The following is a 129,317-nucleotide window of genomic DNA, read 5'->3' as shown; positions in this document are numbered from 1 at the left end:
TTTGCTGGCAGTCTTTTGATTTTTTTTTTTTCTGCAGCTTGTAAAGACGATTGTTTGAAAAAAAAAACCCCAACCTTCATCTAAAAATAAATCTGTAGTCCTTGCAGTTAAAAAAAAAATCCAAACCAAAAAGACCCTAATAAAACAGCTGACATTAAAACAAGACCTGGATGCATTACAATAGTTCAGAAATCAGATAAGAATGTCCAAAATGTAACTAACTTAAAATTGCTTTGTAGGCAGGTTCACCTCATATTTTTGCCTGAGGCATAGAGATAGCAGCTGACATGACTTCTCAGCATTTTGGATTGACCACGCTGCTTTTCCCTGCTGCTGCTCCAATTTATCAGCTTTGTTAAAAGATCAAAGCATTTAGTACAAACAAGTTGAAGCTGGAAACAGCCTCAACTTCTTGCATGTTTATTTTCTCTGTTAATGAGAAGAATGACCTAATCCAAAATTATTATCACTTCTTTAAAAAAATTCACAATGGAGAAATCATTAAGTTGCTTTGCAAGTAGAAAAGCAGTTCAAAAATGGATGCAGAGGCTGCAGAGTCAAGGTTTGCCAAACAGAATCCAATCGGCAAAATCAACAGTCCAGAGAGCTAAGAAAAGAAGGGGAGAGGAAAAAAAAAAAAAAAGAAAAGAAAGAAAGAAAAGAGCCATTCCAGCACAGAAGATGCAAAAATGCCTAGAAGCTTCATGATCTCAACTCAGCCCAGAAAAGGAACCAGCAAAGAGCAGCTGTTTGACAGCTCTGAACCATGAGGGAAGTGAGCATGAGTAACTGGCCAGCTCAGAATATACTGGTAGACATGATGAGTGACAGGGATTAGGGACCTGGGAAAACTTCCAGGAGAAGAAATTCCAAGGTCCCATCTTGGCAGTCACCTGTTTGGGCGAGAAATAAAAAGAGCCAGAATTTACAGATCACAGTTTATCTGGTCCTGCGAAAAGTTTCATGAGTTTTAAGAGAGAAAGAAGCAGCACATTGCCATGCCCAGGCTACTGCAGGTGCTCAAGGGATTGCCTGGGAGCAGACCTGGATTACTGCACCGTTTTTGCTTGTGCTAAAGGTGCTGCTGCCCTGCACTGCTGCAGGGCTATCGTCAGCAAAGAGGAATGGCAAAAATCCATGGCAATTTGCAGTAATTTAGATAAAGCAGAATTAAGGAAAGATCACATTCCTACTCGAGTTCGGGTTGTGTTAAGCAAACACTGCCCCTTCCTTTCCTCTCTTCATCTGTAATAAGAGCTTTGTATTGCCTTTTGGGCACTGAAGGGATCTTTATTTTTCATTTACTCAAGAAAAGGAATCAGATGACCTTGGTGACAGCTATCAAGTCATGTTTTTGAGACCACATGCTGAGTGGCAATGCTAGGATCTCCACCAGCACTATCAATTTTCACTGCTTATTGCTGAGGAAGTAAGCACACAAGCTGCTCTGTGCTGGCCACAGCAGGACTCTCAATCCCTGTAGCACACCAGAAAAATTGCGTTTTAAAGAAAAATGCCACAGATGCTTCAACTGGTAGGCCTGAGAGCCAGCTGTCCCATGCTGGGGGTAAAGAATAACTGGTCAATGTAACCAGAACAGGCAGCAGGGTGGTACCAGGTACCCTCTTTAAAGCATCTGAAACACTTCAAGCTCCCCATGGGTCCCCAAAGAAAGCCAGGGGAAGGAGGCAGGCAATGGAATGAGCGAGCAGCCCCCATTTAGGTCGGCTAGCACCTGCACTGTCCTTTCCTGGTTAGATCTTCATTTAGAACAGGTCAAAGTGTGCCTGGGCCTTATATGATGGCACTTACCTTCTGGGGTGTGAGAACTTAGTGTTCTGACCACAGGAGAAAATACCAAGGCTGCAGTTGCCTGCTTGCACTATAAAATGGATTTGCCAAGGGCATGGGGGGGGGGGGGGGGGGGGGGGGGTAACACAAAAGAGCTGCAAGTAAACAATTGTGTAGTAAATAAGAAATGTGTAACTACTTTTAAATTCATGACTTCTTGCTGATACCTGGTTATTCTAGCTGAATGCTTACTTGGCACCATGGATGGTGTGAGCCCCAAATCCCTCCCTTGTAGCCAAGAGGAGATTCTCAGTCTTCTCTCTGCCATATTGCCTTCCTATGAGGGCAGCACAGATTCCAATCCCAAAATCAGTGTCCAGCCATGCTGGAGAAGTTACTACTGCTAGTTTCACATAAGCAAGTCATGCAACACCCTGGGAAGGGATCCTGCAGAGGAAAACAGCCAGTGCAGAGACCCATGCAGCCACACATCTCTGAGGTTTTATCACAGACCAGCTGTAACTCCGTCCTGTGGCTCACATATGTGTTGATGATTGGAATGATCTAAGTTTCCCCTGGCAGGAAGCTAGAATGCATGCTCCAGGGACTGTGCTGCACTGGGAGCTACAGTAAGGGGGGAAAACCACAAAATTATTTTAAAAATGTGTTTGTGATCCAAATTAAACTACCAGCCTGGAGATACTAGAGATAACAGGTGCCTTGCCCAGTGCCTTAATTCAGTGCCTTATGGGTGACTGAACCCCACTCAGCTCAGCATCCTGACACTTTTTAGCTGGGAGAACTGGAGTGCCAACTGCATCTTAAAAAAAAAAAAAAAAAAAAACAAACACCACAATATCACTGCTAGCTATCTGTCCTTTTCCATATTTCTATGTATGTCTGTCTCTATGGGCAGCAACTGAACACTTCCGTTTTGCATATCAATATAATTTCACTTTTCTTTCACTTAAAATTTGTTTCAGTTTGAGGTGGCTGATGTCAGGCTGGCTGGCAAGCTACCAGTATCTCATTCTCCAGGGAACAGCAACCCCAGATGGGACTGTGCAAGCAGGGGCCACCAGCTGCAGCAAGGTCCATGTGGATGCAGGACATCCTGCTCCAAGCTGTGAGGGCTGGTTTGAAACAGAAAAAAGCAACTGGAAACTGGAGTAATGCTGGCAAAGCCCAGGACAGGGAGCACCCAAATCCTGACTGCCTCCAAAATTATAATCCTTCCCTTCCCTTCCCTTCCCTTCCCTTCCCTTCCCTTCCCTTCCCTTCCCTTCCCTTCCCTTCCCTTCCCTTCCCTTCCCTTCCCTTCCCTTCCCTTCCCTTCCCTTCCCTTCCCTTCCCTTCCCTTCCCTTCCCTTCCCTTCCCTTCCCTTCCTTTCCCTTCCCTTCCCTTCCCTTCCCTTTTCTATGGGCTGAATCTGTGTGTCACCTCATGTGAGAGCTTCAGATATCCTTACAGGTGTTGGCACAGCAATTAATTTGCTAATTAATATTATTCTGTTAATTATATACCTACAATGGGTTTTCCTAAAATACCAGATGCTGCTATGTAAACACCACAGTTATCTAGATAGGTTATCTCACACCCTTCCTCCCCCTCTTTCCCATTTGTCTCCATCTTGTGATGCCCCAAATGCTGGTGGATGCTGGGCATCCTTACACCCATGGATGCTTGGGATAACACAGTTCTGGAGCTGTGAGGTAGAAGGGAAGCTACTGGGTGTAACTCAGAAAAGAAATGTTGCAACTCTTAGAAATTAATGATGTAGTACCAAGTAGGGCAAGATTGTTTTGAAATAGGAAATAATTGTTATTGCATACTAAGCTGGTTATGCATCCAGGTTGAGATGTACAGAGTGGGTGGGCTGCACTCAGCTGGGAGGAGCAGGGCACACAGCCAGCCCCGGACAATGTATGTGTTTGTGTGCCTGGTGGCAAGCAAATCCGTCACCCTCTTCGGAGAGTGCTGCAAATGGGAGTGGGCTCTGCCAGATGGCAGACATCCGGAAAGGCACAAGGAGACAGCACAGTATGAGCACAGTGTGTGTGGCAGTGAGCACACTGGGGCTGTCCACTGATAGAAACGTGCAAATCACAGCCCTGGACAGAGCTTGGGGAACACTGACAAAGGCAGACCCCAAATCCCCAGACTCCTCTGAGAAACTGAAAATTCAGGATGACAGTCCAGATCAATCTCATCTTCTGAGGTTGCCCAAATCTGGAGGAAATGCAAGCCTAGATGTGGCTGAGCTAGTCTCGGTGCAGAGCACAGAGAAGGGCTGAAGGAAGGGGAAGGGGAAGGGGAAGGGGAAGGGGAAGGGGAAGGGGAAGGGGAAGGGGAAGGGGAAGGGAAGGGAAGGGAAGGGAAGGGAAGGGAAGGGAAGGGAAGGGAAGGGAAGGGAAGGGAAGGGAAGGGAAGGGAAGGGAAGGGAAGGGAAGGGAAGGGAAGGGAAGGGAAGGGAAGGGAAGGGAAGGGAAGGGAAGGGAAGGGAAGGGAATTAGCTCTGGAGCTAATTAGAGTCTGGATTATAATCTGCAGCATTTTTCTCTCTATAAACCTGTCTATGCACAAGACAGAATAAAATTTGAAAATGAGAAAGCACAAGGAGTGCAAGTATGCTTCCTTTTCCACCCCCAGCCTCCTTTGCTTGTCACTCTCCCTTGGCAGCCACAGGATAAGGTATCCTAGAGCAGCTGAATGCCAATGTGGAATAGGGAGGGGGAATTTTTATGTAGCTGTTTTCTCAGTTGCATCATGCTACTACTCCCAAAAATGGAATTCCATGAAATGAAGACAAGAATGACTGGAAGAAAAGAAAGCGCTTTTTTTTTTTTTTTTTTTGGGTTTGTTTTGGTTTCTTGTGGGATTTTTGGTTTTTTTCTCTGCAGCATCCAGTCGGTATTTGACTAATTTTCTTGCTTTTTTACAAAACTTTTTGGGTTTTTTTTTTCTCTCTCAAGGCAGGCTGAGGAAATATCAACATGGGACTTGTGCCTCCTCCCCTGCCTGGCCTGCCTCAGCTCAGCACACGGGTGGGCACGGATGAGCTGCAGCTCCTTGGGGAGAGGGTACTTACCTGAGACTTCCAGCTAAGGCAACAAGCCTCTGTGCAACACACTGTATCACACCTCTGTGTGATAAATTGGGCTAGTCATTTAGCTTCACATATCCTTTCGTTTTATTCTTATCTCATATGAGCCCAAATAAGAGAAGGCTGAGACATCTGTCTTGATCCAACCAAAAACTGATAGCTCAGAAGAGCTGATTTAGTTTACACCAAGAAACTAACCTGTTAGTCAAACCAGTAAATGTTTTTGAAGCCAGCCAGTTTCTCTGAGTTCCACTTTATTCCAAAAACAAAAAGACCTTGCAAAAACACCAGAATTTGGGTGTTGGTCTGTGACATATTTTAACATCATCTGTGCAGCAGCTCTTGAGACAATGTTGGGTGTGTGTTTGTGTCAGAGATCGACAGAAAAGTGCTTTGTAAAGGCACAAGGTGCTTCCACACTGCCATGATATAATGGGTTGTTAGTGACTTGTCAGTTCATGTTTTCAATTACTGTTATTACTATTATTTCTAAACTGTGGAAATTTCTAAAATTGCTTTATATCAGATAATAAGTACACTCATTCTTCAGTTACACTAATTAGAGTTCTGAGTTTGATTCTGCCACCTCCAAGAGCTGGGACTGGTTACCATACACACAAAGCTCTTAGCTCTTTTCCATAAATAAATTACAACCTTAAAGTTTTAACTCTCAATGTCCCAAAGACTATCTTTCCTACCTCTGGCTTTTCCATAGCTCATTCCTGTTATTTCTTTAGAGTTTCTCTCCCATCCAATGATGTATCCTGCAAAAAAAAATTAATCTTTTTGTCCGAAATAAAAATAATCCCTTAGCAATAGCTGTCCCATGGCGTGTTGCTGTACAGCACATTTCTTTCAAACTTCCTGAATGAACAGCTCCCATATTATCTTCTCCTGGGCTGCTCTTGCGTTTCCTGCCAGTTGTGCACGCATTTCCCAGCCCTGGGAGGGGACACGGCTGACCATCACCAGGCTACGGTCTGGAGCAGCCTAAAAATGCTGTGCATGTCCATCCAGCTCAAAGCAGAGCTGGTGAGCAGTGGGTAGAGCTGAGAAAAACCTTGCTTTTAAAAACAGCCTTAGAAAATATATCTGAGTCTGGCCTAAAAAGAAACAAAGTAGCAGAGCAAGTCAGTCAGAGCAAAGAGATGGGGGGATTCTACAGTGCCGTACTACTGCATGCAATAAAGCTTAAATGTAGGTTATTATACCAGAAAAAATGTTTTCCTGAAAATGTTTTGGTATTCTACAGGACAGGGCTCTAGAGGGGCATTACAAAGGAAGAACAAACCAAAGAAAGAAAAAAAAATCCAGACCATATGAAAGATGGTCCACAAGGACTTGCATTAAAGCGGGGAAAAGGGGCTAGTTATCTAATAAAAGTGGCTGAAAGTTTTTAAAGCCTTATTTAGGACACTGTGTATGCATTTTATGGTCCACTTCCTGTCTGCTGGATATCTTTTTCTCAGAGAAAATCTGATTCTGCCTTTTTAATGATTGGAAGTTAAGTGGAGCCCAGAAACTGTGGCATAACCAGCTCTGTCTAATCAGGTAAACTGTTTTGCTCCTCACTAGACTATACTTACATATCATTCACTTCCCTGATTACCTTCTCACCCAGAAATTTGCTGCTTTCCTATTGCCAGATGAAGCATCACAGCTCATTTTCTCACAGTATGCTGTGAGCTGCTGGTGGATATCCATTATGATGCTCACTTCACACCTTACGTTTGCCGTCAACCAAGTGCCTTCACCTTCCAGGCCAACTACAAAGCCTCTCTTATTCTCAGCACTGATAGAGGGTTTCCTATCTGTGCAATGGCTTAAATTGCTCACATGGCAAACACATCTTCCATGGAACTGGCAGCATGGGGAGAGATGAAATGGCCCTCTGGGAGCTCAGGACAGAACCAGGCCTGTTGATGGCTGCCTGTGTGTGTTGGTGAGAGGACACACACAGAGGACACCTCGCTCCAGCTGGCGTCCCACTGCTGTGAACTGGTATGTGGCTTTACTAAAGAAGCAGGAAGAGTCAAAAGGACTCTTCCTTTAAACATGCCAAGGTTAGAACATTGTGGGTTTATTTCAAGGGAAAAAAATATACAAATTCTACTTTTTCTAGGACATATCTTGGACAGCCAGCGGGTCTGTTTGTAGCAAGTGTTTCCATCAACACTATGAGACAGCTCCCCAACCTAATCTGTCAATGGTCCACTTACTGCATGCAATCAATACATCCTCCTTTCTGAGGTAATTGGATGTATTAATAAAGCAAACAACAACCAAATCATAAAAGTGAGCTCAAAACACTGCTCCTGGCTTGGTTTCTGCTTGGGGCCACATTGGAGATGTGATGAACTCAGACCCTTTCCCTTGTTTTTTTATGTGCTGAGAACGTCTCTTGGGGTGCCAGAAATGCCAAAGAAGCTGTTTAAGTCTTCCTTAAAGGCTGCACCCCAAAATAAACCCCCTGTCTTCAGGAGAACAGCACCAACCCATTAAACTGCTGTTGAGGGATAATTTAGGTCATTAAGACTCAAGGAGTAATATGTTTGAAAATGCAATTTATAAGTATTTCAATCATTCATGAAAACTCTTTTGATACAGAATAAAGCTTGATAATGTCTGTGATTGTACCTTGACCTGATGAAAGATCTGAATGGAAACTTATACAGTAAGTAATATTTATTCTGGCAGTGTGACAGTAGGCAATGTCTACTGCTTTTATTGCTTTGTGGAATAAAGTTTTGAATTTTGCTCAGCGCTGAACTATTTATTGTCTTGAAACTGGCAGCAGTAACAGCCAGCTGGATGCCAGTATGTTTTGTGTTTGCAAACAGACTGATTCATGGGAAACAATCTAGCAGACAAATCAACTTCATTATGAATTAAACAAAATCTTTACTTGAGTATGAGACATATGAGCCTGAGGGAGCTATTATTTTGGAAAAGGCCCATAGAAGGACTTTTTAAGACAGGGACTTTGTGAGTCTTTATGAAATGCTTGGACTGCCTTTAGTTATGCCTTGCTTTGCATAACACAGTGGATTTTTATAAAACAGTAACTTCTTTGTAAATGGTACTGGGGTCCAAAACTCTGAGATGAAAGTCAGAACAGTGCTCAGTGCCTGGCCAAACCAGTGAGATGCTTAAATTGTTCTTCTTTTACCTGTCCCCAGGACAGGAACTGGCATTTCCTATCTGTATCTCTATTGCATAGCACTGAGAAAATCTTTCTTATAAGCAAAGAGAGAGGTAGAAAATTTCCCCAGAAATAACTGAGTGCTCAGTACCCAAACTAAGCATACTATGAAGAGATAGTTCCATGTGCTTAGAGCCAGTCCTATCAACTCTCACAGCCTTGTGAATGTCATGGGATCTGATGTTTTCTTAGTTCCCCAGCTGAGGGTAATCAAGGAACCACATGATAACCTTGACTTCATTAACACAATGAAAAAAAATCAATAACTCACTTTGTGATTGCTGAGTAAATATGAAGCCAGTCTTAAATTCTGAAAGTAAATAAAATCACCTGATGGTAAACCTGACCCTTTATTCACTCTTCATGAGTTATCATTCCCAATATTTCTTAGCTGCCTCTTAGACATGACCACACAAAAAAATTGGTTCTTCATGAAATGTCCTGTAACTGTCTTTGCATTCACCCTCAGTCAGCAAGCATTATGATTATTTTTTTTTTCTCCTTTACTGGTCCAAATTGTGTGCTGACAATCAGCCTGCAGCAATGTGCGTTGGATATTCTCGCAATTTACACATTGTTTGTTCTCTGTAGCTTTAATGAATGACTTGTGCGCTCTTCTTTGAAAATGTTGTATGCCCCTGCTATTACGCACATGCTCTTTGGAAGTAGTTTCCATTCTCACAGACTTCCCATGTGATTTTTGGGGAAGTAGCCCTAACAGTTCCTCCACTCTTTCTGTATAAAATGCAGATAATAGTGTTTCCCTTCCTGATCTGTTTTGGACAGGTTGTTTCTTAGTACAGGTATGTTATATAAAGCCAGGCTTTATAACCAATCACTGTTTACTTTATATATCCCTTGGAGCAGAGACAGGGATTCAGCCTCCCCTGCTGCCAGGTTGGGCCACAGATGTGACAAAGGGAGGAAGCAGACACTGTTTGTCCCCACAGCCGTGCACAGGCTGAGTGCCAGAGATTACAGCCTGGACACTCACAGGTGAGCAACCTTGCACTGAGTTACATAAAACACCAGCTGAGAACAGCTTAAGGCTGTTAATGCTGCTCTGAGTTGGGACTGGCACAATAACCGTTCAGGGGCATTTTTAAATTACAAAAAACTCCAAAAGGATCAGGTTCAGTCTATAACCTGTGTCAAAGAATATGCTCTGGACAGGACTTTTGTCAACAAGTGGGATGATACCATTTTCTCTCTTGTAGCACAGCTTTCAGAGATGGGCAAGCAGATTCTTGTCACATGACTTTCACTGGACTACAACAAGCTTCAAAGACAAAGTTTCTTTATCCTTGCCTTGAATTCATATAGCTTTCAGATGTCACTTAACCACAGCTTTAACCATGTTTCAGAGTTTGAATCCTTAATATTTTCAGGAAGAAAAGTGGAAAAGAGAGAAAAACATTATAATTTCCGATCATCAAATATTTTGGGTGAGTCATTCGCCTGCATTGCCAGATAAATGCAACAGGACATCCTGTGGCTGTTGGGCAGTTTCTTTAACTTCTCCATTTTTTTCCCTACAACATGAATAGTGAAGTAGGAAAGAAAGTGGCAGTAGAGTCCTGTCTAGGTGCTCCTCTTTGCTTGGATTCTCTCCCACATCAGGAGAAGGAAGTCAGCTACCTCTGGGGTTCCTACCTACACTGGTGCTGGGATATACATATGGATTGTTCTCTGCTCCTGGCCAGAAGTAGGTAATTCAAAAGCAAAACCTCCTGAGTGAGTGTAAAGAACCTGATGTTGTTTTCCTAAGCCTTTTGCCTTGTGGAGGAGTTTCTTCAATAGAGCTCTTCTGGGAAAGACCTGGAAGGGGCATTTCTGTGCCACCAGTCCTTTCTCTCACCCAAACTCAGGACAAATCATCCCCAGCTAAATTTTTAGGTCTTGCATGCCCAGTAGAAGAATTTCTAAGAGATTTCACTCATTTCTTTCGGATGCAAGTAAAGGGATACAGATGGCCAGAATACCAGTAAGAGTGATGTAACTGAAGTCAAACAAATGCTGCTCCCTACAAAACAAAGCAATAAATCAGAACATCCTAATTCTGGTCATAGAGTTGGCATATTTAAAGGGACAGAAGGAAAAGCTGAATAACTGGCAAAATAAAATACTTCTTTTTTCTACTCTATATGCAAGTACAAACAGAGCTTTGAACCTTAGATCTATAAAGAGCCAATCTGATTTACACAAAGGCCTTGGGAAAAAAAACAATCTGATCCAAGGAAGATAAACATCTAGTCAGAAATCTTAGAGTAAGCCTGAGAGCCAGTTTGCGTATGTGTGAGTATAGATATATAATCACTAAAAATTAAACAGACAGCTTTGTGTTGACAGTTCAAATGAGAGGAAATTAGTGGACAGAGAACAAGTCAATAAAGCACAACTTTCAGTAATAGTTCTTGGCAGAATTTTGGAGGCACGACTTCATATGAATTTCAGGTACCTCCTGAAATTTATCTCCCTCCTCAAAATCCCTTTTCTAAACTTGTTGCTACTATAACACTTGAAAGCTGATGAAACTGGAATAATAATAAATGTATTAAAAGGGGGTTATTTAATTTTTAATTGTCTTTTATTATATATTCCCTTTACATCATGTCAGGAAATGCTCTACTTTGTTTATACAGTACCTAGCACTGTGGTCTGCTGTTGTGGCCATGGTTTCTCTTAACCCCACTAATAATTATGAGGAACCAAATCTATCAATAAATAAGTCTCATAACTTCATAATCTGACGGTGAAATTAAGAAATATCAATGTCTAACTGCTATCACATGTGTTTAATTGTGGCACTGTTCTTCTCCTCTCCCCATACACACAGAGCTTCAGCAGGCAGAACAATAAAGATAAGACTTCTTGATTTAATTTGATCTTTACATCACTGTTATCTTCAGGGTGAGAAGCTTCCCATAGTTCTTTTACACACCTCTCATCTGGACTTCTCCCACTCCCTCATTTTTTGAGTGTTTTCGTTATCTGGTCACACGTATGCTGGCAGCAGGCATTCTGTTTTTTGTATTGGCAAACTTTATTTCCCCCCCATTTTTCAATCACTGATTCTTTTCTTCTCCCAGTTCCATCTATTTCACAACAGTTTTTGTCAACAAAGCACCTTCTACTCCCTATCAGCTTTCCACATCAGATTCATGCCTTAAGTCTAGACTGAAAGTCTTTAGGGCAGGGCCTGTCTCTAGGTAAACATTTATATAAGTGTGCTTATCCTCAAAAAGATGCAGTTTCAAACCTCAAAGTCCAATTACAGCAACTAATATTGGTGTGGGTGAAAGGATTTTAGCCTATTAATTCCAGGAACCACTCTAAACACTACTTTCTAGCCTTAACCAAAAGTTGAAGGTTACTATCCATTTCTTCCTGGCCCTCCTAACCCCTGAGCTCTTCTTTCATCCAGCTTCAGGCTCTGCAGCTTCTCTTGAGACTGTTCAATACTTGTAGTATAGAGCCTTTTCTTTTTGTCTCTTTTATTTGCAATAGCCTTCCTGAATAATTTGGGCTTCCCCAACTTTTCTTCACATATTACCCGAACCATATTGTGCTTTTCTAATTGTTCTCACACTATTGTTTTCTAAAGCATTTGATTTAGCTGGCTTAGTAAAATATGTGATGAAAAAACGCCAGAGGAAAAAAAAGTGTTCCTTTGTCCCAGATGTTATTTGTATTTCTGTAATAGCTGGGAACTCTATATATAGTTCACCCATTAACCTGCTTTCAGTGTTTGTTGTTGGTGATTGTGCTATCACTTTTCTATTACGTTCTTATCACCTAGTCTGGTGTAATCACTGTAATCCTTTACTGCTCTTTGTACTTCAGAGCACACCTAATACTCCCGTTTAAAGTTGTACTTACCTTTGATGACTGACACAGTTGAACCAGTTGACAAAAATAGTCTTTTCTGAGTGGTTAGTTGAAAAATTTTTGTTTAAATCATCCCGGGAAATAAAAAATGGAACTAGGAAGGTTATGTTTTTACATTTACATTTATAATTTTGCTTATTTATTTTTGTAAAGCCTGCTTCTACATAACCCACTACTGGATAATGTCAAAAAGCATAACACAAAGTATGTGCAGCAGCACATTCAAAGGTAACATACTTGTTTTTGTATGAGGAGTGGGTAATTCTCTGCCTACTGTCTCTATCTAACCTGCTTTGTCTGGCCAAAATGCATCTCTGTCAGAGAACAGGTGGATGGCTTACATGGAGGTCACACCGCCCCTTTCCTTTAGCATGGCACAAACCTTCCTCAATGTTCACGGTTTTGTTTGCAGGCAATGCAAGAGAATAATAAAGGAACAAAGGAAGCTGCCCTTTCATGGCTTGGCTTTGCCCCAGTCTCCTGGGTGATGGAGCCTGTAGCTGCAGAGCAGGGATGTCCCAGGAGGTGACATGGTGTGGCTTCCCAGAAGCTTGTGGCCTGTGCCTGGGGCTGCCTGAGGCTCTGGCAAATGCTGCAGGAGCACTCTGCACGGGAGTTTGATCCCAGATGATGCACTCAGCCTGAGAGTGCTGCAGATAGCTGCTGTCAGAGGCAGGTGCACAGTGTGGTGGTCCTGGGCAGGTGCTTCCTGACCACCCTGGAGCTGAGCTGAGGCATAGCCTTGCCTTCAACCACCCAGTCAGCTGAACAAGAACCATCAGACTCTCCCACTGACATCTTTGTATCTCACAAACATCTGCCTCTGCCTCTGCCTCTGCCTCTTTTTGCCTTCACATCCTGCCACAGTCCAGTGAGGCAGATACACTCCCTCTCTCTGTGAATTCACATGTACAGGGAGCACAAGCAGCCGAAATGCAGAGTGGATTTATTTCATGATGTCATTAACAAAGCCTGGCCACAGAGACACAAGGACACAGGTTCCTAAGTTTGGCTAAGTTCATTCTAGCTGGCAGCAGGTACGGTGGCTTGCTGCCTGCCTCACTACGACAAAAGATGTCTGCATGTCCGTGACAGGAATTCTCCTTCTCAAAATAGGCAGAGGATGAACAACAGTAGCCATAAAAAATAGTGTTTTCCCACACCAACATTTTTAGTGTTCCCAGCTTCAAGGTCACTTTGAGCAAAACTATTTCCTCCTTGTCAATCTTCCTGTTTCAACCCTTTCCTCCCAAGAGCCTCACAACTGCAACACCCAGGAAAGCAGTCCTGGAATACTGAGGGAAGCTCGCCCCCGTTGTCTGGGGGCTGTCGTTCCCCCCAGGCCTCCTCACATTCACACACTCCCTATGTGAAGGTCCAGAAAGTTTTGGGATCTTCTTGTCAGCTCGCTCTTGGCACATGCCAGTGAAGTGCAGCTGTTGGGTGAAGTCCTCTACACTACTGAGTTCCTCTTTCCTCTGTCAGTCTCATGCAACCTGGCAGTTTCTTTGAGCAGTGGGAATCCCATGGGACTCCTTCACAGAGATTTTTGCTGTTTCTCCTTTTTAAAGAAGCCCATGCTGGTTCCTGTTTATCTTCATTTGCAGTCTCCACTGTGCAGATAAGGGGGAAGCCACGAGATCAAAAGTAAATGGGCTGCTTAGTCCTTGAAGACTTTATCTGCCATGCCTGAAGGATCTGTCATATCAATGACATTTCTAAGTGCCAAAATTTAATATTTTTATCACAGAGTCAACTAGGTTGGAAAAGACCTCTGAGATCATCATGTACAATCTTCTCATTCTAAGCAGCTTGTATTCTGGGCCAATTCTTTCAGGAATCACAGAATCACAGAATCACAGAATCACAGAATCACAGAATGTGTAGGTTGGAAGAGACTTTCAAGATCATCGAGTCCAACCCAGCCCTAACACCTCAACTAGGTCATGGTATCAAGTGCCACATCCAGTTTCTTTTTAAACACATCCAGGGATGGTGACTCCACCACCTTCCCGGGCAGACTATTCCAGTATTTTATCACTCTTTCAGTGAAGAACTTCTTCCTAATATCTAACCTATATTTCCCTTGACGCAGCTTAAGACTGTGTCTTCTTGCTCTGCCAGTTGCTGCCTGGAGAAAGAGACCAGCCCCCAGCTGTCTACAACCACCCTTCAGGAAGTTATAGAGAGTGATCAGGTCACCTCTGAGTCTCCTTTTCTTCAGGCTAAACAACCCCAGCTCCCTCAGACATTCTTTGTATGGCTTGTTTTCCAAGCCCTTCACCAGCTTTGTTGCCCTCCTCCGAACATGTTCAAGCATCTCAATGTCCTTCCTAAACTTCTGAAACAGTTTCTAACTTCCTAAACTGCTGAAACAGCATGCAAAGTTTCTTTATGTGTTTACAGTTAGTGAGCAGCCTTAACTTTACTCTGCATGCCATAAAAGCATGCTGTTGATAGTCAAAACCACTCTTGCCAAAACAGCTATTCATAACTCTCCTTTCAAGAAACAGTATATTAATGACTGCAGCCACCATGCAGTTCTCAGATATTTGCTACTTGGATTTTTGTTCATATACAATTACAATATTTATTATAATTTATTATTGCAATTATTGTAATTTTGTCCTTTTTTCATACATTTTGCCTCATACTCGGGACAAATGTATCTTAATATCTCTCTTGTTTTTGTGTTTTTTCGTCAGGATTTTGCTGTTCTTGTAATTACATCATATTGGATATTAAGGGCTGTATTTCCAAATCTGGCATTTAAATACTGAGCAGGGAAATAGCTGCACACAGTGGAAGTGCTGTCCTATGCCGACATTGGATACAGCATCAGCATACAATTTTGATGGGTGGGCTCAGCCTCATGGGCACCAAGTTGGGTGTGACTCTTCCAGCAGATTTCTTGTTCAATAGATTTCTTCTAGCCACTATCTGCAGAACAGCAAAGAGCTAAAGCAACTCCTTCCCATTCAAATACAACCAGGCATGGGAGAGCATGACAACAAATGGTGGAGTGGAAGGTGTGCACATGAATTAATAGAGGAATTAATCACTTTGGGGCCAGAGTTGTTGATGGCTGACCAGGTAGGGAAAAAGGCTTGACTGGGGTGGATTGAAGATACACTTATTGAGAAGAAAGCCTTAAGGAAACAGAGATTAGCAGATCAAAGACATTTAATGTTCATCTTCCCACTCAAATCAGGGCTAACTTCAAAGCTGGATCAGATTGCTGAGGGTCCTGTCTGGGATTTCTGAGTATCTCCATGGATGGAGATCCCACAGGTTCTCTGGGCACTGGTTGGTTTAACTACCCTCATGAAGAAAATACTTTTCCTCTATATCTGTCTGTAATTCTTACAGCTGTAACTTTGGCCATTGCATCTTATCATTTCATTCTACACATCCAAAAAATCTGGCACCTTCTTCTCTATAACACATTTTCAAGTAGCTGAAGACTAAAATTAGACCTTAATCCAGCCATTTCTTCTCCATGATAACACAGTTGTCAGCTTTTCCTCATGCATCATTGTGGTGCAGTTCTCTAACCATCTTTGTGGCCCTCTGCAGAACCAGCTCCAGTCTGCAAATTGATCACTGATGAGGAAGGGGTGAAAGATAATAGGGTAGTAGAAAAAGTAGGAGAATAAAGAGAACAAGGAGGGAAACCTTCAAAAAGCAAAGCCCAGAGCAATGAGGATACCACGTGCAAAAGAAAATAGAAGGTAGGAAGACAAAAAAATAGCATGAGAAAAGTGCCCACTTCGTTCCAGCTGTGCTCTGTAGTAGCTTTTTTACTAGATTACTAGAGCATCTCAAGAATTTTTTCAACAAGCTTTCATCTGTGAGAGCTGTTGTCCCACTGATTTATTTTAAAGGTTAGTGTTGATGTGGTTTTCTCTCAAAAATGTCTTACTAAAGGTCTAATTAATTTTGCAGTATGTGCATAAATTATGGAGAGTGTGAAGTAGGAGGTTATTCACATAAGATAGTTGCCCAGAAAAGTGAGTGATGCTGGTTTTTGCATCAGACTTGTTCTCTCACAAACACTCATGTCTAAGACAAACAACCCTTAGACAGAGAGTAGGAGTGGCAGATAGTGATTCCCAGGTTTGGATTCTTTTTTTTTTTCTTTATCACAGAAGGCATGTCCATGAACTTGCTGTGCAGCCACAATTCCCATTTGTCTTGAAGAATCCTCATCTTCTGGAAGCCACTCGCTAAAGGGTCACGTGGCACTTTTTGCTCAAAATGGTTATCAGGGCTGTAGCTGTCACTAACAGAAATGTCTTCTAGTGCTTTGGGACTACTGTGAACCTTCCCTCTCATCATGAGCTTAACAGATCAACTGACTGTTGCCCAATGATCCTGTTACTGTAGCTGGAAGACATTGATTTAACATATCAGGGGAGGCAGGTTCTTTGAAGGCTGGGTAATGTCAGTCCCTGGTAATGCACTACATTCATGCAGAGGTGATGGCAAGCAGAGCAACATTTGAGTAATGTCACCACGTGATGGGAAAAGAGCCCCCATGATTTAAAATGTGTGCACATTTGCCTTTTCAGAGGAAATATTTAGTGTATCACTCAGTCAATTAGATATCTTACATTTTCAGCAATATCTGCAAATTATGAATCATCTACCTCTGCTGTGAGTATTTTTTCCATTTTAAAAAATCTTCCTGACTAATCTTTTTGATTAGTCATCTAAGTAGATGTCAATAGTTTTCCAAAACTGTGACCTTTATTGAAATAATAATGTTATAAATAAGGGATGGAATTTCACCAAGGGCAAGTCCTGCCTGACCAACCTTGTGACCTTCTGAGATGGAGCGACTGCACCAGTGGACAAGGGAAGAATTACAGATGTCATTTATCTAGACTGCTGTAAAGCCATTAGCATGGTCCCCCACAACATCCTTCTCTCTGAATTGGAGAGAGATGGATTTGATTAGCTGGACAAAAAATCAAAGGGACAGTTGCATCCAGAGGGTAGTGGTCAATGGCTCAGAGTGTCAATGGACATCAGTGACAAGTGAGGTCTGTACTGGGACCAGTGTTATTTAACATCTTCATTTGTGATGCAGACAAAGGGATTGAGTGCACCCTCAGCAAATTTGCAGATGACACCAAGATGAGTGGAGCAGTTGCCACACCTAAGGATGGGATGCCATCCAGAGGGACCTGGACAATCTCAAGAAGTATGGGAACCTCAGTTTAATGAGGTTTAATAAGATCAAATGCTGGTGCTACACCTGGGTCAGGGAAACTTCCTGTCTCAACACAGGCTGGGGGATGAACAGATCCAGAGCAGCCCTGCGAGAAGGACTTGGGGGTGTTGATGAATGAGAGGCTGGACGTGACCCAGCAATGTGCACTCAGCCCAGAAAGCCAAAATGTCCTGGGCTGCATCCAAAGCAGAGTGCCCAGAAGGGTGGGGGAGGGAATTCTGCCCCTCTGCTTCACTCTGGTGAGACCCCACATGGAACACTCCATCCAGCTCTGGGGTATCCAGCACAGGAAAGGCATGGACCTGTTGGAGTGAGTCCAGAGGAGGGCCACCAAGATGATTAGAGGGATGGAGCACCTCTCCTATGAGGAAAGACTAAGAGAATTGAGTTTGCTTGGCCTGGAAAAGGTTTGGGGATGAACTAATTGTGAACTTTCAGTACATGAAGGGAGTCTGCAAGAATGATGGAGAGGAGATGAAGGATCTTTTTGCAAGAGCAAAAAGTGGCAAGACAAGAGGGAATGACCAAACTGAAAGAGAGCATGTTTAGCTTAGACATTACAAAGAAATCCTTCTTTGTGGGGGTGGAGAGGCACTGGAACAGGTTGCACATAGAAGTTGTGGAAGCCCCATCCCAGGAAGTCCTGCCTCAGGCTGAATGGAGCTCTGAGCAACCTTTTCTAGTGAAAAGCATCCCTGTCCATGCCAGGGAGTTGAAACTATAATGATCTTTAAGGTCTTTTTCAACCCAAATAATTCTGTGATTCTATGATTCTCAGAATCCAACTGAACTCTTTTGGTGACAATATCCAAGGTGCTGTGAGTTCCTTAGTAGCGGCACATCTTCTGGATGGTTCTGATACCCTCCATTCTCTTTGTAGCTCCCTATTTAGTAGCCTTCCTGGGAGGTAAAAGACTTGGAAAACATATATTATCTTTTTTATTTTTCAAGCCCAAAATAATGCAGCTTTTTCCTGTTTAGGTTCACCAGCTTTATTTAGCACAAATGTAAAAATGGAAAAACTCTTTTCATGATAATTTATGTAGAAATTAAAATTAAATTAGAATCTACTGTGTATCCTATTTTAGTTAAGAACATTAAAGATCGGGCTCATTCAGTTTTTCTCTGGGCCTGCATATTTCATAAGACCGCTCATAGCTGCACCTGAAGAAATTCTGTTATAGACAAGCAAATAGCAAATTAACCATAATCATCATTAAGCAATTTGCATTCCTAAAGCACTGTATGCTTCTCTGTTGGTTTGGGGAGTACACAGTGCTCGTCTGTGTTTCTTTTTGTGAGTGAGCTTGACTCACTTCTGAGTTCCAGGAAGCTAGAATTATTTAATTCAATCATTGTAGGCAAGAGGGCTGCCTCAGCAGCAGCAGTGTGTGTATATGCATGGAACCTAATTTCAGGTTGCACTAATGACCTCATGTTAGTAGCATGAATGGTTCAACTTTAAATTTTATTAAACAACAATGGAAGTTGTTTAATAAAATTTAATGTTACAGCATGGACCACGGAAAAAAACATTGCCAATATGCCAATTTACTTCATATGGATGAAAATTAATTTAAATAATCTGACATCTCTTAACAGGCATGCCATCTACAACAACAGGCTTATCACTCCGGAGCTCAGTCTAAAGTTGCTTTTGACATTTGATTTGTGCTCATAGTGCCACCCTTGCCTTCAAGGCTGTGGTCCAACACAACAGTAAACCTCATTTTAAATACTACTGGACCAACAATGCAGTAGCTGTCTAATACAAAACACTGCCCTGATACATACAGTATAATGTTTTTATGGTTGAAATTTGTATCAATGAACTTTAGGCTGGCTTTAAATTAAGATGGTTGTAAGTATAAATTCAGTGGCTCTTGCACAGCTAGCACTGTTCCAAGAGTCTGCCCAAATGCCCTGTTGCCTCTGCCCCATTCAAGGATAACCATCCTTGGTTGCCAGCTGCAAGCTTTCAGTCTTAGATGTGTTGGTCATCTCTGATGGACACTCGCCAGTCAGATTTCTTTGTCATGAATCTTACCCAAGATTTCTGCCTTGCCTCACATCTTTTCACCAAATCTTTTCCTTAACCCTTTCCTTTGCCTCAGCATTCTCACAGTCTGCTCACACAGCACTGTCATTGACTCACAGTCAAGCCATAAACCTGTACGAGCCTTAAATACAGCAGGTGTTTCTCAGAAACCACCCCTTAGGCTGCACCACAGGGAAGCTGCCAACAGCTGAGCTGATCCAGTCAGGGCAGAAGCTGCTGGTCTAGACTTACAAATAACCTTTGTAAAGTTTCATGACTTGTTTAGATAAGGAAAGAACAAGGATTACTTGTATTCAGCTGCTAAACCAATTCAGATGACTGTGGCCAAAAACAGAACAGCAAGAGGAGGGTGTGCACAATAGCCAGTAAGCTCAACAGTCCTGGGGCAGCAAATGGGTGGATGCAATAAAGAGGTGGTTGTGATACTACACAGAGTATCCTAGGACATCCAAAGAGCAGATCCAGGTGACAAATCTCATGTACAGTCAGACTCAGAATAGGTTGACAGCAACCACAGAGAATATCAGCAATTCCTACTTCCTCAGAATTTCCTGCTACCTCAGACTTAGCCTTCCTGACTGCTTCATATCTTGCCCTGAACACTTCCACACCAGACAACTTATCAAAGGCCCAGCAGTTGCTAAGGAACAACTCCTGCTGGAGCAGGCACTGCCAGCAGGAGACACTGTATGAGCTGCTTGCTACAACATATCCAGGACAAGAACTCTGGTAGTGCCCATTCTCCACACTCCCTGTGTATGTGTGGAAATTGAGCCTGAGTCCACTTTTGTTCAAGATATGATTTTCTTTTTGTCTTTGCTTTTCAATTACTTTCTATTTTTGTTTCCAGCTGAGACCATTCTTTGGGAGCTCTCACAGAAGGGCTGGATGACATAAGAGATGTCCAGGGTTGAAATTTCCAATATTCCAAAGTCTCGGGCAAAGAGCTGCAGAGCTGAAATGGATGGGATGGCACAGCTGGGATTCCAAAGCTGCTAGGGCCTGTCTCCAAGAACAGGATACAAAGAGCTTCATGGGGAAACAAGAACCGGGAACAGGAAAATCAGAGAAAAGATGATTTACTGCTCATATCCGACATATGCGTGATTTCAAGTTACAGCAAACAGCTGCCAGCCACTCAACACAAAACAATTAGTCAGGTTGTCCCTGACAACGTGACCCTCACAAATTTCACAGGAAATGATCAAACTGCAGCTGGTGGAGGGACAGGCTGTAGTTCCACTTGTTACACTCCTACCCTGCCACCATCTGCTTTTTTGGCTGAGTCTTTGTGGAGGACACAGCCTGCAGACGGGAACCTGGTTCAGAAGGCCAGTTCAGAAGCCCTCCAGCAGCCTTTTAGACATGCTGCACAGCCACATGGAAACTCCACCCTGAGGTGGTAAAGCCAGAGGTCCTAGCAACAGCTAAGTTGCTGCTAAGTGCAAGAACAGGTAAGCAGGCTCATTCAAGATGAGGGCTATTCAGCAGCTCCACGACTCCAAATGGGCTCAGCTGCAGCTTTGTACATGGCATGGCTGCACAGCATCTGACAGGCAAGATATATGAAATGAGTGAGTGCTGTATGTCCTGCTAGACCAGCCAGCCTCAGCTGACAACAGTAAAGTACCTGTAAAATGATGAATGCTAGCTCCCCTTGACATTCCTGATGGTGGAAAATTATGCCAGGTCAGGAGATAGGGAATAAAGAGATCATCCGTATGAGGTTGCCCTTACAGGTAGCATAGCCTTCCAACACATTCTCCATGTCCACACAGAGTGCAGGTTGAGAACTTTGTGGATTGCAGGTGTCACCTCCTAACTTACATATGTAGCTGTCACCTTCCCAAGCCCAAGCTAATGGGTAATGCACCAGAAAAAATTTAGGTGTTTCTAGGTTTCATGTAACCAAGACAACCTTCTTCTTGATGCTCAGAGTTGCTCCAGTGATAACTACTTTCGGTCCCAGATAAGAGCTGCTTCTCACAAACCCTGTGCAACAAGAGGAAGGGTTTGATAACTTCAGTTGGTGCCCATTTTTTACTCAGTGGTACCAGCTATGACTTCATTAATTCAACATCCACATGTTACCCAAAGCTGTGTGCTGTCCCAGAGGAAAATGAAAGCTGCATGTGGTCCATGTATGTTTCATTCAGCTGTGTGGCTGTGATCAGCAATGGGATTACCTGCCCACTGCTATGCAGCTGCTCAAGGGCAACCTGAGCACTGCACTGCCCTTGCACAGCAGCAATGCTGACAATGGCCTTTCCACAGGCAAATTTTCTGTAGCAAGTGGCTGATCCTGGAAAAGGAAAGCTGCTCTTCAACAGCAGCCCACTGCGGAAACTGCCTCCAGACACATCATGTTGCTTCTGAACTAGCAATCTCTGTAGTGCAGGACCTGAAAGAGGCAGGCTGAATGCCCATCCAGGCTGGTAATAGGAGGTGCAATGCCCTGAATACAAGGCAGAAAACAAACAAGCAAACAAAATATCACCACTGTGTGATCTTGCTAATTTGAAGTCATCACACACACCTGCTTCTCAATTAGCTTAAATCTGTTCTTTCAGGTAATTCAATATTAGTGATCACAGAACTGTATACTAAATTAAGCATAAATTCAACACATTCTTTATTAGTGTGGGCAGTCTCTTCAGACCAATAAGGATATCTGCAAATGGCCACAAATCTTTAAAAGAGGAAGATTCCTGGAATCACTCGTTGTCAGCTCAACGTTCTCATTGCCTACCTGTATGAACTGTGAAGAATCCATCAGTCCAGCTGCTTTTCTTGGCTCTGTGAGATGATATTCATGAGAACCACAACAACCCTTTATTTGAGCTGAAATTTCCACAGAAAGGCAGTTGGGATATTCTGTAAAGTGCACATAGGCCATTTTCAATCTCCATCAGGATACTCAGGATGCTGTCCCACCAGCACAATCTAGTTCATTGCAGATGGTTCTCAAATTGACTTCCAGTATTGGACCAGCTTTGATTCACTAAATAGCAATTTTTCTGCTCACAGCCATGAAACAAGTGGAAACAAAATGGGGAAGATTTCTATGTATAAAAACAGGTAACGGTAGGTAAATAAAATATTTAAGATCAGCAAAGATGCAGAAGAAGCAGCTTTTACTAACTTTCAGAATTAGAGAATCTCAAGGCGAATACTTTTTCTATCTGCTGTATTATTATGAGTTGTTCATGGAAACTGGAAGTCACAAGATGAAATAAAAAGTGCTGAATTGAGGATTTATGGCCAGAAAACATCAGTGTAATAAAATGCAAGTGGCTGTGCTTTTGGCAGACCTTTGCCTACAGGAAAGATGCCAGCTTTCCCAGCTTTAGCCTAGTTAGTATGTGTATTGTTAGTCTGAACAACAGGTCAAATGCATGTTGAGTCAATATACAAAGTTTACAAGGATCTGCATTATTCCCCAAAGTATTTTTAAATATTTTCCAAAATTTTAATCACGAAATTAGTCAGGATTGTAAATTATTGTGTGATACATTTCAAATAATCATAATGCAACTACCTTTAAAAATCTAAGATTTTGTTTGTTTGTTTGTTTTAATTTCTCTTTAGTGTCATGAAACTTAATTTTCCCAGGCTCCAAACTAGAAATGAGAACAGGAACTGATGAATATCCATATATAAGGTGCATTAACTTGTTGTCTCATACTTGAAAGTAAAATTTATTTTCTATATTATTTTTCTTTGATCAAACAAAAGCAACCTATCTTTAGCACATGAAGAGCATATTTACAATAAAATTTATAAATATTTTGCTTATAGGTCAACATGACTTTCTTTAAAACAGTAAGTTACAATAAAAAAGGAAATGATGAAAAAATTAATGCTAAAGAATAGGCTGCTTTTATTTTCTCCAGAAACACTGAGTGAAGAATGACTGCATAACTTATTTCTCATTTTTTATGACCCACTCTTTACTACTTGTTTAAAAATTGCTACCTTATTATAAAGCATGGTGACAATATGCAATTTACTTAATGATACTGTCTTGAGATAAAATTATGAGAAAAACAATACAAGTAGTGACTGTGTAAGTGCTGGAATTTTTAAAGAAAAGGCTGTGTCTACTGTGATTCCGAAACGTTGGCTCATACAAAATGGCCAGATGTCTACATGTTTTAGCTTTACATGTGTCTGTGCTCTATCTTTCCCTGTTCTTTCATAAGGAATTTAAATCCTTGAAAATCTATTTTGGAACAAAGTGACTTTTCCCCTGCTTTTTCTTTAATTGAATGAAACCAGGTATTCCTTGAGATCTCCCTCAAATTATTTCCCTGGTTATGCCACTTACGCTTTACTGATTATTTTTCAGTCTACTATTAATGCTCTGCTTTTGTATTCAAACACACTGAAGAAAGAGTTCAGCAACAATGAGATTAAGGAATACATAAAATGTAGACAGAAGTTTGTTGCCTGTTTTCACTGTCCATGGCTAAGTTTGATTTACTGCCCAGAGTCACAGCTCCCTGCAGTTTGTGCCTCTTCATGCCCCCAGACACAATCCAAACAGGGACCAGCAGCAGCCACCTACACAGGTATGGAGAGGGATTGGTGTGGACCCTACAAAGCTCATTAGGTCAGTAATTAACAGTGGCCAACCAAACATCATTGGACATTCCTCTGAGTCTACTGACAAATTTCTCCACTCATCCCTGGCCGAGGCCACTTACCACTCTCAAAAAATATTCCAGACCTGATCTGAAAGTCAACATGGTGTTGTGGTTTAACCCTAGCTGGTAACTAATACCAGGCAGCTGTTCACTCACTGCCCCCTTCCCATTGGGATAGGGAGGAGACCTGGAAAAAAGTGAAAACTCAGGGATTGAAATAAAAACAGTCTAATAACTGAAACAAAGAAAAAAAAGAATAATTATAGTAGTAGTACTTGTAGTAATAGTACTACTACTACTAATAATAATAGTAGTAATGAAAAGGGGGGAGAGAGAGAGAGAGAGAGAGAGGAATAAAACCCAAGAAAAAACACGTGCTGTCCTATGGAGTTGCTCACCACCCACTAATGAGTGCCCAGCCCATCCGCAAGATATGATCAGTCCCCTCCTGGCCAACTTCTCCAGTATATAATAACATATATATATAATATATTTAAATACTGGGTATGACAGGTATGGAACATCCCTTTGGCCAGTTCAGGTCAGCTCCCTCCTGGCTTCTTGTGCACCTGCTCACTGTCAGACCATGGAAAACTGAAAAGGTTTTGAGTTAGGGTAAGCATAAACAACTAAACTACAGCGTGTTACCAACATTATTCTCATACTAAATCCAAAACACTGCACTGCACCAGCTAATAAGAAGAAAATGAGCTCTAACCCAGCAGAAACCAGGACACATGGGCCAGTCTGGGGTAGTCCCCACTTTCTGGATGCCAAGAGCATGGTCGTGGACTCCTACATTGCCAGCTGGCCTCCATATTGGAGCACTGCCTTGCAGCCACGCTTAACTCAGCAGTAAAGACATTGTCTGGGAGTCCAATCTTCCCAAAGCGGGAAATCAATTGCTGGGCATGAACGCTGGCTGGCTAATGTGACTCACAGTCCTTCCTGCAAGGACTTCCCCTTTAGTGACAGGCTTGAAGTTTCATTCTTGCCCCATTTTACACCATCCCCCATCTCTCTTGATCTATGCACAAAGATATTTAGAATGTGATGAGCAGCCGATCTACAGATGTAGTGAGGCTGGAATCAGCTTTTTTTTTTTTCCCCTTTTGATGAATATATAATGAGAGAGAGAGTTCCTTTCCTGCTTATGCTTTCTAAAGTAGATTTTGTACATATTCTTCTTAACAGTGGGAACAAGGATACATAAACCCATGACATTTCAAATGATAATAGCAACCTGTCTTTTAAAAATTTTTTGTAAAGCACAGTGTATTTATTCTACTCTAACCCTTCCTCATATTAGTTCTTTTAGGGCAAACCTGATGAGTTTGTTCTATGTCTCCTTAATTTACTATTGCACAGCAAACTATTAAGGGTGTCAGCACCTCTTTTATTTTTCCAGAGTATTCACATTATAGATAAGATTGTATTCTACTAGACTGCTGGAGTCTGTTATGCATTTATGAAACTAAATTTTGTTTTCACCTGTGCATTGTTAGAAGAAGGTGAATTTGAAACTCAGTGGAATACTTGATAATGAAATGAAGAAATAAAGAGGAAAAGGGGAGAACTAGACAGATGTGGGATCTGTGCAAGAAGATTCGTGCAAGAAGATCTGTGCACTTCTCCAAGAAGAAAAGTACATGATCAAGGTGCTTGCCTTACAGAAGAAAATGGAAAAATGAGGTACTAACAGTGCACTTCCAAACAGAAATAGCTCATTTTACATAAACTTTTGGAATCCAAATTTTCTATTGAAAGAAATCCCCAAACCCAAGACAATGTATATTTAGTTAGATCTTTCCATTTTTGTCTAAACTTTTCCTTGGGAAAAAGGTTGTTGTCTGATTTGTTTTATTGTTATTTTTTATTATTGTTGTTAGGAAATAGCTTTACCTAAGTTGGGGGATGGGAGAAAATATTTACCAACTTTTTATTAAGAGAGGAATTGAGGAACTCCTTATTGTTTCACCCTACAATACTTTTAGAGGCTGGTCTAACACTGAGTATTTGCACAATATTATTTTAATAATTGATTATACAATTCAAAGAAGACAAAAACTCTTGCCCACTACTTTCCAGAATTACACAGGTGCCCAGAGACATCTAGGACTGATTAAGAAATGTGACAGATTATGGTATCACTGTTTCTATGGATTGAGTCTTCTAGAGGATCAAGGCAGTGACCTGTGTGCGGGAGCCAGGGCATTGAGACCGGCCACAGCAGCACACACCAACCAGAGTGAAGTGACTGTGCCAGCTGCACATCACCATGAATGGCAGTCCTTTACACCAGCACCAAAGATCTGTAAGCCCTATTGGCATTAATCAGGTTCTCCTCATAAACCCAACAGGGCATGAGCTGCACCGAGCTGTTTTCAGCTATTTGGGTGTCCTGTTGGAAGTCCTCACCAGCTCCCAAGTCCGCTCCAACCCACAGTTAGGCTGTACTGGTGGACTTTGGGAAAGTGTACAGAGATGCCTTTGAGTGTCTTGCATCTTGTAACACTTAGACTGTTTCTCAAACTTGATCCGTTATCCAAACACTTTTATAAAGTTTGAATGCTTTTCATTTGAAATTCTGCCTTAGAAATCTCCATGACCTGAACTCGCCTACATGGTCTGGCAGTGCACACATGACACCTGCACTCTAGTTCTTGCAAAGCTTTTCACCTGCATCCTCTGGCTGTTATGTCCATGCATTCATATTTCCTGTTTTGCTGACCTGTGAGATTTTTATTTCACTTTTCACCAGGCTAGTAAATCATTCTTGAAAGAAAAGAAACTGAAAGATAAGCTCACTCGTTCTTTGTTTCTCTCAACCAAGTCTCCAATGGACCTTAGAAGCTGCTTAGAGATTTTTGAAGTTTAAGGGTTGTTTTTTTTTGGCTGTCGGTGGAACAAGACAGCCTTTTTTACCTCTCAGACTAACAGGGTTTTATTTAGCTGTAACTTTCAGAGGAGGCTCGCTCCCGTCACGATGTTGGCTCTGAGGCAGCCCGGCGGGCCTGACCCCCGACACCCCACCGCAGCCCCGGCCCCACCTCGCCCCCGGCACAGCCTTGCAGCCGCCGGCCCGGGGCCGCCCCCCGCTCGCTCGCTCTCTCTCCCCGCTGTCCACCACATGCAAACGCTCCCTGCGGCAGGAAGTAACTACGCTGCGAACCAACCGCGGGCCGCGCCCCGCCCGCGCAGCGAGAGCAGCGCTCCGGCCCCGCCGCTCGGCGCCCGGGACACCGCGCTCCGCGCCCCGGCGCGCACCCTTGCAGTCCGCTCGCCGCCGCTCTACCTGCGCGCCCGGGAAAGTAAGTGCCTTCCCCCGGGAGCGGCGGGGGGGCGGCGGTGGTCCCGACTCGCCCCGCTTCTCCCGCGGGGTGCCGCGGAGGCTGCCCGGCCGCGCTGCCGCCGCGCCCCCGCCCCGGCGCGGTGCGGCGGGACCAGGAGCTTCCCGGGCGGCTCTCCCTCGCTTCTGCCCCCGCGGGGAGGTGCCGCTGCCGCCCGACCTGCCCGGTAGGACTGGATGGGGTCTTAAGGGAAATAACCGCGTTTGGGATAGAACGATCCTTCTCAAAAGCATGGTTTATCTCATTCTCCTTTGCCTGGCTTCTGCTGTGATCCGGAGGGCTCGGGTGCCTTCTGGCTGTTTCGTGCCGGGGAGCGTGTGAAATTAGCTGGTTAAAGTCTGCAGTCGGCGTTTCAAGCCAAAACGATAGCCTTGACTAAGGTGAGGTGATGTGATCCCTGGGTATCCCTTCTTACACTGCTTTTTTCTAGGAGCGCAATTTCTGGTGCGTCCTGCAAGTGGAAGCTTCTTCCTCTTAACTGCATGTTCAAATGTGCTTGGAGTTAAAAGAAAGATGAGAAAATGGTATTGTGATGTTTGGTGCACGGTGTTTCTTGCAGACTACTCTTATAGGTACTGTATTCCTGAGGAACGTTCTTGAAGGGTTTTCTCCTTAAAATTGCAGTTTAGGAGCCGATGCTGTACCTTCAGTAAAGCAGTTAAGAGTTTCTGTTGAAGTTGCTTCTTTCAAGGGTTTGCAGTGAATGGGTTGGCACAAACTCATCTTGCTGCCTTACTCGCCTCTGTTGGCACTAAAGACCAAAGGGATTAACACTTAAAACTAGGTTATATTCCCGCGGATATCGATAGGGAGCACTGAGCTGGTTTCATCTGAAACCCTAATCAATATCCCATCTCCCGCCTTTCGTTCCCACCTATGAAGAAAGAGAAGCACTCGGACCAATCTTAATGTGTGTCTTAATGGGCATCGTAATAGAAATTGAAAATTAAAAATTTTAAGCTTGATTCCATCAAGTGCCTGTAAGACTTTTGCAATTTAGGAATAGTAATGTTAATTGAAAGTATCTGTAAAGTACAAGTGCCACATAGATAAGTCTGCACTCAACATAGTATCACTATAGAGTTAAAACAAAAAGCAGAAGATACGTGTTGAGAAATTGCAAAGCTATGTTGGGAAAACATACCTCAGTTTTACCAAAAGGAGAGTCAAATTGTGTTTGTGTGGATTGTTTCCATCCCAACACTGAGGACAGGATAAGCGTTATCTTTTTAATATGTACTATCAACAGCACTGAAAGTATGTATGAGAAAAAAAAATCAAATAGTTTTGTCTGAAAAAGTAGCAACAGGCTAGAGATGAGTTAGATACTGTTAATAGGATGTTATGAAACCTTGGAGAAAGATTGAAATTAATGAACTGTGAGATCAAAAGATGTATCATTTTATGGATCTCTTCTGAGATTTAAAGCTTTTTTTCTTTCTCTATTTCAACTTTATGAGCTACAGACTAGTTAGGAAAGAAATCTTTATTTAATAACATAAAAATCTATTTTAATTGTGTGCCTCTGGAATAAATTTTGTTTTAACCATGGTAACATAGTACGATCATCTTTGTACAGTAGCTGGCTGACTTCAAGTTATTCTGCTTTTCTCTGTTTTTGAGTAAATAAGAGGTTTTTCCTACAGAAATATACAGAAGACGTGGTAAGGTTTAGGCCTTTCTTTTTAAGCCCCTTGACTGGTGGAGTTGTGCAATGACTTTCTGACAAAGCAATCAATTGTGAAACTTTACAATGCAATGTTAAACCCTGTTGCCTTCAAGTTGTTTAATATTATGGGGTTTAATGTTACCCTCTTCAAGGGCGTTTCCATAAACATGGAACCATTCCTTGCAGGTATTTATGAATAGATAACTATTTATGGATGCATAAGTAACTATTTCATAGTACTTTCCCTCCCTAGTTTATCTATGCAATTGAAGTGACTTCTCTTCCTATGGCCTTTTCGACTCCTGTAAGCTAAAAGGCATCACAGAACACCAAGTGCTGTGGGGAGCAATTCCTGTGACAGGCAATGAAAACAAGTCCAAGGTCTTCCTGGCTCAGTTTAGTACCTATTCTTCAGTGGGGTGTCTCACCAAACCAGAGATGCTACACCTGGCTCTTCTTGTGGGGCACATCAGGGAACATCATTGACCTCTCTGTAGTTATTTGGGAGCGTTTAAGTGTTGCCGTATTTAATCTCAGATGTGATTCCATTGATGTCACAAAAAGGAGATTTTTGCCTTCATCTACTCTGTATGTTATTTTGAATCTTAATAGGAATCTTTGAGGTTTTGGGATGAGCGCATGTTGATCGTGAGACAATTTTTGTTTTTGTCAAAGGGCTAGGTGATCTGGGAAGGGGATGAGATCTTTCCTCTTTTCCATACGTGCATATCCTGAGTAACTGAGTGACTTTTTTTCTTCTGTCCAGGGAGCTGTAAAGCCATTTTTACTCTTGGGGGTTCAGGGAGCCCTTTTCAAAACTGAGTGAACACAGAAGACAAGCACTTGGGAAATAACTAACTAACTAACTAATTAATGGGGTGGGCGTTAGGTATAACCTGGGATTCCTAGCAATCTGCTGTGGTAGCATGGCTGTGCACAGAGGTGGATGTCTGCTGCTACAGAGATCCCAGAAGGATATGAGCTGTCATGTGCTAATGCAAGGGATGGGAGGAGAATCTGTGGGCTGGGGATCCTGAGGGTTATGGAGCTGTGGAGCTTTATATGCAGGGAATGATACTTCCTTTTGAAGCTATGGAGCCAAGTGTGTAAATAATTACATCAAACCATGTGACTCTGTTAAGCAGCATTTATTATAATACTACCTCTGTAAGATTTCTGTCTCTAAGCAAAAGGCTTCATTCTGTAGGAAAACCAGTTGTCCAGCTGGGATTTAGGATTTTTGTCCTATTGATCATATTCCTACTTCCTATTTCTCCAATTTATTTCTGTCCCCTTTTTAATGAGAGTGTAGGAATGCAAGAGATGGTATAATAGGAAAGGCTTCCAGACTTGCTAAGCCATACCACAGGAAACTGGAGATAAAAATGTAAAATTGCATTTGTATGAAAACAGTCTTTAATGACGCATACAGGGCGAAGGAGTCTGCCACCCTGTAAACAGCAATGGTGCCTTCTCAAAGAAATCAGCCTGTACTAATAAAAGACAATGTAACTGTCCTTAGTGTGACTGTTGCTAGTTTAAACTTCATTGTCCTTCAGGGAAGGATGGAAAGGTCTGTGCTTTCATATTTATTTTTGCCTGATTCAGATACATTTCCTGTTGACATTGTCATTAAATGCTGTAATTTCCGAGACTGAATAATTCACGTTTGAGTTCAGCATCTTTCCTGAAAAATGTGGCTTCATGGAACAAAACTCGAAGGCAGAACTCATCACGTGCTGGAAGTATTTCCTCCAAATATTTATGAGTTACTTGCATTTGTTTTGTGCCCTAAAGAACTACTGATAGAAGTAAATAGATTGGTTACTTTTGTCAGGCAAGCGTCAGAAGAAAAAAGGTATTTTGACACAATGTATCACTTTACTGGAAAGAAAAGGACACTAGGGAAGGGTGGAGGGAGTAATGGGTAGATCTCCTTTCTCTGGTGGGTTAAAAGGGTGGATTAGTACTGTCCAGGCCAGCCTTTGCTCTCCCTTAGGTCAGCATTGCCTATCTTTTTCAAACTGCTGGCATCTTAAGTATCTACAATTGGTTCCTGTGTTTGCACAGCACACTTGTCTTACATCTTCGGTTCAAAGGACTGCAATGATAAACAGTCTGAACAAAGTGTACTTCTTCCTCTATGGTCTCTGCTGCATGTGGCAGAAGGCTACTTCTTCCTGTGGTTGACAAATTGTAGAATTTCTTATTTTAATTTGCAAAGGCCAGCTGTGATAGGCAATAGTGCAATCTTAAACTGGAACACGTGATAGTTCACCACAGACGTTGAAGTATGGGATGCAGCTACTCTTCTGCAATGGCACTTTCTGTAGTTTTCTCTATTTTAGAGGGTTCCAAGTATGGAAATGATAAAATTTTGAAGGGAAAGGACTCCCTCTGGGATATGCTTTTAACTTTTCCTTTGTTGGTTTAAAAAAAAAAAAAGCTGTTTCAGGAAGTTCGTCAAAAAAAGCATAATCTGTTAAGTGGGCTTTCTGATGTGGTATCTACAATCTATTGCACTTTTTTCATGTTTCCTTCATTAGTTTGTACAGATATGTGAATACAAATGTGGCTTGGTTTGTTTTTTTAAAATGAAATCTTATTCAGGTTTTATCTTAGGTTTAAACTGAAGCAACATGGTGTCACAGGAATTAGTACAGAAATATATTTGTCTGCTATGCAGGTTTTCTCTTTCCATGTACTAGGGGCTCAGAACAAAATTAATAGTTAAAAGTTAAAGACTATGTATGGGTGAATTCCTACGTAGAGGTAACACATTTACAAATCAGTAGGTCTGACCTATGGCTAAGTTTTACTGTACTTACACAAAAAGAATATTTCCTGGTAGTATCAACTGAGTAGGGAAAGATCTAAATAGTAGCATATCTTTGCATATATTGAAATTGCCTGCACCGAGTGTCTCTTGCCAGAATCATGAAGTTTATATGCATTAGATCCAGTGGACAGAAAATGGTTTTCTCCAGGGCAGCCCCAGCCTTACCATGTGTTTTGACGGATTTTTAAAACCATTCAGTAAGCAGTAAATGCCCCGGGGAGCTGTCATTCAGGTGTGCGTGGACAAGGACTGGAGAAGCAGGGTTAAGTGTTCACCAGAGCTGGTATCAATGTCACTGAGGAAGTGAAAGTTTTTGGTAAACAAACAGGAAGGGGATGGGCAGGAGAAAGAGGAAATCCTATATTGGATGTTCTGTGTTCGACTTGTTCAAAACATATTGCAAGAGTCATTTGAATGTGGCGTTGTGATGTAGCAGAATGTGCAAATGGGATTCAAAGTACATTTTTGTGACTCCAGGCTTACCATTGCAAAAGATGTGCTGAACTGTGCAAAGTCTGGAGGGAAGCATTGCAGCCTGTGAGGGGTGTTGGAAAACCTGCCTTTTAAGCAACTCTTCTGCTGGATTGCTGGTGTGGCAATTTGTCCTCCTTTTTCTGTCCAGCTGTATTTGCACTGGCTTCAAGGGAGATTGCAGCAGCTCTCCTGGTACCAGTGGTGAAGCACCAAGTCATGCTGAGGTGAATTCTAAGCCTATTTCTCTTGGGATGTAGATGGCCTGATTGATGGCAGGCAGTAGATAGCAGTGCTCCCACTGTCCCTGACCAGGAGAGCTTGCCTCTTCTCAAAATTTCCTGCTTAATTTCCTTGGGAGCAATTCCCCTCCCTCTGCCATAATGCTTACCAGTGTTTCAAAAAAGGTTCTTGACACACACTGCTTCAAATGTCTTCATTAGTAATAATGTGCTGTTCGTTTGAGGTTTTTTCTTCCCAGTTTCCTGAAAAAATCCTTGTTTCAGTCTTTACTGTGCTATAGGAGTACTCCCTACCATGATTTCCTTTTTTTCTTCTCCCATCATTGTTGTTTCGGGTTTTTTTGCCAACATCATTTTGCTGTTTCTTTCTCTCCAGCTTTGTCTTCAGGACAGTCAGTGTTATAAGCTGCTTATTTAATCTCTTGATTCAGATGTCTGCAGCAAATTTTCTCCTTCTGGGAAAGCACCTTTCATAATCCAATTATCATTTGTACACTACTTATCAGGGTATACTCATCCAGAAATACTTACCCTCAGCCTCTTGAAGAGATGTGAAGTCCAGTGGAGTAACATCCTGACTACTGACATGGTCTTTCAAGTATTTTAAGGCTGTGCCTTGTTTAAGGGCAACTTTGTGTTTCTGTAGGTGGTCAGCAAGACTCTTCTGTCTAGAGTACAGTTTATGTGTAGGTGTTATTGATTTTTAGAGACTGCTAACTGCTGTTTGATGCATCTGATTTAAAATTGTGACCTCAAACTGACTTTGAAACCGGTTTCTGTCTTGAAAGTGGTCAATGTGGATTGTCCCCTGCCACTTTGTCTGCCCTTCTTGTGATGCTGCTTTGACCTTCTCGGTTCAAGTTTCTTTTCTGTTGCATGCAGGGTTTTGTGTGCTGTGTAGTGGTGCATGTAAAAAGTTTTTGGGCCAGCATTGACCCTCTTTGTAAACACTTCTGGCTCAAGGAAGCAAAGCATGGATTTATTAGCATGTGTGCTGGCCTGTGGAGAAGAAATCAAGTCTTGGTATTGTGGGGATGTGGTGCTGAGACAACAGCTTTTGCTCCAGAATTGATGTTCTGTGCTCATTGGTGTTGGTGAGGTCCACACAGTGACCCCACAGAAAGTGAAACTTAAGGAATTTAGCTTTGAGGAGGCGGTGCAAGTTTAGAAGAACCTAATTCAATGGAGCTGGCACCAGCAGAAAAGTTTTGATTGAGTGAACAAGTGGGAGAAGGGTGCTTCAGGTAGGATATTTCTGCTCCTAATGGAACATTTAAGCAAGGCTACAAGTGTCAAAAATGCATTTGACTAGCTAAATCAAATCATATGTATTGGACTAGGTTTGTATGAGTGAAAGGTCCTTTTCCCTACTCCAGCAATAAAAGCAGGTGGTTTGTATGGTATGACACAGGAAAGTAATTTCTCCTTGGAGGACAGAATACATATGTTTATCACATGTTCTGTATCTTGTCATACTGATTGAGAATACATGCTTTCCTAGGGATTGTATTTGTCTCTACCCAATTATTTTTTACCTTTTGCATTCTTATTTGTTTTTCCTTTTTGTCTCTTTGCTTCTGCGGTCTTCTTGCTTAATTTGTTTCTCAGTATCAACCCCAATTCTGATTTCTTAGGGGTTTTGGCCTCCTCTCCTATGCCTTTTTTCATATGGTTTGTGTTGTCCTGAAAACTTCCCATGCATGGCCAAACAACGAAGAAGTCTTAAACCAATTTTTGAAGTATCTTTTTTGCACAACACTTAATATTGTGGAATTAAAATGCAAGTTGTGGGCTCATTATTGTTCTCCTGAAACAAATTTGGATAACCATTGTGAACACCGATTTGGTTTTAGTTCTTGCTTTGAAAGTTAGCTGCATGGGCCATGAGTGCTGAAGTCACATTTAAACACTGGGGCTTGTGGACAATCTAAGGCAGTTTTTCAGGGTAAAGCATAATCACATGTCCTGCCTGTGAGCTGTATACTTGAGTTATGTGGAGTTACAAAGGTTATAAACTTTAATGAGCAGCCAGCATGGTTGTAATAATAGCGCTGTGAAATTCTTGCAATATGAATATGAAAATAGTTATTGTCATGGTCCTCCAGTGTACAGTGAGTCTAAATCTGCTAGAATTATTGTGAGTGCTGGCCCATTTTTTAAGGTCTGTGTGCTGCCCTTTGTGCAGAAAGTCATGGTGTGAATCTCCTGGAGTCTGTCAAGCTCCTGCAAACTGTGTGCTGTCACTTGCAGGATCAGAACTTGGTTCAGTAAAACTTTCTGTGGTTGTAACTAGTAGGTCTTCATCTGCTATCTACTGACTAAGAAGGACGAGAAACAACAGAAGCAGGACTAGGAACAACAGAAAATACTAAGTGCTGCACAATCATAGTGGTAAATTGTGAATACAAAAATGTTGGTTGTTTTCAAAGTGAGAAAACAAGAAATTTCAAGGCAAAGTTAAAATAGTAGCAGAGGTCAAATTATTAATCAGTTTTTGAAAATGAAATAAATTAGCATATTGAGCAAATGCAACATGCATCTTTAAATCTGTCCCCTAGTCAGATCTTCTGTTTAGTATAGAATAATTTCTCTCAAATATAAAAGAACATTAATCAAGTTAATATACTTTCATAGTTGCTGTCCTGGTAATATGGGAAACTGTTCATTCTCGCCCTTGAGAAAGATCATCTGCAGACATACTGTGTTTCAAATTGGAGCACTCCAATTCTTCCTTAGAATCTTTGAAGCAGGAACAGTCAAGTGAACTGTCACACCAGATATTTACAATCTTTCCTTCAAAGAGAGCTTCCAGACTGTCATTCTCACTCCTTTATGAAAATAGAAAGCATGTAAAATATTTCCAATTTTGGTTAACTATAGAGAAACTTCTTATTTACACTCATGTGTGCAATAAATGTGAAAAAATATGCTTAGAAACTTGGATGTGAATTCTTATTCATGTTCATTCAGTGATATATTTCCTTCAGTGACGTATTTCCTCAAGCCACCCCAGCTTGAGAATGTAGTTTCGCAAGACTTCAGTTGGAGCGTGTTTCCCTCTTTACATGACAGCCTTTCAGACCCAAATTGCTGAAATTTTGCAGCCCCTTAGGACATGTTTGGTAGACTTAAGAGAAGTGTACTCGTATCTATTAAAAAAAACCCTCTGATCTCAAGGACTTACTCTAAAAACCTCCCAAAATAGCTAATAATAGAGTTCTTTTAATTCTATTTATCATGTTTGCAGCAAACTGTTGGCTCAGATGATACCTTTTGGTGCTACTCCATGTGTCACAAATTGCAGCAGTTGTTTGAAACAGTTTACTAAGCTGAGCGAGAAACCAACTGGTACATTGCTGGTTTAGATGCATGCCCTTGAAGGAATATAATTAACACAGATTTTAAAATTAAGTAAAATTAATGAGCTATAAATAGGCTTTTGTAAAGTGCCAGAACCTGAAGGGTGTTCTTACACCCTTGGAGTCAAGGGAGGTTCTGCTACTTAACATCAGTGAGAACAAGACAAGGTGGTTCCTCCTGTGGATACTTTAACAGTTAGTGCTGAATGCTGGTCTAGTATCCCTGCAAGGATTGAACAGCAAAAAATTTCATTTCTGCCACGTAATTTAATGGCACTGGATTTGACACTGATTTTCTTTTTTTTTTTTTTGAGAACTCTTTCAGTTTCCTCTTGCAACTTGAACAAATTTGTCCAATGTTAGCAAACTTTCAGGAGGAACTGTACACTGAGTGTTAGCTCACATCACCATGAATGATTTAACCCCAAATTTTTATCTGAGCATAGAATTCATTCTTGAATCCACATTACACATCCCAGTACAATGTCCTCTGTTTCAGGAGAGTTCTGTGTATATCTACTGCTGTACTAATGAAACACAATACAATCTACTGGAGGAGTAACTTTTTTTTTACAATTTAAATGTATGCTGGTGTTTGAAGATAGTTTAAAAAATCTTCTTCTCTTTTGGGAAATTCAGTGTTTTAGACGTGCTCAAGACACAGTATGCTGCTATTATAACAAGAATGCTATGCTTTAGTTCCAAGTTTAGTCGTGAGTACATATCAGCATTCAAACATGGAGTTGACAGCAGGTAAAGAAGCCTTCTGACCAATGAAACAGAATGGCAAATGTAGCATGGGGCAAAGTAATATGAGTTACACAATGGAGAGGCTATTACAGATTACAGTTAGGATCCATTGACTCAGAAGTCATTCTGCCCTGATTTAGCCTAACTATCACAATCCATGTTGAAAGTGGGTTGTAGAATGCATGAAACCAGGTAAGGTTTATAAAAATTGATTTATTCCCTGGGGATATAGTTACCTGAATTTGAAAGAACAAAAGCTAATATGCACTTATGTTCTGTTCCCCATTTCTCTCTTTTATTAAACACACTGAAAACAGAAGATAAACCCAAAGGAGAAGTGGCATACTTTCTATGAGACCACCCTCAAAACCTTCATCAGGACTTGCTGGCTGTGAATTCGCTGTCCTGCATCATGTTTTTATTGACATGATTAGGGACTTAAACAGGCTGGATTGATGGCTTGAGGTCAGTTACATGAGGTTCAACAAGACCAAATAGTGGGTGCTGCCCTTGGGTTGCAACAACCCCAAACAGTGCAACAGGCTGGGGGCAGAGAGGCTGGAAAACGGCTTGGCAGAAAAGGACCTGGGGGTGATGGTCAGCAGCCAGCTGAACATGAGCCAGCCAGGGGGCCAAGAAGGCCAGTGGCATCCTGGTATGTATCAGCAATAGTGTGGCCAGCAGGACCAGGTCAGGGATTGTCCCCCTGTACTCATCACTGCTGAGGCCATATCTCAAATCCCGTGTTCAGTTTTTGCAATGCAAGAAGGACACTGACGTTCTGGAGCAAGTCCAGAGAAGGGCAGCAGAGCTGGTGAAGGGTCTGGAGCACAAGTCCTGTGAGGAGCAGCTGAGGGAGCTGGGGGTGTTTAGCCTGGAGAAAAGGAGTCTCAGAGGAGACCTTATCACTCTCTGCAATGCCCTGAGAGGAGGTTTGTGTGTGGATAAGATCTCTTCTTCCAAGCAGCAAGCAACAAGACAAGAGGAAATTGCTTCAAGTTGTGCCAGGGGAGATTTAGATTGGATATTAGAAAAAAATTCTTCACTGACAGTGTGGTCGGGTGTTAGAACAGGCTGCCCAGGGCAGTGGTAGGATCTCCATCCCTGAAAGCATTCAAAATACCTCTCTAAATGTGGCCGCTGGGGTCGTAGTTTGGACTTGTTGATCTTAGAGGTCTTTTCCTGCCTTAAAAATTCTATGATTTTATGTTGTGATAATTTCATGATGTTCATGATCTTTGCATTCTGTTTACAGTATAACAATGGGTTTGAATTGCAGGCACACTTCAAAGAAGGAGATCACATCTACAAAATAGTCTTTATTGCCAACATATTAACTAGTTGAAGGCCACCTTCGTAAATAACTATCCTCTCCCCTTAGTCACAGTAGCTATTAATAGTTTGCTTCAACAAGAGTCCCATCAATCCATTTGTCTGGGCATGTGGAGGTTGAGCATTAGGCTGCCTTACTTGAAGGAGACAAAGGTTTCAAGTATCAGCTCCTACCTGTAAATATACCTTCCTTTGCACCTTCTGGAGAAGGCAGAGTAACAAATTTCAGCTGAAGAGCTCATTAGGGTGCAGCCTGGTGATGATTCCCCAAACTCAGAATGAGTTAGTAAGTAGCTCACTTTTTCCCTTGTTGTCTTCTGAGGCTCAGTGAAAACAGGGAGAAGGTCTCGTTTCTCTTTCGTGTGTCACATTGTAAATGCAGGCGTGGGGCACTGTACAGTAATACTGAGATGATTTGTGTGGTTGTGCCTTTGCTTTCCGATATGTCAAACAGTACATTGAAATCAAGACCTGGGTAAAGCCACTGTGGGCATGAACCAGGCCTTTTGGACTCACATAGAAGCTCTGCTTGCACATCTCTCAACTACACCTTGTTTTGGGAGGCAAAGTATTTGTGAAGGAGAAGGGGAGAATGAATAGCTTGGTAAGTACTGTTGGGAGTGAAGAAGGATAGTTCCCAGATCTGTGTTCTTCAAAGAAACTGTGTGAAGCTGTCCTATCCTTCCATCATGTCACTTGCTATGAGGATGAAGACCTTTGGACTTCTTCTGGACCTCACTCCTTTGGTTTTTTAATGGGTGGTTTCTCATTTTCCTATACCACAGTTATTGCTCTAATCAGTAAAAAGGAATGGAGAAGAGTCCTTATCCTAGTGTCAGGCATAGACATGCATAGCAACACACATACATAAATATGTATATTGCATATTATGCCCATACATTAGCAGGGCAAATATAGGCCACTGAAAATTTAGCACACTGCCTTATTGGCCAAAATTACCCATTTACAGCTGAAAAACCAGTATGTGAATCATAGATACACTCAACTTGGAAAGTAGATGTCGTCCTTGGAGCTTGCTAGCTGGATTGGGACACTTCCTAATAGTTAGGAAGAATGTTGATCCTTTACAGTGTAGTGGTTTGGCCAAATTTTCATTTGGAAATGGAGATTTGGTTATATGAAGCTGCTGTTTGTCATTAGTGAGAGTTTTTACCAGTCAAGAAAATGACATTTTTACTTATAGTTTGCATTACACTTTAAAATCTTGAAAGTATTTTCGGAACCTTTGCTTTAAGTTGGTTAACGTGTTGGCACAGCTTTTCTGTTCCATGTCATATGATCCTTTTGAAGAATTTGATAGAAGTATTTATTCTGTTATGTCAAATTAAGATGTTATTTGACCTTTTCCCCTATCTTCAAAAGATATCGTACAGTGGTAAAAAGTTGAGGAAATGGAAGATGTGGTTGCCTGAGGGCTGGCAAAGTGAATTAATTCATTGTTGATATTGATTCAAAATTCTGGAGGATGCAGTTGAGGCAAATGATTGTAATAAAATGAAGCAAGTATTATAAGGTCAGAAAACAGATGTTATTTTAAAGTAAGACTTGGTTTAAAATTAGTGCCAAAAATACTGACTAAATGAATCTGGAACATTTTCATAATATGTAAAGTCTATTATGCAAGGCTAGCAAAATTACAGTCTTCTGTGGATTAACTTTTTTGTGTTTTGGTATTTTTTTTCTTCAATTAAATAAACAAGGATCAGTAGTTTGTACAAATCTGCTTCATTTCAGTGTGATGTTTTGTTTCAGGGTTTTATTTTCATCCTTCTGAAAGCATTATAACATCATTATACCACCACAGTGACATTATTTTCAGTGTTTCCTCCTAATTTTCATTCACTTTAATGTGTTTTTTTTAACCACTGCCAAAATTCCTGCATGAAACCAAGATTTTAACTAATATAGACAAAACTGTAGTGAATTTACAGAAAAATAGAAAATTCTAGTTTTTCTTGGCCAAAGCTTCCCACCCCTGTTAGAGCTACCTTTTATGTCATCAGCTATGATGGTATTTATTGTATGTGTTATGCTATAGTTTATGAGCTCCAGCAAACACTGTGTATTTTAGCCAAGCACTAAATAAAATTATCTTCTCCCTGGGCACTTAAAGGCAAGACAGGCAAAGGTTGGAAAGTGCCATTTGAATATAGAAAAATCTTTACTTTGATAGAATTAGTTTTACCAAAGCACTCCTTCCTACTGGAAGTTTGAGAAGTGATAACTTAAGTCACTTATTTGCCATTTAGTATAGCAATGTGTTAGTTCATCTTGGCTAATGCATCCCTAAAAAGCCTCATCTAGTGAGAAAAAAAATAATTTAAATGGGGAGTATAGGGAAAAAAGATGATATGATATGATATGATATGATATGATATGATATGATATGATATGATATGATATATGATATGATATGATATTGCTACTCAGAACGGATCTGCCTTTTCCAGAAACACCTCAATACAGCATCAGTACAGCAACTCCAGATACTTTATCTCGCCGAAAATTTTCAGTTCTTATGTCAGCTGTTGGGGAATTTTTGCTGTATGACTCCTCCTGTCCTGTGAAAACGGGCTGAGAGAGGTGGGATTGTTCAGCCTGGACAAGAGAAGGCTCCAGGGAGTAGCTTTCCAGTACCTACAGGGGGCCTACAAGAGAGCTGGAGTGGGACTTTTTATAGGGGCATGGAGTGATTGGGCATGGGGCATTGGCTTTAAACTGAGAGCAGGTTTAGATTATATATTAGGAGGAAGTTCTGTACTGCGAGGGTGGTGAGGCACTGGCACAGGCTGCCCCGAGAAACTGTGGCTGCCCCATCCCTAGAAATGTTCAAGGCCGGGTTGGATGGAGCTCTGAGTAACTCAGTCTAGCGGAGGGTGTCCTAGTTTACATCAGGGGGCTTGGAACTAGAGGATCTTGCAGGTCCCTTCCAACCCAGATGTCAGAGTCTGTCCAAGGATGTGATATGCCTCACAACTGTCTCCAATGATTGAGGACTGAGACCCCAGTCTTTGAAAGGAGCCCCTGGCCTGGTTGAGGTTGAACACCTGCCAAGCCTTGGAAGACTGGTATGTATCTCCATGGGAACAGAGTGCCAGAACAATGGAACTGGTCAAGCCTGCTTGTTCAAACTGGCCTGCTTGTACCAGGTCTATGTTGCAGCATGTTTCTGGGCATCCAACCTCAGCAGGAGGCTCCCGCCTTGGCTCTGTGCCCCTCGCCTCGGTTCCCGCCTTGACTGACCTATAAAAAACTCTGGAGACCCCCCCCACTCATTTCGTGTACACCCCACTGGAGAAACTCTCATCTATAGGCATCTTCAAAAGCTTCGAGGACTCGACCCTCGATGTTGGTAGCTATAATCCTCGTTCCCTCTTTCTCGGTCTTTCTTACTATTCTCTTTTCTCTCCCCACTATCGCATTTGTTGGCACTAAATAAAGGTGCATTTGTGATTGAATAAACTGAGTTTTTTCCCCGCTGTGTCTTTTGCACTCTGAGATCCCTAAAACAAACCATCACGAACCCCACTTGTGTGAGGGGATCGTGTCACCAAACCATTCTATTGATTCTAATCCACAGTCCACTTCCAATATATGGCAGAACACCTTTTGGCCCTGTTGTAACTTGAAATTTTATTTTAAGGAAGTGGACTTGAGGTATGAATTGCAGAGTCCTAACCCCTCATTTCAATACGAAGGCAAATGTGGGGAAGAAAAACAGGACACCAAACAACAAAGGAATGGGTGATGACAATTTCATTGAGAACAGTAGTCAGCTTGGTAAAGGATTCCAGGAAGGTGTCTGCCCACCCAGACTAAACAGTTGTTTAGTTGGACTAAACTTGTTTCGTTGGACTGAGACAGTTGTGCATTTATGTTGGAATCAGGGCTCTAAAGAGGAGAAGCAGAAATACTGGTGCAGGGCTCAAAACAGCATTGCAGAGGAAGTAGAAATATGATAGATATGTGAGTGTAGTAGGCATGCAGGTGTTTGGGAGCATGAAGGTGGTATGGTGATACTTTCTGTAACTGATATAGGAAAGCATAAAAATAATCTGAGATAACATGGACAAAGTGGAATTTGTCTTGGTCTCAATTGCTAAGGAAGGAATTGTGAAAGAAGCAGAACAGCGGGAAGTGCAGCAGACAGGAACCACTACCAGTCTCTTAGCAGGACCACTTTCTGTTTCCTGGTGTTGCATTAGCATTACACTGAGACTTTTAAAAAGTACTTTCATTTGCAATGAAAAAATATGAGGCCCCTTGTGATATTAAGGGGCATTAGAAACACACAGGTGGCTGAGAATATCGTGCACAACAAATAGCCTGGGAAAACAATGGGGAGGAATTTAATATCAGGGTGTAAGATAATGCCACGGGAGATAGGAAAGTCTGCTTCACAATAGTTTGTCGTAATGAAAAATGATACAAACCTGGATGTTTATTGGATGGCCATATGATTATGAAAGAAAGGCCAATGTGATGGAAGTGTGAAAATCATAAATTAATTTCTGGGATTTATTGAGTGATGTATGTCAGTAGATGGAAGAAATAGTAATACTGTTTGCTTCAAGGCATTGCTGAAAATCATCTTGAAACACCTGGGCAGCTCCAACCTCCTGTAGTTAAGAGGAATGGGTTCAAAATGAAACAGATGTGGAGAAGGGCTGCTAGGATAACCAGCGGAAGTGGAAAAAACTGAGAGGGTTTGGCCTTTAAAGCCTAGAAGAGAGGCTGAAAAAGATGTGACTTCTTCCTAATCTCCCAAGAGAATTAAGGGCTAAATGCCATTATTTTCTCCAAAACATTTTTTTAAGACTGGGACTTACGTGACAACTTCTAAGCCCACCAGAATGAGGTTCTGAAACCTTTCAGCAATACTAATTTGTTCTTCCCCACCATCACCCATTAATGTCTCTAAAAATGAAGCATGGCAAACTTGCTTCTGAGCTTGTACAGTGTGATTGTGCTGCCTAGAGCAGATCTGCTTTTCCCGGAGAGTAATTGGTACTCCCTTGCTCTAATCATGGTTGATAAACTAGATAGCTATGTTGTCCTGCTTTGACAGACATGCACCCTTGGAAAATTTGAGGGATTAACTTAAGTGAGACCAGGTCTGAGGAAATTTTACAGTAACCTGCTTGTTACATACTTTTCTGCCACAGTAATGTTGGTTACACTGGGGAATAACTTGTTTCTCTTCTTTGCCTGTTTATATAGATATGTATGTCAAAATATTGCTTTAACTTTGTCTCACCTTTTCCACGTAGGAGATTGAAGCAGTTAAAGAAATTCCCCCATTATTTTTCCATTTTCTTCTAAATACTGGCAGCTGGACTACTGCTTCTCACTACTGAGGAGCAGTGGGAGTCTACTCAGGGCAAGTCTGTCATAGCCACCACTGAGTAGATTCAGGTTATCCACGTTCCTTTCCCTAAGCATTGCAGGGAGCACAAGGTGATTTTTGCCCCTGTGTGTCTAGGTCCATTCATATCATATCATATCATATCATATCATATCATATCATATCATATCATATCATATATCATATCATGGATAAATTCCATTTGAGAGACACAGAGATGAGCTGATCCAGACCTACAGAAATAAGCTAAATTTAAAAAGATATTAAAATACCCATGGCAAGGATTAGCTGAGACATACAGAACCATTTTAGCAGAAAGGCAAGAGAGGAAGAAACTGCTCAAGTTCCCCATGCTGGTTGCCAGTGCAATAAAAAGATGTAGGAAGTGAAACAAGCTCAAAGTGAAAGCTGACCCCAGATTTCTGCATTTTCATGAGTTTAATTTGTTGAAAGTTATCAGACAGTCAGGACTCACAGTAAAATTGAAATGTGTGTGTATAGATAATATTATATATTATTACATTTATACATAGCTATAGATATATATGGTGAAATGTAGGTATAACAATAAGGCTGAACAAGCTTAAATCTAATGTCTTCTGAGACTGACAAGGAACGGAAAACAACTTCTTTTCAGTTGCTCTCCAGCTGATGCTTTCATATTGCTCCCAACCACAGATAATTTATTTTTGTCGCTCTTTTTCTCACTATGGTCTAGTGGCAAATCTTCACTGGCACAAACATGTGTAGAGCAGTACTGATAAGCCATTTCTGAGCTTTACCACCTCTAGTTAAACTCCTGCTTTGTATTCCTTGGCAGTTGCTTTGCCATGTGATGATGGCTCAGAAATGAACCTAGGTTTCCCAGAAATAGTTCTCACCATAGTCCCAACAACAGAGATAAAGGAAATCCTTGCAACACTTGGGTAGCACAGATGATATCAAAGCAGATTAACATAAAGTGAAAGTAAGCACTGAAGGTTAAGGTAAATGAAGTCCTTACATTTAAGGGGTTTTAATTTTTTTTCATAGAATTATAAATTTGAACAGTTGATTGAAATGACATAGAATGTTGGATGAGTTTCTAGGAAAGCAGGTGTTTTTGTCCTTGAGCAGAGCAGGCTTACGATCCTTCCTCCCCAGCAGTTTTAATCTAAGTTGATCTCTGAGTTTCGAGACACTTCTGCCTTGACCTTGAGGGAAATGCACAGGAGTTCAGGAGATCTGATGAAGGCATCACTGTGTTACCTCTGACTATAACTTGTGAAGTAGCAGCAGACCAACTGGCAATAAAGGCCAGAATGAAACATCTAAAACAGTGGAGAGCAATGGTATTGTTTTCAAATTTTGAAAGAGGTACTAAAAATAAAACTATTTACTCCTCTGCTCTCTGACCCCCCCCTTTAAAGCTCCAGGTATGAAACGGGTTGGGTTTTTATATATAGATGTAAACAGTTACTTCCTATTCTTTGATTCAGAAGTTTAAATACAAAGCAATATTCAACACTCAGAGTAATTTGAGGATCTTAATTTTTTTTCTTATTCTTATGCATGAGAATTTTGTGGTTTAAATGAAGAGTTTACTCTTCATACTCAGTTGAATACAAATTTATTTTATTTATATACCTGTTGAAATGTGTATATTTGCATCTGTTAAAACCCTCAGCTATATAGAGTATTGGTGTTTAGATACATCATTACTGACCTTTTCAACAACAGGTATTTATTGGATAAAATACATACTTCTTTGATAAAATAGAGTTTGTATGCTCAGTGTTGTAGTTCTAATTATTTTAAGTTACTTTATTATTGGAAAAGCCATAGTATAATCTGTGAAGGTTTGAGAATCATTTCCATGAAGACATGACTTTGATCAAGAAAGGATCAGACATATCAAGTGGGTTTTGTAGGAAATAATTTCTAATATTGCACCATAGATGTTGTATGTAATGAAATCACAAGGAAGGGAATGGTTATGAACACAAAATGAAAAATGAGATCACCTTTGTAGATGATGCAAAGGGTAAGCACTGGGATGAAATGAAACCTGAAATGGTGCTGCTGGTGGATGGACAGGGGATGGTCACATGAAACTTGACTGCTTGCAGTATGAAGTATTGTATTCTTTAGACGCATTACTTTGCTGGAAGTGTAGAAAAAGGCATATAAAGCAATTCTACTCTGGGGACAGCTATTAACCCTGGAAGAATGCTGCATTACTTTCTGACTTCCACTCCTCCCAAACCATTTGGGAATTAAGACCCAAGTGCTATAGTAGGTAGCACTTGATGAGATAGGGGATTCAGAGGGGAAATTCAATGCCAATGTAGACATCAAAATCAGTGTCTTGGAAACACCTGCTGCAGAGGCTCTGTGTGATAACTCTTAGGGGTACTTCTGTGGCTTTTTGAAGGGTGCCTGAACCTAGGTTCTTGTCACCTTGCTGCAGCTGTTAACCTAAGCACTCGTGTTTACCTTTTGGCCATGAATTACAGTATAGTCTTCATTGAAAGAGAAGCTGTTGCTTTTTTAGGTATCTATTTATAAAGATTCGAAGCTATGTTAAATAGAATTTCTTTTAATTCAGTGTTTATCTGTCATGTCCAGAGGTGTGGACAGGACAATAAATGAAAAGCATGAATAGGATGTAGGGTCTTCTGTATTGCAGAACTCTTGGAACGGGAAACATCTGAGTAGTGACTGGCAGCATTTTCTCTGAAGTGTAAATTATTTTTATTTCTGATAAAGAATAATAGAGTTTGGTTTGTAATGATGCTGGGCTCTCTGTGTTGCTCTTTGCTTACTGTGTTCTCTTTCTCTTTTTATCTGCCCAAAACATTTCCTTGTGACACAGCAACAGAGCGCTAGGCAAATAAACGTTTACAGCAAGTGAAATGTTTTATTTATTTATACACTCTGCCCTACACTGGCATTTTAGTTAGGTCAGGATCCCACTCCTGAAGCAGTTACCCACATGCTAAGCTGTAATCTGTGTTCTGGAGCAGAACTGGAGTGCAAGAATGGGGCTGCTTTTGGAGAATGCAGTGTGGGGCTCACTTTTAGGTAAACCCTTGTTGTCAGCTGGCTCCTACTAAATGTTCAATCCTAGGGGCTATACTGGTGTGAAAGCGGTAATAACCCCCTTGAACCAGCTGTGGGCTTCAGCACTGACTGTTGCGGCTTTTTGCTCATGTAGAACTAGCTAAGTCCTGTGGGGACTGTGGACTTTCATCTCTATGAGGAAAAGAACCCAGTAAAAACAGTGCTTCATGATGAGGCTCACAAGGGTCATCTCATAAACTGTATTTTCACATGACATCAAGTAAACTTCTGTGTGATTCCAAAGCACCTCTGCATAGTTATTACTGATCAGTTGTTGCTGTCATGAACAAATGTCAACCTTCAGCTTATCAGCACAGCCTCACAGCAGGTTTAACTTACAGCTGTCCATGTACTTTCGTCTGCAGAAGAAAAATCTGAGTAAAAAATGCTTTTCTCTGAGTTTACACTGACACTGGACATGCTGCAGTCTCTAAAGATGTGCTTAGCTTTCTTACAGGAATAGGGAAAGGGATTTTTGGCTGACAACTTAGATCAAATTACTTTGTGCCCTCCACTTCAGCTGTTTGTTCTGTAGGAGCAGAACTATTCAAGAGCAAAAAGGTTAGCACTTAAGTGGATAAATACCTGATCTTGCAGATACAGCAGGTAATTAAACACTGGCCTTCCTGATGTCTAGGGTGAGTTTGCAAACATTGCTCTGCCTGTGGGTGTACAGAGATTTCCTATGAACCATTAATGACAGAACAAAACATACATACTCACAGTTATAAAATTACAATAAATTAAAGAAATTTAAAAAATTAAACAAATTAAAATAAATAAAAAATAATAATTAAATAATTAAATGTTTTTAAATCCTTCTCAGTACTGCAAAACAACTAGTATGTAACCCACATGGAGCTGAGCATTAAAAAAAAATGAAGCAATAAAATTAAGCATTAAAGATGTTTGTTACTATGGGAAGCTCCTGGGTGAAGATGTGCTCCAGTGCTTTCAAATAAGTGTGAGAATACTGAAAAGTTGACACTCAAGAAGAGGAAACTTATTCTCTGCCTGCTCATAGCCTATTGATCTTCTTTTATTTTTAGTTCAAGAGGAGACAAGAAGGGGTGCAATGGGTTCTAATGCTGCTTTGAACTAGGATCACAGATCACTGCTGAAATCTTATGGACATCCAAGACTTGTTGGCAGTAGGTGACAGATAATTTGCAGAAATTGTAGGAGGGGAAGTATCCTCCTGTCATATTTGGAAGAAAACATTCCACCTGTGGATAGGATAGTGCGTGTGTCATTATGTAGTGCTTCCTCAATGGCAGGATAGGACATTAAATGAAGGTGATGTTGGAAGTTGGGACTTGCCATGTGGGACTGCTTGTGGTCTCGGTTTATTTTTGTAATCAGGATTGTGATTATCATAGGTATTGTTACAAAAGTATGAAAAGTCTTAATATGAACCCAGACCAATCTGGTTAATTTTTGTAGCTGCAAGGCACCGTCCCACTCAAACAGTTGTGTCTGCCAATGGACACTTCTACTACTGCTTTACCTGCGCCCTCTGATGAACCTTGTCTATCCTAGAGATGAAGGTGAAACTGGGATGAGAGTCTTACAATCTGCTTTATCTTCTCCAGCTGTGTTTGTTTACTTGAGCCTATATCTGCACCGAGCTCTTATTTTAGGTTTTACATTGTTCTTCAAAGAACTGGCTTTAAAGATTAATTAGGGCAGGGGGGGAGTGAGACTGTGTGCCTGCAAGGGAAAATGTGACTGTGAACCTAGCATTAGAGCACTGACCTGAAAGGAAGGAGAGAGGAAGGAAGGAGAGGGTTGAAAAGCATTCATAGTGGATTCTTTAAAGAGTAAGTATAATTACTCTCCTCGGAGGGAGGATTGCAGGGATAATGTTGTGTGTGTATTTGCTGGAGTACTATGTAATTGTATCACGGGATTAGCAGTCAGGTTCCAGTCATGCAGATGCTAACAGCTGTATCTCATCTGATTTAGCGTGGATGCACATCCTGAGAGAAGTATTAGCCTTCTAAATTGTACTGAAAAAACCATCCTTGTGTGGTGGGTTTGCCATCACTGGCACACACATCAGGTATTTTAGGCTGCTGTGTGAACAAGGAGATGCATTACTGAAGGTCGCAGTGGCAGCGTCTGCCATGGCGCTGGGACTGCACAAGCCATCAGCCTCACGTGAGACAGGGATTTGATTCAAACAGAGCTCCCTGCTAGACTGGCATCTGCAAAATGAAGTGGAGAGATACAGACGTTGCTAGTTCCAGCTGCAGTTCTCAGAACTTGGACAGGAATTTTTTCCTCTGTCTTCCAAAAGAGTCTTTTCTTTAAAATATACAGATAAAAGTTATCCCTACAGTAATTGCGTTTTTGTTATATCCATTCCAAAACTGAGAGAAGTATCAGAAAGATACAAGGGGTTTGGGCAGGGAAGGGTAGATTGGGGAGAAAATATTAAAAAATCTGAAGAAATTGTAAATAATTATTTACTTCATCTGTGGATTGAGATGTGTCATTTCTTTCCTTTGCAACAGAAGAGAGCTATCAGTGTGTGGGCCTAACCTTCAGTTGTTTTTCCCATGAACTATTTTTTATGAAAAGGAAGCACATTTTTACTATGTGGCCCAGATGATTTCATGGGAAAGGGCTTGGTTTACAGCACAATGATTTTGTTTAATACTTTTTTTATTTCAACAGGAAATATGGGGTGTATAAAATCAAAAAGGAAAGAGAATCTGCATGGAGATGGGCTAGATTTGAAGAATCAACCAGTACGTAAAACTGAACGAACTATTTATGTGAGGGATCCAACGTCCAATAAACAGCAAAGGCCAGTAAGTAGATAGTCTCAGGAGAGAATTCCTGTAGCAAGAACAAAGCATGACTGGCATAACTTAAATTTCAATCCAAAGCATATGCATGGAAAAATTCAAATTATTATTAATCCACAAGTGGGCTTTTAGTGTTGGGCAGTTCATCCTCAGTGAATAAGTACCTAGAGGAATAAAATTTAAAACATGGTGGTTTACTACTTTATGTTTGTCATAGTTTTCTGCATAAAAAAAGTAACTTGGCAAGGCTTGAGTGGATATAACTATGTCTGTAGGTGACACTAGAAAACCTGAAGTAGTTTAGATCCATGTTTTAAAGCATTTGTATTCCAGTTAAAGGCTGTGATCATGGGGGATTCTTTACCAGCTCTAGTCAGCTTTCCTCACTGAAGGCCACTACTTGGTCTTGCCTGAAGTGTGTAGGTAAGGGTGGGAGGGGAGTTGCAGTGGTGAGGGGAGCAGCACTGTGCTGTGGCAGGAACAGGCTAACGTGTTCCATGTGTGCTGCCTGGCATTGGAAGGAAGGGTGCTGAGATGGGGAATTCTGCTGGGTACCAAGTGGGTTTGCTGATTTGCAGCGTGACTGGTACCTTCTTTTTCCCCCACCTTCTCTACTGTGCTGAGGAAACTGTGTGTCCTGCCTGCCCTTGTTCAGGGACCTGATGTCTGCAGGTGTGAATGGCTCCCTGCTCTCCTCTCTCCCCAGCTGACACAGTGAACTCAGTGTGCTCTTAGTCAATGAACACACATCACAAACTACCTTTTTTTTTTATTACTCTTTTCTTTTTTCTTGCACAGTCTTAGTGGCATAACCATGCTTGTAGGGCTTTAGCATGGCAGCTACACAGTAATAACTGTCCTGCTTAAGTACCCTACCTAAAGCCTCTTCAGCAGAAGGCCCAAAGCTGTGAACTTCCTCCCTACAGCTTGTGCCACACCTTCACAAGGTCTGAGCTGCTGAATTTAAACTCTAGGGGGAATTACTATATTTTTATATTGTCATATAAATAATATATATTTTTTATATATAATATATACTTTGAAAAATGGTGGAAAAAAATCTGAGCATTTCCTTTTAAGACATATGAGATGATACCAAAGCAACTGTATAATATGTAATTGTAATTTAAGGTCATCACAAAGATCTAAAACTGCTTAATTAAAGACATATTTTATTGTAGGCAAATCCAGAAGCACAGCTCTTACCAGGACAGAGGTTTGTGAGTCAAGGTATGTTTCTGTAGAAATCTCACAGCTGTGTGCTGTGCCCATGTCAGCCTGCAAAGTGATGTGAACGTGCCTTTGTTTTTCTGCTCTTGTAGATGCAGAGGAGCATGGAGTCATTGTGGTAGCTTTGTATCCATATGATGGGATTCATGAAGAGGACTTGTCCTTCAAAAAAGGAGAAAAACTGAAAGTTATTGAGGAGTAAGTTTGACAATATTGTTGTATTGCAGATTTTCTCTGGGCTCATCTAATTCACTCTACAGTCCTACTCATACATGGGTGTATGAATGATAAACGAGCTCCCATATGTGTGATAATACAAATACTTTATGGAGTTATTCTAGGTTGGATGGGACTTTGACCAACGTGCTGCAAGGGTAGGTTTTCCTGCCCGTGACAGAGATGATCTTTTGAGTCCCTTCTAAACCAAACCATTTTTGAGTCTCCAGTTCTCTGACTTGGCAGCTGGCCTCAGTAACAGTGATCAAGCATTGATCCAGGGGAGCCGGTGGCTTCTCAGGGCACTCTTGACTTCAGAGGAAAGATTGTGCTTCTCTCTCCGGCCTGGACAAAGATCTCAGCAGACTAGAACCTAAATAACAATTTATCATTTTCCCTTCCTGTGAATACTACTGTTTTTGTTTTTCAGATCTGGAGAATGGTGGAGAGCAAAATCTCTCACTACAAGAAAAGAAGGTTTCATTCCCAGCAACTATGTAGCAAAAGTAAACACCCTGGAAACAGAAGAGTAAGTTCTCCCAGTCTCCAAAGTCTGACAAACTTCTTCACCTTGGTAGTGTATCCTTTGTGGGTGGGTAAAGAGGTGGTTCTAACTCTTTGAAATACTTTTCAGATGGTTCTTCAAAGACATAACCCGAAAAGATGCTGAAAGACAACTCCTGGCTCCAGGAAATGGTCCTGGGGCTTTCCTTATCAGAGAAAGTGAAACATTAAAAGGTAGGTTTTGGGGGTGTACTTTGGAATTGATATAGAGATGAAAGCATGCAGCCAGTCTACATGAGAATTGGCATTGGATGTGAAGTAGTTGCAGTGCATCCTATTGTGTGAATTTTCTGCAGTTCTGTAGGAGTGATAAGAATGAGAAAATTATCAGAAAAGGAGAGAAGAGAGTTGCTGGCTAACACTCAAAGCTGAGATAAAGAAAAAAAAAGTGTTATGTGTGTGATTACACCGACAAGAAGCAGGAATGAATAAAGTGGCATCTTTTCTCTTCTTTATGTTTGTGACTCCTTTACTGAAAGACATGTTACTGTAATAGTAGCTGCTGCATTCTATAGTCTTCCATTATTGGGTCTGTAACCATTGCTACAAGTTTAAAATTGTAGTTAGTGTATAATGAGGGTTTTCAGTTCTACATGGTAGTGGGATTCTTTTCAGAAAACTTTTTGGTAAAATTTTGTACTGTAAACAGAGTGTTTTGTGCTGAAAAGCTTGGAGAAGTCTCCAGGCTCTTCAGCTGGGACTTTAAGAAGAGCATGGGAACTTCTGCCCCAGCCTGTGGACTCTGACTGTGAGTCTGGATGAATATTCTAGCTGGATGCTGTAACACTGCATCCTGCAGAGGAAGACACGTGAAGCCTTTCAACAGGTCATGCCTCTCCACTCCACAGGGCAGCTTTTTTGGCTCTAATACTGCAGATTCTTTACTAGGTATCATCTGTAATGGGCCCATATCATTTTGCTCTCAGCTGAAGTCTCCTAAATGAAGTTCTCAAAGGAAGTCTCCTAAATTCTACATAGGGTACTGAGAGTAAGGCAAAGTACCCCCCAGAATCAGTGGATATATGTGTAAAGAGAGATAAGGGGGTGAGATCCCTTTTTACCCTTTGAAAATGGACAAAAGTTGCACAAGTAGAAGTAAGAAAGAGTGCTGTCGCTAAAGGTAGATGCTCTCCTTCCCCAGTTTAAATCCTAGATGATGTTAGGCTCCCTAGGACTGCCTAGGGATCAAGAGATCTAGCACATCAACAGATCTGCTCTCCCTCCTCTATGCCTGAAGCCATCTCCAAACTATCCATGACAACCAGCATGTTCCTTTTACAAAATGCTGATGTCCAGATTTCAGCTTCTGCCTGAACAGGGTGACAGCCCTGGTCCTACTCTCCTAGCCACTTCTACTTGATCTGGGGGACTTTCTGCAGAGCTGGGCACTGAATGTAGAGCTGCCTGGAGTATGGAACAAGTGAGTTTGTTGAGTAAGATTGAAAAAGAAAGTGTGGCTGTAAGCATTTTGGTGACCAGTTCAGGGCTGGTTTTTGCTAACTTCCTCCTGTGGATTGCAAAATGCTTTTTGAGGAAATAAGGGTGTAAAAAGAAAAGCAGACAAAATGGTGGTTTTCTTAGCCTCAACTATGCATGTGTGGACTCTCTAGATTTTTGCAATCTGTTAATGAGCATCCCTTCTTTATCCACAGGCAGCTATTCTCTCTCCATACGAGACTATGATCCAGAGCATGGCGACGTTATTAAGCACTACAAAATCAGGAGTCTAGACAATGGAGGATTTTACATCTCTCCAAGAATAACTTTTCCTAATATCAATGATATGATCAAACATTATCAAAGTAAGTTACATCATTTAGTGAATTACTTAATAGAATGCAGCTATTATTTCCTGTGAAGGAAAATAAATGGTTTCTTCTTTTGTTTCAAAACTTTTCTTTTTTCTTTCTGTTTTTTTTTTTTTCCTGAATAACTTGGGCATGCATGTTATCAAAGATAAAGTAAAATTGATTGGAACACGAGTATTGTTGTTACCATAACCATATCTAGCGCTGATTGCTCTGTGGCATACCATTGTGAAGTGAAGACTAATTCATCAAATTTACGGTGATGTGAAGCTATAATAAGAATAGCCTGCATTGTAAATATTTTATTTCAGAGTAAATTTTTATTCATAATTAGCAGAAACACATATAGACTTGTGAATGTCATCTTGTACCTAGTGTTGAGTGTGAAATTGGTTTTATTTTTCCTGTAAATGTGCTTGTTTAATTATTTACTTTTAAAGGAAGAAATATTCCATATACTTCAAAGAAATAAAATTGCACCCACATAGAATGAATGTATACATTTATTTAAGAAAAGAAAAGATGGGGAGAAAAAGGGGCAAGTCTACCTATATTTTAACTGGAAAATAGACTTCTCATTCTGCATAATGTCCTGCAGGATAGCTCCAAAACATAGATTTTTTAAAATCTTGTAACTGGGAATAAAGACAAGAGAAAAAAATGTAGGATATAAAATCACATAGTAATTTTTCAATGCCATTCTGAGGACTTGGCCATGGAATTTTTCTGAATAGTTAGTTATGTGTGCTAGTTGTTCAGCATAGCTGGAAACCCTGAGAATTATTCAACATTCATATAAAAGTTATAGCTGGTCAGTGTCTGGAGAAAAAAATAATGTTGACCTACTTATGCTTGCATGCACATCTATCTGAAACCATGTTGCAAGAAAATTTAATGACAAATTCCGAATACAGACCCCAAACCTGACTCCAATGTGCATCTTAATCAACATAGTGTCAGTAATAAGATATGATACTGTATTTACTTGGTGCAAATTGTACTTAAACCCCTTAATAATTTGACTGTAACCAGATGCATGTGATACTTTTTTATTAATTTTGTCTCTGAATGCGAAATTTCAGGTCAGAGGCATTTAGACTTTTGTGAAAGCACCAGAAAGGTAATATTTTTATCATAGGATCTGGTTATTTGGAATATTATTGTGGGCTGGTTAGCGTAATTAAGCAATGTTTGTCTCAAGTCGTGCAGCACAGGGGTGTAATGTATTTTGTTTTTTTCTTTGAAAACCAGGGCAATCAGATGGCTTATGCAGAAAGTTGGAGAAAGCCTGTATTAGCCCCAAACCTCAAAAACCATGGGATAAAGATGCATGGGAAATTCCACGGGAATCGATTAAACTAGTGAAGAAACTTGGAGCTGGTCAGTTTGGAGAAGTCTGGATGGGTAAGTTTGTTCTCTTGAAATGAGTCTTTAACTCTGAAGGAAGTGTCATTTCAGGGTCAGTCAAAAACATAGTGGACATGAACCTGGTCCTATATACTTTTAAAACAAAATCAGGCCCAGAATATACATTCTCTTGAGGAGAGAGGGCTTGTAAAAGGGGGTAGATACATCACAAGGAAAAGGAACAAATCCTTTTGGTGTCTTTTAAAGGAAAAAAAAAATTAGTGAGTAAGCACTGTAATTTAGAAGGTCAGACAATAGAGTTTTTTGTTATGTTTTGAGGCGGAAATAGAAGGTTATAATAAGATGTGACTCCTGAATCTCAAAATCCAAGAGCCTCTCAGAACTTTGTTTCCAATCAGAAAGTGTTAAAGATATGATATAGAAAGAAACAATGTCTTTTAGTGAATTGTGTATAGAGATTTCATTGTCCATTTGTGAAGAAGATGCCTCCTGCAATGTAGTGCTTGCTGGAAAAAGGGGACAGACTTAACCCAAGGATGTTGTCTGCCAGTGTGCTGCTCAGAAAATAGGTGATATGTGTAGTAAGAAGACTAGAGATTGAACAGCCCATACCTTGAATCATCAGGAAAGACCCCTCTAATAAAACAGTTATCAGACTTACAAGTTGTAAACATTAATATATACCCAGCAGAAAATGATAGCATTAATTATTATAGCCTGAATAACCTGCTTTCTTGGCTTACAAGCAGTATTTCCTCAGCCTTAGTGACTTCCTATTGGCAAGGGGCTATGCCCAGTGCCACATTCTGTGAAAATGGTTTAATCATCTTGCTTTTGAAATGCTGCCTATTCTGACATCAGAGTATTCTTCTGGCTTCCTCATTCCACAGTGTTCTGTGTGCTATTCATTGCTTGCACACTTTTTGCCAGTTACTGTCTTGCTTGAGGTAAACAATATCTTCCTCCAAAGTCTTCGTTCAGATGTTTTTTTCAGGCCAAATCATTCTCTTAGCCTTTCCCTGAATCTCTTTTTAGGGATGTTATGTTTAAATGGGAATAAATTTGTTATAATAAAAGAACAGATTATGGTGATGATGATCATTATTAATTTTAAGACCTGAGATTCTATAGGCAGAGCATTTCTGAGAAATTTAAAAGTGTATTCCAAAGCTGGCTAGAAGACACAGAGCTGTGAAGAGATCTCTTATAATCCATAGGAGTGTGTCAGTCTGACAGGAATGTCATTTCTTTGAAGAGATGCTCTCATTTAGAAAAGCAAAGCACAGCCTGGTGCTGTTTGAGTGGCAAATTATACACACACAACCACAGTGTCAATCAGAAAGCTCTAATTGAGTCTTAGGTACGATCTTTTTGTATAAATCATGTAAAAAGTGCAAGCAACACATTTCTATAATAAATATAATATTGCCAAATTCACCCTTTTATCTGCCTTCATGAGAAAAGGCCTAAGAAATCCTCTAGCTATGATATACATGAATGACAGTTTAGATACTAGTCAGGACAAGTGTCAGCCACTGTGCAGTTATTTCTGTCTAATAAACCAGGGCAACAAATGTTTAACTGACACTGAAACACTGTGGAAGGCTTTGTGGTAGTAACTAATCACCTGCTTGAAAATGTAGATCATTTTGGGAAGTGACTACTTCTGCACATACACACAGAAAAGAATAAAACTTTAAAAGGGTGTTTCTGCTTCAAGATGCTTCCTCTTGTTTGTGTCATTATTTTAACATCTAAATTGGACCTGAACCCTATGTCTGAATTTCTGCACTGTGAGAAAAACTAATGTACTGTGAAAGCGATTGCTGCGTTTCCTCTTCTTTGCTTTCTTTCTGAAGCAAAAGAGAATGATTTGCATGGCACAGATGCTCTCAAATCAGGAGCATGGTTAGTCTTAGAACCAAGGAAGTTCAAGATGGAAAAGCATATCAGGTCAGCTGTGTGGTGCAGGGTGTCAGCAAACACTGTGTATTGTAATGATCACCCAGGGATTTAGGGAGTTATGTAGAGGTACCAAGCAATAATCTGGTTGCTGCACTCTCCTGATTTGAGAGCTAGTTTATACACTGCCTCCTTACAGAGAACAAAATTATTTTTCAGCCACCATGTGAATTAGAGAGAAATATTTATCCATAGTTTAATTACTAAATAAATTTCTTCTTGATAAAGAATACTTAGAATTGTGGTTTCAGAGGGAACAGTGTCCCACTCAGAGGAATTGTGCTTTCGAGTAAAGAAAGATGTAGAGCTACTGGACAAAATCCAACAAAGAGCCACAAAGATGATGAGGGGACTGGAGCATCTCTGTTTTGAGGAAAGGCTTAGGGGGATCTTATCAGCGTATGTAAATAGCTGAAGGAGGTATGCAAAGTGGATGGAGCCAGGCCTTTCTCTGTGGTGCCCAGTGCCAGTGGCAGAGGCAATGAGCACCAACTGAAACACAGGAGATTCCTTCCAAACACTCACTGTGTGAGTGACCAAGCACAGGCACAGGCTGCCCAGAGAGGCTCTGGTGTCTCCTTTCTTGGAGAGAATCAAAAACCAACTGGACACAATCCTGGATATCCAGTTCTAGGTGTCCCTGGGGGTGTCGGACACAGATGCCTTCCACAGGTCCCTTCTGAGTGTTTCTGAGAGATATGGGAATATAGAGATAATACTGATACTGCAATGTGAAGATATGCAATTATAGCTTTTGTAGTCTTTTCTTTTTAGTATCTCTATAACTACTTTCTGGGCTTCCATGACGACATCTTCCTCTTGAACAGTTTGGAGGAAATTAACTTATATTATGGAAGGAGTAAGAAAATCCTTGGAAGAAAAAGCAGGCCTCCATATGCCCCAAGCACTTGGCTGTGTTCCTGTCCGTCCTGTGCAAAGAATTTGTTTTATGGAATGGGCAGGTGCATCTCCTCCAGCTCTGAAAAGTTGTTTTCGCACAGAGAAAAGTTGCAATCATTTTTCCAGTATTTTCTATTAATACAAGCAAAATTTTATTCATTTTTTAGAGATTTTCTGGGTTTAGGCTACGAAGTTAGTGTTTATGTGTGCATTTGGGTCATCAGTTGCGCAGCCTGGGCTTTCTGCCTTCCCTTTTAATGGGCTGTGTGGAGATTAGTGAGAGATGGAGCCACTGCTGCTTTATTCTGTTCTGCAGCTGAGTGATGGCTGTAGTAGGTGAAGGAGTGAAGTGCTGACGTGCAACTGGATGCAGAGAAGCTGCTGTTACTCAGACTCTTTCCCAGTATTTCCTCCAATAGTAACTGCTCCAGCCATTATTTGCCTTCTAGCAGTGTCATATCTCCATAGCTTAAACAAGTTGTTCCCAATATATCCTGTAGGGAATTACTGGAAAAGTAGAGTAGGGAGAAAGGTGCCTATTAGAGACTTGTTCACAAAGCTCTTCATCTTCAGTCCTGTTCAGAAATGGTAGGCTCAACCTCAATTGTCTGTTATAAGTTCATATCACACCTTAGCCTGATTGAGTCTATGCAAGAAACTGGAGACAGCCTGGCTATGCAAGATACTACTCTGTCAAAATAGTAGTAATCAACTCCAAAATAAATACCCGAAACACTAAATTTTATTTGAGAATTCAATTCTTTACTGTAGAGGAGAACATGGTTTGTTCTGTGAGACATCATCACACAATCCTCAGACTTTCATACTATTACTTGCTTCACATTTGGCTTTTGACAGTAGCTAAAATGCAAAGAGACTGACTTCCTACCATGCTATGAAAGGTTTTTAGACCATGGAGTTCAGTGCCTCTGAGCAGATATTTTTATGATGTGGTGAATCAGAGCAGCACTGCAAGAGCAAGGTCTATGTTTTATGCATTTTTGTTCCTAGTGTGAACTGATATGATGTGAATCATGATGCTCTGTGGTATTAATAATCCATGAAGAGAGTTCTCAGGCAGGGCTAAGAGGAAAGTTAACAAGGCAAATGCAGCGATTATGGTGTAGTTTATTAATGAGTCACATCTTGCTTGCATCTCAGGTGTAAAAGATTCTCTTATTCAATAAGCTCTGAATTAGAATATAAGTAGTGTGTTCTTTGGAAGTGTATTTTCTTCTGCAGCTGTTAGAAATACCAGAATGTGCTCACAGAGGTCACAGCCACCTTGTTTTAGTGTCCCATCCCTCCCAATACATGATGAAATAAATGAAGGTGAGAGAAATCCAAAATCAGGTATTTTTAGTGCTCTCACCAGCTATTTGTTTTGTACATTACCACCAGAGGGTCAAGGTAGGCTTTTTTTCAGCAGAAAACCTCAGTATCACAGAGATGTTGTAGTAAAGCAAACTATCTGTAAGAAAGACCCAAGTTTGACGGATATCACTAGGGAATGTAAAATACTGTTACATAGTCAATGTTAAGTGTGAGGGTCATAATTGCTTCACTGAAATAGTTGCATTAATTAGTATGTACAGTAGAGAATTCAACAAATTGAGAATGGAGCTCATGCTCTGTTTTAGAGCATGGGATGGAATAGTAGAAATGATACAAATAATCTTCCTGCTTCTTAAACAGAGAGAAATATATTTATTATCTGCTTTTTTTTCTGGTGTTACAAATCATATACCTGAGCTTTAACAGCAGATTTGACCTGTAGCTGTAATTTCTTACTACTAGGTAACTTAGAGAAATGTCTTTGTTATATTTTAACCTGACCGTGTTTGGAAAAATAGATTTAATAATCATGCAGGTAAATATTTTGTGATTGTTGCATAGTGGCTTTTCTCACGTGATGATCCTTCTTCAAAAAAGATACAGTGCTCTTTTCAGAGCAATCACTTATGATCTGGAAACTAGGTGCTTGCTTGGCCACTGATTTCTTTTGTTGGATGATAAATAGCAGGAGGAAATGGTGGATTCCAGTTTAGAGGTGTATCCATCATGGCAATGATCCGGGTTGTCACTGAGTAAGGAAATGAGGCTATTTTGTTGAGTCATGAAGGTTTTACCTCTTCTGAGAAATATTTGTACAATGTTGCATTGGGTATGGTGGGCATAAAAGTTGCATTTATATCCCCCTTTCTTACTCCTTTATTTCTCTTATTTTTCCAATTAAATGACTTCACAAGATAAACTTTAGGATCAGTGCTTGCTACTTTTTTTAATGCTATTTTAACATTTATTTAATGTTTTGCAAACATTAAATCTGAAAACAATTCGCTGCTTTTCTCTTTACTGATAGTTGCTTTTTATATAATTAGAATGTTACATTAGAAGGTTTGCTAAACAGACAAATGAACCACAGCCACATCCTCCTCTACTCCTGGTGTGGGCTATGTGATAAGAAATTATCAGGTTTTAAATCTTGTGCTGAGCACTGCAGGATTGCAGTCCTGGCAGTGTGTCCTTATTGGTCACGAGAACCTTTTGACTGCACTTTCCCGTAATGCTCCGTTTTGAGCACTAAGGGTTTCAGGAAGGATTATGAGCATGAGACTGGCATGCATGAAATAAGTGTAATCATGGGATTTAAGATACTTCAGAATCTTCCAGCCAGTCCTTGGACTCTGCTGTTCTGAGGCAGTTTAAGTGAACATTCATTGAAACATGCCTTGGCCAAGTATTTTAGGGGCTACTGGACAATGGAAACTTGGTATGAAGATCATTTGCTTGCCTTATTTTTTTTACAGATAACTGATTTCTAAAAATAGGTAATGGATCATTTTTCTCTGCAGTGCTGTATAAGTTGCAAAATAAAAAGGAATTCTAGCATAAATATTTGTGTTACATCTGGCACTTGCTGTCACGCTCTTAGCTATTCCTGGAATCCAACCTCACCTGCTTTACAAATTCCTGCTAGTTGGGACACTGTGGGCTGCAGAGTGACTTCAGTGCACTGATTGTATTTCCTCCTTGTAGGTTACTATCATAACAGTACCAAAGTGGCTGTGAAGACTCTGAAGCCTGGAACAATGTCTGTGCAAGCCTTCCTGGAGGAAGCCAACCTCATGAAAACACTCCAGCATGATAAGCTTGTTAGGCTTTATGCTGTAGTGACCAAAGAGGAGCCTATTTATATTATAACAGAATTCATGGCAAAAGGTGAGAAAAACATTGGATCTGCGTGTCGATTTGGGCTGAGGTAGAGTTAATTTTCTTCCCAGTCTGTGTTTTGGGTTTGTGCTGAACACAGGGCTGATAATATAGAGATGTTTTTGTTATTGCTCAGCAGGGCTCACACAGAGCCAAAGCCTTCTCTGCTATTTGTGCTCCCACATTAGTGAGGAGGCTGGGGGTGCATGGGAGGGTGGGAGGAGGCACAGCCAGGACAGGTGACCCCAACTGACCAAAGGGATATTCCAGACCTTATGGGATCATGTTCAGTAAATAAAGATGGGGGAAGAAGAAGGAAGAAGGGACATTTGGAGTGACAGTGTCTGTTTTCCCGAGTAACCATTACATGTGACGGGGCCCTGCTCTCCTGGAAATGGCTGAACACCTGTCTACCCATGGGAAGCACTGAATTAAGTCTTTGTTTTGCTTTGCTGGTGTGCACAGCTTTTGCTTTTCCTCTTCCTATTAATCTGTCTTTATCTCAGCCCATGAGCTCTCTACCTTTTACCCTTCTGATTCTCTCCCTGGTCCCACTGGTGGGGAGTGAGTGAGTGTGTGGCTGCATGGGGTCTGGTTGATGGCTGGGGTTAAACCACAACCATCTGCAGGCAATAGTTTAGTGAACTCTTCTGCTTCTCCTAAACTAGTTCCCTTTCTCTTTAAAGAAAGGAATTATAGAGTTATTTTTGAATGTTCAAATATTAAGGGAAGGAGCACCTATCCTTAAGATGGTCTGAGGCTTTAATTTTCTGACTCATTACTTCATTTATGAGATAAACCATTTTTACAGTTTTCTTAAATGCAGCATTTTCGATTGTTTCTGAATCAGAGGATAATCCCCAGAATAGCTCTATTTCCTTTGGACTCCCAAGCTAACTTTTGTTTCTGGTATCATAGTAACAATTAAAACAAACCTTAGGAATTGCCTTATTTGGGTCTTGAATTGATAAAGGTGTGTGTAATAAGGTGAGTGAGGAATGGTCCTGCAAGAGTAGCTGCACTACTAGGAAAGGACTCTACAGAGCATTACTACACAAAATATGCCAAGTTTCCTTCTCAGATTATCTTAGGTAGTAGTTTTTCTCGATTTGTTCTGTTATCAAGCAATTTTGCTTGGCAACTTATTGAACAAATGTTGAGGCACTTAGTCTGTATGACTTGAAAAGGATTGATGCATGTGATTCTCCTAGACAGCTTTCCTGATGGTCCATAGAGTAGGATGCTTATCAAACTCAGCACCATTGAACTGAGGTGTGGTCTCATGGGAAATAGCAGGGAAATAGCAAAGCTTGCATGTCTGACATGCTGATTTGGGTGTTCCTGTCGTTAAATCATGCAAAGAGACTGTCTTACTGTAGTCAACTTGAAAATACATCAAAATACCTGACTGCGTCAGTTCTGTTATCCAGAAAGTTGGGGAACAAATGTGACCTTTATTTTTGTAGTAAGATGCACTGATTTCATCTTTCTCTGTTTTAACAGGAAGTTTGCTGGATTTTCTGAAGAGTGATGAAGGAAGTAAATTGTTGCTTCCAAAGTTAATCGACTTCTCTGCTCAGGTAAAACTTTAAAAGTATGCTCAGAATTATAGGGGGTTACTTCTCTTAGAGTCTGAAACTCATACTAGGCCATTTTATCCTAAGAATTTTTTACATTAAAAAAATGCAATTTACAGATCAATTTGGAGTAAATATGGTTAACTGAAAGGAGGAAGTAAATGGAAGATGTTCCAAAGGATATATGAGGTTAGGCTTAACTCTTAGATACTGCTGGTGACCTGTTCAGATGGCAGCAGTACCCAGCTGCCTTCCTTTGTGAAAAGGCTGCTTTCAATTTGAGTGGCTACAAGTCGAAAGTGTAAGGACAAGTTTGTGAGGTTTAGCTCAGCAGATTCTTTCAGAGTTAATAAATGTGTCATTTTTTTACTTCTTAAGTTAGGTTAACTGGTCAGACTCCTCTTAACCTCAGTGTACTCTTCTTGGTTTCAAATTCTTAGGTAAAATATTGTGAAAGGGTTTTTCAGGTACTAGTGTATGATCCATGCACCAGGATGATTGTTTCAAAATATACAAGTTACCTCTGTCTTAAATGAAATCTGAAGAGACACTCCAGAGTGATTTGTGTGTCGAAGCCTGAATCAGAGGCCCCAGAGCCCAGTGTTTTGTCTCGGACGGTTATCAGGATTAGGTGTCCAAGGAGGCATGTAACAAAAATAGAGTAATAATTCTGCTTTTGCAGGTTGTACTTTATGTTAGCAGTAGGTAATGATGGCATTTCTGGTAGGTTATTGTTAACCAGCCTTTTTTGGGGTTGTTTTTTTATGCATTAGAGTTTACAGAGTGTTGTACCCTATTAGGCCATCTTGTTATAACTCATGAGGAAATTTGGGAAAACAATAAAAGATATAATAAAGCATTAAGAATTTATACCAAAAAAGCACAATAAGAATATTCTATAAATATTTTATGTAATTATTGCTTTACATATAATTATAAGATTAGATATTAGGAAGTATTACTCTACCAAAAGAGCTGTCAAACACAGGAACAGGCTTCCTAGAGAGGTGATCAATGCCCCAAACCTGACATATTTTAAAAGTCATTTGGTCAATGTCCTTGATATATGCATTAACTTCTGATTAAAGTGGTCTGAAGTGGTCAAGCAGTTGGACTAGATGATCACTGAAGGTCCTTTCCAACTGGAACTATTGAATTCTACAGTGTATTATATTGTTATATAGATGTTCACTATATCAAATATGGGTTTTTATTTCACATAGACTCAATGAAAGAGCTATTTCTCCTATAATTATTGGTTTAATGTGGCTATAGGCTCTTCAAATTTTCTGAACTCTTTGGGTAATTTGTCCTTGAGAATGTATTTTTAGTGGGATAAAAGTTTGCAGGTGTGGAAAACCTGCTGGATCCCAGGTCATGGTCTGAAGAGATGAGTAGCAGTGGGCAGACAAGAAAATAAAAGGTAGCTTTGAAAATAGTGTGTAAAATTCAAGAGAGAAAAGAATATCCATGAGCATTGATATGAAAGGAGACCTGAGATGTGGAGAGAAAAGCACATGTGGTTTCTCAGCAGACCTTTTTATTCTAGTTAGGAATATTGTGTTCATTTTAAATTAATACTGTGTTTTTAGCAATGTAAGGTTTAAAAAGCATAATGAACTAAAGAGCAACTTTGTGTACAACTCTGGGTAAATCACTTTAAGATAACAAGGGTCAGAGATTGTCGCTCACAAAGCTTTGAAGGTCACTTCAAATGGACATCACTTGTCACCCTGATCTGACAGCAGCCTCTCAGAGCCAGTTACTGCACTTGGCCCCAGAGGCCAGGACCTTGTGCTGCACAGGTGACATGAGAGGTTCCTCTTGTCATATAAGATGTAGACCATCAAGAGAAATTCCTGAGACTGGCTTGCAGTCATCCTAAGGGGTTGTTCAGGAATGCCTCTTGGAGGATTTCTGGCTGAGGCCCAAAGAAAACTTTGGAACAGAGATACCGGGATTTTTCTTATGGAAAGAATTTGTAGGGTTTTTTGAGCACATTTGTAAAGAGCCCTTAATGCCATTGTGTGATAACAGGACTGTGTGGAATGGACACAGGCTGCATATGTGTGGTTCCAGACCAGAGAGTTCCCTCTGACCAAGACAAATGTTCCACCTGTCTTTTCTGTCTCTGGCAGTCTGAATCAATTGATAAGTCTTTAGGGGAAACGGTGGACAAAAATCTTTTCAGACCTCTACTAAGGTAACCTGTGGATCACACTGCTCCTGAATGTAGGCTGTGTGTAAAGGAGAACACAAAATGTGTAAATGCGTGTGCTTTTATGGTGTGACTCTGGTTTGTACAAATAGGAAACGAATTTATTCTTACAGAAGTGATGTTAACCTCTCTGCAGAGCAAAGGGGAAAGAAATTTGGAAAGATATGTTTCAGAAAAGGTTAAAATTAACATGGAAGGAAGCTTGTGGTGAAGATTCTTATTCTTAAATAAGATCAGACTTTTTTTTTTTTTCCTTGGTGGACACATGCTTGAACTTTTCATTACTCTCTATCAAACCATTCTGGCAAAGCACTTTACCAGACTATCCCAGCTTTTCAGGAACACTAAAAATGCAAGAAATGGCAGCTGAGCATTAGCTTGTTTTAGCCCTCATCCATCTGTGATGTTACAAGACACAGGAGGGACTGGGAATGGGAGAAAGGGAGAGGAGGACATGTTCTCTGTGACTATTAGCTGGCTAAAGAATCTAGTACAGGCAGTTGTACAGGAAACCCCAGCTGAAGCTGATTTTCCAAGTGAAGAGCACTGTGGGTTGTTTGCATTGCCAGGCTGTTGTTTAGTGCTCCCTTCTCTGAGTTCATTACTCCTTTGCCTTGAAGAGTCTTGCAAAAAAAAAGTGTTTGCAGGAGGTGACACGTTCTGACTTTGCAAAATGAGGACTGTTCCTCTAGGTGAAATAAACAACTCTTTTAAAACAAGCATTTTTCAAGGAAGTAATCAAATACACTCCTGCTCTGCTATACTGAGACTGACTTAGCTGTCTAGTTAGGTGAACACACCTGCCGATGGACATTTTTGGCAGGGATAGCTGTTACTGGGTTACACTTACATCTAGTGCCTACCTTAAGTTACAGCTGTGGGTTCTGGACTTTGATGGTTTACTTTCTGTGCTAATGGTCACGATTTATGAAATGAGGTTTGTGGGATAGATGGCAAGAAAATGCTTGCTAGGAAGGTGATCCAGCTTAGTTTCTAAAGCAACTTGCTCTCTGACAAGAGCTGAAGGTATCTCTTGCGTTTTAATCAGTGCACTTGAATAGAGCTTGGGGGAATTTAATGTTAGCTATGCCCTGGCAAAGACAATTTTATCCACTGGAGATGAATGTTAGAAGTCTCTGAAATGAGGAGGTTTTAAGGGAAACTGAGTTTTGCAAATGTGCCTTCAAGCACGTACTACAGGGTGGCATCTCCCATATAAGTCAGCACCAGACTGGCTCTTTCAGTTCCTAAAGCAACTGGAGGACTCAGGGTTTTACTAGTTGGTTTCTATCTTGCCCTAGAGACAATTTACCAGAAGAGACTCCAATTCTTTGTTTCACATTTCCTGAATTCATATTTGTTCCTGCTTGATTAGATCTGCTGAAAACGACACGACACAAATTCAGCAAACATTTTGAATGTGTAGACTTCCTGCTTCTTATGCAAATCCATTACCTTCCACGTAGGATCCACACGTGTAGTGGCTGTGGTCAGGAAAATTATACCTGTTTTTTTACTAAACAAACTCATAACTTTTGAAAAGGTCAAAGCTTTGTCCTAAAAACTGTCATTTCTTCTTTCTCATGCCATGCTGATACTTTCATTAATTCTTCTGTGATCTACAGCTTGACTGGCAACTTCTTTCTGTCTTCCACGGCTACAGTGCCGTTGAAATAATAGTAAACTTAGAATAAAATGAATAGAGATTTTTGATGCAGTGTTTTAATCCCTCTCTATCCTCTTTTTTAAAGTCATAGTAGAAAGTCATGCCTAGATTACAATTAATTTATGTCTCCTTTGGCATTGTGACATTTCCACTATGTGTTCCTTTTCATGCTTCTTTGATTTATAATGATACACTCTAAGGTTCCAGTGCATAATGATATACGTTACTTTAATAATTTTTTTTTCCCTGTGAGTCTGCTTTAACTACATAGCTGCTTGGTTGGGGCAAGAGGAATATGATTCTGCAACCTTTCCTGACTTCACCTTTAGGATAAGCACTGCTGCAAACTGAAAATTGTTATTACACTGATATATCATTTGAAGATCTCTATCTTTTGCAACAGTTTTCAATGGCCAGATACAAAGGGTCTACACCCTCTTCACAGACAGAGTCATGTGAAGATGAACTGTCTTTTTGAAAACTCTGTGATCAAGAACTATATTTTATTTTATTTTATTTTATTTTATTTTATTTTATTTTATTTTATTTTATTTTATTTTATTTTATTTTATTTTACTTATTATGTATCTGGACATTATTGAAAAGTACAGTTATTGAAAGGTTGATCCCAGACCAAAGACAGCCTTGTCCAGATCAATAACACTTCCACATCAAACCTTTCAAAGCTGCAGACTGTTTTTAGTGAGGCTTCTCCCTAGAAACTGAGAGAATTACCAGATGTAAGGCAGTGCATAACTCAGAGTATGCTCCAGTATTTCCTCTGCTTGAAATGCACCAACAGGATGCTTGTGTCCACCCTCAGTGTTTTACACTCATTTCAAGTCTGGTTTTTGGGCTGCTTGACCTACTTTGGCAGGAGCATCCCACCAAGCTGTGGGCCAGAGCAGCCCATGTGAGCAGCTGGGAGTAGCTCTGAGGCCACTGTCCCACACACATCATAACTTTTAGCTGAAGTTTTACAGTTACAGAGATTGGCTTATGGAGTGATGTATTTCTCCTGGAGGACTTTTCTGTGATTCTTATCCTGGGTGCATAGTTCCCAGTATGTAGAGATTTGTTTGGGTTGCTTTTAAAAGGATTTAATTTGGGTATTTCTAAAAGTGTGTGTCAGTAGTTCATTAAAGGTGATGGGGAACTGCTCCTTTCTTGGCAGTAACACTTGAGCAGTGTAGGCAGAATTCTCTTTTAAAGGCCACAAAATGTATTCCTGAAGCCCAAATTAGCTTTCCCATCCTGCTCCCGAATAGACATTACATGTAGCTGAACAGTCTTGACAGGTACCAATGATCATTAAAAGAGAAAGGAAAAGGCTTTAATTTTCTTTTGTTCATATGAATTTCTCCAGCATTAACATTTCATTTGGCAGTGAAAACCCAACAATAATCATTAGAAGTTATCACATGGCCCCTGGCACCCATTCTCTCAATCTAAAAATCTCAATTTTTTTCTTTCTTCTTTTTCATAAGCAAAGGTTTAATATGACCAAATATGTGAATTCAGTTATTTGGTCACTGTGTTACCCCTCCTTCTCTGATTCAAATTTCCTTGCTGTTAAATTTTTTCCTTGGAATTTTCTGCATTTTTCAGTGAATCTAGCACAAATAAGACGTAATAAAATTGTCTTTCTAATGGCTTTTCTTGGTTGGACTTGGAAACTAAGTATCATGATCACAAATGTTTCTTTTGTGAAGTGATTCTTCATTCCCTATGCAGCAGTTGACCCAAATGTTATATCTGTGCAGGGAAGAAGGAGGGAAGCTGATTCCTCTGTGGTGTTTGATGTATTTTGGGGGGCATTACCAGACCTGTCAGCATTTTGGGTGTATCTGCCATGCTGGCCTGTCCAAACTCAGCATCGATCTTACAGCAAAACCTCTTTCATCTGTGCTTCCTCCCCAAACCCATGTAATAGCATGAGAGGAGGGAGAGGCAGAGCAGACTGTAAATTAAATACTGCTCTTCTGTTGTGTCTGTAAGTCCCTAATGAGACTCTCAGTGGCAATTATTCACTAGTAGCTACTTCCTTCATTAGCAAATGTTTTACTTATTTCTAGAAAATGAAATGCAGGTGTTGCTCATTCTCTCTATCAGTTTCTTCTTGGTTTAGTGTGAGAACCCCCCTGCACTGTGCAATGTCGCACTTCTCTGGAGAATGTATCTGACTGTAAGAAGAAGTTTGCAGTGGAAGGAAGTGGGAGTGCAAGTGGCTCTATTTTTCCATTGCTTAAACCGAAAAAGAGGAACAAAGATTGTGTAGTTTTGTGTTGTAAGTGGTGGCAGCGTGTGCCTTGGCAGCACCCCTGGGGGACTTTTTAAAAACGAATAAGCAGAAGTGATGTTCATGTTCTCTTCAGATTTGGCCAGCTGCTTCTACCTGCTTTACTGCGCAGCTGAAAGGAGCACCTCTGGTGCTGGGGAGGGATCTGTGCACTTGGCTGCTCCTCAGGTGGAGAGGAAAGAGCTTGTGGTGGAGGTGCCAGGGGTTGGTACTGGTGAAGGACCCTCACTGCTTTACTGCTGCTCCACTGGCAGGTTCTGAGGGTGTGGGTGTTCCCCAAATCATGTGGCCAAGAGGGGTCTGTCACCCCCCACAGACATCTCAGAGAGGTACCTGTGGCACAGGTGGAGCCTTGACTGGGAATGTCCCACCACCAGTCTCACAAGAAAGGCTGATGGCTCCCAAAGACATGGTTTCTTTTTCTTAGCTCCTCTTAAACTTTTGGGCAGAATACAGTCTACACATCAGTTTTATTACTCTGAGTTTAGAAACTATAATTTCAGTTTCCTTTTTTTTTTTTTTTTTTTTTTTTTCCCTGAAAAGGAAAATGTTTACCTTCAGGAAAAGAAAAGAAAAGGAAAAAAAAAAAAAAGAAAAAAAAAAAAAAGAAAAAAAAGAAAAAAAAAGAAAAAGGGAAAAAAAAAAAAAAAAAAAGAAAAAGAAGGTAGCCCAGAAAAAAAATCATCCCCGTGCATTTTTTGAGGTTATTAATCCTCAAATTTCCAGTTTGGTTTGGAAGTCAATTTGGGCTGCTGAAATGCAGATTATATTTACTTATGATACTATCTGAGAGCTGGCTGTTGACAAAAATTCTTCATGTATGAACAGGTACATGTTGTTGTAGAAGAAAATAAAGTTGTTTCCCCTATCTTAGTAATTGCTTCCTGATTGTCCAGGATAGAAAGTTGTTGGATTTTTTTAACTTTCTCTGCACTGTTGCTTTATCAGTACCTGCTTCATCAGAACACCTGTATCCTAAGTGATTAATTCCTTCTATTTTCTTAGTATTTAGAAAACAAACTGGTTAATAATTTAGGAAAGAGGATGTTTTAATAGAAATCTTAGGAACATTTTATTCAAGATTCTGTTTCAGGAAATGTCTTTCATATGTATCTAATCCTACCAGCTGTTATTCACAGAAATAATTCTTTCAGAACTGCTACTGTAAGCAGAGTTTTGGAGGACTGGATCTGTACATAGGTTTTCCATGGCAATACCCCCTTTCCTGGCTTCCATCTAAAAAGTTCGCCAAAGACACCAATAATGAATCAATGAATGTGGCTTTGCTGATACCTTTGAAGAAAGAGGGATCAGACCTGCTAATGGAGCTGTATGGTATTGAAATATCAAAATAGTCTTTCTTTTGGTTGCAGATTGCAGAAGGGATGGCATACATAGAAAGAAAAAATTATATCCATCGAGATTTGAGAGCAGCAAATGTTCTGGTTTCAGACCTACTGATGTGCAAAATTGCTGATTTTGGACTAGCGAGAGTGATTGAAGACAATGAGTACACAGCGAGGGAAGGTATGTATTTTTATTTTTGTCTTTAGAACTTCAGCCTCTGGGAGGCAGTGAGGCTGTATCTAACAGAAATAAAGGCACCAAGAAGAGAAAGTGCTGTAACAGCTTCCTAGGGGTAACATTCTAATGCCAACAACTTCTAAATGAATAAAGAAAACAAATAACCTTTCTGTGCTGCCCAGGCTTTGAGTTTATTTTAAATAAATTTGAAAGATAAAGACAACCAAGAGTATTTAACTGCACACAATTTTTTCCTAAATTGAACAAAGTAATTTCACAGTCACAGCTTCCATCTCACAGAGTTAGAGGCCAAGAAACTCTGATCTTACATTCTCTTAACTTACTTAAGTGCCATATGGACCTCCTTTCACTTAGGGAAAGGAAGAAACCCCAGCAGGTGTAGTTGCTGGTAACAAGAAAAGCTTTAGCAGAACTGGTTACCTTTGGAAGTTGTTTGAGGAGCTGCAGAATTAATGTGCATGTTCAGCAGGATGGAAGGGACATGGAGGACTGGGTCATGTCCCTGTTCAGCACATGGATGGGAGGTAACAGGGTGAGGACTGGCAAGAGGAAAAACACTCTATGAAAAGTGTATGTGTGGGTTTTGCCATGAGGGTTTTGCTAATGTTGTCAAGGATCCTTCCAAGAAGTGCTTTGTTGGTTGTTGTGAAGAGTTTTTATTTGTGTTTCCATGCATAAGGGTAACTTTCCAGAGTTGTTTGTGAGCAGCTGGCTTTCCCCTTCTCCGCTTAAAGACACTGCCTGAGGTTTTCACAGTCTGGATGGATACTGTGGTACCATAGGGCGAGAGGGGAAGAACTAAAGTATGAAGAAGAAAGAGAACAACAGCACTACAGCTGAGATAAAAGGAAGATGAGCTATTCAGCAGTCACTGAGTTATAGTAATTCAATAGATCGGTGGAAAGGGTCTGATTAAGCAGTTTTCAGAGGTACAGACCCGTATCTGTGAGTTTTAGTTGGCTCTGGACATTGTATATTGATTAAATTAACTTCTCAGGTTATAAATTTTTTATGTCAAGTTTCTTTGATGTGTTTTCTGCTATCAGAAAAGTTTCCTAGCTCACCTGGTATTTTGTGCCAGAATGTTAGAGCAGGCTAAAAAGGGCTTAGAGAGACTCTGCTTGTATTACTGCTCTTTATCAAATGAATTAATGTAGTATTCCCAACAAAGGCTGCCTGAATGTTCTTATTTAACTGAAAGGAGTTTGCTTTTATATGGCAATTTCTGGAATCAGTTAGTTAAATATGAAAGACAGTTATTTTGAGATACAACTTTTTAAGGTATGTCTTGCTACTGCTTTTGCTTCTATGGCTGAATGTGAAATGGATTAAAGTGACTTTTTGAGACTGTACTTTTTTTTTAGGTGCAAAATTCCCTATTAAATGGACAGCACCAGAGGCAATTAACTATGGATCTTTCACTATTAAATCTGATGTGTGGTCATTTGGGATTCTCCTGTATGAAATTGTTACATATGGAAAGATTCCTTATCCAGGTATGGGCTTGTGGGTTTACTCTGTATTTATACTTTGGTGCTAAAAGGCAAAGAAAATATTCAGGGAAAGAGCTGGCATCTGACAGTAGTGACATCAGTGATTGGAAAAATGTCTTACAGGTTAATCTTACTGCTTTGAAAACTTGGTCACTGTGTGTGTGAGGCACATGCCTCTCCAGGGTAAATTTAGCAAACAGACTAGTGGCACTATGGTTATATAGTCATTTTTATATATTCTAAAGGTGTTACAACTGCAGAAAATGCAGATCCTGCATTTATGACACCCCTGTTTTGTGGACAGAAGCACAGTCCCATGGTGAAGATGCAGTGCTGCAAGTTCCAACAGTGCTCTGTAAGATGCTGGGGATTTAAATAGCATAATATGTGAAGATACTAAGAAAGCATGTTTTCACAAGCAGATAGGCTGTAATAATTTTTCAGTGCTAGCTAGTCTAAACAAATATGAAAGCAGACCCTAAAGCAGTGTTGATGTACCACTAGAAATGTTTACTCTTTGTTTTTCCATACAGTCAGGTACAAGGCCACGGAGGTGTGCACATCAAACGAAGCTGCCTTGGGTAGCTGTGAGATGGTCGTGTGCTTCATGTTTCATTTTTCATTGTTAAACAAAATATATGTTAATGTTTCCAGCATAGAGAGACACCTTGTATGAAGGGGTTTTTTAATGCACATAGAATTGTTACAGCTCAGGCATAGATGATTAATTCTGGGCAACAGGTTGCATTTATTTAAGCTTACTGAGATTATGGGAAATTGTTCTAAGTTCCCTTCTTTTGTGGGCAAATGGGGAAAGTACAGCCATGTTCACCTGTACTGCACGTCTCAGAGGCAGAGTAACCCCTGAGAAGAACCTTGGGATCCTGACAGAAAGGGAGACCAGATATTTCATCCAAGCAAAGCTTTCCCAGTGCTTCCAGTGCAGCAGCTCTTGCTGTTTAAGCAGTGAAAAAATTTCATGAGCAGCTGGAATTCTGCATTCTGAACTGGCAGAGATGGTCAAGAGGCAGACCTGAGTCCCTGAAGTGACGGTGGGCTGAACAGCTCTGGACACAGGGAGATGGGAAATTGCACAAGACTCAGGCAGTGGGAAAGGGGTGATGATGGCAACCAACTTTACATTGCTATGGAAGCACATGCTGATTTTCCATACAAGGGGTAGAGCCAAACAAGACATTCTTATGGCACAGTTCTAGGTCAGGAAAACACTTAGGCTCAAGACTAGCCCCCTTAAACTTCAAGAGGTGATAGGGCTGCTTGCACAGCTAGGTGCTCTGGGTCAGTCTGTAGGTGAGGGCTATGAAACACTTGACGGCACAGCTGGTCCTCCCAAAGCTCTTCTTCCACAGTGCTCATGTCCCAAGGAAGGATCAGAGAGGAGATGTGTGCAGCCAAGTAATGCATGGCTCTTCCCACAGTCAAGATACCTTTTTTGACCCCCACCATTTGCACTTGCCTGTGTGTACAGACAGTTCCTGCACTGAGCTGGGCTCACAAGATTATTTCTGAAGAATTTCTGCTTAGAAAATGGTCTTTCTCTGAGCAAACCTACAAGGTCACCTGGAAACCAGCACTACAGAAATACAAAACCCAATCCAATACTTAATTCTGCAGCTAAATCTGTCCTCTTTACCTTCATAAGCATATCATGGTTTTATTCTAAGGACAAAGTCAATCTGTACAACAGACCTGGTACTGCTGCACTGCTGTGGGAAAATCTCTCTTCAAGGGGAAGTCTGGGCAACATTTTTTTTTTAATGTGGGAGCATTTTTATGAGCACCATAAATACTCCATGCACTGTAGATTCATTTATCAACCAGCAGTTACATATGGAAGGCTCTTGACTGCATATTAGAAGATTTTTATAGTTTGCAGGTGTTGCTTGCATTAAAATGGAAGACAGATATATATATTTTAAATAGAAGTACAAATTGAAATAGCCTGTTAGACTGAAAGTTGATTCTGAGAATCAGAATCACAGAAAAATACATAGGTGACCAATCTACTTTACATGAAGAGATGTGACAGATTTGGGCAAATTACCCCAGCATGGCAATAGTGACCTGGTGATCGGTTGTAACCAGTAGCCACTGGATAGAAGCAGTAAATTGATTTTTCCCTTCTAATGGGAATGCTTCAAATTCTGAATTATTTTCAATTACTAACCAGCTCTAGCTACCTGAGTATTCAGCATATAGCTACATATGAAACCGTTGGAGTTGAAACTGGCAAGCAGCTAATACCTGTACTCAACTTGGTAGGAAGTGTTTCTAGCCAAGAAACTTGGAGCTTTTGTGATCTTTTTTCCTAAATTCAAATCCTGTTTCTCCTCCTGAGAAACTCAAAGCCACTAGTGGAACTGCAGTTTCAGGAGCTACCTCTGAAATATGAAACAAGTATCTGATTCTTTGGGCACATAAGTTGAATTGGTAGTTAAAACCTAATTTCTGGGTGATTACATAGTGTGTCAATACTGGCAACATCCATAATTGCCTTCCAGTGCTATTCTTCACAAGGTATGGCCCTCTCTGTACAGTGAGATTCTTCCTCCATCCACTCTGTTCACATCATTTGCCAGGCCCTCACATAAAGAAACACGTCTTTGTGAAACCTAACAGGTGCCACAGCATAAATTAACAGACATGTACCAAAACTTTAGCATTCAAGAGGGTGTATGATAAATCTGTACGTAGGATATATTTCTTTTACTGATTAGAATATGGTAAGACACGTAATTCTTTAGCTACAGAAAGAAAAACTTGAAACCATTTTTAAAAAGTAAAGTCAAGGAAGTAGCTGTTTTGAGAATACTGCTTGGACTGTGGGTAACTCTTTTTGTTTTAAATAAAACCCCAAACACATGGAAGTATGTACATGACATATTTACTATGGGATACTGATAAAAGTGTTTTCAGTTTTTGCTTCTGAACTCAAATGGATATTAAACAGATAGTTTTCCTGCAGGGTAGCTGAAACACAGGCTTTGTCCTTAGAATTCACAATGTAACAACTGGTCCTGCAGACAACAGATCTAAGCACAGTCCTATAAAGTACTTAAACCCAAAAAATCATCCCCATTCTGCACAAAAGCCCAGTAGCAGCACAGTTAACTAAGATTTTGTATGGTAGGAATAACTGGTTTACTGCCTATATTATATACAATTAATTTCTTTAGGTTCAAGCAGTTCTCTATAAAATGCTTTATTAACTTTCTTCCTGTATTTAATTTGTCTCTATATAGCAGTAATTCCTTATTTTGTGACATGTCCTTCCCCTACTTTGAAATACTTCTTTTCTGCACATGGGCAGTATTAGTTCAGGAAAACTTCCCTTCTCCTTCCAGAGAGGAACTGAAAATACAAAAGATGTGCCCAAAGTAAGCACTTTGATCCAGGCTCAGATTACATGGCTGAGGGTATTTTTGGAAAAGCTTAAAGCCAACAGGCTTGAACTGAAGTCAACTATATGAGCTATGGTCATCTTGAATAATCCAAGTAGTCATACTGGATAAAGTTGTCATTTGGTTGTAATTCAAATGTGTCCTTACCTGCCAACTGGCTTAAACAATAGCCATAGCGGTCAGATAATACGTACAAAGGTCTGCAGAGTCTGCAGCAGCAGAGCTGCACCAAGGATTCAGGGGAGCACCACATCTGTGTCTCCACTCTCGCTCCTTGCTCAGAGCAGGACCCATCCTGCCTCCTCTCAGCCAAGCAGAGCTGCTCTGCTGCACCTCTGGGGAGCTGGTGTGTGCAGGAGTCTGTCCTGCATGGCCCTGACCAGAGGTTGAATGGCCTGAGAAAACGTGGAGGAACTGTAGTCTTAGGCAGAACTGCACCACATGGAGCATTTAGCCTGAGGAGGGGCCAGTGGCTGAGAGGTCTGGGATACCCTTCGCAAAAGGGAAAGCCTTCTCTGGTGAGAGTGAATCTCTGGGCTGAAGTACAGGCGTTTCCTGCATGCCCAGCCATCAGAACAAACAGCAGTCACTGAGGACAGAAAAGAGCCTGTGTCCAGAGAAGGCAATGCACCACTGGCTTGATTAGATTTGCAGAGGAAGGGATAAGCTCAAAGGCAGGTTTCTGGGTAGGAAGTGGTGAGCCTAAAATAGCAAAAGCTGGCCCTAGCATAGCTGGCCTTCTGAGAGTAGGTGTTGAAATTGTTCTGTGAATCAGCCTCTGAAGGGTTTGATAAAGAGGGGAGGGGTGACAGGAAATTAAAAAAAAAAGCAGGGAGGAGGATGGAGTCCAGGGCAGGACTCTCTCATGTGACATTAGCTGGCATGTGAGACGCAGGATGCACTGCTGGTACTTACAGTTCTTATCCTCTGAAAGAAAAACCAAAGCAGGGAAAAAAAGCAAAGCTCAGCATAGCTGGCAAGGTGGTTTTGCCTGACAGGAATAGGACAAGAGGGGAAACTGCTTATTACAATTACTGATTTCATGAGTGACTGTCCACTACCTTGCAATCAGCAGCATTTATACAAAAGCTGATGTAGAAGAAAACCTGCAAGTTTTGGGTAGGCTGCCTGGCAGTGTGGTCAAATAGGGAGGCTGCTCTCCATCTCAGAATGGCTGGGTGTCCAGCAAGCAGAACAGTAGCTCTGCAGCTAGAGATGAAGGCTGGTGCCAGGGCAGGCTTTTGCTGGGAATCACAACACCACAGGAAGCAGAATAAATGGGGACAGGACTGGTCAGAAGAACAGAACAGAGATGGTTCTGGAGACAAGAACTGTGATTTTTCCCACTGTCTTGTTAGACTTGGCACCAAAGAGCTTGTGATGCTCAACTGCAGGAATGGAAAGGCTCCCACCAGGATTTTCAGAGCAAATCTCTCATTGCTGGTGCACACCTCTACCTTGTTTACTGAACTCATGCTGGGAGCAACCTTTAATAAGTAGCAAGGGTCTTATGTTAGCAGGTGAAGATCTTTACAGTGAAGTAAAAAACAAGAAGAAATAATTTCTCTAGGAATGGAGATAATCTCATCAAATCTTTCTTCTTTTTTTTTCTTTTTATTGAAGGTATGAGCAATTCTGATGTGATGGTTGCTCTTCAGCGTGGATACCGAATGCCACGCATGGAAACCTGCCCAGCTGAGCTTTATGATATCATGAAAACATGCTGGAAAGACAAAGCAGAAGAGAGGCCAACCTTTGATTACCTACAGAGTGTGCTTGATGACTTCTACACAGCAACAGAAGGGCAGTATCAGCAACAGCCATAGAACAAAGAACACCTTTTCTATAGGCACAGACTATCATTAGAACAGACTGCTCAAACCCGTTACTTCACGCATTCAGATGTCTTAACTGAGCATGGAAGCTGAAATGCTGAAGGAAAGAATATTTCTGCAGAGAAATCATGTTTTTATTTGGTTAAAACAGTTCCTCTAAAGCTTCAAGTTCTCCTTAAAGGCTCTGTGTTTTGCATCTGTAGAAACACCCCAAACAAACAGGCTTTTTGGGGTGGGGAGGGAGAAGGAAGGAAAGCAATCATGCCCTGGTACAGCTTGACAAGACATTCTTAGGATCTAAGTCCTGCAATATGTTACAAGGAGACCTTGATAAAGGGGTTGAGAGGATGCATCAACAGCTGTTTTCAAAACAGAAAGTCACAAAGGAGAACTTACAGATTTAAGACATGATGACGTTCTTAAATCATTTTTTTAAAATACAGCATATTGCAAAAATTATTTTTATATCCTTGTTACTTCACTTTAGTATCAGGCATACTGTCACCTCTTGTAAGACTTTCTAAACAGTGTCAAGGTTTCCTTTGAGGAAGAGTTATATATGTAATTCTTTACACCGAAAAAGTTCTGTTTTACTGCTGTAAAACCCTAAATTTAAAATAATTTTCAAAGCATTGTGAAATCATCACAGATACAGAAGTGCAAGAGGAACACACATGACTGCAGACGTGGCAGCACACCTCACTCTGTGTTCAACCTTCAGCTTCCCACAAGGCCAAAGTCACCATCTGAAGTCCATGGAAAAGCACAGGATTTTGAAGGAAGTTAATACTTTCATTGCAGTCGCTGAAACTGTTACCAGTGAAAATATTTTAATCTTCATTTTTAATCCTCTCCGGTTATTCAAGAATATTCCTTATATTTTTGCTGCTTTAATCAACTAACCTCAAATCTGTTTGAAAGCTAAAACTAGCTCTAGCTCTATCAAAAACAATTCGTGGAAACGGGCAATAGGGTATCAAATTACATTGCAGTGACACTGTCGTTCGTTGCTCAGTATCACAAATCTAATTATTAAAGTGAATGCAATTTGCTAAGCTCTTTACATTGAATTGTTCTATCAAGTTACTTACCCAAACAGATGAGCTAGTGCAATTGCAATGTAACCACAGCATAGATTACTTCTTTTTCAAAGTGACACTGGTTCTTACAACTGAAACCCAGTGCACACCTTTGCCATCCTCCAGCCCAATTATTTAGGCAAATGGTACTTTGCAGAAGCTTAAAACCTTTCTGTGAAAGCTTCAGTGTGCCTGCAGTGGAAGCTCAGCAGCAGAAGCATTCTTGGCTTTTCTTTTCCAGTGGCTTCCTTCAGTCTGTGCAGTTTAAAGAGAGTATCAGTGAAATATGTAAATAGTTTCTATTGTATGGTGATTTTTAATTTTAATAAACACTTAATCTGAAGCAAGTTGTATGATAGTAATTTGAGATAAACAGCTGATGTTCTGTCCAGTAGCAGCTTCATGTGGAACACGGGAATCTCTGATTATCACCATGACCAAGATTAATGGATTCTGCTTTCCTTACACCCAGTCACATTTGAGAAACTGAAAAGGACCAAACCAACCATTTTTGCATCCTTCTTGTGGTTTGTTATTGTGCTGGAGGGCGTGATGAGAAGAACTAACCCTCAGCAGTTCCTGAAAAAACTTCTCAAAAGCCTTTCATGCAATAGCTACACTGGGCTTTAGCAACTCTTGGGAAAACATTAACAGTTCAGTACTGGCCAGTAGTTCACTACAGGCTTCATTTTATTTTCAGACTTAAAAAAAGAAAAGGAAGAAGAAAAAAAAAATGTTCAAGAAAATGTAACTTTGACTTTAAAACCATTTCCTGTAGCCAACCAAAGAGCTCTGGGAACTATGAGGGAGCATAGAAAGAACAGTTGCTCAGGGAATGGGAGGTTATAGGTAGTGGTACATAAAGTTGTTAGAGAGGCTGCCAAGGTGTAGCACAAGGTAGTTTGAAATGGTATTATGGAAATTTTCCAGTATGAGCCTGTTCTGATGATTTTTAAACTTCTGTTTTAATTGCTTTTCCCAAAGCAATTTGTACATAACTGCTTTCTTATTCAAGAGATCAACATTCAGTGTCCCATATAACTACACCAAAATATGTTTTAAAAGCTGGAATAGTTTATGTGGGAGTAGAAAAATATTTTAGAAATTCTACCTTGCAGGGATTATAGGCCTTCAGAACTACTAAAGCCAGATAACCCCATATTTAACAGAAAGAGTTCAAAACATGAGCAAAGCAATGGCTGAAGTACAACTTCTACAGCCTTGTTAAATAGATGTCAGAGTGACTACTGATCAGAGACCAACCCAAAAACTCTCAAGGACCCGGCAAGAGGAGTCCCAGCAGAGAAGGGCTGTCCCCTCCTGTCACACGGGAAGGCTGCACCACCTGCTGTCTCCCCAGGGAGGGTGAGGTTCTTGCTTGGAACTCGGTCCCCTTCCACTGAGAGAAACACTATGACAGTGTGACAATCCAATTTACTTACAGATTCCACAGCAAGCCTCCAGCAATTACAGGCATTTTACTTCCACAGTAGTTAAAAAACCCATCACCTTCACTGACTGCAAAGGGCTTTAGGAAAACTATTCCAAATTTTATCATGATCCAGTCTTTCATCCTTAAGCTACTAGATAAAAACTAAGTAATATAATCAAGGACATGATTCTTTCTACTCAAGATCATCCTATATCAATCACTATCGTTATTTGGGCTCTAATTTTATGATCTTTCCTTATCTTGGTTTTGCTGACTTATGAAGAGTCAGAGCTGAATTTAGCAATGGAAAATTTTATTAAATACATTTTTCAAAGTTTAATACATATTCCTAGTGGAAATTCAGATTTTATTAAAACAGATTTCTTTACAAAGTTAGCTGAGAAATAGCAAAGAGACAGATCAGATTTCATTTCACTGCCTTCTTTAGCAGTTTGCTTAGTTTGGTCCCAAGAAGGGAGTCTCCAGGTCAAAACCAGACCTGGAGAAAACTGAAGAACCATGTTATTTTAACTACTTAGGATTAAGTTTACAAGCCATCTGATTTCTAGGAATCAGCAATGAAATAACATAAAAACATCATGAACAGCAGATGAGGAACATTCCACTTTGCATGAACCACACATTTATCAGTACAGAAGACCATGATAGCAGTTAATCCAGAATTAAAATATATATATTTCTCAAACCATATTCCTGTATCAACAGTAAAAGCACTTCTTTGTGCTTTTAAAAGACCCAAAATTATAGTTCTAAATTCAATCCTGATTCAATTTTAAAAGTTCTGCATTAAATATTTTTCTGTCAGCCAACATGACAGTGAAGATAGAATCTAAGAGTGAGAAAGAGCTACCAACAGTTTAAGACTAATAAAGAAGCCCAGTAAATGCACACTTGGATTTATCAAATATTATTCTTTTGCTTTATGAGGCAACAGTACTTGTTTTCTTGAATAGGGTGAAGCCTCTTCATACTTCCCCCAGCCTTTACCAAGAGGTGTACTAGCAGTGGATGCTACTGTGGATTTCAGGTTAGCCAGCAAACCTCTCCTGGGTTTCTGCTGTTTTGACTCCTCTGCCAAGAAATGCTTCTTCCGGTCTTCAAGCTCCTTTTGCAGGGAAGAAACTGTTTCTTCAAGCTCCAGAACACGTTTAGCCCAGGTCTGCAGACTATTCATTTCTTGATCCTGTGAGGATAAGGCTGTGTTAGACCATGCAGTGTTCACATACTTCTCTCACGCAGGTAATTTTCTGGTTCACATTATTTTATTAAACCCATAAACACCCTTGTTATTACTATGTCATGTGGCCATTCAGTACCCATTTCCTCTAAATTACATCAAAGTAATTAAAAACCCAGCATACTACAGGGCCATAAAATCTAGTTAAAACCAAGTCTGACTAAGAGGCTGATGCTGAAGTGCTATGCCACACTATGCAAAGAATTGATGACCTAGGAACCAGATCAGATAAAGGTGGCTTTCCTGCCTTGCAATTGCTGAAAGCAAAACTGGCCAAATCAAAACTCCTATGGCATAAGTCTGCTATCCAGGACTGAATAAATGCTTCCAGAGGGCAGGATATGGAATATTAAATACGCTCTCTAATCTCTGTCATTAACAAAATCACCTTACTATTAAGAATGGATAGGAAGGGAACTTCCCGTTAAGAAATTGAAGTCAAATAATTTTTAGTCTCAGATTTAAACTAAAAAGTAATCTAATGTTCAAAGAAAGTCATCACTAAGCAGTTATTACACCTGCAGATTTGCAGATTACAAGTGAGGCATAGATTCAAAGAGCCAAGAGTTCAAAAGTTTCGTTCTTTTTTGTTTAGGAATCTAGTTGATATTTGAGGTCAGGTGCTGTAAGCATTAGGAAGCCCCTGCTTTTGAAGGAAATATGTCTATTTCTGTATTAAACAGTTTATCTGCCTGTATCTCTCATCCAGTTTGGCCACTTCTGGCAGGACCATCCGTATAGCTTCAAAGGCATAGACCCTTAGGCCTTGTTGCAGTAACATTTGTGCACTGACACCTTGCTTGCCTCAGCAACATGCCTCATGATGAGTTTAAGTAGTATTTTCTTCACTTGACAATAATTCACAATTTTAGATGAGCAGGCTTTGTCAGGAGAGTTACCCTATTGACAGTCTATCACTTAAACTGAAAAATGAGTTTCATCTTACAAGATTCAGAGTCAAGTAGTGAAACACAAGGGCTCTGAGCTCACAATTCAGGAAGTTAGGCACAGAAAAAATGCTAACATCAAAACAAATTGCTAATTTAACAGTTTTACATGTCAAAAGATGCAGAAGCATCCAGTACAACTATAGATATAAGCCATATCAAAGTTGTTTTCTAATCATTGACTAACCTTGAGTATGATTGTGTGCTTCAGTTGACTGTTTTCTTCTGCCATTTTTCTGTAGCCTTCATTAGCTTCTAGAAGGGCTTCATTTAGTTTCTGTATTTTAAACTTCAGAGATTTTATAAGCTGAAAATAAAGCACATACACATGGAAGTTCAAAACAGCATGTTTTATGTTAATTTTGTTTAAGACTAGAACGGTGCAAACTGCAAGATCAAAACAAGATCTGTTTCTCTCAATCTCCTATTGTCACAGCTCATCATTTCAGGTGATAAAACACAACTGGAGCATTCAAAGGCTGTTGTGTTGAAGGTGCTATGATTTATAGACCTGCCAATCAATGACCAGTAGCACAGATTATGCTGCACCTGGAACAGCCTGCTCCATTTCAGTAAGAGCAGTTAAAAGAACACTTTTGTCTTATTAACACTATTCATTTAAAGAACTGGAGCACAGTTACCACAGAAGATCTCACCTTTCTGATGGGAATAATAATGGATTAAGCCTAAGCCCCAGGAGGCAAAAGGAATTGTGAAGCAGAAAAATTGATGTTACCATTAATCTATTTCTACAAAGTTGCTAAAAACACTCACACCCTTAGCCAACGTTTACTGGCTGAATGGGAAGAAAAAAGTGGTGAATTACAAGTCAACATGCACTGATCTTGGAGGCAAAGTAGCAGAAAGGCACTGATGGAATCAGCTGGTTTAAACTATTTTTGCTTCAGTTATTGCCAGGAATCAATATCTCATCATTCTAACACTTTCTAGCCACACAAAACAATCAATAACTGCATACTCATAGCAAGCATAAAAGCCAAACTTTCACCAAAATTTGAAAGACACATGGAATAATGATAAAGAGCTCTCAGAAACAGGAGAGGAAAACAAATGTTATGGCTATAGCACTAGACGTTAAACTTGGTAAGGAAAAAATTATTTTTGGAGTATTCTTTCTCAATAGAAAGGGATTAAAGTTTACTTTCCATTTACATGGTTTATTAGAACCAGCTGGAACAATTTCTCCAATCCTTACTCATATTTGATCTTAGAGAAAGAAGCAAGACTTACCTCTTCCCTTCTCCCCATCCTCTTTAAACATAAGCAACAAACTGTATCTTTACAAGAAGATCACTCAAGGAACAGAATAAAAGTGCATCCTTAAAAATCAATGTTTTCCATAATTCCCACCTCTTTATGGTATTCAGAACAGAGAGATCTTGTTTGAAGAACAGAGGTATTCACCTTTACTTCAGTTTAGGGTGATACTGGAACTGAGTACTTCCAGAAAGGACTGCTATAAGGCACTATTTCAACTTTGGATCTAAAATCTAAACGAAATTCTGTAACTGTTCCCCTGTGCAGAAGCAGGCAGCATTTCAGGAAGGAAAGCACTGAGGTCACAGCAGCAATATTTACAATAAATTCCAACAGGAGGCTAAACATACTTGCTTACTTCCAACTCACACCACATTCACCATGACTTGCTACAGTAGCAAATGGTTTTACAGACAAGAATAAAGCCAGAAGAGTCTCTGGCAAAAGTCATCCACAACTCAGCAAGGGTTTTGTGGGTTTTTTTTGTTTGTTTTTTTTTAATAAGCTCAAGGCCCATTTGCAGGAATCTTCATGCTTCGGTCCACAATGCACACCTTTAAGCATTGAACCATGACAGAGTTTACAGTCATCATCCCCCGGATAAATACTAAGCAAGAGCTACCTCTTCCTTCTCTTCACATTGTCTCTGTAATCCTTCATTGGCTCTCTTCATTGTGCTGTCCATAAGCTCTACAGGCAAAAGAAAAGTTTGTTTGTTTATACACATGACCAGAAGTAAACTGAACTTTGAATACCCAGATTATGTTCTTACCTCGTTCCATGTTATTTTCAGTAGTTGGAATATCCGAGCTCAGACCTCCCAGAGCAAACAGCCTCCCTGACTGTTCATCAAGTTGCCTTTCCAACTGCAATATTTTTCTCTCTCTATCCTAAAAAAAATAAGGACATATGGTAGAATTTGTCTGCCTTTCTGCTTGATATGATGCATTTCTGCACATACATCAATTGCACCACAAACACATGTGTAATTTTAAATTATTTCACAGGTTATGATTAGGAAATCACAGTGAGGGATAACACTCAGGTCACAAAACCATCTAGGAGGAAGTTTCTTTATGCAGGAGTCAACTCTTCCAGTCTGAGGATTTCCAAACTGCATTAAAAGTAACCACAAGGCGGAAAGGAGACTTTAGTGTGTCTGTACTAAACATTGTTGCGAGTTAGCTTGCTAACTAAGGAAGAATGTACTTCATAGAGCTACATTTTGAACTCTTTTCCAGTATCTGTCAGATTGCTGGGGCAGTATTTCAAAGTGAGAAATCAAACAAGTGGCATCATCAAGAAAATTTATTCACCTAATTCTGGTTCTCTGAAGCTTCCCACTCAGATTTATGCTGTGCTCTCCTTTGTCAACTAACCCGTCTACATCCCAGGGATTTCAATAGTTTCTTATCTGACTTGCTACCAAAAGCATCTTGCTCTTTGAATCTTCCCATATGAGCCTCTTGGCCAGTATAAGAGCACTATTAAAACTCTGTCCACTTTGACACAATGTATAGCTAAGATTTAACTGAAGAAACAGAGTCTAAGTGAGGAAAAGAGAGATGTGAAGGAGCTGGAAAAACACAGACCATTACATAATATGGTGTTGCTTGTCAGCCCCTGAATGGAGAGCAGTAAAAGCAGAAACATTTATATACCACAATCTACAAGAGAAATCCAATTCTCATGTCTTGAAAGGAACCTGCCTATCCATGGAATGTGATGTCTTATCAGCTCCAGGTCAGGAGACTGCAATGAGAAAGCTCCTCTGGTGGATACCACAGCTGTTCTATTCTTCCACTAAAAACCTTCTGAAAACAAGACCTACAGGGCTCATCTGCTGCCTGGATGCACTTAACCATCTATGCAGAGTTTAGAAAACTGAATTGCTCATAGCTAACTTGGCTGCATTGCAAAAGGAGTAGCAACTTACTAATGTCAACTCTGAGCAATTCTATGTTTAAGCACATTCAGGAGATTCACTTCTCTCTTGCATGAAAGTTTGATTTCTCATCAGTTTCTTATCCCACAATTCTCCCACCACCTCCAGACCAGAGATCAGTTATAATTAAAATAAGTACCCTGTAACAAATTTCCCATCATCCTCCTTTCAGAGCAGCATTTTACTCTACATCCTATGATCCCAAAGATCTCTAGAAAGCCAGACTCCTCTATACATCATTCCCCCGGATGTTCCAATCATTACAGCACAAAGATAAAGATGACTTGGATTTAACTGAATTGTGCTCTCAAAGATCATGAGGTTTAGGTGTGTTAAAGGTGGTGATGCCAGAGAGAAGACATCTGTATGTTTATGGAGAGCACTGAACACAGAACAGCATGGCTGAACTGCTAGTTATGTTCCTTGTTTAATGTTACATTCAAAATCCCAGAGATTCTCTTAAAGAAAAGCAAAATTTACAGTTAAGAGGCTAGAACACATTTTAATGGCAGTCAAGTCATACCTCAACTTTCTCTTGTTCAGCTAGAAATTCCTCTATGGGAACATAATGGTCTTCAATTTGTTCCATTGCACACATATATGCATGTTTCTTTATGGCTTCTTTATACATTTCAAATTTGCTCTCAAGTTTTTCTTCGTAACTGTCTTTCATATCTTCCAAGCGGTTGCTGAAGAGAACATGTTAGTTATTTATGATAGGTTTGCATCCCAGCTATTACATTTGACTACGTGTATTCAACTGTCAATATTAAAGTTATTTCTCTACTCAGAAATAGTGAAACAAAAAGACAAAGAAGTACTTTTTTCCTTTCAGTCTCAGTGACCCTACAGATTTGCCCTGAAGTGTAACTTCTACTTGGCCTGTACCAAAAAAAGTCTATAGAAGAACACACATTTAACACCTGTCAAAAAAACCCCAAACCTATAAGAAAATCCATCAACATTTGGCAATAGAATCACCACACCCATTTAGATGTTATATTTGAAGCAAATATCCTAGGGGTATCTTTCACTTCGGGTTTTGGTTGGTTTCTGGTTTTTTTCCATTTAAGATAAATGCCAAATTCATTTTCATAAAATCATAAAATGGCCTGTGTTGGGAGGGACCTTAAAGATCATCTAATTCAAACCTCCATGTCATGGGGAGAGACACTTTTCATGAGATCTTTCCAACACATCCCTTATACACTTCCAGGGATGGGGCATCCACAACTTCTCTGGGCAACTTATGCCGGTGTCTCATCACACTCACAGTATTTTTTCATAACAACCCATCTAAACCAACTCTCAGTTTGAATCCACTCCCCCTTGTCCTGCCATTTCATACTCTCGTGAGAAGTCCCTCTCCACCTATTTTTCCAATACATTACATATTACTCCATTACTGTCAAAACTTAAAAACATACCCCATCAGTGATGCAGAACATCATCTCAATAGAGAAAAAGCATCAATGCTAGTTGATGTGTTTGGCTAAAGGCAACCAAACAATTTTAAAGCTAGTGCAGGTGTTAAACCATAATGTGCTCAGCTGGCAAGCTGGTGTTAATTTTTGTTAACGATTCAAACAGCAGGAAACTGATTTAAAGAAGAGTTAAGAGGAAGTGAACTCAACTTCAGGAATCTGAACTTGAAAAAAAAATCTCCTAAATTATTAACATCAGTGCAGGGAGCCACAGCAATTTTTAAGATAGTAAACTAGCAATGGTTCATAAGTCATGCAGAGGAACTCAAAAGAGATACACTTCAAACTACCTTGAACACATGCATGCATATTGACATGACAGAGTGTATGTTTTGGAGGAATCCTAAGTCTCAGTGGGGTACCTATAACAATCTTCCACATCTGCTAAGTACTAATAACAAGCTAGGACAAGCTCCAGTAATTACAAATTAAACAGAGGAAAGTTCAACAGAAAGCAGGATTACATTTTCATTGTAAATGGGAAGAGGCTGCTCTGAACAAGTTTAATGTTCTTTCTTCCCTTTCCTTCGGAGGTTTTGAAACTGTCCAGCTCTAGCTTCTCTAAGTAACATGAGTAGGTATGTCCTGAATATACACATAGATGTATATAAATCCATATGTATGCATTTATACATGTGGAATTCTTTCAGCCTCAAAGCAGACTGCAATATGACTTGCCTCCAGGCTTCCTCTGTTTCCAACAGCTGTTGAAACATTGCTTCTGCCATCTCTTTACGGATCTTCACCTCTAGAAGGAGCTTACTTTGCCTTTCTGCAGCTAACTTCTCCTTTAAGTCCTCTGCAGCTTTCAAGAGGTCCTAAATTTTAAATATTTCAGTTCAAAAACCAAGACTGAAACACATATTGACAAGCATCTCGAACAAAGTATTCATACAGGCAGCCATCCACAGAGGGTAGTTTTTACAAGCCTATGTTTTTGGGGGGTCTGTACCAAAGTTTAAATATTTTCAAACACGAATTTCTATGGCAAATACATCCCGTGTCCATCTTGATGGTGTTTGCTATCAAAAAGTTTACTTCTGTTTTGGCATTTAAATATTAGTCTGTACAGTGTAACAACATAAAGCCTACTTGATTTTTATGCTTTCTTGCTATTAGATTGTATATCTTTGTTTTTAAAATGCTCCATCTTAACTCGTTACTGCTGTTTCCAAAAAAAAAAAAAGCAGCACAAGAAACTAAATTATATTATTTTAAAGATATGTACTGCTTCCTTAGTCTTCTTGTTGGGCAATCAGCTGAATTCCAAATATAGCACTTGACCTAACTAGAAAGCCACGGGGCATCCTTCCACAACTACACTGAACGAGGCCACTCTTAGTCAGTCTGATACTGAACAGAAACTTGAACTTCCCATTTGATGCAGCTTCCAGCACATCTCTTATGCTAAAACAATATTAGAACTAATAGCAGTTGCTTTCCTGGGTGCAGATCTAAGTAGACACGCATTTACCTCATGACTCAGAATGGTGATGTCCACTTCCTCTTCTGCAGAGTTTTCAGTAATGTCAGCAAAGTCACCTACTGATGTGTTAGCATCAAAGTGCATGACAGGTTTGCCATCACCTCCAACTAGCTTTGGTGGTAAATAACCAAAATTTTTGGGCAGGATTGTCTGGATAACCTGAAAAATCCAGAGCTGATTTACTAATGCCGTCAATATTGCAGGTATGAGAATACCAGGAAGAAGTGGCATGAATGCATAGTTTTATTTTCACAATATTCAATGATTACATGAATATAAGCTTACATGCTAAAAGCTTACATGCCTTTTAGCAGGAAAAAAAAAATCTATCAATATAACATAATTCTTACATGAATATACGATTTCAGTACTCTAAAATGCAATATAATTTTTATATGAATAAAAGACTTAAGTACTCTAAAAAGAGTAAAAATGGAAATATCTGCTAGCAAACTTAACATCCTTGTCTAGACAGGTGGTTTCTCTTCCTCTAAAAATGTAAGGGTTCTGGTTTAGTTTCCTGCAAAGCTAATGAAAAGCAGAAAATCCCTACAATATTTGCTCCTTCCTGAAATACCACGACCAGGATTCAGCAATTCATGCTGTTTACATAAAGATTTTAAGTAACCATGTCATAGGACAACATGTCAGGAAAGTTTGTCTCCACAGTACACATTTATAACAAAAGTCACACCTGAAGAGAATTAGAAAAATCTTCCTCTCTGAGATCATATTAGGCATGCTATTATAGATTTGTAATAACATGCCAGAACTAATCTGTGGCTCCAAAATAAATTAAAAAAAACAACAAACAAACAAACAAAAAAAACCCACCACACATCATAGCCCACCATCCCATTCCCTGCAAGAAACAGCTTCAGGGAACTTGAATGAGGTTAAGGCCAAACATCAACCCTAAATCCTGAATTAAATAGGAGATTGAGACAGGGAGCAAAATGAGGCCCCCATAATCCAGGAGAAAATGGTCATCGATCTGCTACAGCACAGAGACACACGCAGGTCTATGGGGCTGGGTGGGATTCACCAAAGGGTACTGAAGGAGATGGAAGAAAAGCTTGCCAAGAGACTTTTTTATCATTAATTAATTACTTGCATTTAGTCAAATAGGAGCAATGCAGTTGCAGAAGATCTCATTTAGAGTACAAAATAGGATGACATTCCTTTTAATACCACCAACCATCCAAGAAGTTGCAAACAACTCATCTTGTGCAATGGATGTTCAACCGCACCCAGGTTAAGCAATTCATCAAAAGTTTGAATTGAAATTCTGCTTTTGCTCAGATATATGGTATAAATCAGTCATATCTGAAAGTGCCCTGACTGTGTTTCACACAGAACATCAGTGGTGTTGAACAGCCAGACACCTGCTGTTGTCTAAACTTCTTACCACAAATAGGTATGAAGATGGGCAAGACTACTAGAAGCCTTTAGAGAGATGCCACATGCAGAAGAACTAATATGATGAATCAAGAATCCAAATCACACTCAAATTCATACAACCTGATCATGTCACAAATCGCTAGTAAAAAAAAAAAAAAGCAGAATAGCAGAGAAAGGAGATACACTCTTACCTGTCTGGCTATAGCTGAAAATTTCATCACATGCAGTGTTTCATCATATGTGGAAGTATGCTGATTGATGTTTACAATCATACAAGCTTTGCCTTTCCCACAAAAAAATGGCTGAAACAGACGAGTCAATTTACTCTCTCTGAATGGAATATAGCTTGGCTTCATCCTCAGGGAGGGAAAAAAATAAAATTGTGAAAAACAAATTGCAAAATTCTGGGCTATTGTAGCTTACCTTAATTCTGTTTCTCTCTTTCAGGAAAGAGACCCAGTAGGATGTTAATATTCAAGCCTAAGTTATTTTACATCAAAGAGCAAGGCCTTTCCTGGATTTCATAGGTTCTCCAACAAACTGAACTATTTAAAAGTAGCATAGTGTCTGCATCACAGCTTCCTAGTGTTCCAAAGCAGATAGTGAAACAAGCCAAAAGCTAAGTACAGGTCATCTATCAGCTACCTGATGAATCTACCTGTATAATTTGCAGGTGGAAGGGAAGAAGACAAAACTGGAGCTTTGCAGACAAAGTGTGTACATATACACTAAACAAAATTCAGTAGTTTGCTGCAAATTACCTTTTTTTTTTCCTCTCCACAAACATCAGTTATGGAGAAAACATTCTTTGCAGGTATTCTAGTGACATCTATAATAAACAAGACTTACAAGATTTTGTAGATTTCCATTTTCCTTTGTGTAAACTGCTTGCAGAAACATTAGGAGACACTTAATGTTTCCACCTAAAACTTGGCATGTAAATAACTCGTCACTTACTTTGGGTTTTGATTTTGCTTCAATGCTGCAATGCACTTTCCAAGGATGTGAAGAGAATTATTAATATTTCCTGCTTCTTTTAGTCTGTCTCCAAAGACATGTGTTTTATTACACCTCTCTGAACCAGCCAAGTCACAGAAAGACAACCTGCATGGAAGAGGTATCCAGAACACACACATGAAGTCCCTCCCAGCTCACCTTAGAGCTCTTTGCTTGGCTATGGCAATTATGTGCTACTAAACTCAGACCACTGAATTGTCCCTCATGGCACAATAGGTAACAATCAGAAAACCATCCTGGATAATCAAGGAATTCAATGAATTTTACTTTATATTAGAAAATCTATTGATATACAGAAAGCTCTGGAAATTGGATCATTTATGTGACCAAACCATTACTCACTTATAAATTTATTTAAATAAAATAATTTGTAAGGTCATGACCTTTCATATTGATGTAAGCCCTATACAAATTATTAAGGCAGGTATTTCAAAATGTACAGAAGCCTTATGTTCTTTATCCTTTCTAGCACAAAATGAAAAGCTTTCTTCTTCTTTAAGCAACATACAAATTCTGTCATTCACCTAACAGCTGCTGTAAGCTTTGCCAGGAGGTACACTATGACAGAGAACATCAAAAAATACAGATGCAGTCACTTTCTCAAGTTATCTTCTCTTAAGAGTATTTATCACTGTAACATCTGACATTCAAAGGTGTTATCTCACAGTGAGATACATTTATTACCATCTCTGCTCAGCAGACACAAGAGAAATCAGCAGGAGTTAGGACTGAACTAAAACATTCTGTTACAGGCTGTCTTTCTGTATCAAGCTAAATTAATCAGAAGAAAAAAAAGACACACCATCCCAAAAAAACTGTCTAAATGGCTTCAGGCCAGAAGATTAGGCTGCTTCCTCTAAACCATAAAAGAGCAGAGCTTTAAGTGTAAGGACTTAACACTGCTCTCACAGGGTGCACTTACATTAGCATTTTATAGTAATGGAGAGCAGTTTTTAAGCAGATCATTTGATGATCCCTTCTCACTGTACATTGGACCATGGAGCAGTCTCAGACCATGTCACGAGCATTCTTTTGGGATGATGGATTTTAATCAGCATTCTAGGAGCACACCAAATGTGTTGTCACAAACATTCCACCCATGAAGTCTAGTCTGGTTCCAGGGTATAAAGATAAGACTGGCCTAGCTTTGCACCTTGAGCCTTCAGCACCAACTGCTGCCCTCCAGCTGTACAGATCACCCTCTATCAGCCAGACATCTGAATTCTGTTTACCAGGACGTATTTTCTGGTGCTGCATAGTCTTACTCTGCCACCACCTGCCCATTATGAGAGACAATACATATTTTCCTCAATTTACACATTACTGACAGAGTTGCTCCAGAAAACCTTAGAGTAAGAGACAGGAAAACACTCCTGTGCTTGTCCCTGTTGAGCTTCCAGTCAGTTTATGTGCTCAGTGGAGTTTTGATTTCCTTTTCAACTCTCTGAATTTGTTTATTATTAGAAAATTCAGCAGTTTGGCATGCTTACACCTTATTAATTTTTCCAAAGTATTTACATTCTTGGTAATCATGTGAAGCATTCACTTACTCTGATACTCCAAGAACACGTGGCTGATGCTCATCAGTCAGCTTGAGTAGCCTGATGGAAAATATACTGTGACTGTAATGGAAAGAAGTCCTTTTTAATAATCAGTTATGAAAATTAAGCAGTCACTGAAGCAAAGTAAAATTTATATGCTACAGAAAACTCAGTGTTGAAGAAAGGACATTAATTAATTCACTAGTTACCTTAATACATTAGTTACTTTTGCAATGCAAAAGCAGCAATAAAAGCTGTATTTTATGACTTTCTATTTCTTTCCACACAGGAAAAGGAAAAATATCCCATGAAGCCTACAAACTGTCTTGGAGAAAAACCAAGCCAGTTCACTGTCTACTGATCAAAAGATAAGTAATCATGTAGCCATTTCACATGGAAAACCTTAGGCAGTATCTGAATTCAGCAAATCTGAAGGATTAACTTAGAAACAAATAGTGGGGAGAAGGGAATAAGTTTTACAGTCCTGTAAATTTGCCTACTTCAATATGCACAGTTACTTGTTCAGTTTTGAAATAATTCTGTTTTCCAGAAAGGTTGAATTTGTAACACTTGAAAATCCAGTAACTCTGGTTTAGACAACAATCTACACAGGCAGTGGACATGCTGTCTGAAACCAAAGAGAAAAGTCACAAAGACAGAAGGGCCCAGTTTTTCTGATTCATCAGGAAACACAGCACGTAAGCTTCTTTAGTATATGCCTTAAGCAGTGGGCATTCTAGGTATAAAACTGTAAGAAGAGCATGAAATTTAACAGCAGCTGTCTTTAGCTAATACAGAACAACATAACTCTTGCTTTTTAGAGAAAAAAAAAAGCAGGCTTAGTAACACTATGATTGTATTAGCTAAAAATAAAATGTGGCCCTTCCACAGTTGAAGGACAAATTATTAAGAGGTCATTAATATCAAGAAAGGAAGCACTTTCAATAGAAATTATACAACCTTCTCTATTTCCTCTCACTCTATCAAAAACCAGATTCTCCCTGATCCCTATCCTGAGCTGGGTGAAAAGCTAGGAGTTTAATTCGTAAGATACCAAGCAAGCTCAGCTTGAACACAGCAATCTAATAGCATCTAGAAAATCTAGCAGCACTGCAAGTTACCACATGACTTGCTCCTTCCTATATCCTCTAGTGACAGGCTCCAGGTTTCCAAGAATTATACTGCTAGTTATGAAAAATTGACCAGCTTTTCCTTCAACATCCTCACACAGCCATTCTCACTCAGCACCACTAGCATTTATCAAGATGCATAGCCCTGTTGGCACTCAAAAATGGATGTGGTTTGACCTTTTTTGTTGTCCAAAGACATGAATAGCAACCTGAGTCCAGCTACTATCAGTCACAGAGTCTCTCCTAGTTTTCTTTCAGAGAGAATTTCATAACAAAACCAGAATAGTCAAGGGAAGTATGAAACTATTATTGAAGAGTGGTTCATTTCACACATATTCTAAAGTCCCCCTCCCTTCCCCTCAAAAGGGACAGAGTATGCTTATAATTAGAGGAACAAACCTTCTACTTGATTGCTCATTCATTCTAGTACAGGCAAAGCTTCGGTTCTTGTTTCCTATTTTTAGCAGTCTGCAGGCTTCTTCAGTGCTCTGAACATTAATCCACTTTAAATCTGCAAAAAGAGATCTTTTACACACACTTCTGACCATCAGAGAGATTCTGTGAAACTGCCCAGGCCATAAAAGAGTACTATTACCTTTAATGTAAAAATTTCCTCCTTGATCCTCACAAATTCTCAAAACTCTGCGTCTTTGAGTTTTCGATGTAGATAAAATATTTAATAGGTCGTACACATACTCATTATAAATTTCACAAAAGGAAATCCACACAGCTGCTTGTGTTCTTTGGGGCATATTAGCCCTATGAATGTCAAGTGGAGTAAAGTTCTCTGCTAACCCAAAACAGAGGAAGAGTTTGAAGATCAACTCATTGACAGATTTTAAATCAGTATATATATTCTTCTAAAAGGACCTATAGAAACTGCTAAAAGAAGGCTTAGATACATCTGTGTTGTACAATTAGATACACATGGATAACTTCAGCTTTACTCAAAAACGTTCACATTTCTCAGCAGTCATCTTTTACAAGAATATGCCCAAGTTCTAAACTGATGGCCTTGCTTTCTCACAGACTTCCAGCAGTTTACACATCATATTTGCAAAACTAAGTCTCCCTCTTCCCCCGAAAAAGAGTGAAACTATCAAAATATTTTTATATAGATGCCCTTTCTACAGAGGAAAGAGACAAAAATTCGGTCAAAGCCTATATTTATATATATTTATATTTACTATATTTAGTAGTATATATTTATATTATATATTTATTATATAACAAATACATTATCTCTAGTATATTATTTTATATTTATATATTATATGTATATATACGTGTATTTACAATATTTACTTTGAAGTACAGCATAGGGAATTTTTTAATCCACTGATAATTTTTTAACCCACTAATATTTCTTCATTTATGCTATGTTTCCACCCCCCCCCACAACAGTTTTCCACTTTACCTAGGGAGTTAGAAGGGTGATTGTCTGAAGTACAGTTAGAAGAATCCAGCTTTACATCACAGGAATTTGTTATAGTATTTGAGATGCTCTCTGTCTCCTTGAGAAAATAAGAGACTATTAAATCCACCCGAACAGACAATGAGAAAAGAAGAAGTTAAAAATGACGGCAATTCCAGTACTTAAGATTTAAATATTGAAGTAGTATTAAGCTACCCTCACTCTGGCTGAAAGTGAAATGTTTTTTAAAAACACTGAACTATAATCAATAAATGCTCTTTCCATCACATGAATTATTGCCTGCTGCTACTCCCAGCAACCAATTTTGGCAGCCAGCTGCTGCTAACTCTGGAGACTTAACTTCAGAGTCCTGGGAGAAAAAGGATTCTGTAAGACTGCAACAGCCCAGAATGTCTTTATGAGCTATTGACCAAACCTGAACAGTGCTTCAGTCATCCAAAAGAACTGGTGAAGCTTCCTCCATTAACTGCCAAGGTAGTAGGACTTAAATTATGATAAACCAACACTATGTTGCCTTAATTCAGACTGAACTCGAAGGCCATGAAAAATAGACAACAGCATAGTTTCTTTAAATACACACATTTGCTGAATTTCTTTACACCAACAGAATTGCCTTAAACCTGCCAAGATTCACTAAAGCACAGCCTTTCGGTTACCTCTGGAAAAACTGATGTAACAAAGTAGCAACTCCCACTGGAGTCCAGCATCTTTACATATTACCTCTCTCTCCGTATTTTATAGCCCCTATAAATTAGGACATTCACCCTGATTTCTCTTTCCTGAGAGAGGGTCATCCCACAGTAGAAGAGAGCAGATCCAGAGAAGTAAACCTTATTATTAGAGCTATTCAAAAGCAGCACTAAGTTGATCATGGATTGACTACAGATGCCAATGTTACCCACTTGGTATATCCAAACCAGAATTCTTACAGAGAGGCACAAAGCCACAGTTTGAGATCTTCCATTTTAAAGATAAATAGCATAGAATAGAATTACAACAAAATCATACAAGGGACCATTTTGCAAAAGCTGCCCTGTCTATATGATTGTGTTTCTTCAGTATTAGAAGTCTAACCACAGCAGGGATCCTATTCATTGATTGTGAAGTGCCAAGCAGTATAGGGGACTGACACACATGGTATCTCATCTATGCATTCCAGAAATGCAGGTGAATTTAGAAAACCCAGTACCACATTACTAGTGCATGTGATAAGTTTTGGTAAAGGTTTCGTGAAGAAACTGAGTGAATTAACTTCTGCCACACCGCTCTTCAAATGAAATACAGAAAAGAGCACAAAGATGTCTACCTAAAAACAAGTGGGAACAGGAACTGACATTGTTTGCCAAAAACAGAAGCTGACATTTAATAGAAAATACAAGAAGAGGTGGGAATAGGAATGCACATAAAGCATCTTTTAATCCAGTAAACAACAGTGGTTAATCCCAGGAAGACAGCCAGGAAAGGGAAGGAAAGAGAGGGTATGAACCATGCTAAGCAAGAGTAGTTGCAGCAGTACTGCATACAGAACATAAACAGTAGGACATTAAGCGCTGCAGTAACTCAGAGCAGTTAAAACCAAGAGAATGAAAGGAACAGCAAGGTCTTTCTGTATGACATGTAAACTGAGCCTGGGAAATGAGCCTACAGAAATCCGTTTCACCAAAGCCAAGCCCACCAAATCGTATCTGCTCTCAGATTACAGCTTGAGAAAGCATCCAAACAGTGATGCTATTCATTCACAAGCTATCAAGAAGCACAGCTTCAGAACTGGGGATCATTGAGCTATCTCTGTGGAAGCGTTGTAACACATAAACAAGGTCCTGTCATGCAATAGTTTCCTGATTCATTTTTACCTGTCCTTCCTAAAGGAGCGTTGCTCTCTTTTCACTGCAGTGAATCAGCATCTAGATCACCTACTGCAATATTCAGTTACTAAGCTATAAGTAAGGCAGATCATGATTTAACAGAAGGAAATATAGAATTATCTTAAAATAAGATATTGACCTTTTGTTCCAGACCCTGGGCTCCTGCTTGTTCTTTTCAAGGCTGTAGCTCCCATAAAATTTTTAAGTGTATTTACTTTCTATCCTCTTAACCATTTCAACTTTTCTTTAAGACCCCTCATCCTCTATGCACATACGCATACAAAGAAACACTTTCAAAATAAATATGTAATATTTCAAATCTTTCAGATTTTTCATCTGACATACTTCCTCAAGAGTTAACCAGACTCAGACTAAATAAAGTTTTGGGTTGCAGTGTTTAAATTAAGCAACAGAATTTAGAGTGGAACTTTACATATGAATTTGAATCATAGAAGAATATTTTTTTCAGCGTTAACTGTAGTACTTAAACAAGGTTAATATTAAAGACCACAGAAAAAAGAAAACCAATCATTATTTCTATACATCCCAGAATAAATTTAGAGTTGCTTTGAATGATAACCACCTGAGCCTACTGCATTCTGGGATTAGATGCACAGAATCACACTTCAGGGGAAAATGTTCTGAACAAAAGGAAACTGACAGCAAACTGCAACTGGACTTTAAAGTATAAAGTAGTCCCAAATACATGGATGTCCATTTTCTGGTGAGACAGTTTCTTACCATAGAAACAGAAATTACTAGAAAATAAGAACAGGAGGTTGCCACAGTAAAGACTTGTCTATTCTACCTACAGTCTTCAGAGACCAGCCTTAGTCACATACTATCCCCTAAGGCAGAAAGGAATCCTTTTAGGACATTCATTTTGTGGCATCTCGCTTCACTTGGTGACTCAAAGTTTCTTTATGAGGTTACGTAAATCACAGGTTTATAAACTTCTTAATCTGCCTTAAGATTGTCTTCCACCAAAGGAGACTCTCCCTGACTTCTTCACTGCATCTGCTAAGACAGAGCCATCATCTCTCCTGAGCTACTACAAACATTCGAATGACTGCACCAAGATCCAGCCTAGGAACCCCACCTACTTCACAAGAACCAGGTTTTAGATTGGTCATGTAGCTCTCTTACTTTTCAAAGGCTACTGTCACCACAGCATCAGAACTGCTCCTCTAAAGAGGAGATTTCTCTCTAGAAATTGAGATTTTGGCTTTGCGATGGTTTTTGGTTTGAACTGTGTGCTGCAGAAAATTCTTCCAGTTTACCCTGACCTCCAAAACCAGCCAATTGTCTTATTATTCCAAGGTTCACCAAGTATGAATACTATAGATTTATATATGTAAAGAATCAATAGTGGAATAAAGACTTTTAAAACTTTCTGTTTTACAAAACAGCTTTAAGAAACATTTGGTCACCAACCTCTTTCAGTGATGCAAGAATAGAAGCTTTTAAGGCTTCCTCTTGCTTAACTTGTTCATCTTCTAGTTTCCTAACATCGTTGCTCAAATATGGTTTAAAGTTCATCTTCAGGTAATGTCTTCCTCTTATGTGGTTAAAAATCACATCAAGTGAGCGAGGTAAAATACCAAGATCCTTTGAAGTCCCTTAAAAATATTTAAAAATTGAGCGTAGACAGTCACGTAAGCTTGTCATTGGTTTTGACTTGGTTTTTATGCATGCAAATATTTTATACCTTGGATAGTGAATGTCTTGCCTGCATTCGTAACTCCATAAGTAAATACCAGTCCATTCACTCCATTAACATATGCTCTTACAATATCTTTCATTGAGCCTTCAAAAAATTCACTCTGAGTAGTTTCTGGTCCAAAGACCTAGGATAAGGGGAAGAAAGGAAGAAAGAAAGAAGGAAGGAGTGACAAACAGGACAAAGAAGTTTGATAAGCCAAAATATTAAGGACTGATTAGAAATTACTAATTTTTGAGAGTAAGCTGGGTAAGGGACACCAGCTTAATTTCCTGTCTTGTATGATCCCCTTCTGATCCAACGTTTTCTGCTGGGTTCTCGCAGGAAACCTGCTTAATTCTGTGAGGCACTCAGGCTTGCACTCCTTTTTGAATATTTTCCTGCTCCTAAAATAAACTGCTCAGAATTCTATTGAGCACATGCTGTTCAGTGGATACTTTCAAGAGCTCTGCTGGTGATGTAAAACTCCCTCCTCACTCTTCACCAGGGACCCACAATTGAAAATCAGCAGAGATGTAATGCTGAAGAAATCAGCATTATAATGGTCTAAAAAACTCAATCCCTGAAACTGTTTATCTTTTGGTACCGTAAGAACAGAACTTCTTGTTAAAGTTAAGAAGTTTGCTTTCAGTATAGGAGGTTTAAGCAATCAAGCTGCTAATCTTTCAAAAGGAAGTTACTAAATACACGCTTACATAAATTCCTACAAACATAAGGTTTCCTGTAAGACTTCTGAAATAAAAGCACCTGCAGGAACAGCAGAACCACAGAAAGTTTGTGCCTACAAGATGTTTCTGTAGCATCTAATCAAAGAAAACAACAGACATGCCAAAGAAGCTTCCTTGTCTCATCTAATAGGCACCTCCATTGTAATACAGCTTTCCTGACAGCTTAACAGTAATTAATAAGCAGTCTTTTTTTAAAAAAAAAAAAAGGTAATACCACCACATGTAATTAAAAGAAGAAAAATCACATTGCATGACATAATACAAAATTCAGCTTTCATTAGAGTGAAAAAAAAACACCAAAAATTAGAATGGCCTACCTGAGAAAAGGTGAAGCTGTGCACAGCATGACCAATCCCTCTTTCACTGTTTTTCATTGCAGAAGACTCTTTGGGTGCATTAAGAATTACTGTCTGGGCATCTTCAATAGTTACACAACCCTTAAAAAACAAGACAAGGTAAAGCAAAATACAACATAAAATTATTCAGGAAGAAAGCTGTCAGAACAAAACAAAAAATGAACACCCCCCTCCAACAAACCTCCAGAAGCCTAGTGTCTTCACCCACTCACCAGAGCTACCAAAAGTCCCACAATTTACATATATCATCTTGAGGCATGTCACTACAGAGATATTCACTTCACATGAAAGTGAGAGGATAGACAAAGTCAAGGCAATACTCTGGGGTTTTCAAAGAGGTAGAAGCTTTTACTAGCATTCCTTCCAGCAACCTTTCCTTGGGAATACTTTCTAAACCCTCATATTTTGTGATTGTGACTTGCACAATCACTACAAAAACAAAATTACATAGAAATCTACTGTTTTTCCACATCAGTCATTTTCAGTGTGAAACAGACTAAGAGCAGAATTAACAAAGCGAGGTAAGTCTGAAGCATTATCCTTTGATTGATACATAGTGGTACCGATAATGAAAGAAACTGAATTAGTTTCAAGTAATTTGATTGTTATTTCTCAATTAAGTAAAGGTGAAATGCAATTACCAAACACTCACTAGCTAGATAAATGTAGGATGGAGTGTTAAAGGAAAATTTATTTTACACCAGACTGGCTACCAAAGATGCATCATCTGAAAGGACTGATTGTAACTTAATCTGACATTTATGTTCAGAGACTGGCCAGAACTTCTAAAACCAATAATCCATGTGTGGTATGTACATGGCAAGTACTGTTGTTCCTAGGAGCCTCAATTCATAAGTCTGATTATTAACTGATATAGAAGCTCTATGCCAGTAATTAACTGGTACAGACCTCACAGCAGCCAACAACTTGCTCACCAGGAAATAAGAATGCGCAAGCACTGATCTCTTCCCTCTGGTGACCAGTGACAAGACATGAAGGAATGGCCTGAAGTTGTGTCAAGGGAGGTTTAGTTTGAAAACTAAACCAACAGAGGGTGGTTGAGCACTGGAACATGTTCCTCAGGGAAGTGTTCACAGCACCAAGCCTGACAGAGTTCAAAAAGCATTTGGACAACACTCTCAAGGTGTGACTCTTGGGGCTGCCCTGTGCAGGGCCAGGAGTTGGACTTTGATGATCCTTGCAGGTCCCTTCCAACTCAGCTTATTCTGTGATTCTGAGGAGCTCTAAAAAACTGCTTTCTGATTTAGACCAATCACCTGCTCACTGTGCCAGACCCTGAACCTATATAGACTTTAACATTTCTTCCACATCACCAGGGACAGGAATGCAGGTCAGATGTACTAAAACCCTAGAGAGCTACAGAATAATCCAGGATCTGCAGCATGTGCCATCAGCTGCCACCAGCCTCCCAGAAGCCTGCAAGAAGTGACAAAGTGTAGTCAGATCTGCAGAGGGGGAAGCCAGCTGGTAACAATTCACTGCACTTGCCTCCCCCAGCTAACCCTGCAGGTAAGTTGGCAGGAGCAGCACCATTTCTGGCACTGTACACATCATTCATATCCAAAAACCACAACTACCTGGTTTCCCACAAATGACTCTGGAGAATTGCTGGCAGGAGTAGAGAATTACACCCAGAACTCCTAAGCTTTACTTCCATAAATCATTATCTCTAAAAGCATCAACTGATCATCTAACCTGCTGATTGCCTTTGTTTAAAGCATCAGCCTACAACTACAAGAAATAGGTCTTGGGTTCTACTTCTTTTTTTTTCTGTGCCACATATTTGGAACAAAGATGCTTTCCTGAAAATTATGCATGGCAAGGAAGAATAAAAGACCTAAAAATTAAATTTATCTGCTTGATTTAATGATTAGGAAGTGAGGTCTACTTGACTGTTCTGAGTGCATTTCTTCCCTTTGTTACCAAGCATTTCCTTTTTGGATTCAGGTGATAGCAAAGACAGGAGAAAACTCCGAAAAGTTGGAAGATCTTTCAATCACTCTGTTTTTGGAGGCTGAGAAAAAAGCCTTAATCCCATGCAAAACAGATTCTACAGCTAATAGGTTGGAAGTTCAACTAGCTATTTCAGCCTGAACTGCATGAAAACAAAAAAAATTAGTACAAACTTCAATGTTCCCCCCCGGCTTTTAAGAAACGTCTCGCTCCAAAGAGGAAAGTGCTAAACAACTCACGAAACAACTTGATTTTGCAAATCAATTTACACTTGGAGCCAGCTCAGACTGAGGAATTGACCAAACTGGAAGCACTGTGGAAGTACACACTATTCAAGGAGAGCTGACCAAGCAAAGACAAAGGGAAGGAGGCGGGGAAAAGCATTATTCAAGTGAAAATGATACAAAGGTCCCAACTCTAGGAGATCAAAAGCAAGAATGCATTTTTAAAAAGCAATTTACAAGAAGCAAATAAGAACTAATATTAAATCCTTCTTAGAGCTCTTCAAGCTGACCTCTCTTCAACCAGAGAGCCTGCAAAGACAAGGGCTGAGAGATGACACAGACACCTTGTCCTCCAAAGACAGCTAAAGGAATTCTTTGCATCAGTGGTCAAAATGAGGGGAAGGGGAGCAGTTCTTCATGTTTGTACACGTGTGTGTAAAATGCTGAAGCATCTGGATCTGATAGTGTAGAGGTTGCAGAAGATTTTTGACAGGCTGAGCAAAAAGTCACCAGGATGAGGCAATAGGAGATTATTCAAGCATTTCAAAGAAACTCAAGGGTCAGATACTCCAATTATGCCTAGAATTGCATCATCTCTCCCATGGAACTCCTTTGTATCTTGAGAACTACACAGAGTGGACACCAATTTTTAAATAATGCACCCAGTGGAATTTTGAAGAGCTACACGTGTGCATGTCCATACCATAAAAATTATTAAAAGTCGTGGGGGTGGGGAAAAAAAAAAAATCTTGCATCTATCCAGGTGCCAAATAATTCCATGTGGGGGCAGTACATGGCTTATATAAAAGAAAGCTCTGCCTTACAAAACTGTTCATTCAGGGGAGAAGAAAAATGTTATTTCTTAGTTCTACAACAAACCTGGGAGTCATGGCTTTCAAGCTCTGCTATAGAAAAAGGCCTCACTCTCAAGAAGACTTTCAAAGGCTCATATACCTATTCATTAAAAAGAAGAAAGACACAAAACACAGTTATAATTGTCACTTTTTAAACAGAACAGCCCCAAATCATATCAGCATATATATCTGATACAGTGTTTCCTATTTTATATTAATGTCTCACGTTTTCCTTTCATGTCAAGTTCAGACACTAAGCTTTTATTTCCTTCTTCACTTTCTGTTGTCCTTAAGTAACCCTTTTTTTGTGTGCCCTCCCCCACTCCCCACCTTTTAGCATTCTTTCTCGACAAAGACAGTATTTGGATTTTAAAAGAGCACACTAGCAGAGGCACAAACTGCAGTGCTTCCACCTTCTGGTCTCCCGCTGTACTGAATTCAAACTGTGTTATTCTAAAAACTGCTACATAGCACTGCACTTGCATTTTGCATGGAGCATGTTCAGTTAGCACTGACACATTCTTAGCCTCAAGAGACCACTTCCTTAGCACCATCCAGGCACCAGACCATCATCTTCCTCACAGTAACAACCAGGCAACCGCTCTCAGTTGCTCAGGTGGCCTTTTCGATCCCCTCACCAATATACAAAAGAATTCCCACCCAGGTACAGCAATAATAGCAGGGAGCATTTTACAGGGATCCCAGCACCCTTCCTTTCCCAAGGAGCTTCACTCTTTGCTTTGGCAACGTTTCATTCAGCAGATGAATTTACTAGAGTTCTCCACAGACGTGTTGTGACCAGCGCTAATCAGACAAAATGAAGTCATCTGAGGAAAAGTCACCCAAGGAACATATCCCTCTAAAAATGCATAGTTGGGTCTATTATCTTCTGCTCGAGCACAACAGGGTATTAGAGATTTTTATTTCCAAGCACCTAATGAGCTTTCGCTTCAAGGATCCATGTATTTTTTACAGCTCATTAAAAAGAACAGCACAGTCTCATTACATTCAAATTGCAATTACTGAAGTCCTTTACTTTTTTTTTTTCCCCCTCAAAGTTTAGCACAGCACATCGTATAGCATTGACCACGTATCTGCCTTTGGTGCAGGCTATGATCTGAGTGTAAGCAATGAGAAATAAGCAAAAGAATTAAACACGTATCGGGGCAGAGGAGTACGGCAGTTCTTACCAAAGAAACATTTGTTAAAGCTTAAAAAAAACCCCAAAATCCACGAAAAAACAACCCAGCATCACCAGAAGACACGTGGGAAAACCAATCCCCACCTGCTGTTCCTCCGCATTAGGCAATACTGTTGACTCCAAGGGTGAAGGTTTACCCTCTACACTCAGAAAAGAAACCGATTCCAACACATCACACGCTTCCGTGGAAATATAGTTTTTCCCCTCATCAGCCATTGTTCTCTGCAAAGGAACTTGTAAGAAAAGGGGGGGGAAAAGCGCCATCATTTTCTCAGAGAACGGAAAAAAATGCACATGGAGCATAACAAAGATGGGACCAGCTCGTATATAGAAACGAGCACTTCCGAAGAGAACAGGGTAATCTAGAGAAGCCTGGGGAGTACGAATTTTAAAAAACCAACCAAACAAAAAAACCACCACCACCACGTCGCAGGTTACACTAGGAAACACACAAGGGAAAGTGCGCTAACAGCCTCAGCTGGGCACTGCTCTCATCCACCTGCAGCCCCCCTCCCTGGAAGGCTCAACACCCGCGGGCACTCAGGGTGAACCCGGCCCGGCTCCCGCTCCCTTTCCCTTCCCGGGAGCGCCGCTACCTTGGCGCGCGCGGGAACCCGCCGGGCGGGCCGCGCAGGGAGGGGCATTTTGGGGAGAGAGGCGGGCGCTGATTGGCCGAGCGCGGGGGGAGCGGGGCGGCCACGGGAGGAACTCCCTCCGCCCGGCAGGGGGCGCTGCCGTACAGCGCATGGCTGTGGAGCCGCCGGCTCGGGCGGGAGGGAAGGGGGAACGGGCGGAGCGGGATGGAGCGGAGCGGGACGGAGCAGCGTGTCCTCCAGCCGCAGGGTTTGCTTATCGTCCTTAATAAGGCATGGCGGTAAAGAAGAGGTTTGAACCGACCGCCGGGCGGCCAGAGGAGGAGGGTTGCGCTGCCTGACAGAGGAGGAGGGGAGGGGATGGGGGGGGGGGGGGAAGACGCGGGTACCTAAATGTTTCCATCCGAGCGAGTTATATAAAGTCAGCGTGGGTGTTACGTAACCGTTCCGGCACTGCCGCCTTGTAGGAGTAGAAAACGAAATAGAAAAGAAATAAAATCGCGAAACGTGCGGGTGGCGCGAAAGCCAGGAGTGTGCAGGTCAGGGCCGGCGTGCCGCGGGGAAGGCGGGATGGGCCTGAAGGAACCCCCGGCAGCCCAGCACCTTCGACAGGCTAGGGATCGATCAGCCCGGTAACAAATGTAAAGCCCTCCTGCGTGAGCCGGCCCGTTCGCACAGGAGGCAGGCTGCAGCATTTCTACACAGTGCGGGACCCAGACACAGAGGCTGCATCTGTGTTTATGGGTACGTTGGGGACGAGTGAAAAGGCATAGGAAAATGGTCCTTGAAGTGCCGCAGCTGAAGGAAGATCGATCGATGGGATTTCAGGTCATTTAGGTGTGTTTAAGGGGCACCCTCGAAGTCAGAGGTACAGCCAGATGTAAGCAGATAGAAAACTGTTCCACAGTTTTGATCAGCAGGGAAAACCAAAGGCAGAAATTGTGTCAAACCCAGCCAGGCGTGCCTAGATCCCTCCAAGTGCTTTCAGTCACAGGGCTACTCTGGTAACGAGGAGGAGGACTACTTGAGTACAAGTAACTTATGTCAGTGAGTGCAACTTATCTCTATGTGCCACTTGTTTGCCCATTTATTCCTGTAAAGAGCAACCCATATAACACAAATAATTTTAAAAATACAGCTGTTAAGTATTTGACAGGCATCTTGTGGCATATTTCCGCATATTACCAGTGACAGACGTTGAGGAAGACACAGGTGTTTTGTGTTGGGGAGTATTTCCCCCTCTGCTCACATTGTTGTTTCTCAAGGAAGTAGGCTTGACACAATCTGTTCATATTAACTTGCTCACTTCCCTTCTACCAAAGCTCTCAAGCCTGCTTGAGGGTCAGAATCTTTGTAAGGCCTTAAATTTAAGGAAAATGAAGGCCTCTCGTATTTATCTCTTGAGTAAGAAAGCTCAAGCTTTGGTGAGTTTTAGGTCTTAGCACACATAAACAGGACCTGAAGCTGCTTGCAGAGAACCGCTACTTGTTTTAAGTAGAATTCAAGTTCTCTCCTATGCTTGCAGCAGAAGCAGCAACCTGATCCTTAATGGATTAAACAAAACTGTTTTCTATAATTCTGGGCTTTGTTTAGTTGGTTTAAGAATTAATCACAGTTCCTTCGAGAGACTTAAAAGCAGCAACAAAAATGGCTCTTTTGTTGCTTTACATACGAAGCTTACTCTTAGCATTATTATCTGGGGAAATCTAAACCTGAAAAGACAACTAGGCAGTTCCATAGTTCAGTTCTGTGACTCTACATGCATGTCAAAAGAATAAACTTGTTAAATTCAATGTGTTCACTACAAATTATGAAGTTTTATAACTAGCACCACCAGGATCCTTTGATTGTAACACACGTGGGGAAAAAAATCCAAATAAGCTAAGCGTTAGTTGAGTCTTGCACAGCAAGAACCAAGAATTGAAAACTTGGTAATTTTACCTAAATTTCAATTTTAATACAGGTACTTGTCTGTGTATAAACTTAAGATTTCAGCCAAAAATCAAACCCTTAAATTATTAAAAATATCTTTCTCATTAAGTGCTGCACAGCTGTATAGTTGCCAGTCTCCAATGAAACCAGGATGCCCCAGTTTAATTTTCCTGGTGTTTACAGCTGGCATATTCTTCCTTAAATATAGAGTCCTCTTACACAGCATTCTGCCTGTGGTTTCTGTTGTCCTTCTTCACAAAAACCACCAAAGAACCATCTCTTGGTACACGTAAGAAAAGAAACAAGTGACGAAAATTAGTAAATCGGCTTTATTCAACAATGGCCGTCATTTAGGCGTCGGCAATGGTGACTTCAACTTCTACGCCTGGTTCGATGCTGATGGAAGTGATCTGCTTCACGATCTCCGAAGGGCTGTGCAAGTCAATGAGCCGCTTGTGGATCCGCATTTGGAAGCGATCCCAGGTCTTGGAACCCTCACCACAAGGCGTCTTCCTGGTAGTGATCCGCAGGGTCTGGAAAGTTAAACACAAGGTATTTAAGTGATGCACTGACAGGAGTCATCTACGATCATACAAAAAGACAATCACCTACAAATTCTGCATGGTAACTATGCCATTGGAAAGTTACCTATTAAGTTATGGTCTACTGATGTTAACACTCCTTCCCTACGTATTTAATTTCATTCAAGAAATGAGTTCATTATTAAAATAAATTGAACAGAAAAGCCCCTTACACATTCAACATGTTTTGCACTTAACAGTTACCCCAGGTGTCAAAGCAACTTGTGAAATCATCTTTTTACAATGGGTCACCTTCGGTTTAGTAGCACTGCTTTTCAACTCACCTTGTGTCCTTCAAAAAACCATGATTTTAGGCATACAGCTGTAGAAAGGAAACCAACTTTTAAAACAGGAAAACACTGCCAAGTACCTTGGTGGGCATGCGAACAGGTCCCTTCACCTTCAGGTTTTTTTCCTTAGCACCTCTGATCAAGTCAGCACAGACTGAAAAAAGAACATGCAGTAAGGTCAGGTTTGCATTTTACCTGTTTGATTTTTTAAGCAAGTATTTTAAACGTGATGTTGGCTCAGAATAGCGTATGAGTGATCACTGCCATTCATTTTAAGCATTATCCTCATAGCCAACCATGTACAACTGGAAGTGTTGTGACATGATAAGCAAAATCGTGGTGCAACAATAAGCAAAAGCCATTACTACAAGTTTAAACTGTATTAGCAGCCTGAAGATCCTGCATATAGTAACTTCTTTTACATTTTTATCCTATGTTTAAACAGGTAGTTCCTAAACAAGATTAAAATTCTTTAAAGAATGTTATACTAAACTCTTCATAATACAAATGACAAAATATTGATAAACCAGTGCCTTTCATTTCTTATACATTCAAAGCATGATAACTATTTCAAAATTCCCCATAAGAACTAAAGGGAAGAAGCTGCCCTCTCTTACATTAGTCATTATAACATAAGTTTGCTGCATAATGAAGACCCCCGAAACACTAACTTTCATTAAAAATTAAATCAGAATTCACTTTTAGGTGTATGAAGCACTTTGGGTTGGCTTTGCAAGCCAAGGCACATACAAAAAGGCAAACAATAACATCTTTAATTACAACAGGTTTCAATACATTGTATTTTGCAATGCCTTACATGGCAACTATTATTCATTACTTGACAAGCTACCCAGGCAAACAGAAGTACGACTCACCCTTCTCCAGTGATTTTACATTCCGACTTGTCAGCGTAATCCTAATGCGATGAATCGCCACCTCTTGTTCCACAGGTGCCTTGCCAGTATCTTTAAACGCCTAAAATGTTGAAGTTACAAATATCAGACACTACAACAAACACCAACTAACACTATCCACTGCCTCTCAGAAACAGATTTCCAAAGTGTAAAGAACAATTCAGCTATGGGACTATTTAACGCCACTGACTAGAAGAGCTATCTGAAGGGCATGGCAACATGGTAGAAATAATGGAAGATAATGAAAGGGGAAAGTCCTAACTCCAAGGAAAAGCAATTTTTTTAGTGTCTAACTGCATCTCAGGGTGGGAAGCTGCAAGCACACCCTTCCCTGGTTCACCTATATACAGCTGGCACAAACATTCCTTTACCTCCAAAAAAATAAAAAAAAAATAAAAAAAATAAAAAAAAATCAGTCTTCATGTATCTTGCAACTTAACCTCACCACAAATGAAGCAGCAGACTTGATCAACAAACCTGCAACAACTCACACCACGAGAAAAAAAAAAAGGGGGGGGGGGGGGGCACCCGGCCAGAAAGACTAATTCGGCCACTCGGGGAATTGATTTGAGGAGCTTAAGCAATGAAACGTTTGCAAATAATGGGGCACTAGTGTGAGTTAAGTGAGCTGATGAAACAGGAGCAAAAAAACGGATAAAGGTCTTAAGAAAAGAGGAATGAAATACATATATATATATATGAATGTATGTCTCTATAAAAATAGAAATAGGGGGGTTCCCCAGAGGATGAAGCCACGCTCTTCTCGGTGGTGCCGACCAGTAAGACAGGAGGCAACGGGCAGAAACTGATGCACAGAAGTTCCACCTGAACATGAAGAACTTCTTTACTGTGCAGGTGACTGAGCACTGGAACAGACTGCCCAGAGAAGGTTGTGTGTGGCGTATCCCTCCCTGGACATATCCAAGAGCCGTCCGGACTCAATCCCGTGCCATGTGCTCTAGGATGACCCACTGTGGTCCCTTCCAGCTTGACCTATTCTGTGATTTTGTGAAATGCGGGATGTCGCACTGATGATGAGGTGCTGCCCGCCGCACTAACTGACCACGTCCCCCACCAAGGGCCGCCTGTAAGGGCAGCTCCGCTCACGCCGGGCCGCGGCCGCCTCCCCTCCGCCTGCGCTTCCCCGCCGTGCGGCTCCCGAAGGGAACGGCACTGCCGGGCCCACGGGCCGCCCTCCCCGCCCGCCGGCTCGGGGTGAGCTCCGGGAGCCGCCCCAGCAGCCAAGGACCCTCCGTGCACCGCCGGGAAGCGCCGCGCTTTCCCGGGATCGAGGGCCTGCACCGCCCGGGCGGGCACGGCAGCCATGCGGCGGGGCCGGCGCGGCAGTCCCGCTCCCTGCCCCGTCCCTGGCGCTCCCCCGTCTCACCATGGCGGCAGCGAAGCCTTCCTGACCGACTTATTCCCGGGCTCGGGCGGCGCGGGGCCCAGCGAACAGCGGTGAGCCAGGAAGCGGCGACGGCGGCGCGGGAGAGGCGGGCGCGGCGGCGGCGGGCGCTTATATAGAGGAGCGGCGCCGCCTCCATCCGGGCGCTGCGGGACCTTTCACCCGCCTGCCGGGCGCGGAAGCGGCGGGGCAGGCAGGCCGGGCTGGCTCTCCTTCCTGTGGGCATGGTGGCCCTGTGGTCCCGGCTGGTGGCCAGTGGAGAGGGGTCCGGGCCGCCAGCTGCAGTGCTCTCTCCTCGGACTTGGCCCGTCCTGCGGGACACAGCGCCCTACCCGCTCGGGTGCCGCGGGCATCTTGGCCTCCTGCTCGCCTTTCCCGGGAGATTTCGGCGTTCTGCTGGGGGGAGGGGCGGGATTTGGCCCACAAGCGAGGCTTTCCAGTGATAGCGAGCCTGTTCCCGTCTGAGCCTTTGGGTCTTTTTATCTTCTTTCATTACTGAACGCGACAGGACGAGAGGACATGGTCTTAAGCTGTGCCACCGGAGGTTTATGTTTTGAGGGATTTTTGACATTTGAGGGATTTATTCATAGAATGGGCGATTAGACATTGGAATGGGCTGCCCGGGGAGATGGCCGGCACTGTTCCTGGGGGTGTTTAAGGAAAGGCTGGACGTGCCCTGGTGTAGTTGAACGTGGTAGTGTTCGGACACAGGTCGGACTCGATGGTCCCAGAGGTCTGCTCCAGCCCGGGTGATTCTGTGATTCTGTGATTCTGTAAAGTGGAGCTGCGAGAGCAGAGCTTTTAAGGAAAAGCGCTCGTTTTATTCATGCTGAAATTTAAGAACATAATTTAAGTAAATGAAATTTTTAATGGAAGTTCCATTATCTGTTTACGTTGGGCATTGGAGAGTTATTTTTTACTGAGCATTGTCTTTGATTTGGCCTGGACAGTGGTAATTGTTAGTCCTAAACCAAGCGTTTTGCTTAAAATATGTCTGTTTCATGTTACATCACTGGAGAACCAGAGAAACGTGTATTGAGATGATGGCTTATAGTAGAGTCACTATGACTGTCTTTAAAAATTAATAATTAAGTTCTAATTTGGAGTTCTGTCCAGGAATCATAGACATGTATAGTGTCAGCATAAGTACTACACCTCTGGAAGCTTAGTTACTACTACAGTTATTCAAGAAAGCTTACTTGGTATTTTAAAATAAGCTTACGTTCAGCTATCACACTCTGCTTTTATATATATATATTTTTTTTCCCTACCAGTTGCTTTAGAAGTCTTCATTTGGTTCTTAAACCTCATGTGGTGCAGTTAACTTTTATATGCCAACTATTCCATTGTTTAGGCTTGTTTGCACTTGGGTGATACGTACTCCTTGAAATCTCTAATTTACTGATATCTTCTTTGAAAGTACCAGATGCTGTATTCTGATAAAGCAGCTACAAGAAATGTGGATACAGAAGTCGTCATCCTGTTGCTGTTTCCTGAAATGTAGCAATATTTTTTGCCATAGGAGATCAGTACTTGAAAATCTGTTTTGATGATAGTCACGTTTCTCTGGTCTCTTCCTCCCCGCAATGAAAACATCATTTGGTTCTGGTGGTTTGTTTTCTGAGCCATTTAACAATTACATATATACTGTTTTTGAACTCATACACAAGGAACCCATGTTTATTCTGTTACCAGCTATTCCAGCTACTTCCTGAGGAAGTTTTCCATCTATAAGTGTTTTAAATTCATCACTCTTAAATATGTGACCTCACTGTGATCATGTTGAAGCACTTAGTTTTCCAGTAATCCAGATGGTTCCTAATCAGCAGTCTTGCTGCACTATTTACTTAGAGCTTTTATGAATGTTCTTGGTAAACTTTATTTCCAGATAAAATACTGAATACCTTGCTGCCATAAACTAATTTCTGTGGGATTCAATTAGAAATATATCTGACTGACACAGACCGGTAGCCTTAATTTGCTTGCAATTAACTGTATGTGCACTACTGTGCCAGTTTCTTTGTGTCGTACTGAAAAAGTCAGTGTGCAAATGTGTTCCATCAACACTGTTCCTATTGTCTACCAAATAAATTCTGTAATTGCATGAGAAAAAAAAAAGTAATTCCAAAAAGATACGTTTTCCATACATTTAAGCTGTGTGATTCAAGTACAATCTGCTCATTTAGTTCTTGTTCCTATATGAAGAGGTTGGTTTGGGTTTGTTTTTTTTCCCCTGGGATTAAGGCGAGGTTGACCGTAAGTTCCTGAATTTGTTCCTTTCTTACTTTTTTCCCTAGTATTGGCATTACCTCAGCTTTCTTTGCGATTTTTCTTTTTTTTTTTCTGAGCTTCCCCAGATTTCTCAGAGCTTATGGAAAATCCACATTAACAGCACACAAGTCGCCTTTGCCAGCTCTTAAAATTCTTGGATGCAGGCTATCTGGAGCTGCTGATTTAAAAACCGCCTCACTTCTGTTCCTATGTTTAAGGCTTTCCATGGCTATTGTTGGAATTTTCTGATATATGTTGTTTTTCTCGTAAAAGTTTATCTAAACTTTGTTTTCTCTGAAATACACTATAAATTAAAAAATGCTCCTTCTTGCCATTTGTAAGGGTAAAAAGCCGGTCTAAATACAACTTTTTGCTTATCTTGTATTTTGTCATTTTTGACTTCTAATTAATATTTTGTATTCTGCCTGGTTTTCCTTTTATTACATATAGCTTTTCATGCAGGTTTTTCTCCCTAGACAGTGCTAACTTTAGTTAAAAGATTGAGATTCTGTGACTTAAAGTAGTACCCGACAGCCTGTGCTTTTTAGATGAAGCTTCCAGGAATGTTTCTCTCATGTCAAGTAATTAAGAAGATAAGTGATTAAGAAACAAGACATGCTTTTGACATGACCTAGTAGTCCGTAGCAGAAACAATTTGATACCTAATTTAATGATTTATCATGCAGAGTATCAGTCCATGTGCATTCGTGATACTTTTTGACTTGTTTACAGATTACTGGGGATGTTTTTTCTCTCTGCCTTTGACTAGTTAGTCCTTCAGAAGAGTAGATCCTGAGATGAGTCTATATAGGTGACAGAAGGAGCGTCTGCCTGTAGTCAGTCAGGTCATTTGTAGTAACTTAGTGAAATGCAGGTTTTTGTTGTCGTCTGGTGAATGTTGAACCTTTCTGTTGCATCTTTGTCTGGGTCAAAGGACAGACATACTCATTATTCTGAGTAGATTTATTCTGCTTATTTCACACTGGTGGCCCGTGCATGGTTTTGGCAGGGCTCACAGTAGTTTCCTTAAATCTGCTATGTCGCTTCTCATAGTGGTTATTTAATGTGGGCAGCTTCCTGGAAGCTGTCTTGGTTATGCCAGCCTAATACCTCTAGTATTTGCTTTCAGTGGTGATTAACATGTTGCCATTTACTTGTAAATCACTTACTTCTCCAAGGTCATTGGGATCTGAACACACTTTTAAGGGTTTTGTTTGAGCTTCTGGTCTTCAAGTACCTGTGAAGCCGGATCATATGAAGCAGGCTTCCACGAAGGTCATCAATAGATGGTTGAGTCTCTAAACCAGTCAGGGGAAATCCAATGAAAGCTGTTTGCAACCGTTTTGAGAAAGGCTACAGCATCTGCTTGTTCTTAAATGTAGGTATCTGCTGATCCTCTTGTGTTGAGTTTCTCAGTTGTATCATGTTGCAGATCTCTCATCCAAGTTCTTTGCTCAGCAATTAGCTTTCTCCACAAGGGCCCGAGCTACTGGAACTTCAGGAAAAAAAAAAAACTGTAACTAAAAAATACCCCCCTTTAAAAGACTGATTTGTGTAAATGGGTAGCTGCTAACTGGCATTGCTCTCTGCAGGTAGCAGGCAGACAGAATGCATAGCTGGAGTTCTCATATTGCACCTAGCCCTGTCCATTTTACATTTTCTAATTTTTCATGCAAATTCTAGCATAAAGCTCAACATAGAAAAATGCAACCACACCTCAAAACACTAGGCTCTCGTTACCTTAGAAATTCCTCATGTAAGCATGGAAAACATGAACTAGGCCTGTGATTCAGAAAAAGAGCAACTGTGCCTTGATGGAGTACTTTACTGTTGACAAACATTGCCACAAATAGTGATTGTTATGAGATGTTTTCAAGTGGGCAACTTGAACTTCATTGTTATCACCGAAAGCTCTTCTAAATATGTGCTTTATGCCTGCAGATAATACACTTGACTTCTAATACCACTGATGTGGTTAGAGCAAAACTCCCTTGTCAGGTGTTTTTGCCTTGTTTTTCTGACACAGATCCCTGTGACAAAAATTAACAAAGCTGCTGATGTGATACAGCATTTCTAGTGACATCAAATCTGTCCATCTGGGAAGCTTTCAGGAGGATATTTCAATTCATCCTGTTCTAGTTCAATCTTTTTTTTTTTTTTTTTTTTTTTTTTCAAAATGATGAGTTTTACATTCTCTGCTTTCCTGCAAGAATGTTTTCTCTCCACTCCTTGCTCTGCAGATGTGATGCTTCTGTCAAATTCATAATAATGAAAAAACTACCTTTTGCAGAAAATGACTAACTCACACAGCCTTGATAGCAGCCAAGGTGGTTTATTGATTAGCAATATGGAATTACTGGTAATCAGTGAAGTATATATTGCGGATCAGTATCAGCACTACGACAGAAATCACAACACTAGAGGCTTACAAACTGCTGGTAAGCATCTACTAATTTCGTACCCTTCTACAACTGATCCCACTTACGTAGTCACACGTTTCTTACATGCACATCCACTCTCTTGCAAGAAGTGTGTGTTACAACACACAGTCCCACTTTTGGAAGCCTGTGCAGCCATTCCACATACCAGGAGGGGTGAGTTCCTGCTCTTCCTTCATCCTGTCAGTCTCCCCAGTCTGCACCAGAAGGGGGGTGGCAGCTACTTACCATGTCTCATGAGGAGGGTCTTAGAAATATTAGCATATTAGCACCTAGCACAGGTTTGCTTCTAATAATCACAAATTCTCATGTTCCTTTTCAAGCCTTTTTTTTTTTTTCCCCTCAAACGGCTCTTGTTACTCTAATTCACGGTTACCATTTAATCGGGGTGGTCATTGTCTTAAGTAGGCTATGTTATTGTTAATTTCCTCTGAGTGTTATCAGGTTTTGGGCAAACATCCTCTCAGAACATGCCAGTTTGGGTATTCTGTTCACACACGCACAGGTTACCAAGAGTGGGGCATACAATTCCTGTACAAAAAATCCCCAGCAACAGCCCAGTGAAAGCAGAACTAGTGGGCGTACAAACAGAACTGTGGGGTTTTTGCATTCAGTTTTCATTTTCATCACCTCAGAAGACTTCATATGGGGAAAAATTAATCAAGCACAAAAAACAAAACAAAAAAACCCCAACTATACAGATCTCTACAATCCAGATTTGGCCACTTGAGGCAGCACCACTGGACACTGTTGTGATGTGTTTCACTTCGTGAAAATAGTTCAAGAGCACTGCAGTAGTTCATAGAAGACCTTCAAAACTTGCACCTACTCAAATAATATCTATGTGACTCATTGAACAGAACAAGCTGTTTTAACACCAGAATTGGAAATGGCTTCCAGGACGCAAGTTGTTCTGCTGCTCTTACCTCACTGGCTTCTTTATGGATGCTTTGTACTGAGAGTGTTAAGGAACTAGTGGCACATACTGGTGCGTATAAACTCTCACTGTGCTATGAAAGACTTTGGAGTTGTCTTTCCTCCTCATGTCTGGCCCCTGCAAAGACTTTGTGGGAAGCTGCCACCTGCAGGGTATTAGCATGGTTGAGTGTCTGTCCTGCAGGGGAAAATGGTGTTTAGTTTTACAGCAATTCTGTTTACCAGTATACGTAGCCCATGTACATATTTTCCCATGTGTTTTAGAACCCAGTTATGAAGTCATTGATCTTTGGTTTTTTCATCCAAAGACCAGTTTAATCTAATGTAGACAGAGTAGTAGGGAATTGTTTCCTGGTGCTTGCGCTGCTTCTCTGTCATGGAACAGGGATAATTTAAGGAATGGTTCTGGCCTCACACTGCCTTATGACTAGAAGAAGAATTTCTCTTGATATGGAATGCATCACTCCCTCATGTTTAGGTTTTTTGTTCCTGAAAAGTTTTTCCTCATCTCTTTAGAAATGGTATCCTTTTGTGATATTCTTGGTCCCGTGGGTTTTCAGCTGGTAAATGTTTGCAAGCGCAAAATTTAGCAAATGCTTGCCGCAGATGATGAAGAGACTTAAAGCAAGAGATGATTTCCACCTTGAAGTTACAGGACTATTAGAGCTGAATATTAGTTGCAACTTGCAATTTTATCTAGATTACATCCAGGTGTTGGCCTTCCATGGGACTTGAGGTGCCCTTCCCAACCCTGGCATCTGGAAAGAAAGATTAAAGCCAATTCAGTAATACTTCTCCTGTTATGACCTGACCCTCTGTGAACTAGCCAAGCTAAATTACTCAAAACCCAAGAGAAAAAGGAATAGTAACATAGAACTTAGGACCTGGAACTAAAAGAGATACTGTGGTGTAAAGATGTGCTTTAGAAACAGGAGTTAGTAGCCACTGAGGAAGCCATCGTGCTATGATTGCTCAGAACAGCTGGTCAGATCCACAACGTAACATGAAAGTGATCCAAGAGGCATCAAATACGAAGAAGTTTTGGTTTCAAAGGGTTTACTAACTTCTCCCCAAGGCTAATGTGGCAGAGTGGCAGCTGCAGTTTACTGCATGGAAGTTATGAGGTTGCAATGGCAGGGCAGGAACAACCACTATAGAGTTTGTAATATCATTCATAGAACACCCAGAAGTTTTTTTTTTAAGAGACCATCTTACTCGGAGATTACAGCAAGTCTGTTAAACTTATCTTTCACCTAAATGCATGCCAGAAATTCCTACTTCATGAAAATGGGGCTTGTGCATGGCCTTTCACACCAGTCTACAAAATGTGGTTGTAAATGTGGAATATAGTTGCTATATTTTTCCCCTAGGAAATGAAATAAAACAGGAAAATCTTTTTCTCCCCTGCAGCAGTCACTTAAATAACATAAGAGCAACTACATGTAGATTAACGTGCACTAATGTCCAAACAATTGCACAGCCAACATTCCTGCCTCCACGCGCAATGAAATCTCCAGCAACAGGTTTTCCAGATGCCAGTCAAGGGAAGCAGTATTTTCTACAGGTTTAAAACTGAGGAAAAGGTAGTATTAATATTTATTAGGGTTGTGGTCAAGCATTCAATTTTTGGGCAAATAAAATTAAGTATTGTAGTAAACACAGAAGGTGGGTTTGAGTATGGTACCCATGTCCCCTGGAAAAAATTTCAGAAATATTAATACTTGTCATTTTTTCAGCATTATGACCTTGTGTTTTTAGTTTTTATATGAAACCCATATGTTTAAAAATATTCTTTCAATAATTATGACTGTTGGAAGTTTTTTCTGAGAGCATCCAGCAGTCACTTCGTCCTACACGTTCAGGTGTATGTCCTTTTTGAGAGTCCCTTACCTGTTCAGAGGAATAACTGATTCTCATACACTCTTGTGAAATGTTCTGGTGTGAGGTAGAGACAATCCCTTTGTTCTGGCAGGAACAAATGCTTATGTGTAATATCTAGGAATTGTTTCTCATTTTTCCTAGGGAAAAAAAAAAAAGGCAAAAGCAGCAACACACCTTTGATACAGAAAATTGAATTTTTTACTCCTAATATCTTCCGTATATAAGGGAAATTTCTTTTCCAATGAAAAATCTACCATTACTTGTGCACTAGCATACACTGCTGTCTTGGTTTAGGAAGACAGGTATCTGCTAGGTAAAATTACAATCAGAGGCTCTTTGGCAAAGATTTGGGAAATAGGAATAGCAGTTCTTTACTAGTATGTAATACAAAGCAAACAAACACAAAAAAACTCCCCCCCCACCAAACAACTACAGCATTAATGACAAACGACAACAGTACCAAGAACCTTGAGGGCTTTGTTTCACAAAACCCAGGGCAGTTTGGTTTCGGTGTCCCTGCAGGATCCTCAGAGCACCAAGCTGGAACAGTGGAAAAGTCCCGGGCTGGTAGCTGGGATGGCAGGGTGTCCCGGCAGGCAGGGGCAGGATGTCCCGGCAGCGCAGGGGGTGCAGGGTCACGCTGCAGCAAGAGGAGCAGCGCCGAAGAAGCTCGAAGGCGAGGCAGAAAAGCGGCGCAGCTTCTGCTCGGCGTGCTTTGCGGCGGCTGAGATCCTCGAGGAGCGGCCGACACGCGTCTCCCGAACGCCGGAAGCAGAAAAGCCCGCAGCTGCCTCAAGCTGTGTCTTTTACCTGCGTTATCTCCCCCTTCCACCTTTTGTCCATCTCTTTGTTTCAGCCAAGCACTCTCAAGTATCCAACACCCGGTCCCCTTGGCAACCCGTGGGGAAAAAATTCCCCAGAGAAAGAAGGAACAAACCTAACCCCCAACAACTGCTAAGTCATTGGTGCTACTTAAATATAGCACTAAGTAATCATAATTAGTAATACTGCAGTCGCAAAGAAAAGAAAATGAAAAAGCCCTCTCAGGAAGTTTGGGGACTGGTAATGGCTTGCAGAGCATTAAAAGTTAGACAAGTTTTCAACTCCAGTTGGGGTTTTGAGGGGCTGGGAGCAAGAGGAAGTCTGTGCTTCTTTCAACAAACCAATAGACTACTCTAACCTGGTGGAAACATGACCACTCTGAACTGAATCAGTGGCCCTGTCTGATTTTAAGCACTATTTCAAGACCTTAGTTTAAGTCTTGCAGGATCATGACAGTCCAGTGGGCAAGTGTCTCCAGCATACAACACAGAAAGCCACATGCCAGTATAAAGTTGTTTTTCAGTGGGAGCTTCACTGATTGAAAAGGTTGTCGCAAATAGGTTTAGATTTGGGGGTGTCCCCTCTCTCCCCGTCTCTGGCTTATCTCCTTGCCTCCTTCAGCCCCTTCCCTTGTCTCCCTGGGCAAATGGTTCCTTTGCTGTGATCAGTCAGGTAGTGCTGATTTTTATCATCAGGACACTTTTTCAAATGCTGTTTGAAATTCAATATACAACTTTTTAAACAAACTATGCAACCATGAAAATGTTTTAAAAATGTAATTACATTTGTTTCCTCTGAAAGTCAGCTGTTGGGAGGAATGATTTATTAAACTTTAGGAATATCTACTTTTCTCCTTTCAATCAGAAAACATTTAATAGCAATGATTTCACTCCCAAAAGCTGTACAAGGATTGACAACTTGAGGGGAGGTCTGGAGTTCTGTCACTTTCTTAACAAAGAGAAATCAGTGTGACACTCACCTATTGACATGCTAGTGCAGTGATACATTCCTTCAAAAGCTTTACATGTAGCTTTCACATTATCTGTAAACCATTTCATTGGAAGTGTTGGATAAGAGAAAAACAAGGATGTGGAAAAGGTGTAGGGTGTCTCTCTAAACTTACTATATTATGTAATACGTACTGTCAACTACTATTAAAAGAAATCCAGCCTCCTCAGCCTATCAGTTCCCTTATTCACATTCAGCTTTTTCACAATCTCTGTTCAGGTGCAACTTTCTGTACTTGTCTCTGGGACCAGCTTCATTTGTGCCATATCTGAATCAAAACCCTTTCACCATTTTTAAGTGGTCGAGAAAAATACATGGCTTGAAAATAAAACTGGTTTTCATTCTGCCCTTGTGAAGGGAGTGACTTAAAAAGAACTGGACATTTAAATTTCCAATTTGCAGCCTACTTTGCTCTTTGTAGCCTGGCACATGTGCAGTAGAATATTTATTAAGTTATGAATTGCCCTATTATCCCAGGTGCCCTGCAAAGGCAAATGCAATCACCTCCCTGCTCTGCTGAACACTTGGGCCATTGAATTTCAGGCTGGGTCGACAGCAAAACTCAGCCTCGTGCTCAGAGAAGTCCAGGGGTGGTGCATGGTGGTGCCTCTACTGTCAAAGTGTCCCATGGCATCCTTAGCTACTGGCAGACTGGGATAGATGCCAGTAGACTTTTTTGTTCCATTTGCCTTCTTTAACTGGTTTTAAGGCTTTTCTTTGACAGGCAGACAAATATTTGGCAGCTGGGTTAACTGAAGCATAGAAAGAGCCTCTTTAAGCGCTGCATGAAGGTATTTGCAGCAGATAAATAGCTAGAACAAAGTAAAAGTAGAGTATTCCACGTAATTTTAAACATAACCATTCATTTTCTGTCTCTATTTTCATTTTTGTTGTAGCAGATGAAATTATGTACACAGATGCTAACACTGCAAAAATTGATACACGAGTCAAATGGTAAGCATCCACTTAAAGTTCCATTGAATTTACAAACATTTGTGGCATATTGTGTAAAACAGTTTTTGTTTGTTTTCTTTGCTGTGGTATATCTTACCACAAAATACAGAAGCAACCCATACTTCTTCAGACTTATGTTTTCATGCTTCCCATCCTACCTTCTGAACTGAGGATGTGTCCCCTCCCGAGTTATGAAGAATTAAGTATTTTTATTGTTTGAAAGCAGTGATGTTACCACTCTCTTTGTGGGTTGAGATAAAGCATAACACCCAAAAAAAAAAAAAAAAAAAAAAAAAAAAAAAAAAAAAAAAGAGGGGCAAACAACAGAACAAGTCAAATAAAATAAATAGCATAGCATCAAGAATCGTATCTTATGCTAAGTTCTTTTAAAACCTATTATGAAATGTCTCTTGATATTTCTACTTGGGATCCAAAGGCACTAAACATTCAGTAATAGTTATGGTAATTGAAGATTAATATAGAATTATAAGCTTCCATGCTTTTTCTTTTTCTTGTTTCTCATTTTTCCTAGAAATTGTTTAGTACAGTTGCATTGTTCCCATGCTTCTAGGCATCTTTTCTTGTCTTTCTTGTAATTACTTGACTGCTAAAATAATTGTTGCACTTCACAGAATTCAGGATAGCATGTAGAAGTTACTTTTCATTGTAAAGTATGAAAAAAATTGAATTTTGACCTAAAACCATTCCAGCACTAATTAGTATTGGATCTTATCTGGGGATTCAGTTTGAATTAGGTAAAATTACATAAAATCTCTTAAGTGCATTCTGTCAAGCTTTACATGTGTGCCCATTTGAGGAAGAAGAGGAGACGTGTCAGGGGAGATTGGGATGGTGAATGCCATTTGGTATAAAATAAAAGGAAAAAAAAGCCAGAATTAGAACTTTTAACTTATGCTTTCCCTTAGTAGACAATACTGTCTGTATAACCAAGAAAGCACAAAATACAAGACTCTAATATGGATATTATATCCAGGGCTACTGCTGTTGGTTACTACCCATGAGAATGCAAGGACTTTACAGCATCTTCTTTATATGTACTTTCCAAAATTAGTAAATGCAACCAGGTTTGGTAGTTAGGCAGTGGGAGATTAATGAGAAAGAGCTGAAGTTTCCATGCAGGCTGTGGTTACCCCAGACTGCTATGAGGCAGGAGCTTACCCACCCAGTTTTGAATAGTCAGCTCTCAGTGCTGCAGAGCTGGAAGTTTCAAAGGCAGCTTGTGCTGCTTAGGGACAGAGAACATAAAGTAAAACAAAAAGCAGCTCACTTTGAGAAGCTGGCTACTGTGACATGGCATCCCAGGGTCCCAGAAACAGCATTTAGGTTGCTGCTATTAAAAACAAACCCCAAAACAAACAAATAAACAAACAAAACAGAATAGTTGAGTTTCCAAGGAAAATAATTATATCAAGCTGTGAAACTCGGTAAATAGTAAGACACAAGAGATCTGACCTTTACATTTACCAGCTGGGAGAAATGAGGCTTTGTTCCTTACCCAGAACGCAGTCAAGATGTGTGGTGATTCTTATTTGAGGAGGTATACTCTTGTTTGATGTTAGCATCACATAACCCACGCCTTGAATAGAGCATACCTGGCCATCATAGATATTCCAATGCCACCATTCCCAAACTTACACTGATGCTGCATCATCTGAATCTGTGCAATACTTCGATAAATCTGCTGTTTAGGCTGATCAAGCTACTGGCCATCAGTTCCAGAAACAAAGAGAATAAATAAACTAGGTAACAGTAGCCCTTTAACTTATAAGCATGTCTTGCTCACCACCTGGAACTGTGTTGCATACATACATATGGGGAAGGAGTGATAAAGGACAAAACCAGTTTATGGAAAGGGAAAAATCTGGATGAACAGGACCCCCTTAGAGCTGAACAGAATCCCCTTAATGACACAATTGTCCGCAACTGCTCTGCTAGGATCATGTGTCTTCTACTAACACTTTATTTGGAGGTATGCAAGTGTGACAAAGTTAAGAGCGAAGTACAGCTACTCATTAGCTCATTCCAGCTTTAGAAGCAGGAAAGAATTTTAAAAACGCAAAGCTGAGTCCAGATGAAGAAAACAAAAAGGATAAAAGTCTGGTGGATTACATATAGAAATAGAGGGGAAAAAACCTTCAAGGAACTAACATAAACTTCATATTTTTTTATTTTCAGAATATCAAGAAGAAGAAATCTGCCAAGATTCTCTGGCAGATCTATTGATGTCAAGTTTTTAAAAGAAAAACAAAACAAACAAACAAAATCCACAAGAAAAACCCACCCAAAAAACAAGACCAAGACTACCCCCATCTAAACATTTTAACCTGTTTCCCCCCCCCCCAAGACAACAAAGCCATTAAAAAGAAGCAGAGCAATCCTTGTGTGTACATTGTGCCTGAAGAAAACACAAAATAGGCTCAAGCTAGAAGGATTTTTGTTGGACAACTCAGGAGATACCTGAAATTCAAACATCCAAAAATGTTATTATAATTGCAGAACTTCTGTGGTTAGAAGTGACCTCTGGAAACTCTAGTCCAACCCCCTCCTTCTGGAGGGTCAACTAGAGCAGCTTGTTCATTACCATGTCAAGTTGGGTTCTGAGTATCTCCAAGGATGAAGACTCCTTAATCCTCCTGAACAACCTGCTCCAGTGTTTGACCATCTTCATAGTAAAAATGTTTACTCTTGCATTTAAATGGGGTTTCCTGTCCTTCTGTTTGTGTCCATTACATCTAGTCCTGTCACTGAGCAGCACTGAGAAGAGACTCGCTCCATCTTTACTGCCTCTCATCAGTATTTCTACAAACTGGTTAAAATCCTCTTGAGCTTTCTTTTTCCAGACTGAACGGTTCCATCTCTCAGTTTCTCCTCACATACAGAGGTTCCAATCCTGTGATCAACTTAATGGCCCTTTGCTGCACTCCTGGTCCAGTACATCCGTAACTTTCTTGTTCCGGCAGAGTCCTGAGGTGACCACGTTGCCACAGATGTGTCTCACCAGGGCTGAGTGAACACCGGGGAATAATCTCTAGCAGCGCTCTGGAAGAGCTGGCAGCCGGCTTTGGAGCGCACCCTAGATGCTGTTGGCCGCCTTTGCCGCAAGGGTGCATTGCTTGCTCATGTTCAACTTTGCGTCTGCCAGCAGCTCCAGGTCCTTCCTGCAGAACTTCTTTCCGACCGGTTGGCCCTGGGTGCGTCCTGTTGCGGGGGTTATCCAGCACACACTGCAGTTCCCTGCACTGGCTGCCATCAGCAGATCTCTCCAGCTTGGTAATGTCTCTCTGAACACCAGCATCACCATCCAAGATACCGACTGCTCTATCCAGTTCTGTACCATCTGCAAACCTGCATAGGGTGCTCCATCCCATCATCCAAGCCTTTAATGGAAATGTTAGCCTGCATGGGTCCAGTGCCGATCTCTAGGATACACCACTAATGACTGGTCTCCCACTGAACTTCATGTCACTGATCACAACCCTTTGAGCCCAGGTAGCTCAGGTAATTTTCAGTTTCCACTATTTAGTCAGCACTCCATCAGTTTCTCTATGAGGATGCAATGGCAAACAGTGCTAAAAACCTCCCTAAGATCAAGATGAGCAACCACCACTGCCCTCCAGCAGCCAGTAATCTCATAGCAAAGAACTACTAAGTTGGTCAAGCATGATTTCCTCTTCATAAATCCTTGATGATTATGCCAAATAACTTTTTTGTCCTTCATATGTTTACCAATGATTTCCAGAGTTATTTGTTCCATGAATTTTCCAGGGATTTAGATGAGATTCACTGGCTTTAGGTTTTCCAGATCCTCCTTCTAGGCCATCTTGCAAAAAGGAGTTACATTTGTTTTCTTTCAGACCTCAGAATTCTCTCCTGGGCACCATGACCTTCCAAAGATAGGCAAGAGTTGCCTGGCAATGACATTGGCAAGGTCCCTCAACATTTGTGAATGGATCCCATCAGGGCCTATGAACTTCTGTACATCTTGTTTGTTTCAGTGTTCCCTAATCTGATCCTTCTCTACCAATACTAAATCTTCCTTGCTTCAGACACCACACTGGTCTCTCAATACTTGCATATTTATTATTTATGTTTGAGTTTAATCAGGAGCTCCTTGTTTCTTCTTGGAGGCATCCTGTCACCTTTACCTGATTTCTTGCTGATGAGGATGAACCAATCTTGAGCTTGGAGAAGGCAATCCCTGAAAATCGACCAGGTGCTGTTGGCCCTTCTATCCAGGATCATATCCTGGGGAAGTCTTTAAAAAATTCCTAATTCAATGAGTGACATCTGTATGAGATACATTAGCAGATTCTATATTAAAGGAAGTAACAGATTCATAGACATGATTTGTTTAGAAGGAGCCAATATTGCTTTCATGGGAAGAACTGCACTTCACAGTTGTGTTGGATCGTATTGGAATTTTTTAGGAGCACTAACAGCATGTGGATAAGGCACTGACTGATATGTTCCCTTAGGGTTTCCAAAGGTATTTGAAAAATCCTTCACTACAAACTTTTGAAAGGTACTAAGCAGTCACATTTAGGAGAGAAAACCCGGGGCTGGGTAAATCAAAAGACAGGCACGGGGGTTAAACTGTCAGTTCTCTCAGCAGGAAAAAGTGCCAACTGGTGTTTCAGGGGATCCTCTGCTGCCCAGCACATCCACAAATGAAGTGCAAGAGGGGGAGCCAAAATATAAGCAAATTTACTGATGGTGGCGATATTTAATTGCAAGAACCAACTACAAACAGGCAGAAAGAAATTCAAGGTATATTGGTGGAAAGTGAGGCAAGCAGGCAAAATTATCATCACACAGAACCAAGGATTTTGAGCTGTTAGGCTTGAGATAGTTCTTGATTAGATTAGCATTAACTCAGAGCTCATTAGCAATCAAAAACCAAAACAAACCTTTGAAGTTAATAAAAAAGAGACCATCATTATGACAGCAGAGTATAGTGTGCCTACAGCTCGAGTGCTGTGCAGAGTTCTCTCTCACACTATCAAAAGAGAACCCCATAAACTGACAGAAACATCTGCAGAGCTGATTATACTTCAAGAGTAGACCTCGGCCATTCAGTATCCTTCTGTCAAGTACAACAGAGAATTTGAAGGGTGCTTGATTTTTCACAGAGGCTCAAGTAGCACTTGTTGATGCTAAAGTATCATTAGGCAAAAATCACTGGTTTCTAGCAGTGTAAGCATCAAGCTTCCAAGACTGGCAAAATAAATACAACACAAGCATTTAGGAACTACTAAAAGAAATTAATTCCATTTTTTATTCTTTTGAAAGCTGCAGAAACAGTTTTAGTTAAGGTTTCATGTCAAGGTGAGGTAGGTCAGTGGCTTTATCTAAAATTTTATCTTGCATGCCCTCAGCTAATCATTTCAAAAGGTAACTGACTTATTACAATAACATCTGTAAAACAACTTATTTAATAAAGAAGTTATACAACACTTATGCAAAAAAAAGTTCTGGTTCTATAGCATAAATATTTTGACAGAGAAACACAGGAAAGTTTTTCCAGAATTTACTTCAGGGCTTTTGATTACAGACAGCATTTTCTATTTCCACTTAAGGGGGAAAGAAGACCAAGAAATAGTTAAGCTTAGATATGCTTTATAAACCATTAATTTCAATTACCAACCCAAATACCATAAAGACCTACAGAATCATCTCAAATTCACATAGTTGCTCATTTCCAGGATTTCACGGGGCTAAGAACAGATGTGTGTCAGAAATCAGGAAACTGGCTCAATTCCTTTGGGATTTTTTTTTTTCCAGAATGGAAGCAAGGGGGAGGAAGGGTAAAGAAGAAAAACAATTTGACTGGAACATCACTCTCTCTCCTGTCTTAAAAAGAAGCAGAGGCTTTGAGTAGAATGAGAGTATCAGCTACAGCAGGCAGCTCCAGATAAGGGTTCAGATGTACAATTATCAGTTCTGATAAGTCAGGGATCAGAGCTTTTTGTCTTCAGCGTTGCCTACAGCACTTCCTTTCCCAGACACACTACAACCAGATTAGGAAAGATAGCAGATAAGACATAAGCAGTGCAAAGGATAGTTCAACAGTATATGGTTTGAACACCAGCAGAGGAACATTATTACTGCAGTAAGCAAACTTCCTTTTCAGTACTTCCAGTATCTTGTCCAATACTGAGCCATGTGTTATGAAGAACAAATAATCCTCCCTTTACCATTCTTTTTTCCATGTGTTATGAAGAACAAATAATCCTCCCTTTACCATTCTTTTTTCCCCTTTTTAAAAAACTCTACTGTCCACAAAATGTTCTTATAATACTTCAAAATTTTCAGTGTTCCAACTAGCAAGTTGCTACTAATACACCTGATAGCAGGGAAGTCTTATAAAAATGACAGGTTGTTAATGCATTTTCTTACTCTTAGTAGCCTTAGACTGACAAAAAGGTTCTTTATTTCAAGCAAGGACTATGTGAATGCTTCACATTTTCCATATCAGAAGCAACATATATACTGAAATTAAGTACATCTAAGAACAAGTTAAATAACCCACTGACAATCTTTATTTATTTTTCCGCATTCATTGATTTGTGATACATACTCATTCCTTGGTAAATGAAGAGGAAAAGCTCAAATGCACTACTTTAGCTAGTGTCAAGAACTGCTCATATTTGACATTTTAAAAATACCAAAAGGTATTATGTATAAATAACCTTCCAAAAGCAGACCCTTATTTGTACTTCACCTACTTACAACCAACAATTTTTTTGCACATCACATTTTCTAGTGAGCAAGGCAGCACACATCAACCAGAAAAAGTCATGTATGCCAACATCTTCATCTTTGCCTCTATCCCATTCCAGGGTAAAACCTCACAGTATCATTAAATCTCTTTATTTTTATTTTCTTATATCAAGACAGTTTGGGTTCTTCTTTTCTCAATTATAAAAAAAAAAACAAACCAGCAACAAAGCCTTTAGATCACACAGGGGCTAAATTAATTACGTTCAGAGGAATGGTGAAGGAAAAGTCCACAAAAGGGATTCACAGAGTCCTGAGTTTTCCTAGAGGCTCTTCTTGAGGGCCCTGAGGCTGGGAAGCAGCTGGTCGGCACTCAGACGCTCCTCCACATTGGCCTTCCAGCAGCAGCTGATGATGCTGTGCAGCGTCTGTCCCGCCGGGGACTGGTGGAACACCTCGGCAGCCAGCGAGGGGCGCAGGTTGTAGGCGACCACGGCGTAGAGCACGTACTGCCGCTCACCCAGGTACGGCTGCTCCCGCATCAGCATCTGCCAGAGGGTGATGGCAAACGAGTAGATGTCTGCTTTGGCAGTGACCCGCTCCCCCTTGAGGAGCTCGGGGGCACGGTGTGTGTACGTGCCCCCTTGCTGGCAAACGCGGGCACTCTGGGACAAGCCCTTCTCCAGTTTCTGGGAGCACCCAAAGTCTCCAATCTTGCACACTCCCTGCTCAGTGATGAAAACATTTGCAGGCTTCAGGTCCAAGTGCACGATGTCCCGTGAGTGCAGAAAGGCTAAGCCTGTCATGATGTCACAAGAACAGCACACAGTCCTTTCCATGCTCAGGTTCTTCCTTCCACATTCTCCTTCATCATCCTCCTCCTGTGTCCATGCATCCCCAGTGCCATAAATTACATGGTGCAGAGTGATGTTACCCACATACTCCATGATGATGGTGCCCAGGCTGTTCTCGCTGGCTGGGGCACAGGTGCTGGCAGCCACCACACGTACCACATTATCGTGCTGGAGCTGGGCCACGTTCAGCTCAGCCCAGAAGCTCTGCCGTGATGCCAGCCGGTTCTTGCTGCTCTTCTTCACCTGCTTCACGGCCACTGTTGCACCATGGTAGGTGGCTTTGTAGACAGAGCCAAAGCCCCCAGATCCTAACGGCTGCAGGAGGCAGAGCTGCTCCCAGTCAATGGAGTACCAGGACAGGCGTGGAGGCAAGCAATGAGTCCTGGCTGAGGAAGCCCCTCCCAAAAAGCTTTTGCTGTCTTTGCCAGGGATAACTAAAGGGCTGCTGCAGGGGCGCAAATGCGCAGAGGGGGAATACTCGAAAGAAAGAAAGCAATTCAGAGGAATAGGTGATGGCATAATACGAAGGAGAAAACAACAGGCAGCTACTAAGACAGAAAACTAGAAAGCTTCCCTGACAGAAAGGACTCTTAAGTGCCTTCCAAAGCCTTTTATCCTCCCTTCACCATTTTCCCTCCCTCCCCCAAATGAACTGCATCTGTGACAACCGTCAGAACCAAATCAGCTTCACCTGGAAACAGTCTACTTCAGCCCTGAAGCAAATATCTAGAAATTCAAGGCAAACGGATTTAAAGCTAAATAATTATTAACTCATAAGTATTTCACATCACTTCTAATCTCAAAAGAAAAAGAAATATGTTCTGCCCATTGAATGCCTCCAGCAAAATGCCCCAGGAGTAAATAAAATAGTGATTGGTGAATGCATTTCACCATGGCTCCAGGCAGGAATGATCAGCATCAGGTGCATTAAACAGCTCAAAGTCTTCGTCAGTGGAAGCAGCTGAACTGGTGAGTGCTACCGTTTGATGATGCTGTGCCAGGCATAAACATAAAAGTGTGTTTGTAGGCACCTATCACTTAAACTGGGACTGGGACAAGGGGACTGGTTTGGGTGCTTAGCTTTGCCCATGCAAGACTGCAAGCTTAATGGCAGCATAAAGACAAATGATTGTTCTGTATTATCCTTTGGATACAGTAACTAGAGTTACACTTAAGTATTTGATCATCTTTCCACCACACCCCACGTAGTAGTACAGGTGTGTATTTTATTTCTGGATCCTTCTTAGAAAAATTATTGCTGAATTTACAGAGCTGTTGTGGCAAAAATCAAAGAAACATAATTTTGTACTAGTAGTCCATGCGGCTTTTAAAGGGCTTTTTTGAATTTTGACCATCTCACATATTTGCAGTGCTCACACTAACTGCCATAGTGTTTGGTACCTGCTGTACTGCCCAGATAGCAGAGCACCCTTATGGGACCTACAGAGTTAAGGATTTTTGAATATTCCAGTATCTTTCTGTACATGTTGACAAATACCTTGGAAAACTTGGAAGCCATTTCCTACCTCTTCACTTTTCAGAACCTTCCTCTGGATGTCAGATTTTTCAGTACAGCTTCTGCCATGAGACTTCAGACTGACAGTGCCTCTTTCTCCAGGGTTCATCTCTGGGCAGCACGGATTTCAGGGGTTTCCTCGTGTTTTCTTTTTTTTTTTTTTTTTTTTTTTTCCCCTCTGTTTGAGTAAAATGCAGCACAGGCCACTGAGGGGGGGTTTCAAGGGTACCCAGACCATGTGCAAGCAGAACTGGAGTGCCCCCCACCTTGAGATGGATCCAGTTGTTCACCTTAATACACAAACCTCATGTCCCGAAGTCAATTCCTGACCCTCCCTAAAATCTAGATCAGCTGGACCAGAGGGTCTCAAAGACATCACTTCTCAGTGAATCAGTGATAGTGACCTTCCCCAGTACTGAGATTTAGTACAATCAGGAGAAATTTGCCACAGCAATTCACAGGGATGCAAACTTGGACCTCAGATGAATGGGAACGGAGAATTTGGATTATCATCTGGCACTGTGAAACAGGCCGGGGAAGATCTAGATGAATAGATACTAATAGGACTTGTTAGCAAGGGAGAGCACAAAGACTAAGGGATGCAAAGAGACCTCACAAGAGCCAGGGCCGTGGATGAGACAGTTCCTGCAGATGGGGCTCCCTGATGACACAAGGCTCCTCCTTCCTGGTCCCTCCCCGTCCAGAAGGGACTCTGGCAGCGCAAGAGGCCCCTGGACCCATCAGGTGCTACCATGCTCCATGAGCTTTCTGTTGTACAGCACGAGCCAGCAAAGTAATACCCTATTGGGGCAAAGTAATACCCTATTGCCCTGCTTTGGGGCATTTCTCATTATCAGTTACACAGGGATGTTTTGGGGGTGGGGGAGGACCAGAGGATCTTTAGTGTAGTTTTAAATATGCAGTGAAATAAGCCATGAAGACAACAGGTATTAACTTTCCTTTCTTGAGCAGCATTACAATGTTAAGCTTGCGCGTAGAAGTTTTCATTTCCAATCTTTGCAGAGAATGTCTTCTAGGCAGCTGAGTTGCGATGGAAATGAAAAGCTGCAGAAAGTGGATGAAGCTACATAACAGAGAGAAAAGATTTTTATGTCTGTTTTCCCAGGGCTAGTAGGGCTCCAATTCTTCAGTGGGCTTCTGTGCCATATAGGAAATAAAAGCACCAGAAAGACATTTCTGCTCTGAATTCTCCAAGCCTGTTTTCACCAGGTTATGGTGGCAGTGAAGTTCAAAGGGAAAGTTGGGTGTGGAGA

General features: G+C 40.6%; 4 protein-coding genes and 1 non-coding gene across 12 annotated transcripts; 1 reads left to right on the top strand and 4 right to left on the bottom strand.

The window, feature by feature from the left end:
* The first annotated feature begins 27,129 nt into the window (after positions 1–27,129).
* LYN (LYN proto-oncogene, Src family tyrosine kinase) lies at positions 27,130–77,977 on the top strand. Of its 7 annotated transcripts, none has more exons than XM_066181187.1 (13): positions 27,130–27,237; positions 49,106–49,179; positions 50,421–50,469; positions 50,562–50,667; positions 51,116–51,214; positions 51,320–51,423; positions 52,902–53,051; positions 54,309–54,461; positions 60,327–60,509; positions 62,004–62,080; positions 69,634–69,787; positions 71,170–71,301; positions 76,344–77,977. In XM_066181187.1, exons 2-13 carry the CDS (start codon positions 49,111–49,113, stop codon positions 76,544–76,546), a joined length of 1,479 nt encoding a protein of 492 aa, XP_066037284.1. In that variant the 5' UTR covers positions 27,130–27,237; positions 49,106–49,110; the 3' UTR covers positions 76,547–77,977. The 7 variants fall into 7 exon arrangements, with proteins under 7 accessions (XP_066037284.1, XP_066037239.1, XP_066037264.1 ...); XM_066181142.1 differs by having other exon boundaries at positions 27,131–27,237; positions 49,106–49,242; XM_066181167.1 differs by lacking the exon at positions 27,130–27,237 and adding an exon at positions 27,438–27,442 and having other exon boundaries at positions 49,106–49,242.
* Positions 77,978–79,358: 1,381 nt separating this feature from the next.
* Positions 79,359–103,143, bottom strand: LOC136288218 (kinesin-like protein KIF20A). Of its 2 annotated transcripts, none has more exons than XM_066181111.1 (18): positions 102,995–103,143; positions 101,735–101,809; positions 98,619–98,738; positions 97,562–97,700; positions 97,288–97,472; positions 93,971–94,067; positions 93,149–93,343; positions 92,953–93,064; positions 91,433–91,504; positions 89,823–89,969; positions 89,057–89,222; positions 87,453–87,623; positions 86,657–86,796; positions 85,018–85,183; positions 83,322–83,439; positions 83,172–83,239; positions 81,459–81,578; positions 79,359–80,270 (listed from the first exon to the last, which is right to left on the bottom strand). In XM_066181111.1, exons 1-18 carry the CDS (start codon positions 103,124–103,126, stop codon positions 79,995–79,997), a joined length of 2,499 nt encoding a protein of 832 aa, XP_066037208.1. In that variant the 5' UTR covers positions 103,127–103,143; the 3' UTR covers positions 79,359–79,994. The 2 variants fall into 2 exon arrangements, with proteins under 2 accessions (XP_066037208.1, XP_066037217.1); XM_066181120.1 differs by having other exon boundaries at positions 93,149–93,340.
* Positions 103,144–105,746: 2,603 nt separating this feature from the next.
* RPS20 (ribosomal protein S20) lies at positions 105,747–108,718 on the bottom strand. The gene is made up of 4 exons (XM_066181098.1): positions 108,608–108,718; positions 107,182–107,281; positions 106,387–106,460; positions 105,747–105,968 (listed from the first exon to the last, which is right to left on the bottom strand). Exons 1-4 carry the CDS (start codon positions 108,608–108,610, stop codon positions 105,786–105,788), a joined length of 360 nt encoding a protein of 119 aa, XP_066037195.1. The 5' UTR covers positions 108,611–108,718; the 3' UTR covers positions 105,747–105,785.
* On the bottom strand, positions 106,537–106,600 carry LOC136302792 (small nucleolar RNA U54). Its single transcript, XR_010724142.1, has one exon. It is a non-coding gene; the product is annotated as a small nucleolar RNA U54 (small nucleolar RNA).
* A 16,396-nt stretch (positions 108,719–125,114) lies between the features above and the next one.
* Positions 125,115–127,123, bottom strand: MOS (MOS proto-oncogene, serine/threonine kinase). The gene has a single exon (XM_066181086.1). The coding sequence runs from the start codon at positions 127,044–127,046 to the stop codon at positions 125,997–125,999; it is 1,050 nt and encodes a 349-aa protein (XP_066037183.1). The 5' UTR covers positions 127,047–127,123; the 3' UTR covers positions 125,115–125,996.
* Positions 127,124–129,317: the final 2,194 nt, after the last annotated feature.

This window comes from Chamaea fasciata, unplaced genomic scaffold (genome assembly GCF_029207755.1).
Source record: "Chamaea fasciata isolate MVZ Bird 193981 ecotype frontalis unplaced genomic scaffold, bChaFas1.0.hap1 SCAF_1, whole genome shotgun sequence".
Lineage (NCBI taxonomy): Eukaryota > Metazoa > Chordata > Aves > Passeriformes > Sylviidae > Chamaea > Chamaea fasciata.
This window is presented reverse-complemented; position numbering and strand designations above follow the sequence as displayed.

Coding starts and splice junctions, on each gene's coding strand:
- LYN (XM_066181133.1), top strand. CDS start 27,809: ATGTTTGGTGCACGGTGTTTCTTGCAGACTACTCTTATAG. Junction 50,668..51,115: donor AAACTGAAAGTTATTGAGGA/GTAAGTTTGACA, acceptor TTTGTTTTTCAG/ATCTGGAGAATGGTGGAGAG. Junction 71,302..76,343: donor TGGAAAGATTCCTTATCCAG/GTATGGGCTTGT, acceptor TTTTTATTGAAG/GTATGAGCAATTCTGATGTG.
- LOC136288218 (XM_066181111.1), bottom strand. CDS start 103,126: ATGGCTGATGAGGGGAAAAACTATATTTCCACGGAAGCGTGTGATGTG. Junction 98,739..101,734: donor TTGAAAGCCATGACTCCCAG/GTTTGTTGTAGA, acceptor TTGTTTTTTAAG/GGTTGTGTAACTATTGAAGA. Junction 97,473..97,561: donor CAAGACATTCACTATCCAAG/GTATAAAATATT, acceptor AATATTTTTAAG/GGACTTCAAAGGATCTTGGT.
- RPS20 (XM_066181098.1), bottom strand. Junction 106,461..107,181: donor TGTAAAATCACTGGAGAAGG/GTGAGTCGTACT, acceptor TTCTTTTTTCAG/TCTGTGCTGACTTGATCAGA. Junction 105,969..106,386: donor CTGTTCGCATGCCCACCAAG/GTACTTGGCAGT, acceptor TTAACTTTCCAG/ACCCTGCGGATCACTACCAG.
- MOS (XM_066181086.1), bottom strand. CDS start 127,046: ATGCCATCACCTATTCCTCTGAATTGCTTTCTTTCTTTCGAGTATTCC.